The sequence below is a fragment of the Cibotium barometz genome, chromosome 29 (genome assembly GCF_041138505.1).
Source record: "Cibotium barometz isolate CiBa-2024 chromosome 29, ASM4113850v1, whole genome shotgun sequence".
Taxonomy (NCBI): Eukaryota; Viridiplantae; Streptophyta; class Polypodiopsida; order Cyatheales; family Cibotiaceae; genus Cibotium; species Cibotium barometz.
The window spans coordinates 1534922-1679100 of record NC_141074.1 but is presented as its reverse complement, the minus strand read 5'-3'; the positions used below and the strand labels follow the sequence as shown (position 1 = coordinate 1679100).

General features: G+C 44.6%; 1 protein-coding gene across 1 annotated transcript; it reads left to right on the top strand.

Moving 5' to 3' along the window:
* The first annotated feature begins 50393 nt into the window (after positions 1 to 50393).
* LOC147621722 (uncharacterized) lies at positions 50394 to 143173 on the top strand. Its single transcript, XM_086822758.1, has 6 exons — positions 50394 to 51162; positions 121444 to 122274; positions 132030 to 132220; positions 132328 to 132534; positions 142195 to 142249; positions 142347 to 143173. The coding sequence occupies exons 1-6, from the start codon at positions 50752 to 50754 to the stop codon at positions 142899 to 142901; spliced, it is 2250 nt and encodes a 749-aa protein (XP_086678884.1). The 5' UTR covers positions 50394 to 50751; the 3' UTR covers positions 142902 to 143173.
* The last annotated feature ends 1006 nt before the right edge of the window (positions 143174 to 144179 follow it).

The following is a 144179-nucleotide window of genomic DNA, read 5'->3' as shown; positions in this document are numbered from 1 at the left end:
AAGATTAAGATACTCATAAAGAGGCTTGAGATGTGTGCAAGTGATATGATTTCATTGCTTGAAATGGCCACCTTTTATATGAGGAGGTGCACCCTTGGGATTGTACATCAATGTGGGATAAATCCCTTTTCTCATGTGGCTTCATGAGAAATCAATGTGGGATAAATCCCTTTTCTCATTGTACATCAATGTGGGATAAATCCCTTTTCTCATGTGGCTTCATGCTAGGATTTACACTTTCTTGGCTTACTCAACTTACTCCCTATCTATTCCTTGTGCTCTTTAGCACCACATTTCTCAACACCCCCCCTTGGTGCCAAATCTTTGGACTGCTCAATGTGGTTGGATATAGGTTACAACATATTTTCCCCCCCCCTCATTTCTAACTTGGTTGGGTAACTCAAAGGCTCTTTGGCTGCTTGGTTACTCTCTAGCTCATAGGTTACTTTAGAGATGGTCAAGTTGATGGGACCTAAGGAATCAAATTTTAACCTTCAATTTGATCAATATCTGGTAATAATCCCTTAATGATAGTGGTTAAAGCTAAAAATAGTGATTAGAAGTAGCTGAGCTTAGAGGCTCAAATTGAGCATGTATAAGATATATTTGATGGGGGTTTTGGCATAGCTATATTGCCCTTAGTTGAGTGAAATTCCACAAGCCCAACAGATCCTTAAATGGAAGCTTAAATGAGTGCAAAACGATGACTTCCCATTGCAAAGTTTGGCTCAACCTCTGGTCAGTTTGGGCCCAACTTTGGGTTGTGGGTAGCTTAAGCTATGGCTAAGCTTGCCCAAAGAGGTTTTTGACTAATTTGAAGTAGACATGGATAATGGCACGATTAACCAGTCAGGATGATGCAGACACCGAATTTGCATAGCACTGGCTAAATTACGATGAATCCTCCTGGCCAAGGGTTAGCCTTTGGTTGCCAAAGATGACCACAAAATTTGAAGGCAAATTATTGGGAGAATGGGCAATGGTAAGCTAATCAATTTGTGACCACAAGGAGAAGAAGAAGATAAGGTGGGATTAGGTCCACTAATGATGTAATTATTGAAAGATAAGGCTAAAGAAATGCTAATGAGAAGATCAAGAAGAGAGGGAAGGCTCTGATACCATGTTGAAAGTCATGGATATCGTGCATGTGGAAGGTGGTTAGTGCTAATCCTACACTAGTCTAATGTGATTAGGGTAAATTAATCCAAGGTAGGTGTAATCTATTGGTGGTGAATTAATCCAAGATGGATGTAATCTAAGTCTACTCATAATGATGAGTATGTGCAATAGACTCAAGCACAATTAGGTTACAAGATTAAGACTTTTACTCATAAAGAGGCTTGAGATGTGTGCAAGTGATATGATTTCATTGCTTGAAATGGCCCCCTTTTATATGAGGAGGTACACCCTTGGGCTTGTACATCAATGTGGGTTTAATCCGCTTTCTCATGTGGCTTCATACTAGGCTTTGCACTTTCTTGGCTTACTCAACTCACTCCCTATCTCTTCATTGTGCTCTTTAGCACCACATTTCTCAACACTCTACACATGGTAACATATGTACATGGATGTAGGCACACATATCCCCCCACCTTAAAACCAACCCCCCTCTCTCTGAAAAACACATAGGCTCACTTTTGTGCCATATGGCAATGTAATCTCATTTGTGCCATGTGGTAACATAGGCTCACATGTGTCACATATCACAATAAGCTCATTTGTGCCATATGGCAACATAAGCTCATGTGTGCCATGTGGCAATGTAGGCTCACATGTGTCATGTGTCACAAAAAACAAAACTTGGGAAAAACGATTATCGGCTCGTGTGTGCTACATGGAAACGTAGGCCTATGTGTGCCACGTGTAACCAAAAAAAATATTGAAAAAAAACATCTTGGCTCATGTGTGCCACATGTACCATCATGTGGCAACATAGACTCACGTCTTCAATGTATCATAAAAACAAATAATCTTGTGTGCCACATGTCACAAAAAAACTTAGCTCGTGTGTGCCACATGGCGATGTAGGTCCAGATGGTAATGTAAGCTCACATGTACCATCATGTGGCAACATAGACTCACGTCTTCAATGTATCATAAAAACAAATAATCTTGTGTGCCACGTATCACAAAAAAACTTGGCTCGTGTGTGCCACATGGCGATGTAGGTCCACATGTGGCATGTGTTAAAAAATAATAAAAAAGCTAATTTTTTAATTAGTTATTTAAAAAAGAGGAGGACAAAAGAATGAGAGAGAGAAAGAGAAAAGAAGACAAGAAGGGAAAAAGAGTGAGAGAAAGTGAAAGAGAGAGAGAGAGAGAGAGAGAGAGAGAGAGAGAGAGAGAGAGAGAGAGAGAGAGAGAGAGAGAGAAGAAGAAGAAGAAGGGAAGAAGGGAAAAAGAGTGAGAGAAAGTGAAAGAGAGAGAGAGAGAGAGAGAGAGAGAGAGAGAGAGAGAAGAAGAAGAAGAAGAAGAAGAAGAAGAAGAAGAAGAAGAGAAAGAGAAAGAGAGAAAAAGAAAGGAAGATAATTAGCAAGTAAGAGAGAGAGATAGAGAGAGAGAAAAGAAGAAGCGAGTAAGAGATAGAGAAAGAGAAATGAAGAGAAGCAACGAGTAAGAGAGAGAAAGAGGAAGAGAGAGAGAGAGAGAGGGTGCGAGAATGCTTATGCAAACCTCCCCCAAGAAGAGAACCGTGAAGAGAATCTAAATAGCCGGGGAGAAGAGTCGGCAATGTAATCGAGGCCAATAAAAGCCCAAGGCTCAACATGGCTCCATCTCTCCCTCAAAGGCACAAAACATGCTCATAATCATGCTAATCAAACGAACTAGAGATGCCCAGGTCCCTACAAATCATTATTAAGCATCCAGGTGTGTTTTTGGATGGAGGAACCATGGTGGGCGCAAGCCTTGCCCATGGTACATAGTACAACCCATTGCTTGGACCTTCCTTAAATTAGCAGGAATCTTTTGTGGCCTCTTTAGTCCCACCAACCATTAATCCACATTGCATCTATCCCATGAGCCATAGAGGCCACACCTAACTTCTTTGTAACTATGGGGGGGTAAAGCCAATATACATCAACAATCTAACTCGGGTGTGGGGGGGGTCACTATGTATAAACTCTATATATCACGTGCGTTCAAGGCCTATCTGTCAAACCCCGTATCTATGAATTTCTCATGAATAAATCACACCCTTTTTCTATTCAGCATGTGAGTACCCCCTTTAAAGGGTACCCTTATGTATGTAAAAAATGTGCAAAAAAGGGATTTAAAAAACCCGTTCTGTTGAACCCACGTGCTACGCTTACATATTTTTTAGTGATCCCCCCGAGCAATCTAATGATCTTAACTCCCCAAGTAAAGGGATATGAAAGAAAGCATCAAATAGAGTCCAAGAAAGCAATTGAGTTGGAAAAATCTTAAAGTTGGAGGAGCACACTCATAGGGACACAATCTCCACCCATTTTCCATGCACGTCACGTGCATATTTCATCATTGTAGTGGGTGTACCACATTTTGTTTTCAAATCTTGCATCTCTCACATCACACACAAACACATACACTTGCAACTAACCTCGTCTCAATGAAACCTTTCGAGGTACATATCTAAATGGGGGACCATGGTAGCGCAAGCTTGGCCCATGGTGTAACCATCACCAAGAGAATCCCTAATCATGCAAACCTCTAATGAGCTTCAATGCATGGAACCTATACCTTGGACTCAATTCAACACCAATAAAACCTCTCTATGGTTGATGTATTTGCCACAAAGAAGCCCAATCTCTAGGCATCACACTATGAGCTCGTGGTATTATATCATGTCATGCCAAGAACATATAGACCACCATCTACCCATGCAAATTCTCCATGGTTATCTTGGTGCTCATTTCGCCAATCAAGGTACAAAATTTCGCCAATCATTTCACCAATCAAGGTACATACCACTTCTACTAACTACCTAATTTTTAAGGGCCCCATCCATTTCCATAACATAGGGAGGCCTCACATGAAGAATTCTACATTGCCTATACCTTTTATGCCCCACCAGGGATACCCAAAGCTTCTCATTAATATGCCATACATTTGGATGTGGACCGATCTCAAACCATATCACTTAACCTTGCATGCTAACTTCATAGAATATCTAGGACCATCCACACCTTTATACCTTAGCAACAACTTCACCCACTGACTTGGGTGACACGAGGATGTAATCAACATTAGGAATGGAGCTATGCCCATAGGTTAATATGGTTTCACCTACCCAATGTAAGGCACTTTATCATCTTACCTGCTTGAATAACATACACTTTTCTTTTGTAAGACTTCATTATTAGAACATATTACCTTGTGCTTAATGTCAAATCTTAGGGGGTTCACTATATGTAAAATCTCTATATCACATGCGTTTAAGGCCTAATTAAAAAACCCCTTATCTGTAAATTTTTCATGAATAAAATACACCCTTTTTCTATTCAATCTATAAATACCCTCTTTAACTGGTATCCTTCTGTATGTAAAATATGTCTAAAAAGGGATTTAAAAAACCGTTTCTATTTATGAGTAACCCCCCCCCCCCCCCGCCCCGGTGTCAAATAGAGAAAGTTTGACTTTGTGTGTATACTTGCTTAAGAGTAGTAATAGAGGTCGTATCATTTTTTAGTTTGGTTGGAGCCTAGTGTGAAAACTAGTCACTGTACAAGTCATTTTTGACTATAAGTAATACACAATCATTCTCTTGCAATAGAATACTTGTGAGATCTTTTGTACTTTATTATTGTTTTCTTGTATACTATTAGATTCATGCATGCTAGATGGATGCATATATACTACTGGATTCATGTATGCTAGATGGATGCTTACTTGAAAATTTTGCTTCTAGCTTTCCCTCTTTCATTAGCTTCCTCTTTTCCTTGCCTTTTGTGAGAGAGAACCATTGCAAAGGACCTTCTCTATTTACCCGCATCTAGGCAAAGAGCTCCCTTCACCCCATCGAACCTCATGTGCAAAAACCTCCTTAAAATATAATATCTACATGGCTTTGACATTTGACGACTCCCTATATCCTTTAGCATACTATGTCATATCCTTATATCCTTTGACGACTCCCTATATCCTTTACCGTGCTATGTCATATCATTAGCCATTTTCATTTTAAGAAATGAATAATACATGCTCAAGTTCCTTTGTCACATTTCACTCACATTAGAATTCATATTTTTGCTTGAAATTTTTTCAAAAGAAAATTCTAAAATTGATTTTTGCTTGGCATATTTGGCACCAAATACTATGGACAAACTTGGACTTAAAATTGTAGGAGATTGTGAAACATTTTTTATTTTCAAACCTCTTTAAGAAGAATTGTCCATAAATACAAGAACATCATCCATGGAGAATCAAGGGGGAAAATACTTAATGCTTTTCTAAGTGCACAAGAAACAATAAGAAAAAAGATGAACTATTTGTATTTATCCATGTGAATGCATGTGTGCACATGTTTCTAGTATACAATATAGGACACATCAATTTAAGGACAAAAAGTAGGGGTGTGAGGGCTCCAAGAGGGATGGATTGATAGGTCTTCTCTTAAAACACTTTGGAGACATGGAAAAGAAAACATCTGTTAAAAGTGTATGTCAACATTAAACTATACCATATAACATATGAGAACTATATAAGATGAGCAAACCCAAATTGTAAAAATATAATTTTCTATCATTATGAGTTGGTAATGCAAGTGGTTGAACATGTCCTCGACAAAAATCATCAAATCTATAGGGATTTTAAACAAAAAAGTATTAAAAGTCCAAAATAGATTTGAAACCATTTTTTATTTACTCGAGATTTTCTTTTAAAGTGAACTATAAGGGGGTGTCATCATGGAAAAAGTTTTGAGTCTATAATCTTCTTGTCTAAAAAGGTTTCTATGGTATATTTTCAAGAAAGATTGATCTCGATATTATGATTACATGCTTCTTTTTTCTTACTTATATTTATGGACACTAGCACCATTATCACAACTTTGAACAAAAAATAATGCATTCCATTATAAAATTAGGGGAACCACATGTTATTAGAATTTTTACACATGAGAAATCAATTAACAATGTGTATGTGTACTTGTATTTTACCTTCATGTTCGATGTACATAAATTTTGCACATGAGGAATTGATTAACAATGTATCTATGTACTTGTTTTTTACCTTCATGTTTGTTGTACATAATTATGACGCACATTTTCTTTATGGAGACAAGTTTTAGGTTTACAAAGCGAATCCTTTCATTATTTTATTATTTTTAATGTGCAAGGAACTTTATCTCAATTTCCCACATTTAAGATAAAACATGTTTAGTCAAGGAACTTTATCTCAATTTCCCACATTTAAGATAAAACATGTTTAGTCAAGGAACTTTATCTCAATTGCTCACATTCACGATTACATGACTTGATTAAAACGTGCTTAGATGTAATAAATTTAGCATACTCAAAAAAACAAAAAAATCGAATGCTTTTACCCATGCAAAAACATTTGCTTTGTGTACACATAACTAGCATGCATGATGTGTGTCTTCCTAGTATTAGAAACTACTCTTAAACATTTTAATTGAATTGTTTTTAATGCATGGTTCATAACCTCCTTTATATCTATAATCAATGTTGCATTCTAGTCAAGATTTTGTAACATGTAAGCTCTCCATATTTTATAAAACACAACATGCTAGTTAGTTTCAATATTTGTAATCAAAACTTTTACTATAAAACATGTGTTAAAAGTAATTAAATCTTATACTATAAAAGATATGAGTTAAAATTAAATTCAAATTTTTAATATGCAAATAGAATGCATGGCTAACACTTCCTTGATTATTGATTGGTATGTGTTATGCCATGTGGCATGCACTATGCATGCCTTCCTATTTTAATTGAATTGTTTTGAATGCATGGTAAGAACCTCCTTGATATCTATATTCAAAGTGGATTTTTAGTCAAGATTTTCTAACATGTAAGCTTTCCATATTTTGCACTACAAAACATGCCATGGTTTCATATTTTTCATTACAAAAAAATGTTGGTTAGTTTCTCTCTCTCTCTCTCTCTCTCTCTCTCTCTCTCTCTCTCTCTCTCTCTCTCTCTCTCTCTCTCTCTCTCTCTCTCTCTCTCTCTTGCCTCCTAAATGCTTTTCTAGTCAAGATTTTCTAACATGTAAGCTCTCCATATTTTACATTACTAAACATGTTGGTTACTCTCTCTCTCTCTCTCTCTCTCTCTCTCTCTCTCTCTCTCTCTCTCTCTCTCTCTCTCTCTCTCTCTCCTTGAATGAAGTAGAAATGTAGCACATCTCAAGGCTAAGCACCTTTTCTAGTCTCCAAAATTCCTTTAGTACTATAAGAGTAAGATTGAGTGATGTCACCTAAAAATGACATCTTCTCCCTTTCTTCTAGTACAAGATTTTTGAGAGTCCTTTTTTTCCATTTCTTTGATCATTTTAGAGATAATAATTTTTTAATATGTTTTGTGCCATGTAGGTATGGCCTTATCACATGGCATAGTGGGCTTGCAGCATGGAGTAAGGACAAGTATTTTAAACAGTTTGAAGAGTAAGGACAAGTATTTTAAACAGTTTGAAGAGTAAGGACAAGTATTTTAAACAGTTTGAAGAGTAAGGATAAGTATTCTAAATAATTTGAAGAGTATTACACCATGTGAAATTGTGAGGCTTGTCGCACATTATGTGGCATGGTGGTTCTACCATGTGACATTATGTAAGTACATCTAAATTGGTGTCAAGAATAAGTTAGCTAAAATACAATTTGAAGTGTAAGGATAATTATTTTAAATAATTTGAAGAGCATTACACCATGCACAATGGTGAGGCTTGTCTTGCATTATGTGGCATGGTGGTTTTACTGTGGCCCTATCTAAATACATCTAAATTGGTGTCAAGAATAAGATAGCTAAAATACATGTGAATGAAGTTTGTGTCATGTGCATTATATGGCATGGTGGTTTTACCATGTGACAATGTGTAAGTACATCTAAATTTGTGTCAAGGATAAATTAGCTAAAATACATGTGAGTTAAATTTGTTGACCATTGTTGATTTGAACTAGATGTTATCTTCACTTTAGGGTCATGGTACCTGAATTTTAATTTGTTATAAGGGCATTCATATGTTTTCCTAGGCTTCTTCATCAAAGTACACCTATACATTCTTGAATTCAATAACTTAGCACTAACTTGAGCTCATTTCAATACTATCATGGGCTCATTTTAGTAGTAACATGAGATCATCTTAGTATTAACATGATCTCATCTCATTTTAATATTAACAATGAGCTCATTTTTATTTTTTGTAAGCCCATTTTGTAGATGAGTCAAAATTAACACTAATCAAGGTTAGATCCCTAATTAACCATGTAAAACTCTTGCTTTCATTTCAATTTTGAAAGATGTTGGATAGGTAATGGATGCACTCAAGGCTACACAATCATGACAAGAGATGGATGTGTGGAGAAGTAAGTAGGTGAAAGTGGAGCACTTGGACACAAAACAATTATCTTACCAAATGTACAACTTGCAATATTCAAGAATGATATTTTTACAAGAGGATAATAAAATAAAATATTTTAAGGAATCAAAGGTTAAGGTTGAAGGGAATATTTTTAGAAATCTAATGGAATCTATGAGAATCTCCAAGAAGTGTAAATTGATCCTCACAATACCCCCTTTTATGTTGCACTAAACCAAAAATTACAAAGAAATAGCATACACCATTGTCAATAAATATCCAAAGCTAATATAACCAAATCCTAATTTACAACCATGTAATGATAAAATCCTAATTTACAACCATGTAATGATAATATCATTTTAGATACTCCATTGAGGCTCTATTCAATTGTCCAATAAGAAACTTTTGACAATTTTGCAAGTTAAAATTTTGCACAACCTCATGTGCTATGGGGTTGGGAGAAATATCTGCAACTTGATCACCCTAAACCCTAGCCACCAAGAGTGTAGGAATTGGTTTGGTTTCATGGGTTGATGCTTGCTTGAGTGAAATCTTTAGAGGGAATCCTAGAAGGCCCATGAGGATACGGAATTGGGTTAGTTAACCAACCTTTGATGATTGGGCTATATTGTCCTTCAGTTGCCAAAATATCCCAAGGAACCCATCTTCGAGTGGTAACGATACTCTTTGTGAAGACATTTTGAGGTTTTTGGTGGTGCCTTGGGTGTGGTTTACTTACATGACAAGGTTAGAATCAGCGTTCTTTAATTTAGCTATAAATAGAGAATATTCTTAGGAATTTTGGCTAAGATTCCCACTCATGATACATATGGTGAAGCCTAAAAAGTGATCAACTAGAGGTCTCGCAAGATGGATGGTCACCCAAAAATATGGCTTTTCAAAGGTGCTATATATATTGTATCTATATACCTACTATATACATAGAATATGACATCAAGAGTGTTGATCTTCAAGTTAAATTTTCCTCAAAACTTTTTGTTTTGTTGCACTGTTGTTGCTATTAGGGTCTTCAACATTGATTTTCATGTTGTGCCTTGCCATTATTTTTGTTTGGCCTTAGCTAGCGTGTGTTGGTAACAAATTGATTTGTATGAGTGTCGACCATTTTGCATGCAACTTCCATGTGAATAGCATTTAGAACTCACTTGTCGTGGCCACAACTCCTATCATCATGTGCACGAACTCACTTATCATGCCACAACTCCTATCATGACTTAGTGTGAACACACTCTTTCCTAGTCAACATGGATAGACTACTCCTCTTTGCCCTACCTTTCTTTTGTAGGTTTCTTCTAACATCTTGGGACTTATAAATTCATAGTAATCAGTTTCCAGTAGTTAGCTTCCCTATAAGTTATACCTTCTCAGCTACCTCATCCCCTTGAGTAAGACAATCCCCAATAGGAGAGACCAAAAGTGTCATTGTCAAGACTCAACACTTCAATGGTTCTAGACCATTGAAGTGTTGTTGTCTAGTCACAAGACCCAACACTTTAGGTGGTTCTAGACCACCTAGCCAAGCTACTCATATGTTCCCAATACCATAAGCAGGCAAGCTATCTTTCATTGCCCAATACTATAAGTGGGCAAGGCATGCCCAACACCTATCTGCATTCACTGGGGATTGGCTATAGGTTAGTCCCAAGTGGCCAGAGAACTATCTAGAAAACTTCTAGATAGGTGCCAAGAGAGTTTACTGCTAGTTGCAGTGCATGGGAGACTTAGCTATGTGATCCTTATTGTATTAAAATGCAACACACATACACACAACAATATACACAATGCAACACAGACACACACGACATATAGAATTATATTTTGGATGTCACACATACCAGAGCTCAACACAAGAGTAGCAAGAACCCCTTTAGTAATGACACAATACATCCTCTAAAAGACTCATCTCATTACAAAGTGGTAGGTATGCCCTTCTCTCAGCATAGTACCCTTGCTTGAACTTAAAAATCCATCCCATGCCTATCCTCTTTTGTCCCTCTTTACTTATCTAGATACTACCCATTTTAAAAGGTTATTTACAATGTAAGACTATGAACTCATGATAAGTTGGTTATTTGGTGAGTCTAGGCATCCGTGTTGGTGGTGATGCATTGTGAGACTTGTTCACCTACACCACCTAGTAGGTGAACTATGAGTGAGCTTGTGTTTTGCTTCACTGGTAGTGTCTAATCTCATACAAGATTGCCATGTGTTCTAGATTTTCATGCAACAATGATTTCAGGTTGATGCAGGATTAAAATGCAAACTATGTGCTAAAAATGAACTAAATGCACACAATATACACAATGCAACACAAACACACACGACATACAAAATTATATTTTGTAGGTCACACATACAAAGCTCAACACAAGAGTAGCCATAAAAGGTGAGCTACATCGAGTATAGAGTCACATAACATAAAACACAATAGGCCAGTCTCTACTCATCCTCCTCCTCCTCCTCCTCCTCCTCCTCCTCCCTGCCTATTGCCTCTTCTTCGTCTTCTTATTATCACACAAGATTAAGGAATATTAAAACACAAATTAGATAAATTTGTAAAAGCTTATAAAACTAAAGGAATTTGAACTTTTAAAACTTGTTCAAACAAGTAACATACAATGAGCATAGCTTTATAGTTCAAAGTGACACCCTATTGTTCGCTTCATACTCAGGATGCTTCTCTTTGTTGATCAAAATTTTCTCGATATGTCATTTTGGCCTTCTTCCAATATGGATCATCAACAATTGACACATTGAACAATGGGCCACTGGGCTTCTTGAGTCTGGATCATCTTCCCACATGTTTACATTATAAAAAAGAGGCTATCATGTTTATAGAAAAATGAGGACTTAAAAAGCAAATCTCTTATGTGTATACCTTATGAGTTCATAGATATTTAGGCATGCATAGAGCTTTATGCATAAGGTCTATGCATAAGACTTATGCATAGAGCTTATGGCTTATGGCTTATGCATAGAGCTTATGACATGCATAAGGCTTATGCCTAAAGCTCTATGCGTAAGGCTCTATGCATAGGTCGTAAAATTCTATCCATAAGCCTTATACATTGAGCTTATGGCTTATGACATGCATAAGGCATATGCCTAAAGATCTATGCACATAAGCCATAAGATCTATGCATAAGCCTTATGCATAGAGCTTATAGCTTATGGCTTATGCATAGAGCTTATGACATGCATAAGGCTTATGCCCAATATACTTGTTGCCAGGAATTTATTTAAAAAAATTTAGCTTAATTTAAGTATGGGAAGGTCCATTTTCAATCCTCCCAAGTGAAAATTCTCATATTGTGTCCACTCTCCCCTTTTCAAGTCTAAAACCAATCCTAGTTAGGTTTGGAAATCTAGGCTTGGTGAACTTCAAAGCCTAGATATCATTCCATGTGTGAGGCTTGGGTAGACACAAATCTTATATATGCATGCCACTTTATGTCCACATCAGCTTCAAGAGGATCCACATGAGCAGCTTGCCTCCTCACCTTACCACCTAGTTAACTCCCTGCCTCATCATCCTAGTCATCATTACTGCCACATCTTCTTGCCACCTTTGCATGCCAGCTCAGTGACATGGCATGCCACATCATGGAATTGCCACATCAGTATAAGAAAATGCCATGTGTCATGCATGCATGTGACACGTGGCACCTCCTTCCCACCTTCCCATTTTTTTCAAAAATATATTTTTGAAAGAGTTAATTTAGTATATTTTTAGTATTTAAAAAAAAGAAATAAAATATAGAATTTTAAATAATAAAATATATATAACTTATTAATATAAAATAATTTAAAATCACTAATTTTAAAGGATTATATTTTAGAATTAGATAAATAATATTATTTTTAAAGTTCATGTTATTTAATTTAAAAAAATAAACTTTTAAATTAATATTTCTTGAAAATATTTTATATGGAGGATAAACCTTTGAATAAAATACATTATAAAAGAAAATACAGTTATATAATTATAAATTTAAAGATATATTTATATATCTAATAATGATAAATATTTAGACTTGTTAATAAATATTATTAATAATATTAATTTTTAAGTGGATAATAGTTTATCTTTATGTTTATCTAAATTATCCAATCAATCTTAGATAGGAAATCCAATGAGATTTGAGGTGCTATTTTTCCTATATAATCACACATCTCTAGTACTATCCCACACGTATCTCTTTTTTTCCTATATAATCACACATCTCTATTTTTCCTATATAATCACACATCTCTAGTACTATCCCACACGTATCTCTAGTACTATCCCATCATTGAGCCTTCATAATTTTTTCTCTTAGCTCCCTTGAGAATGGGTTCTCAAAGTCGTAGGAGTTGGAAACGTGATAGGACTAGACTTCCCCCTGTCCACCAAGTTTAAGAGAAGGAGAGGAAAAGGGTAGCTCATGAGAGAAAGAGAGAGTGGAGAGCACGTCAATGAGCAACACCTTCCGTTGGCGATGATCCAAGCCTTGCTCCTCCTCTTCCACTTCATCTCCCTCCACCCTCTTTCCCCCACTATCCCATGGTTTAGATAATCCACATGAACCCGCCCTTCCTAAGCCCCCTTCTCTTCCACAAGAATCCACCCCCCTCCTTTGGGTGCCCATAGTGTGGATAAGAAAGAACTATCAAAGTCAGGGGCGCATCGTCATGCCCATGCAATCTTCCATTCCTATTTCAAAGACCTCACGCCTTCATCCCTCATCATAGGCATGTGTGCTTGATGCTTTGATCGATCTGCCCAACATGGCCAACTACAGAGCGCTTTCTGACATTGGAGGTCGAAGAGAGAGGAGAGCTAGCATGGTGGTACTACAAAGTGTTCACCATTCCTATACAGTTAACAAGAAGAGGAACTCTATGGATGCTTTGGTTGCTCGACAAGCTATTGTGGCAGCCATAAGTAGCTCCCAAATGAAGGGTAAGGTGAATGCCACATCTCACATCCTTTCCATAGCGTTGGGGCTTTATGGGGGCGAGTAGTGGTCATGTAGCTAGGCATGATCGCCTACTAGATGAAACCACTAGAGCCTTAATAGAAAGTTTTTGGGAGGAGAATTGTCGTGCCTTGCTAGTTTTCAAGAAAACTTTGTGTAAGAGAGTGACAAGAGGAGTGTTCATTGAGCACCACTAGAGCCTTAATAGAAAGTTTTTGGGAGGAGAATTGTCGTGCCTTGCTAGTTTTCAAGAAAACTTTGTGTAAGAGAGTGACAAGAGGAGTGTTCATTGAGCACGGTGCTTGCTTTCTTGAAATGACCCAAACAGAGTTATATTCTCAGTTTGTGGCATCATATCCAAAGCTTAAAATTGGGCAAAGGTCGTTTGAGGGGTGTAAGCCTGAGTTTGTGAGGTACTTACGATGTGATTGTGTTGCTACCATGTAGAGTTTCAACTTTTTTATGATGTGTTCCATTCTCTAGTGGGCATAGAGAGTTGCCTCATAGTCCTCTCGTGATTTCAGCCCACTCTCTTTTGTGTGCACGCACGGAGGATGCCCAGTTCCATAGGATGTCTTGTGTGGAGAGAAATTGCACATCATGTGGTTCACTTGTACATCTACAGATGGTAGATCTTGATGCAAGTGACCAAGAGATAGTGCCATGGCAACGTTATGAGTATGTGACACACCAGCTCCAGAGTGGTGGGCAGTCCCCAGGAAGTTGCAGCTCATGGACAAACATGCACCATGTTGTCACTTCACAGCCACATTTAGGGAGCAAATCTACCCCTATATACGGCACAGTCATTGTGCCAACAAGTGGTAGGATCGTCAGTTCCGAGCATGCCTGGCAGAGTTTCCTATATTGCAGAGAACTACACCTTCACACCTTTTCAGGAGATACAATCTGAGTATTACTTCTCAAGCAGGTAATGGTTATATTTCATAATATTTGTTTCGTGTTTGAGCTATATTACTTATTTGATTTTTTGTGTCCTAATCGTCTCTCTTGCTTACCTCACTAAGTTACTATTATGGTCCACATTAGCTATCGACATGGCCCATGTAGATGGGATAGCGAGTACCCTCGAGGCCCATGTCATTATTCGAGAGTATCATTTCTATATCAGTGATGATCATTCACATGATGCACATTTTGTGCAACACTATTTTTGTTTCCATGACAATTTTTTATGAGATTGCGGGATCACACGTGGCCAGCGATGGGTTTGGTCAGATGGTTGTGGCGCACAATTCAAGTCGTCACATGACAATTCTATTGGCTCTACAGGTAGTACTTATGGTTCTCTTATATTCACAATTAAAGTAAATTCACTAGAAGATCTTAAAGAAAACAATAACTAAGACTTTGTTTTATGGATTTATAGGTGGCATGTGTAGTCTAGTATCCCAATGATTTGGTCATTCTTTGAGACTGGTCACGAGAAGGGAGAGCATGATGGTGCGGGCGCATGTGTGAAACGTGCCCTCTAAGGCATCATCAACTACAGGAAGGATGCTAAGTGGTTTAGAGATGCGGACCACGTGGTCGAGTGGTGCTCCCAAACATCTGTGTGGGAGTGCAGCATCATCATATCCCAAACATGATGCTTAGATTATCAGGGGAGATATTTTGGCATGTGGATGGTGGCATGATTGACCATAGAGCCTCCCATGATTGTGACACAGTACCTAGCACCTTGGGCTTACATTCCATCAGGAGTACGTGCATGGCAACCCCCACGATTTACACATGGCAGTTTGCATGCTTCTATGGAGCATGTATGGATGGCGATTGGTCACATTGTGCCTCAAGAGGATGGGCAGATGCATGGATACGAACATTCCTCTCCCCCAAGCATCCTTCACATCCAGTGTTGTTCGATGAGCACACAGGTCCTGTGTTCACGTGGCTAGCTATGATGACCTGACAGATTTGCTACAAGAGGGTGATGTATTTGCTATTATTGTCGGTGAGGGCAATAGCGAGGGAGTAGACTCCTATCTGATGAGTTACACTAGGCCAAAGTGCATCCTTGACCAGGATACAGTGGATGATCATGGGTTTTCTTTTCACACCCAGAGCATGATTGTGGCAAGTTGGTTCTACCAGCAGATTCGACTTCATCGGGGGAGTCTTGAGTTCTAGCAGTGGAAGTGGGAGTTAGAGGCATTTCAGTTCTCTCATCTAGTGATTACTACCAAACTCACTCTTAATCGAGTATAGAGCCAAAAACAGAGTTCTTGCCCTCGTTTTCGGCTTTGAGTGGATTATCGTGAGAGCATTTGAGAGCTAGAGAGGGTGCTGCTACTACTGACTAGATCTCTATCGTGATAGTGACTAAACTTAGACTAGGTGGGTTAGCTCACTTACATTATACTTAGATTTATTGGTAGTGACTAACCTCAGAATAGCTGGGGTAGCTCATTTTCATTATGCCTTGATCTTTTGAGTTAGTGGGGCTGAACCCAGAGTGGTTGGGTTAGCTCATATTCTGATGTACTTAGTTGATATTTTTATCATTATGAGTCTATAGATCAAGGCATAATGAAAATGAGCTACCCCAACTAGTCTGAGGTTAGTCATTTCCAATAAATCTAAGTACAATGTAAGTGAGCTAACCCAACTAGCCTGAGTTAAGTAACTATCAAAACAACAGCAACCCAATCAAAATCATCGTCTCTCACTGGTGGTCGACGTGCACATCGAGGATGACGTGCACATCGAGGAGGCTGTGCACATCGAGGAGGCTGTGCCGGCTACGAGGGTCGTCGAATATCTACGGGGAGGTCTGTCTCAAAGGCAAGATCATAAGCTGGTGCTGGTGTACTCGGGAGCTCGTGAGTCCCATAAGCTGCTACATCTCTCTCCCTCTCTCTACGTCATCCTCTGCAAGACGTCTCTGTCTATAAACCCAAAATCTGTAATCCACAATGGTCCATGCCTGCCACTTTGTGGCATGTAAGCCCCTCTACTATAAGGACACGCTACTCATGAGAAGCAACACTGCTGCTAGCACCATCACCTGAGGTGCACTAGGACCAGCACCACCCACATGCTCGTATACTATGATCTGGCTTTCGTGAAGGACTCGTTGTGGTATGCATCAAACTTGTGTGCACTCCACTCAATCTCTGGAGGCAGGCTCCTAATCTCTGTCATCGCGCGGCATCGAGTCCTAAGTCAAAAGCTAAGGTAAAATCAAGAGGCCTACCAGTCCTAGCATCTACTTGAGCGAAGCCTGGGTGAAGATAGTCAATGCCCAAAACTCTGTATGTCGCTAGGTCGACACGTGCTCGGCAAGAGGGACATGCCGAGAAGCATACTAGCTCCTGGGTGATGTAAGACAAATGGAAAAAATATCCACATCCCAGAGCATATCCACCAATATTGTCAATGTCCTTGAGACATAGAGCACAGAAGCAGGCATCACGGAGGAATGGTGGTACATCCTGAGAGAGAGGTCATTGAAAAACTTCGTGGATATAGAGGCAAGTAAGGCACTATCACATCTGAGGATCTACGGAACTCCTGAACATGCATCATCAACTGCTCTGCCCTATGCTATGCAGTCCACTCCATAATCATGTGCTGCTCTGTCTCAACTCTAGAACTCTCTACCTCAGTCCGAGCCTACTCAAAAAGTAAAGCATACAAATAATTTATTAGTCTCTCAGTAGGTATTACTTAAATAAATTTATAACGTTGGACCTTAATTATAACTCTTTTACGTATAAGAGAAACTTACCTGTGTGTTAAAATTATAGTACTATGATGGGCTATGGTGGATCAAATGCTAGAATCAACATCATTAACAAAGAGATTATATGATAATTAAGATGTGATTAGTGAGCAATTAATTGATAGCTTAATGTAGACATGGATAATCAAACACCAACAAATTCTCATTAGGCCAATGCCTCAATTTATAGAGTTTACATCCAAGCATCCAATCCCACTGATTTCTCCTTGATTCACTCCACCTCTTTTGCCTAATTCTCTCCACCTCTCCCAAAATATCTCCACACCTCCTAAATCTCCTCATGCTACCCTTTATTCTCTCCCAGTAGATACTTCTCACCTTTTCATAGCTTCTCTCACATTTACAGATTCTCTTTTACAGCCTCTTACTAAGGGCTTGTTCCCGCACACACCCTATTCACTTGTATATTTCAACACCTCCCCTCCTCAAGTGAATACTCCTAGCACACTTGGACCCTATACCAAGTTTCCCTCTTACTTGCGACCAGTGCCTCAACTCCCTAAATTCATAGTCCTTGACACACACTCTCTCTCTCTATGTGTCATCCACCAAGGCTACTACAAGTGCCTGTGACCTTGACTAAAGTGCTCACACATACATCTACCACATGGCCTACATCATTGGTGGCTCAGAGGTGGTTTTACTCTGTTGGGGCAGGTTACATTGGGTTGTGGGGTCTCTCTCTCTCTCTCTCTCTCTCTCTCTCTCTCTCTCTCTCTCTCTCTCTCTCTCTCTCTCTCTCTCTCTCTCTTTCTCTCTCTCTCTCTCTCTCTCTCTCAGATTTTCACATGGCTCCTCACTTCTTGGAGCTTCACATCTTCTCTTGTCTTCAGTCTTCTTATCGTGGCAACTTCTCTTCATGCGTCCATGTCTTCCTCTTCTTTCAGTCTTCTTGTCGTGGCAGCTTCTCTTCACGCGTCCATATCTTCCTTCAATGATTCCTTCAGCTCTTCTTCTCGGTGTGGATCTTCCTCTTAGAAAGAGATGTTCTTCTTCTTTCATGGTTGGGACCATGAGCTTGTCTGTCAGTTCTTACTCCATGTGAGCAACATGTTTAAATATTTTGTTGATAGTTCTTTTGGGCTTTTGATGTTTATCTTGTGTCATTATGCAATGCAAACCCAAATCTATGCAGGAGGTCTTACCTCTTGCTTTATTCTGAACAAGGGTAGTGTCTGATCCCATTTTTACAATGATGTAATCACCCATGTATGCCCAATACATAATGCATATAGCATTCATTCTTATGCACATTCCCAAATGCAACTCTGGCTATGAATAATCTTGAATTTGAGTGTGATTTGCAGGCATTAACCAAGGGGTAAATGCAAGATGATGATTACCACAAATTTATCAGCATAGTTTTACCAAAAATTACATTAAATCAAGGGTAATAAATCTGTACGGAATGGTTGGAGTATCCAACCATCTTTGAATTGCAATCTGAAGTTATAGGGATCTGTATCAGATACTAATGGTTAATTTGAACCCTCAATTGTACCAAAAAATAGTGATTAGCATTGATTAATCACTGATTAATAAATTAATCCTCTGTTTTGTGTTTAAAAAATAGAGTATGCGGGGAGCCCAAATTTGAGGTCTTAGAGTTCAAATGAGCTCAAATGCTTTCAAGGCCATCAATAGCAATTAGTCTAGTAGAGGATTAAGCCAAGAAACACAAGATTTGACCAAACATTGAATGCTTAATCTCTATTTTAGCAAAGTCACATGCAGATTTGATGAAGAGCTTGGATCTCATTGTAGACTTGATCAAATCAAATTCTGACTTCACCAGCTTGTAAAGCACCCTTGAAATCCCCTAGGGCCAAGAGGAATTAGAGCCATTGCATTTGATGAAGCAAAAATTTTAATTTCTCCTCAGAAAAATGGTACCTGCAAATTTGTAAAAATCTAGAGCTGACGTAGGCGGTTTGGCACGCTCATTTGGTTGGCTATAGCACAGGTGAGATAGCTATGCATGCCTAGAAGGGCTTGAGCTAATGTTGCTCCTGGAGGGAGATCAAGCCCCTCCACCACTGGCTAGGGGTACATTGGGCTACTTGAAAATAACTAAAAAAAGTGATTATTTCCTAATCATCTACTAATCCTAATTAGTTAGATAATGGGCTCATAAACTTGATGGATTCTAGGCTAGGCTCTGATACCATGCTAAAATTATAGCAATGTGATGAGCTATGGTGGATCAAATGCTAGAATCAATATTATTAACAAAGAGATTAGACGATAATTAAGACATGATTAGTGAGCAATTAACTGATAGCTTAATGTAAGCATGGATAATCAAACACCAGCAAATTCTCATTAGGCCAATGCCTCAATTTATAGAGTTTACATCCAAGCATCCAATCCCACTGATTTCTCCTTGATTCACTCCACCTCTTTTGCCTAATTCTCTCCACCTCTCCCAAAATATCTCCACACCTCCTAAATCTCCTCATGCTACCCTTTATTCTCTCCCAATAGATACTTCTCACCTTTTCATAGCTTCTCTCACATTTACAGATTCTCTTTTACAGCCTCTTGCTAAGGGCTTGTTCCCACACACACCCTATTCACTTGTATATTTCAGCTTCTCTCACATTTACAGATTCTCTTTTACAGCCTCTTGCTAAGGGCTTGTTCCCGCACACACCCTATTCACTTGTATATTTCAGCTTCTCTCACATTTACAGATTCTCTTTTACAGCCTCTTGCTAAGGGCTTGTTTCCGCACACACCCTATTCACTTGTATATTTCAGTTTCTCTCACATTTACAGATTCTCTTTTACAACCTCTTGCTAAGGGCTTGTTCCCGGTCACACCCTATTCACTTGTATATGTTCCCACACACCCTATTCACTTGTATATTTCAACAACCTGCCTGCTGGATGTCACTCTTACATGCCATGCCTCTGTAATAGTTGCCTCTGCCATCCATAATGTAGCTCTAAAGCAGTCAATCTCGACTCTCGCCTCTATCAACTCCTGAGTGAGTCTCTCACTGGTAGGTGTGGAACCCTACGTGACACAATCACCCATGCCGCTCATTTTAAAATTATAGAAAAGTACATATAAACATGTAAACAAATGACTACTATGAAAAAACTTAAGAAGTAATAAATGTGTAAATACCTCGATATCTGTCATCAACGGTATCGATCGTGAGAACAAGTGCACCACGTGCTGGGGATGCTCTCCGTGTGGTACTCCATACGTCGATGCCAACCTGGGTGCCAAGAGCCTCGACCATTGATAAAGGCACAAATGCAGGATCTGTATAGCAGCTACACGAAGGGCTCTGGTGGAGGCCGCCTACCTTGGTCGTCGGCCAGCACCGCCACCAAGCCGATGATGACTAGTGTAATCCACCTCCTCTCCTAAGACAAACTCCGCCTACCTTGGTCGTCGGCCAGCACCGCCACCAAGCTGATGACTAGTGTAATCCACCTCCTCTCCTAAGACAAACTCCGCATATAATTGCTTTGCAAAGTAGTATATGGAAATCTGGTAGTTGATCGGTATCCTTCCAAATGTGGCAACATATCGGCTATAGATATGTGCCGCCATACGAGGATGCGAACACCGCAAAATAGTAAGGGGCTTTCCCGTGTCCCAGGCCTCATCCCACATCTATCAAGGAAAAGATCTAAGTAGGCTCCATCCCTAATCCGACCAAGATCACAGACTTGATGATGATATGTCAGGCCATGTGACACAAGAGCAGTGTGATGTGGTGGGCTATCCACTCATCTACATAAACAATATCCTGAAGGCTATGAAGGGACAATAGCATCGCCTCCAAGTCTAACACGATATGTAATGTAGACGGTGTGTCTCTAGCAGTCCTACGGATAGCCACTAACTCTGGTCTATCTCCGATAAGGTCCACAAGAGATGAGCGGCCCTCCTTGCGTGACTCCATATTCAAACCTAAGCCTAACACAAACGGGCAGGCCAATGTGAAAGGTCTAATGCTTAGTGCTATAAGTAGCACTAATGAAGCTATAAAACAATGCTAATGAGTCCACTAATTGCTAATCCAAATCAAGAGAGAAAGGAGAGTGAAAACAATGTGTGACAACAATGAGGCAAGAAAAAAAATTTCGATTTTATAACCTCGATCAAGGTTCGGTGGGATGCATTTTAGGGTTGCAAGATGCACACTCCGGATGTACGTGCAATTTTAGGGTTAGTGAGACAAACGGCCAAGATACGCATTTGATTTTAGGGTTGGTGAGGGATTGCGGCTATAATTTGAATTAAGTACCTCATTCGAGGTACATGGATGGCTTAGATCTTGGGTCATTACCATGATCGAGGTATGTTTGATGGTCGAGATTCACTTCATACCTCAATCGAGATATATAAATGGATGGAATCGTATCTTCAAATGTGCATGAATGGAATCGCATCTTCAAATGTGCATGAATGGATGGGTTGGATTGTGTAGATGTATCTCGTTCGAGGTTTTTGAATGGCTTCGATTTCATCTTGGTATCTCGAACGAGATATGTGGATGGATGAGATTACATCTCTATACCTCAAACGAGATTTTTCGATGGTCGAGATTATATTGCCTTATCTCGTTCGAGATATGTGGACAGTGGAGATGGCATCATTAAATATGTGGACAGTGGAGATGGCATCATTAAATATGTGGAATGTACATCTAAGCGAGATGTCCAGGGGGAGCCACCGAGATGCCATCCCGCGGCTTTAGCCTAGCTTTTGAGGATAGATTTGCTGCTAGCCTACTACGAGGTTGGGATCACCTTAGGCGGGCCCTTCAGCGAGTCACTCCAAGGAGGGTCTCTGACAGCCCCTAATCTGGACCCCTCGGGAAATGGAGCCCCGTGATCCAATTACATAATGACCACATTCTAGGGGCCATGCCTCAAGTATCCTAGGGAGCATTGTGCACATGACCTGTTAGATCCCTTGGAGATTTTCTTGCATTCAAACAGCTTCCCCTAGAAGCTCGGCAGAGAGGATCTGGGCTAAAGACAGACTTAGCTTCAACATCGACTCTATTGTTCCTCTGAAATGGCTGATACCTATCCTGACCCTACCTCCCCCTGGCTAGGATTGTTTACTAGGCATGATATTCTCTTAGCGGGGCATGGATGAGAGTTCCACCTTGCTCACCTTTTTGATTGGATCCCATGGTAAATTAGAGAGATCATCGCCCCCCTTGGCTGAATTAGGTGGATGCACCTTGTAGAAAGTGAGGGTGATCGGATTTCATGCACATGAGTGGCACATTGACCCCCCTCCGACCTAGGTGGCCAAGGATAGACTTTGACGTTTATGGATCTGGAAGTGCAGGCCTCTGTAGTGGGGGACCTAGGGGAGTGGACCTAGCATGATCTTGCAGACAAGGAGGAGACTCTAGGCACCCCGTTTTTTGCATACACTGCATAGCTAGGCCACGCAGGATCTAGATGCCGAAGGTTGAGGGCACCCCCGCAGTACTAGGACACTCGTAGTCTCAGGGCCTCTCACCGAGCTTTCGCTCTGATTTTTGGAAGAGGCTCTAGGATAGTTTTCGACGTGAAAAGATCACCCTCTTTTTGTGCTTTCTACCCATCTACTAATCACTGAACTTTGGGTTCGTGCCAGAGATGGGAGATTTGTTCTAGCATTACAGCATGGCACATATGGCAAGCTCGATGCAGCGACATCATCGAAGGCACCCACACTTTGCTTGCGGAGTCCATCAAGAGCATCTGGCTCGACATTATTCATACCCTCCATGGTCAATGGGGGAAGCTCTCGTGTGGTTCTGACCGTATGTGGAAGTGTCGGGAAACCTTCTTAAAGCTCTAACGAACGAGGTCCTTTTCTCACAAATAGAGGTGGTGAGCCCACTTGGCATTACAGACCACCTATGTGGTTGTTCCCTCCCCCACCCCTTGTATGAGATAGCCTTCTCCTCATAGAGCAGCCAGCCCGAGGAAAAGTGCATCCTTCCCCCCCTCTTGTTCTTTGGTCCTCGCCCCGTACATGGAGGCAAGTTTGTATCTAGCCCTTTGAGGCCCTTCAAGGGTGTTTTTTGTTAGCTAATAGAAGAATATTGTTTTCGAAAAAAAAAACAATAATAACACCGACGATCAGCTACTCACCACCAGCACAACCTCTTACTTTAAGCACTCGAAAAGGGCAAGAAATCTGTTTTACATGTAGCTTGGTATACCTAGTTATGGGTGGGAATACCCTCTTGAATAGAGCTCAAAGTAAAGAAGGCTATGGTGGGAACACTCCCTTATGGGAAGCTTTAAAGGGCAAGAAATCTGTTTTACATGTAGCTTGGTATACCTAGTTATGGGTGGGAATACCCTCTTGAATAGAGCTCAAAGTAAAGAAGGCTATGGTGGGAACACTCCCTTATGGGAAGCTTTAAAGGAAAACAAAAAGCTTTGAAGATAAACCAAAAACCTTATCCGCTTTCTGCTATAATCGCTGACGCTCATGTCCCGCTTGGTTTTTGTTGTCGGCTATAGCCACTCTCCTCTCTTGCACTTCTCCTTTCCTGCTTTATACTATCCTTGTGCGCTACGCTTACCTTGCTCATCAACCTTCTCTCTTTCTCTTGCTACACTGTGGGCTGCAACGCACCCTCCCTCTGCTGCTTCTCTCTCCCCGATTCTATGCTTGGTGCGGCCGCGGCCTCCGTCATGTGCATCCCGCGAGCCCCTTGTTGTGGGGGGTGATGACTGGCTGCTTTATCAAGGGCATGGCCATAGGGATGGCCTCTTTATCTCTCTCTCTCTCAAGCATGTACCATGTGAAAATGTGTATGTGTTTATGTCTATGTATACATGTGTGCATGCATGTATGCATATGTCCATGTGTGTGCACATGTACTTGTGTATGTGAGTGTATGTATGTATATATATGTATGTGCTTGTGTCCGTGTAAGAGTGCATCTCTATGTGTGTGCACGTGTGTCTATGTCAGTGTTTGTGTGCATGTATCATGTGATGTGCATGTGTGTATGTGTGCATGTATCATGTGATGTACATGTGTGTTCATGCACATACATGTGTGTGCATTTATATATACATGCTTACATACCTTTAGCTACATACATACATAATATGTGTGTGTGTGTGTGTGTGTGTGTGTATTTATCTATGTATCTATATTCTCTCTCTTACACATGCACATAATATAATATTAGAAGATATGTATGTGTGTGGAGGGGGGAGTGGCCAATTTACTTTCTAATGTATTATATATATATATATATATATATATATATATATATATAAGAAACTCATGCAATGAGTAAATGACTTGATGGTGACAATTAATCGTGAACCCCAATGCATCTAGGCGTGTGGGATTTCTCCTTTTCAGAAGTTCTCTCTCTTCTTTCTCCACGTAAAGGCTAGGGTTGGCGGAGGGTTTGATGACTCTTCCAAAGGAAAATGCCCAAGGCAGGATGGGCTTCTAGTTTTCTTTTCTCTTCACCACTAGGATCTCATGGAAGGTGGCCTTCAAGAAACCGTTAATGAGATTATGATCACAAGTGCCATGCAAGAGAGGCTCTCAGAGGGTCTGATTCACTAGATTCCTAAGGAGGGTGCCAACAGATTGGAGATTTGGCAGTGGAGATCCATCACTCTCCTTGGGGCTGCCTACAAGATTCTGGCCAAGGCCATTAGTCAGAGCTTTAGCCATTCCACTACCAAATCTCCTTGATTGGAGATTTGGTAGTGGAGATCCATCACTCTCCTTGGTGCTACCTATAAGATTCTGGCCAAGGTCATCAGCCAGAGACTTCAGCCTTTCCTCCCCAATTTGATCCATGATATTTAGATAGGTTTTGTTTAAGATCGGAGCATTCTGGACACCATCTTTACTTTGTGGGCACAGCGACAACTTTGGCCAGGATGAGGCAGTAGAATCTCATCGTGCTCCTTTTGGACTTCGAGAAAGCGTATGATAGAGTTGACTAGGGCTTTCTAAAGGGCACGATGTACTGGATGGGTTGTAGGTCCGGGGTGTTTCTATTCTTTACTCGACCTCTCACAATTAGATTCTCATTCATGGAGCTCGACGTGACACATTTCCCCTTTCTCGCTCAGTCCGGAAGGCTAACCACTAGCACCCTACCTCTTTCTATTTGTCGCCAAGGCCATGAGGAGTTTTCTCTTAGCTTAGGAGACTGGGCTCCAAGGATTGTGTCTCCCCATCCGTACTCAAGAGGAGCTATAAGATTTCGAGTTTGCAGATATGACACAGCAACATAGTTATCCGAAGATGTGGGGTATCTTCATAGATTTGCAATGGTGATAGAGATCTTCTATCAAGAGCACAAATGAACTAGCACAAGTCATGTGGTTTTTCGATAGGCTCTCCACCCCCCTCGACTTGGTGACCATTGAGGCTTTCTCTATAGTGGATCTTGAGGGGCACTCCAATCCATTATCTGGGATGCCGGGTGGGCATCAATATCTCCCCAGAGTAGCAACTAGCCCCTCTTCTGAGCATTCGAAAGAAGCTTCTATACTGGAGTTCAACAAGGCATTCATTAGCCAACCAAGTGGTGGCAAACCAAGTCCTTCTTGCCACCATGTGGTATATTACTTCTTTCTAGGCCTTCTCTCATACTTGCATTGGTCAGGTACAATGATTCTCGTACTTTCATGCACATGAGTGGCACATTGACCCCCCTCCGACCTAGGTGGCCAAGGATAGACTTTGACGTTTATGGATCTGGAAGAGCAGGCCTCTGTAGTGGGGGACCTGGGGGAGTGGACCTGGGGGAGTGGACCTAGCATGATCCTGCTGGTGGCAGACAAGGAGGAGACTCTAGGCACCCCGTTTTTTGCATACACCGCCGCATAGCTAGGCCGCGCAGGATCTAGATGCCGAAGGTTGAGGGCACCCCCGCAGTACTAGGACACTCGTAGTCTCAGGGCCTCTCACCGAGCTTTCGCTCTGATTTTTGGAAGAGGCTCTAGGATAGTTTTCGACGTGAAAAGATCACCCTCTTTTTGTGCTTTCTACCCATCTACTAATCACTAGACTTTGGGTTCGTGCCAGAGATGGGAGATTTGTTCTAGCATTACAGCATGGCACATATGGCAAGCTCGATGCAGCGAAGTCATTGAAGGCACCCACACTCTGCTTGCGGTGTCCATCAGGAGCATCTGGCTCGACATTATTCATACCCTCCACGATCAATGGGGGAAGCTCTCGTGTGGTTCTGACCATATGTGGAAGCGTCGGCAAACCTTCTTAAAGCTCTGATGAACCAAGTCCTTTTCTCACAAATAGAGGTGGTGAGCCCACTTGGCATTACAGACCACCTATGTGGTTGTTCCCTCCCCCACCCCTTGTATGAGATAGCCTTCTCCTCATAGAGCAGCCAGCCCGAGGAAAAGTGCATCCTTCCCCCCTCTTGTTCTTTGGTCCTCACCCCGTACATGGAGGCAAGTTTGTATCTAGCCCTTTGAGGCCCTTCGAGGGTGTTTTTTGTTAGCTAATAGAAGAATATTGTTTTCGAAAAAAAAACAATAATAACATCGACGATAAGCTACTCACCACCAGCACAACTCTTATTTTAAGCACTCAAAAAGGGCAAGAAAACTGTTTTACATGTAGCTTGGTATACCTGGTTATGGGTGGGAATACCCTCTTGAATAGAGCTCAAAGTAAAGAAGGCTATGGTGGGAACACTCCCTTATGGGAAGCTTTAAAGGAAAACAAAAAGCTTTGAAGATAAACCAGAAACCTTATCCGCACTCTGCTGTTATCACTAACGCTCATGTCCTGCTTGGTTTTTGTTGTCGGCTACAGCCACTCTCCTCTCTTGCAATTCTCCTTTCCTGCTTTATACTATCCTTGTGCGCTACGCTTACCTTGCTCATCAACCTTCTCTCTTTCTTGCTACACTATGGGCTGCAACGCACCCTCCCTCTACTGCTTCTCTCTCCCCGATTCTATGCTTGGTGCGGCTGCGGCCTACTCTCTCCGCGCTTTGCTCTTGGTGCTACCGTGCCCTCCGTCATGTGCATCCTGCGAGCCCCTTGTGGGATGGCCTCTTTATCTCTCTCTCTCTCTCAAGCAACCTGTGACACACAAGTAAAGATGATCGAGATACACAAAAAAGAATACAGATATACAGATATACACAAGTGTATCTTACATACAGTGTCTTTTTTCTTTTATTTTGCATGCATGTGTGTGATTGTGTACACATACACACATATGTAAGATTGTGTAATGTCGACTTCATGGTGCATACTCGTGCAAGTTTATTGGTTATATGTATGTGCTAGTGTGTATATGCTATGAGTGTGTATACATAGTGTGTACGTTTGTGTTTGTGTGTATCTATGTGTGATTGTGTGCATGTACGTGTGTGTGAGCATGTGTACATCTATTTTTGTTTGTGTGTGCACGTGCAAGTGCATATATGTGCGTGAGTGTATGCATGAACCATGTGAAAATGTGTGTGTGTTTATGTCTATGTATACATGTGTGCATGCATGTATGCATATGTCCATATGTGTGCACATGTACTTATGTATGTATATATATGTATGTGCTTGTGTCTGCATCTCTATGTGTGTGCATGTGTGTCTATGTCAATGTTTGTGTGTATGTGTGCATGTATCATGTGATGTGCATGTGTGTTCATGCACATACATGTGTGTGCATTGACATACATATAGATCTATTTATATATACATGCTTACATACTTTTAGCTACATACATAATATATGTGTGTGTGTGTGTGTGTGTGTGTATGTATTTATCTATGTATCTATATTCTCTCTCTTACACATGCACATAATATAATATTAGAAGATATGTATGTGTGTGGGGGGGAGTGGCCAATTTACTTTCTAATGTATTATATATATATATATATAAGAAACTCGTGCAATGAGTAAATGACTTGATGGTGACAATTAATCGTGAACCCCAATGCATCTAGGCGTGTGGGATTTTTCCTTTTCAGAAGTTCTCTCTCTTCTTTCTCCACGTAAAGGCTAGGGTTGGCGGAGGGTTTGATGACTCTTCCAGAGGAAAATGCCCAAGGCAAGATGGGCTTCACCACTAGGATCTCATGGAAGGTGACCTTCAAGAAACCGTTAATGAGATTATGATCACAAGTGCCATGTGAGAGAGGCTCTCAGAGGGTCTGATTCACTTGATTCCTAAGGAGGGTGCCAACAGATTGGAGATTTGGCAGTGGAGATCCATCACTCTCCTTGGGGCTGCCTACAAGATTCTGGCCAAGGCCATTAGTCAGAGCTTTAGCCATTCCACTACCAAATCTCATTGATTGGAGATTTGGTAGTGGAGATCCATCACTCTCCTTGGGGCTACCTATAAGATTCTGGCCAAGGTCATCAGCAAGAAACTTCAGCCTTTCCTCTCCAATTTGATCCATGATATTTAGATAGGTTTTGTTTAAGATCAGAGCATTCTGGACACCATCTTCACTTTGTGGGCAACGATAACTTTGGCCAAGATGAGGCAGTAGAATCTCATCGTGCTCCTTTTGGACTTCGAGAAAGTATATGATAGAGTTGACTAGGGCTTTCTAAAGGGCACGATGTACTGGATGGGTTGTGGGTCCGGGGTGTTTCTATTCTTTACTCGACCTCTCACAACTAGATTCTCATTCATGGAGCTCAACGTGACACATTTCCCCTTTCTCGCTCAGTCCGAAAGGCTAACCACTAGCACCCTACCTCTTTCTATTTGTCGCCAAGGCCATGAGGAGTTTTCTCTTAGCTTAGGAGACTGGGATCCAAGGATTGTGTCTCCCCATCCGTACTCAAGAGGAGCTATAAGATTTCGAGTTTGCAAAATATGACACAGCAACATACTTATCCGAAGATGTGGGGTATCTTCATAGATTTGCAATGGTGATAGAGATCTTCTATCAAGAGCACAAATGAACTAGCACAAGTCATGTGGTTTTTCGATAGGCTCTCCACCCCCCTCGACTTGGTGACCATTGAGGCTTTCTCTATAGTGGATCTTGAGGGGCACTCCAATCCATTATCTGGGATGCCGAGTGGGCATCAATATCTCCCCAGAGTAGCAACTAGCCCCTCTTCTGAGCATTCGAAAGAAGCTTCTATACTGGAGTTCAATAAGGCATTCATTAGCCAACCAAGTGGTGGCAAACCAAGTCCTTCTTGCCACCATGTGGTACATTACTTCTTTCTAGGCCTTCTCTCGTACTTGCATTGGTCAGGTGTAACTTTTTGTGGGCCGATAGTGATGGAAGGCCTACCTGGGCCAAGGTGGTCTAGAGAGTGATCATACAATCATGTCACACACAAAGGGGGCCTAGGCATCATCAACCCCACCACTTAGAGTCCTTCCCTCCTGGGCAAGTTGATTATTAGAGGACTTCTCCTAGGCGGTGAGCCTTGGAAGGATTTCCTCTTAGCCAAGATTTTAGTCCCTACTCTGAGCCTCATCAGGGGCCCTTGGCCGCAGAGCCCCAAATGGATCTTCACGGTGATGCCAGCCCAAGGCTTTAGCCTAGCTTTTGAGGATAGATTTGCTACCAGCCTACTACGAGGTTGGAATCACCTTAGGCCGGTGCTTCAACAGTCACTCCAAGGAGGGTCAGTCTCCGATAGCCCCTAATCTAGAACTCCTTGATCTAGAGCCCCGTGATCCAATTACATAGTGGCCACATGCTAGGGGCTAGGCCTCAAGTATCCTAGAGAGTGTTGTGCACAGATCCTGCTAGATTCCCTAGAGATTTGCTTGCGATCAGACAGCTGCCCCTAGAGGCTCAGGAGAGAGGATCTGGGATAAAGACAGACTTAGCTTCAACATGGACTCTGTTATTCCTCTGAAATGGCTGATACCTATCCTAACCCTACCTCCCCCCTCGGGGTGCAGTGGCTGGGAATGTTTACTAGGCATGATATTCTCTTGGCGGTGCGCGGATGAGAGCTTCGCCTTGCTCACCTTTGCGATTGGATCCCGTGGAAAATTAGAGTGATCACTACCCCCCTTGGATGAATTTATTAGTGGATGCACCTTGTATAGGGTGAGGGTGATCGAATTTCATGCACATGAGTGCACATTGACCCCCCTCCGACCTAGGTGTCCAAGGAGAGACTCTAACGTTTATGGATATGGGAGAGAAGACCCCTCTAGTGGGACCTGGTGGAGTGGACCTGGCGTGATCCTCCACACAAGGAGGAGACTCTAGGCACCCCGTTTTCTGCATATGCCACATAGCTAGGCCGCGTAGGATCTAGGTGCTCGAGGTCGAGGGCACCCCCTGCAGTTCTAGGACACTCGTAGTCTCAGGGCCTCATAGAGCTTTCTCTCTAATTTTTGGAAGAGGATCTACGACGTTTTCAACGTCGTAGATCCTCTTTTGACGTTTTCAACGTCAAAAGAGCACCCTCTTTTTGTGGTTTCTAGCACACAAGAGTTTGGTGGTTAGCACATGAGTGGCCATTGGCACGATAGACCAGCAACTTGTCCAAAAGGTGTGTTCACCCTCAGGAGTCTTAGCGACACTTTCTATGGGATTGCCCGAAGGCTCAATAGGTTCGATAGTGATTCTCGCCACATTTTCATGATGATAGGACCTCCACCCGTACATGGGACACTATCGCTTGGGCCACTGAGGCTAAGGTTGTCATGGCTTATGAGGAGAAAGGTGGGAGGCCCTTCAGGTCTCTCACCTTCGCATTTCATCAATGCCAGTCCCAGCCCCATCTACTGATCACTGGACTTTGGGTTCGTGCCAGAGATTGGAGATTTGTTGTCGGTGCGTCTGCTGTGATTCGAACCCAGGTCCCTGCCAAGGGAGGCGAAGCTCCTATCCACTACAACGCGTGCACACTTGTGACATAAACACATGTCCATAACACCTTATGGACATATGTCTTCAAATGGGCCCGTCTCACTGGCCATTGATCGGGTGATCGAGCCCACGGGGTGCCACGTATAACACAGGCACCCCGAAATATACCTACAGCCACTGCGTTCTACTATCCTTGTGCGCTACGCTTACCTTGCTCATCAACCTCCTCTCTTTCTCTTGCTACTCTGTAGGCTGCAAAACCCGCCCTTTGCTGCTTCGATTCTATGCTTGGTGCGGCCGTGCTCTACTCTCTCCCTCTCTCGGCTTTGCTCTTTGTGCTACCGTGCCCTCCGTCACGTGTAGCTCTCCCCTGTGTGCTCTCTCGCGAGCCCCTTGTCGTGGGGGGTGATGATGACTGCCTGCTTTATCAAGGTCATGGCCATAGCGATGGTCTCTCTCTCTCTCTCTCTCTCTCTCTCTCTCTCTCTCTCTCTCTCTCTCTCTCTCTCTCTCTCTCTCTCTCTCTCTCTCTCTCTCTCTCTCAAGCAACCTGAGACACACAAGTAAAGATGATCGAGACACACAAAAAAGAATACAAATATTCTTGATTTAAAATAATTAGTATTGGACCCTACATTGGTGCAGTGACCAAGGTTCTAGAAAAGAACAAAACCGGCTCCTCTTTACAACTCTCACTCTCACACTCCTAGGCTTGCCCCCTCTATATATATTTTATATTTTATTAAAAGCTACTATTTATTCTCTATCTCTTTGTCACTTTCTCTCTCTTTTCACCCTCTGCCTCTTTATCTCTCTCTCTCTCTCTCTCCAACCCTGCCCATCTCACTGTCTCTCTTTTCACCCTCTGCCTCTTTACCTCTCTCTCTCTCTTTTCACCCTCTGCCTCTTTACCTCTCTCTCTCTCTCTCCAACCCTGCCCATCTCACTGTCTCTCAAGCGCACACACACATGCAGATGTACGCACACGCATGTATACTCTCTCTCTCTCTCTCTCTCTCTCTCTCTCTCTCTCTCTCTCTCTCTCTCTCTCTCTCTCTCTCTCTCAAGCAACCTGAGACACACAAGTAAAGATGATCGAGACACACAAAAAAGAATACAGATATTCTTGATTTAAAATAATTAGTATTGGACCCTACATTGGTGCAGTGACCAAGGTTCTAGAAAAGAACCGGCTCCTCTTTACAACTCTCACTCTCACACTCCTAGGCTTGCCCCCTCTATACATATTTTATATTTTATTAAAAGCTACTATTTATTCTCTATCTCTGTGTCACTTTCTCTCTCTTTTCACCCTCTACCTCTTTACCTCTCTCTCTCTCTCTCTCCAACCCTACCCATCTCACTGTCTCTCAAGCGCACACACACATGCATGTATACTCTCTCTCTCTCTCTCTCGCACACACACACATACATGTACACACCCGCACATGCACTAATGCAAACACACACTCTCTCCTCCCACACAAACTATCTCACATAGAAATTCTATGTCTCTTTCTGTCTCTCTTTCTCTCACTCACACACACACACACACACACACACTCCCTCTCTCTTCACACACACTCACATAGAAACTCTCTTTATATTCCTCTCTGGTTACACATGCATGCACATAATCTCTCTCTCTCTCTCTCTCTCTCTCTCTCTCTCTCTCTCTCGCATTTAAATAGATATACACATATAATTTTAATTAAATTTTAATAGTGGAATGCATGGTGAGGTGTGCTCACTCTTAAATAAATGCATCTTACATGTAATGTCTCTCTCTCTCTCTCTCTCTCTCTCTCTCTCTCTCACACACACACACACACACACACACACACACAAACACACATACACACACACACATGCACATGCACACCCTCTCTCACATACACATGCACACACACTCTCAAATGTTGAAACTCTCTGTCTCTCCTCTCTCTCTCTCTCTCACACACACACATGTACACACTTGCACATACACTAATGCAAACACATACTCTTTCCCCTCCACACACACTCACACGTAGACTCCCATGTCTCTCTCTCTCTCTCTCTCTCTCTCTCTCTCTCTCTCTCTCTCCCTCTACAATTTGCATGACATAATTATTTGCTCTATTATTTAGAAGTAGATAGTGGGCATGATATACAACCAATGCTAAGAGTTTAAAAAGGTCAACTTATAGGTGTGCGACAGTAGACTTATATATATGTAGAATATGGTAACTATTGAGGCTCTAAGTAAACCTAAGCATTTTAAAAGAGTAGAAAATTGAAATATTTTTTTGGTAGGATAATTTTAGAGGCAGACATCATGTAGCCTATGGGTATAAATTTCAACCCACATAGGCATTTGTTTTCATGAAGGAAATTCTTGTTATGCAATATGAATAAGTGTGGTGGGAAGAAATTGTAGCCTATATCATGTACATATGTGGTGGTGGCAAAAATTCATAGTACGCATATGTTGATGTTTGATCCAGATAGCCATTATCATGAATGTAGGTGATGGTATATCTAAGAGTAGTGTAGGAATGAGCTCTAGTTATAATTATTTAGAGTACATGTGAAGGATGTTGAGAGATGGTATGTTTAAGGGTAGTGTAGAATAAACTCTAGTTATAATTATTTGGAGGACATGCAAATGATGCTAAGAGATGCAATCTTCATCGAGTTGATGCAAAACATCAACTTTTGCCAATGTAGAGGTAGGTCACCAAAAAACCTCTTCCTTAAGTAGTCCTCTCACTATTTGACCAAATACAATGAGTATCAAACTCACATCTTTGTATACCAATTTGTAATACATCTTTGCTATGTGTGCTCACACTATTACCCAAAACATATGCCACCCATTTCATTTATGCATGCCTTCAACCAACTTGCATCTTTACAACAACCGGCATATGCATCACTTGAGACATTGCATAAGGTAGCCATATTATCCTTGTCATGATAAACACACATAGGCAGCTTCACTCTTCTTTGATCCACCCAAATCACTTGAGACATTGCATAAGGTAGCCATATTATCCTTGTCATGATAAACACACATAGGCAGCTTCACTCTTCTTTGATCCACCCAAATCAAAAGGAAATTTACTTCCATTCTTTACATCTTCCAATTCACTCCTCTTTTATCCACCTAGGTCAAAAGGAAATCCATTAATCCCATGTGCAAATGCGTAAACATACATATATCCATCGTGTGCATAGCATCCACCCAGATCATCTGGAAATGAATCCGAACCACCCATGCTCATAAGAAAAGTACAATTCCTCGGGGTCAAAAGGACAGGCATCATCATCATCATCGTTGGAAGCATAGGTATAATGGCCATCCAATTAATTACCATCATAGACCTCCCATGAGTCATCTAAACTTATATTTCGACCAACACCATAGATGCTCTCATAGGCATTGTAACCCATAGCATATTCCACATAAATGTCCTCACATGGATCACAATCATTTGCATCCCCACTATCATCCACAGTATCATCATATGGATATTTAACACTTTTCTTATCTTCATGACAATAATACACATTGACCTCTTGAGAGTCACCATCATATGCTTCTTTAACACTTGTCTCATCTTCATGACCATAATACACATTGACCTCTTGAGAGTCACCATCATATGGTTCTTTAACACTTGTCTCATCTTCATGACCATAATACACGTTAACCTCTTGAGAGTCACCATCATATGCTTCTTTAACACTTGTCTCATCTTCATGAACCATAATACACATTGACCTCTTGAGAGTCACCATAATACACATTGACCTCTTGAGAGTCACCATCATGAAGATTACTATAATAGTCATCCTCTTCAATAAGACAATTCTCATCAAAAGCATCACTATTCCCATTATCATTATCATCAAGAGAATTATACAATTGTTCTTCATTAACCTCATCTACACTTGCATCCCCATGGTTATCGGCTGGTTCATTTTTAGCCACCCCCATGCACATATAGACATATCTTGACGTCCTCATTGGCATCACCATATTCTCTTGAAGAATCTTCATGGAAGTAAATTTTTTCCACTTCGATCATCACTTGCATTAGCTTGAGGTATTTGGTTCAAACTCTCCATAATTTTTCCAAACATTAGCAATTTCTTTTGCTCATCTCGATGCATCTTCTCAAGCAATTGGCTCATAATCCTTTGTTGATAAAGATACATCTTCTCGATCACTTGCACAACCCCTTGAGTCTCAATGGAACCTTGTAGTATATGTGACCCTTGATGCAAGTCAACATTAGTTTGTGCAAACTCTTGAGTATCTTATCTTGCATCTTTCTTTGCTTTCTGATCACCATCCCCATGCTTAACCAATTTCTTGAAAGTGCCCTTAGTCTTTAACTTTGACACCATCATGGGAAATGACCAACTTCGAGTTAGATTTGATCCCAAACTTTGATTTTCAAGCTCTTTATCTCTATAGAGAGGTAATGATGTATAGAATCCTTGTGTATGATCACTTTGACCATGGTCAATGTATAAGTGCTCTCTGTTTTTACTTTTTCAAAAAGTTAACTTGTGAGTAATTTGCAACATTCACCAAGCAAACGGAGTCCGATTCTTGATGTCTTTAGCTTGCTAGAATGGGGAAAGAGTGTACTATCCAACTAAGATGTCGAAATGGATTCAATCCATAAACCCTGATTTTTGCAGTAACAAGGTATTCAGTAGGAAAATGGGTGTAAGCGGATAGCTCGAGTGTCCGATTGGTGAGGTTAAAAGCTTGATGGGAAGCTTAGGGTATGGGGAACATAACCCTATGCTCACTTTGCCAATATATGGTGCTATTTTGGACTGGGCTACACTTTGACCTATTTGCAATATCTTCCAGTTGGACAAGCAATTGTTATTGGAATTGAATGCTTAATAGCTTGAATTGTAGCCTTTGGTATAAGATTTCAAGCTATGTATCACCCTTCAAATCAGCCCCTTTGATTAAGGACTTAATTAGAGTTTTAGGTTGCAACCACACATCTCCTTTGGAATTTGGACCAAATCTCAAATATCCTATGTGCACAATATATCAAATTCAACCCAATGGCTACACAATGCCAACATCTTTGCATCCCAATTTGTAACCACAAAAAGGTGATAATTTTAAAAAAAACACCAAAAAAAATAAAGAGTAATACTGGGCACATACAAAAAAGCAAACTCATAGGAGCCCATCAGACGTGCTAGATACTTAATCGTCACTCTACTAGTACTCCACTAACTTCTATCTATCTTACTAACTCCCCCACCCCCTCTCATTTCCAGAGAGACAGGAGAACCAACCAAGTGTGACAACCCCTCACCAATCATGTGAGGACGTGATCGACTTCAGGAAGGGAAGTATGTTAATCACATATTGGTTAACACATTCATATGACACAACTAAGTTCGTAGACTTATGTAATGGGCACCCGTGTTATATTGTAAATCCCATCATTTGATGAGGTAAATTCCCTAAAGATGCTCCCAAGTATTGAGCTTCAAAGGACAGACAAGAGGATCTTGGTCAGTTGGCCAAACCACAGAGAAAAGCCTTGTAACTACGTTTCGTGCGCCCCGGGTCACTTACTCCCGACGAGCGGCCTAGTGGGAAAAGGCTTGGAATTATAAAACCCAGTTTCTCTTGTTTGTAACTCCTCCTCCCATTTGTGAAATAGAAGTGGAGTGTTCTCTCGATCCCTCTCTCTTGCAACTCTAATCTACCATGTGTGGTGTGCTTAAGGTTAGGTTTTGGGAGTGATCAATGATAATCACTTGTTCCCTCTTGCTTCATCTCTCTCTTTCTTGAGTGATTGGGCTAACCAACACGATCCTCTTTCGAGGAGATCCCACAAGACCTTTGGGAGAGAGCTCGCATCACCCATTGGATTAGAGCAACCACCTCGGTGTGTGACAACAAGTGCAGGAGGATGGCAATGACAAGTGGCTATGATGGAGCTCTTGAGCCATGCTTAAGCTCAGCGGATAGGCAAATTCCCATGACACATTAGGGCAAGGTTTCCTTAATAGCTCCAAGGACTAATTTTGAATATATATCAAAAGTACTCATGTTGTGAAGGGAGCTACATGTGTGAGGGGGAGATTCAACCTAATCTTGTGTTGACGATGATGTTTAATTTTTATTATTATTGCTTATGCTATGGTTTTTGTGTTTAAATTTACTCAAGGATTTTGTCTACACTTATGTTTGTTGATATGTGCATGAGTTAATTTTATCAAGTTATACAAAGATCCTTAAAAAAGTTAGCCCTTAGAGCTAAAAATATTGCCTCATACAAAATTGGATCTTTTAAAAAATAGAGTGGTCGACACGTAACATGTGCATAAAGTGTGTAAAACTACAAATAGCATTGCCCAAGTGCAAGGCAGATAAATAATATATATAAATAATGGTGCATGGACAAAAAAATAATCATGGTAGTCATGCTACCATCAAAATACCATTATACATCCAAAAAGTGTCCCACATATATAGTCGACCATCATCATAGTTCATGCATACTTGGTATCACCTATGCCTCTTTTCACCTACTCACATAAAGATAATCACATCAGTGCTGCACAAAGCTATGAATAAACCAAATTACACACCAAAATAATCCCACACATAGCCATAAATATAAATCACACACTAACAATGATTTTGGTCTAAATATATCCCTAACTGACTATGGTGTTTCACACAAAATCACTTGTAATACTTAGTTTAGTAGAGGTGATATGTAGCTATGGAAAAACCTTTCTTCAGGCATCCTCTCAAGGGTGGTTCTTGAAGGTTACACGGTACATGATGTAGACATTACCATTCGTTGTTGTTTGTGATTTTTTATGTGGTTAACTATGGCCTTAGGTTATAATTGTTAAACATCATCTACTAAGTCTAGTGGTGAGTCATCATCAATAGGATGAGTTGAGTGACGTAGATATTACCATTCCTAGTTGGGTTTTTTCATGGTCAACTATGGCCTCATGTTATAATTGTTCAACATCATCTCTACTAATCCTGGCGGGGTGAGTCATGAGTAGGATGAGGTAAGTGGTCCACTAAATGGTCTCAAAAGGTTGTTATGAAAAGAATTATGAATGTTCTAATTTGAAGGTATTTCTAATCTATAAGCCACATCATTAATTCTTTTCAAAATAAAGGAGGATTTTTTTTTTGTGGTGGCGAGCATTTGGCGTAAGATAATCTTTTTTCATTTTAGCGAGCTTTAGTAGTATGGATTTTGCTGATGTGGACTTAATGTGTCCATGTCAACATGTGACATGGCATGTGCATGCATACATACATGGCCATGCACATGTGCATATACATACATGACCATGACCATGCACATGGACATACATACATACATACATACATACATACATACATGACAATACACGTACATAGATGCCATGCACCATTACCATTCAGATAGGTGGCATCCCGTAGGCCTTGCACAGACTACTCAAGCCATTTTTATGCTACTAAAGTGTTGTTGATGCGCAAAAATGCTTGTCCTTGGTGAGAACATGTTGAGATAAGGCTTTCTATGCTCCCAATCCCAAGAAAGAGTTGCACATATTCTTTAAATGCTTACATGCTCTCAAAAGGGGATTTGTGTTTACAAGAAGGGTTTCATTTGTTCTCCACATACACAAGGTTTCTCCATGCTTGGGAGAAACTACACATGTTATTTACATGCTTGTAAGGTGGGATGGAGAAGATTACCAGAAACCAAATGCTAGTATGTGCAAAAAAACATGTCCATGATCAAAACACCCTAAATCCAAGCTTTCCTGGTTCAAAAGGGGGTTGCATATGCTATGTAAATGCCTGAATGGGGTTGCATATTATGCTACATACATGCTTTAAAAGGGTATCAAAAGGGTATCAAAATGGGGTTGCATATTATGCTACATACATGCTTTAAAAGGGTATCAAAAGGGTATCAAAATGGGGTTGCATATTATGCTACATACATGCTTTAAAAGGGTATCAAAGGTGTCAATAACATGATCATCCCTTATACTTGAGAAGGCTTACATGTGCTATCCACATGCTCTACAGGCTTGAAGACGATTAGATACTGCCCTAGTCTTGGATTTATGAACGATGAACTACTGTGTAATGAAAGTTGCGGGCTTGAAGATGATCAGATATTGCCCTAGTCTCAACCATAAACGATGCCAACTAGGGATTGGTGGATGATAATTTGATGACTCCACTAGCACATTATGAAAAATTGAAGTTTTTGGGTTTCGAGGGGGAGTATGGTTAAAAGGCTAAAACTTAAAGGAATTAATAGGAAGGCACCAAGTGTGGAGCATGTAGCTTAATTTAACTCAACACACAAAATCTTACCAGGTCTAGACATAGTAAGGTTGACAGATTGAGAGCTCTGTCTTAACTCTAGGTTTGGTGTATGGCCATTCTTAGTTGATGGAGTGATTTGTTTGGTTAATTCCATTAACGAGAATAAGACCTCAGCTTGCTAACTAGTTACAGAAAGGATCCTCTTTGTGGACTATCTATGCCATTGAAGTTTAAGGCAATAATAGGTCTATGATGTCGTTAGATGTTCTCAGCTACACATGTGCTACACTAATTAATTCAACTAGTTTACCACCTAGGCTCGATAGGCTTGGATAATCTTTTGAAATTGGGATAGATCATTATAATTATTGATCTTCAACGAGGAAGTCCTAGTAAGCGATCGTGCCATGGCCATCTAAAATGCATCTACAGCACCATGTGGTGGTGGTGAGGCATAGAAAGGGTGGTCTGCTCCTCCACCTTACCCAAGGGGATCGACATTTATGGCCCATGTTGGCCTGATGGTGCATGCAACATCAAATCGAGCTCATGAGGGGCAGCCTGGTGGTCGGCCATGGGTTCCCCTTGATTTAAAAAAGTCTACGGTGTTGAGATATCGAGCTCATCTAGTGAGGCAGTGGACACTGATGACCCGCCTATGGGGGATAGGCCCCACACTTACACCACTGGCATGGTTGGTGAGATCATGGGTGATATGCGGCTAGTGGGATGACAGGTTGTGTGACAGTGGGATGACAGGTTGGCATAGTTATAGCACCAGCTCATTTAGTTGGGTTCACACTATAGAGAATCCTAGTATGTATTTGGTTGAGTACCTTTTCATATCATGTGTACTCTTATCTTTGTATATGGTGTGTTGAGTGTTGTGTAAAGAAGAAGAAGATTTTCAGCCTCTCACCTTGTGTGTTCTCTTTTAGGGTTTTGTGAGTGTGTGTGTGCTTGCAAGAGCTCAAGCTCTCTTCTCCCCTGCATCTTTTCATGGTATCAGATCCTGGTTCATGCTAAGGGCTGAGCTGCAAGCAAGAGAAGCACAGGAAGCGATTCGAGGGTAAGAGCATCATCTACTCTTCCCTATTTGTGTTGGCGAGTTTACACCCTTGTCAGGAGCTCTACGGGAGGCACCGGCAAACAATCTCTGATTGAAGAGCTTTCTTCGCGAGAGTAAAGCTATAGGGCAACTATACCGTTCTATTGGACAATATTTTCCAGGCCGAAAACGCATTTTGGGCACGTTAGGACCTCCGTTTTTTAGAAAGCATGCGATTTCGAGCATTGTAGTGGGGGTGTCATCAATTCTCTGCAGAACTCTAGTCCATGAATTTTGTTCAAAAAATCAAGTCAAAAAATTTATTTTTTGAGATCCGTAAGATGAGTAAATGCTTTGGACTCATTGCTGTTAGTCTTCATTGGTAATGAATGTGCATTGAAAACTTGAAAGGTTTTTGGCATGAAAAAATAGTTTTTCGTGATTGTGACTATCTCCTTCACGCGGCGAGAATTTCTTGAGAAAATCACATTAAAAAACTTTCCATTTTTTGATGGTGTTAAGGTGACTACATGTTTTGGATTGCTTGTTAGACTTCATTTGGTAATGATTTTCACACCACTTATGCCTTGGCCTCCACACTTGACCATGTCCATGGCCACCTTGTTGGCCTATTAGCCTTCTTATTTTAACCAATATGTATATGTCCTAATTATATAACCAAGTATTTGAACCCGCTTTATTACATTTTTTAAGGTTTATAAGGTGACTATATGTTTTGGACTGATTATTAGACTTCACTACTTGAAAGTTGTCTATAGCAGTGTAAAAAACCAAAGTTTTTCACAACCTCGACTATCTCCTAGATATTCACCTGTGAATTTCTTGAGAAAATCACTTCGAAGAAAATTTCATTTTTTGAGGTTGGTAAGGTGACCATATGTTTTGGACAAACTCTAAGACTTCATTAGTAATGAATTTGCACTCAAAACTTAAAACTTTTACGTGAAAAACCTCAATTTTTCACAACCATGACTATCTCCTAGATATTCACGCGTGAATATCTAGGAGAGTATCTCCTAGACTATCTCTAAGAGTTCATTGGTAATGAATTTGCACTCAAAACTTTAAAATATTTTGGCATGAAAAACCTCAATTTTTCATGACCTAGATATTCACACGTGACTATCTCCTAGGTATTCATGACTATCTCCTAGGTATTCATGCGTGAATTTCTTGATAAAATCAGGTCAAAGAAAATTTTATTTGAGGTTGATAAGGTGACTATATGTTTTGGACTCACTATTAGACTTTATTTGCACTCAAAATTATTATTTTTTTGTGTGAAAAACTAGAGTTCTCATTTTGGATCTACTTCACATTCTCATTGCTTAGGCATGATCACTTGTGCATCATCTAATATATGGTGAATGGCCATGATCGTCATTATCTCCAAGGTAAGCACAAAGTGTATATCTTGAGGAAAAAACCTCAAAAGAATTTAGTTTTCGAGGTTACTTCCATCACACTATCTCCTTACTTCCATCACACTATCTCCTAGATATTCATCCATGAATTTTGTTCCAAAAATTACATTTAAAAAATTTAATTTTTGAGATCTGTAAGATGAGTACATGATTTGGACTCACTGTTAGACTTCATTGTCAATGAATGTGCACTGAAAACTTGCAAGGTTTTTGGCATGAAAAACCAATTTTTCATGATCATGACTATCTTCTTCACACGAGAATTTATTGAGAAAATCACGTCAAAAAATCCAGTTTTTGATGTTGTTAAGATGACTACATGTTTTGGATTGCTTGTTAAACTTCATTGGTAATGATTTTCACACTCGCGTATGCCTTTGCCTCCACACTTGACCATGTCCATGGCCACCTTGTTAGCCTATTAGCCTTCTTATTTTAACCAATATGTATATGGCCTAATTATATGACAAAGTATTTGAAGCCACTTTATTACATTTTTAAGGTTAATAAAGTGACTAAATGTTTTGGGCTAACTGCTAGACTTCACTACTTGAAAGTTGTTTGGCATGAAAAACCAATTTTTAACAACCTTGACTATCTCTTAGATATTCATGCGTGAATTTCTTGAGAAAATCACGTCAAAGAAAATTTCATTTTTTGAGGTTGGTAAGGTCACCATATGTTTTTGACAAACTCTAAGACTTCATTGGTAATAAATTTGCACTCAAAACTTAAATAATTTGTGTGAAAAACCTCAGTTTTTCACGACCATGACCATCTCCTAGGACTATCTTTAAGACTTCATTGGTAATGAATTTGCACTCAAAACTTAAAAAGTTTTTGGCATGAAAAACCTCAATATTTCATAGCCATGACCATCTCTTAGATATTCACGCATGACTATCTCCTAGATATTCATGCATGAATTTCTTGATTAAATCATGTTGAAGGAAGTTTTTATTTTTGAGCTTGATAAGGTGACTATATGTTGTGGACTAGACTCTATTTGCACTAAAAAATATAATTTCTTTGCGTGAAAAACTAGAGTTCTTGTTCTGGATCTACTTCAAATTCTCATTGCTTAGGGATGATCATTTGTGCATCATCTAATATATGGGGAATCACCACCATGATCGTTGTGATTATCTCCAAGATATTCTCAAGTGTATATCTTGAGGGAAAAAAGCCTCAAAAACAAGTTCAATTTTCAAGGTTACTAAGGCGACTACATGTTTTGGACTCATTATTAGACTTTATTAGTAATGAATTTACACTTAAAACTTGAAAACTTTTGAGCATGAAAATCCATAGTTTTTCACCGCCGTCACACTATCTCCTAGATATTCATCCATGCATTTTGTTTTAAAAATCACATCGAAAGGAATTCATTTTTTGAGATCGATAAGATGAGTACATGCTTTGGACTCACTATTAGACTTCATTGGTAATGAATGTGCAATGAAAACTTGAAAGGTTTTTTGTGTGAAAAACCAGTTTTTCATGATAATGACTATCTCCTTCATGCGATAATTTCTTGAGAAAATCACATCAAAAAACAAAATCCATTTTTTGATATTGTTAAGGTGACTACATGTTTTGGATTGCTTGTTAGACTTCATTGGTAATGATTTTACACTAAAAAACGAATTGGCATGAAAAACTAGAGTTTTTCATAGCCATGACTATTTCTGCCTGATTTTTCGTCGAGAGAAAATCACATCGAAAAACTTTAATTTTTGAGGTTGGTAAGGTGATTACATGTTTTGGACTCTCTTAGACTTCTTTGGTAATAATGAATGTACACCCCAAGCTCAAAAATCTTTTTGGCTTGAAAAACTAGAGTTTTTCACGATCATGATTATCTCATAGATATTCATGCGTTAATTACTTGAGAAAAAATCATTTTTCGAGCTTGGTAAGGTGACCACATGTTTTGGACTCACTATAAGACTTCATTTGGTTAATGAATTTTCACTCAGAAAAAGTTTTGGCATGAAAAATGAGAGTTTTTTCCGGCCATGACTATCTCCTAAATACTAACACATGAATTTCTTGAGAAAATCATGTCGTAAAAAATCTCATTTTGATGAAATGATAAAGATGGACTATTAAAGCCCTCTAGAAGTGATTTTGAACCCAAAAATTTTGGTGTAAAAAATGAGAGTCTTTCACGACCATGACTATCTCCTACATAATCACGTGCGAACTCTTGAGAAAATCACGTGGAAGAAAAATTCTTTTTTTAAAGGTTGGTAAGGCGAATACATGTTTTGGACTCACTAATAGACTTCATTCGTAATAAAATTGTAATCAAAGTTTGAAACTTTTTTAGCATGAAAAACTATACTTTTTCACAATTGTGATTATCTCCTGGATATTCATGTGTGAATTTCTTGAGAAAATCACTTCACAAAAATCATTTTTTTGGGGTTGGTAAGGTGAAAATATCACTATGTTAGACTTCATTAGTGATGAATTTGTGCTTAAAACTTGGAAAAAAAAATTGGAAAAAAACTCCTAGGTATTCATGCATGAAATTCTTAAGAAAATCGTGTCAAAGAAATTTTATTTTTTTAGGGTGGTAAAATCTTCGAGATATTCATGCGTGAATTTCTTAATAAAATCATATCGAAGAAATTTTAATTTTTGAGGTTGGTAAGGTGAGTACATGTTTTAGGCTACCTATTAGACTTCACTAGCAATGAATTTGCACTTAAAACTTTTTGGCATGCAAAATCAAAGTTTTTCACAGTCGTTGACTTTCTCCTCGATAGTCACACATGAATTTCTTCAGAAAACCATGTTTTAGATTGACACTTAGACTTCATTGGTAATGAATTTACACTCAAAACTTGAAAATCTTTTTGGTGTGAAAAACCAGAGTTTTTCACAATCGTGAATATCTCCTAGATATTCATACTTTAATTGCTTAAGAAAATTTCATTTTTCGAGCTTGGTAAGGTGACCACATGTTTGGGACTCACTATAAGACTTCATTGTTGATGAATTTGCACTCAAAACTTGGAAAGTTTTTGGCATGAAAAACCAAAGTTTTTCATGGCCATAACTTTCTCCTAAATATTAACATGTGAATTTCTTGAGAAAATCACGTTTAAAAATTTTTCCGATTTGATTAAATGATAAATATAGACTATTAGATCCCTCTAGAAGTGATTATGAACCCAAAAAGTTTGGTGTAAAAAATCAAGTTTTTCACAATCGTGACTATCTCCTAGATAATCATGGGAGAAGTTTTTGTTTTAAAGGTTGGTAAGGTGACCATGTTTTGGACTCATTATTTGACTTGATTGGTAATAAATTTGTACTCAAAGCTTGAAACTTTTTTGGCATGAAAAACTAGAGTTTTTCACAGTCGTCTCCTAGATACACACATTATTTTCTCAAGAAATTCATGCGTATTGACTGTTAGACTTCATTGGTGATGAATTTGCACTTAAAACTTGAAAACTTTTTTGCATGAAAAACCAGAGTTTATTACGGCCATTGACAATCTCCTAGATATTCACGCATAAATTTCTTCAAAAAAATATATAAAAGAAATTTTCATTGTTTGAGGTTGGTAAGGGGACTATATGTTTCAGACTCATTATTAGATGTCATTGGAAATGAATTTGCATCACGTAAAAAAAAAAAAGAATCGCTTTTGAGATGGATAAGGTGACTGCATGTTTTAGACTACTTATTAGACTTCATTGGGAATGAATTTACACTCAAAAGTTTTTTGGTGTGGAAAACCAAAGTAAGTTTTTCTTCAAGATAGTCACGTGTGAATTTCTTAAGAAAATCACATCAAAGGTGACTACATGTTTTGGACTCACTGTTAGACTTTATTGGTAATGGATTTGCACTTAAAGCTTGAAAAGTTTTTGGCATGAAAAACTATCTTCACGGTCATGAGACTATCTCCTAGATATCTACGCGTGAATTTCTTGAGAAAATCACATCATTTTTTTGGAGGTTGATAAGGTGATTAACTGATAAACATTAAGTATTAAAGTCCTCTTTGTACCCAATACCTAATACTAGTTGGAAAAACATAGTAGAAACAAAAATGGCTTAAAAAGTTTATTTTTAGTGGTTACTGAAAAAACCGTTCAAGTGGAGTTTTTTGTCCATAAATTTGTTAGTAAATTTTTTAAGCATAACATAGAGCATACAAAAAATACTTCTAAACATATGGAATCCATCCATATAGTTATGATGTCCATTGAGTAAAAGCTGTCAACTATTTTAACCCCTTAGAGTGGGAGGCTGTGCAGTAAATTTAAGCCACTTTTGTGGCTATTTGGTAATATCTTGTTTTAAAATGTGGGAGGCTTCATGCAAGATGACTATCCAAAGTTTTCTTATTACTTATTGATTTTAGATTGATTGATTTCACAAGTTTCTCACATCACATGTGAAAGTTATATCTAAAATAAACAAGTTTTGTTGAATCCTGTTTTAGCCACTTTAGTGGCTCAAGCCACTTTTATGGCTCAATTACAAGACTATTGTTATACCCAAAAAATTTGGGGTGAAAAACCATAGTTTTTCATGGCTATAATATACTTTTCACGTCTATAACTATCTCCTAAATATTCATGTGTTAATTTCTTGAGAAAATCACGTCCAAAAAATTTGAGTTTGGTAAGGTGACTACATGTTTTGGACTCATTCTTAGACTTCATTGTTGGTAATGAATTTGCACTCAACACTTGAAATTTTTTTGCATGAAAAATTCCGTCACTATCTCTTAGATAATCACGCATGAATTTCTTGAGAAAATCACTTCAAAAAATCATATTTTGGGGTTGAGAAGGTGAATAAATGATAAAGATGGACTGTTAAAGTCCTTTAGAAGTGAATTGAACCCAAAATTTAAAAACATTTTGGCATGAAAAACTAGAGATTCTCATGATCATGACTATCTCATAGATATTCACGTGTGAATTTTTTTGAGAAAACTCACATCAAAACATTTTATTTTTTAAGATTTGTAAGGTGACTACATGTGTTAGATTATTTGTTAGACTTTATTGGTAATGAATTTGCTACAAGAAAGAGATCTAGTGAGCACTATGAGCAGGTTGTATCTAGGAGCCTCTAAGAACACATGTACATTAATGGATTATTAGTTGGTGGGCTGGGGGCTTAGCTTGTTGGCTGGGTAGACTACTGTGGAACTTATGTTCTACCCAATTTGTAAAGTTTTTTGTCTATGAGAAACACATCTTTCTTAAGGAACAATGGGTAGACTCTTGAACTTATGTTCTGCCCAATTTGGATTTTTTTTTTTTTTGTCTATACATCTTTCTTAAGGAACAATGCGTGTTTCGATGAAAAAAGCTGCATGTTTCATTAGAATTATGCTGCATAATTTGATAGGTAAATACATATTTCTTGACATACAGCAACATGCATGTTTTGACACATAATCCGAGAGTTAAAGCGCATGTGTATTGACAACACAACACGTAATTAATTTGAGTGTGGGATGTAGTGTTAACAATGGATATTCTGAGGTGCGATGATGTCCGCGCATTTCGACAACACGTAGTTCGATCTTCAGTGACTTCGTGAGAAATGCATGTTTTGTGGGAAAGAATCACTCATAATTTTTGGAAGAAAGACGCATCTTTTTTTAAAAAAAAACTCTTTTTTGTGTTTCATGGAAAGAATCCCACGTGATTCGATCCGGACACACACATTTTTTGGGCGCACGTAATTTGGTGAGCACATTTCCTACCAGTTTTGTGGCTTTTTAATATTTATATTTCTTCTAGTTTTTTGTTTTTTTGGGAAAATTTAGGTAATTTTTCAAAAGATAGAAATGTTTTGAATGACACATGTTACACCAACCGCACAGAAAGCTTCATGATGTAAATGATTATGACTTGTGTGATCACTATTTTATGGAGCTTATGTATGCCAGTAGTATATACATATACATATCTAGGATGTTACCTTTAGGAGTAGCTTTAGTAGCTTTGGGGCCCTCTAACATTTCACACGCGCGACATGAGGCTTTGTATATAAGTCATTTTTAGTAATGAGAAAGGACATAATCCCATTATCACAATTGAGTCTCAATTCTCTTGAGCTCTTAGTAGCTTGCATGCTTGCTTGTCAAACCGAATCACGCCAATTTCTTCATTGAAACACGTGTTTCAATGAGGAAACCTAATCACATGGGTTTCCTCATCGAAATACACATTGGTCAACTCAATAATCAAGCCTAATTCCTCCAAGAAACACGACCCCATTTCAGGAGCAATGCTAACCAACTACAATGACATGTCAAGTCAGCAGAACTCATCTAAACTCAGCAGAGTACTCCATAAAACACTTTCATAAGTGGTACATGCTCCTTACCTCTATACTTTGTAGATGATGCTTGAATAGGCACTGCCTAGTTTCCACTAATCACACTACCTAGTTTCCAATATGGTTGGCTTTACAAACATCCACCACTAAGGCACTTCCTAGTTTTTCCACTAACGACACTACCTAGTTTCTAATATCGGTGGATTTACAAATATCCACCACTAAGGCACTGCCTAGTGTATGTAGCACCTTTCTGGGAAACTAGATCTATCACATTGGGGTTGGTAGCATGTGGAGGGGCCCTAGGTCATGATATTCTCTTGCATGATTCGTAGAGCAAACCATTAGTCCCATGCGTGATCATTCAGAGTTGGAGCCCCAATGGTAATAGGCACACTTTAGACATGTCATGATGTTCCCTCACATGATTCGTACCAAACCATCGGTCCCACATGTGATCATTCAGGCAGAGTTGCAATCCCAATGGTGGTAGACGCACTTAGACAATCACCTACCTCCACCACATCATCAGCATGATGAGACCCACAGAGCCACCCGAGGCTTGGGGTCCTCACGACAACTTGCACTTGTTGAGGGTGACACTGGAGCATGGTATGGTCAAGTTTCCACCTGGTTCTTAGGACATAGACTTCAGATGGACCACCTCCCACCTCTTCAATACAACTTGGACTCCCCTTTTCTCCCACTGTCCCATGAGGACGTTAACCGGACTATTCACTTTAACCTCCTTAGCCTCCACACACACATCACATGGATTGCACCTTTGAAGCTCCACATACACATCACATGTATTGCATCTTCGGAGCTCCCATCGAAGATGCACTTCTACAGGGATCATTTCCTTAGGCTCACAAAGGATGGAGTCATCCAACAACCATGCTACCACATGTCACATGCCATGTGAATCGTGATTGGCTGGCTAGCTACTACGAGTATCCTCCCACTGCCTATGGGTGGAGACAAGGCACGGAAGGAAAGATGGAGAGCTCATACGTAGACCTTGAGAGGAGAGGATGTGTAGATAATGCCACCTAGGGTCGAGACACAAGAGCACTATACTTGTCACTACCCGAGATTTGTGAGGTACCAATGTCCCTTCCATGAGGGTTTTGGCCCATTATCCAAGATCATGTACTTCCCAGACCAGTGCTAGCTAGGACTCTTCCTACTAGGGCTTCGTAGTAGACACATAGAAATACACTCCTAATGGCCACAACCACCACCACCACCCCTCCTTCCTCGCTAGCCGACCAAATCACCAATTTCTTCGGAGCCTAGGGAGAGAATATCCGCACAGTGGACCCCATGGGTGGTCCACCACAAGATACCTCAGCTTTGCTCCACCCCCAAGGAGTCACTTTTCGTAATGAGCTTGTGTGCTTCAACGTACTCGGCATCCCAAACCCACAGGACACCAACCACGATCCTCCCATTAGCTCTAGATCCAGGACATGCTCTATTGCCATCACACCACCTTCCCATGTACTATAATAGAAGGGAACCTCTCGGCCATACTCAATAACCTCGTGCTTGATAGAGGTGTACCCTCTATTGGAGGATGATGTGCCCCACATGCTTCATATTCTCATGTACTCCATGATGATAGTCTCTTGTCCTAGTGCTTATACCCCATGTACTTCCCTATGATGATCATTGTATCAGTCTCTACTTGTAGAGAGCTATGCTATTTGTACTTGTTTTGTTTTTCTTTTCCATGATAAGACGTACCATGGATAGCATTGTATCACTTTGGTCTCATAGACCCATTGGGCCTTTAGGAGACATTTAATATAACTCTCTCTCTCTCTCTCTCTCTCTCTCTCTCGTGTGCGTGCACGTGTGCTCTCTCAATCAAATGAACAATGATTCTCTCTTGCTCTCTCGTGAATTTCAAATGTTTTTTCTTTTCCATAAGATTTTTGTTAAAATATTTATGGTCTCATTTCTTTCTTCAATGCAATATATGCTAAAAAATGTTTATGGTCTCATTTCTTTCTTTAATGCAATATATATATATAAATGATGCTAGAATTGGTACTGGAATTCTATGTGGGAATGCAATATATATTTGGGAGATCTAAATTAATAGAGCCATTAGGTGAGAATTGTTTCTTGGGAGAGCTCAGAGATCCCACTCCACAGACGCCCAAAAATAGGGAATGACGCTGACTCCCGAGTGCTCCTAGGTTTGGTCATTTCCAAGATTTGGGCGGGACAGCTGCAAGACAAAAAAAAGAAAGAAAGAAAGGACGCAAGGAAGCATAGCGTGTGCGCTTCTTCTTCTTCAGACGTCGTCTTCTTGTTCAAATTCGCACACAACTGCAACACAATTAACTTGGCCACTGCTTCTTGGGTCTTGTCCGATTTCCTGACAACTTGCGCAGCTTTGGATAAAGGAGCAATTGGGCGCTCAAATCCTTAAACTGGGTTCTTTGCTAGGTCAAAAAAATCAAATACCCACCTTCATATTCATCTTGCATTTGCTGTTCCTAACTTGTTCCATGGACGTTGAGCAGCAGCCAGTTACCCATGATTTCCCACCTGCTTTGCCACCCACATATTTCACCTCAGACAACTTTGATGCAGCCCGTCCGCCTTTCAAACGAGCCAGGTGGGTGGCGCCTCTTCCATACCCTCAGAATTCAAACCTGTTTCCCGCCCTTTCTGCCTCAACAGAACCATCCAAAGCGTCCCTTGTGCCTCAGCCTCACACCACCACATCCAGCAGCTTGGATACTTTGCAGGAAAGAAAAAAAGCAGATTCTGATGGGCTCAGCCTAGCCGAAGCTCTTGCTGAACTGGAAAGAGTGCGCCTGAAGAATGCGGATTTGCTGCAGACCATATCCTCTCTCGAGGCTCGCCTTGCAAAGAGAGAGAGAGATGGTACTGAAGGGGGGGATCGAAGGGCAGGGGTATGTGTACATGCGTTCTTTTTCCAGCGACTCAGTTTGCTCCTTTTTTGAAATTTTCACATGGGAAAATGCCTGAGCCTTGAACTTGCTGGTACTAAGGTGCACTCGTCTTTGTGAAAGAGCGTCGGAAGGTAGAAATCCTTCTCTCTCTGGAATTTACTCACACCGCTCACCATAGCGATAAGTGTACCACAGTTATGTTAAAATTCTAAATGATTTAGCACCCATGTGTTGGGTGTCGTAGTCTAAGTCGCAATGAACCTTAGTGGATGGTGTAGACATGAAGCCTAAGGTTAGTGGCAATTACTCTTAGGGAATGTAGCTAGGGTAGATCGAGGTCACTACATTATCGCTAAGATCATTTGAGAGCTCTAGGTGAGCCTTTATACACATGCAATCTCTTGTTTATCCTTGGAGTCCTCCCATGGCTCTCAAAGCTTGATTGTGGTTTTCATTGCAAATTTATTTGAGTATGAGTGAGTTAAGTTCTTCTCTTAGTGGTAATAGATTAGTGCTAATCTCAATGAATTTGTTCATTTCAAGTGTTAGTTGTAGGTTCATTGAGAGTGGGAGTCTTGAGGGGGTTGTTTGCATGGGTTGTGTGATCTTGAGCCTTCTTCTTGGTGAGGGTTCTGTGTGTGAGTTCTTAGCCTCTTCATATGCCCTTCCTTGTTAGCGCAAACAAGAGAGAGAAATATGTTCTTCTTTGTGAGGTTTTTGTGTGTGTAAGTTCTTATTCTCTTCACGTTCCTTCCTTGTTAGTGGAAACAAGAGAAATATTCTCTGTGTGAGGTATTTTGTGTGTGTGTGTGTGTGTGTGTGTGTGTGTGTGTGTGTGTGTTGAAGTTCGTAGTCTCTTCATCTTCCCTTCCTTGTTAGTGCAAACAAGAGAGAAATATTTGTGAGGTAGTGTGTGTGTGTGTGTGAGAGAGAGAGAGAGAGAGAGAGAAAGAAAGAAAGAGAGAGAGAAAGAAAGACTTTATTAACGTCTTCCAAAAGACCGAACTCGGCCTATGAGACAAATCGGTGTACCTGTATGGGGTATCCTCTGTCATCCCAACAAAATGAAAAAGTACTGAACTAAAAAAGCTGAATCTGGGTGTGCAATAAGTACAATGAGTGGGGGAGGGGATGGAGCTTTTCTACTAGGAGAATGCAAAGCTATATGCATTGAGTATACAATCATGATATGCAACCTAGCTAGCTCCATCCTGTACCATACTGGGGGTATAAAATGGTATACATTAATGAAGGGGGTGTCCACAGCTCCTTGAAGAACATGCCTGGGTCTGCTTTGAAGCAAGCCAGTCGCTCCGCACCCTCTCTGTGAAACTGAGCTCTGATCTTTGTTATCTCTCTTTGGTATAGGCGTGGTGTCCGAAAGCCAGGTGTCCTCTGTCTCCTGCGGGCTCTGAGTGTCTTTGCTCTCTGGAGAGTAATTCCCTGCCGTATAGGGGCTGGGAGTGTGATGGATCTTTGAAAAAATGTAGTAATCTGTGTCTGTCGTCCCCCCTCTGGAGCTGTCTGAGCCTGTAATGATGTCTCTCTGTGACGCTATATGTCTAGAATGAATCTCCCCAGTATGCGTTGGTCTGCTACCTCAAAGATCTGGCGTACAGAATGTGGCTCTCTAAATAAAATGGGATATCTCTCTCTGATGGCTGTATATGCTCTGCATCTGCATACATAATGCTCCTCACTCTCCACCTCCTCTCTGCACAATCTGCATACCCTCTCCTCTCGGGGGATCCGTGCTGCTCTGCCAGTCTCGATCTCCAATCGATGTGATGAAACTCTAAGCTAACCAATAGCCACTCGGGAGCCGTGTCATAATATGTACTGACGTACCTGCTAAATCAACTCCATCTCCGCCTCCCCGTGTAATGAAGTCAGCCACCTCATCAATGTATAACCCAAATAGTGTGGGGAAAAGTGGGCATCCTTGCTTCACACCAATGGTGCTAGCAATAGTCTCGGACATACCTCCTGGACATCTGACTTGCCCAAAAACCTGCTCATATAATGCATAGATGCCCCATGTCATATCTGCTGGTATGCCAAGAGATTGCAGGCGTTGAAAGAGCCTCTCTCGTGGTATTGTGTCAAATGCCTTGCGGAATCCACAAAGTAGCAATAGAGCTTTCTCTTCTTCACTCTGGCCTGATCAATCATACATCTCAAAGTGACTACATGGTCAGTGGTAGAGAAAGCTCTCTTGAAGCCTGCCTGTCCTGATGAGCGTAAACCTGCTCGCTCAGCGTATAAGCTAAGCTCTTCCTCCAACACTGCACCATAGAGTTTGGCCAACACGTGGCCAACCATGCTCGGATCGAGCATATCCCCTGTTTTGTGAATCGGCACAATGGTGTGCATCGTCCACTCCACAGGCAAACCCTCTGCTAGTGCCCTGTTAAACAGGTGTGCAAGAAAAGGAGCCAAAGAATCTACTGCATATATGAGATGCTCACCTTGCAGGCCCATATGGTCGGCGGCCCGTCCATGCTGTAGGTGGCAGATAGCTTCCTTTACCATCCAGTGGGTAAAGAAGCTAGCTGTGGTAAGTCGAGGCTCCTGTGGCTGAGGTATAGGTGGCTGCTGTGGGGCGTGGTATAGGCCCTCTGCATATGTGTGCCATGTCTGTGGGTCTGCAATAGGTGTCAGTGTCCGGGGCTCTTTGAAGTGCCGCCATGAGATAGGGCTATCTCTACTCATGCAAAAATGAAAGATCTCTAGCTCCTGTATATCTGCGAAGGCCCACCTTTTGCGGCGAGTAAGTCTCCTCATCTCTCTCCTCGACTCCTGCTGCTCTGTGATGGCTCCCAAGGCTCTCTGTATGCGGAGCCGTGAGTATAGGGCTCTGCACTCGTCATCATACCATATGTTCTGGGGCATAGTCTTAGATCTCGCAGGCTCTCCTGAGTGGACACGATGTGGGAAGCTCTATAATGCAGCCGTGTGTAGGAGTGATGCCAGCTGGGCTTTAATGGTATCCATAGGTGCTAGGGGATCCATGAGTAGGAGCCCATCCTCTACTCTGCTAGTGTATATGTCTGCCATGTCATGTGTGAAGTAGATGGTAGTGTGTGGCGTCGGTATGTGGGGGGCTGGTGATACTGGTGATCCGGCTAGTGAAAATGCCAAGTATGTATGATCTGTCCCAATAGGACGAGGTGGAATGGAGAATGAGGTGACAAGCTGTGATGCCTCCAAAGACCCCATAATGTAGTCTACCACCGTGCCTCCGGTCCGTGTATGACCCCCATGTGGGAAGCATGTCAGCCCTCCTGATCCCGGCCACTGTAGCATCCCATTATAAATAACGAGACGATGCCTGGCTCCCAACTCTAGTAAGTGGTCCCCATAATGTCCTCTGTCTAGTCCAGTGTCCTCTGATGCCCGACTAGCCCCTATCTCCTCTGGATCCACAGGGTGGAGGATCTCCATGTCATCATAGTCATACACCTCACATTGTCTGCTATGTGTGTGGGCATTGAAGTTGCCCGTAAGAAATACTTTCCCTAGTGTAGTGAAACGAGACCCAAGCAGGGGTCACCCCTTCCTGGACTCACTTCTCCAGTTAGCACTTTATTATACACTCTTAAAAGACAATAGCACAAGACAAAATAGCAAAAAGTAATTAACAACTCTGAGCATAGATAGATGACACCACACTGAGGCCGGAACGGCCGGCCCCCCCCCAAGGAAATGATATTATTACTTGGGAGAATTTGTTACAAGTACACGGGCCCAAGGCCAGATTTCCAATAAGCAATGCACAATGAAAACAAAGTATCAAACCCAAACATGTTTGTTGATGCCGAGTCTGCAGTCACCAAGGGCTGCCCCGTCCATAGCACCTTCCAGAGTCACACTTCGCGTGCAATCCACCTGTCCCTGGCACTACGGATCACGCCGTGCCAGTCCTAGCGATGGGGCACCCTCACGGAGTTGACTCGGTGAATGGAAGAGGAGTCCAGACATAGGAGAGCAGGAGAATTCCTCATTCTTCGCGATGAAAATCTTCTGGAGCCACCGTACAGCCAGTAGGAAGAGTGAAACAACCTGGGCCACTTGTAGGAAATGTGTATGTCCTAAATCCACGCGGATAACCCCACTGGTTTGACCTGCTATACCTGCTGTACCTGCTGCTGTACCTGCTGTACCTGCTGTACGACCAGAATCAGCAAATAATGAAGGTATTGTACCTGCTGTACCTGCTGTACGACCAGAATCAGCAATTAATGAAGGTACTGTACCTGCTGTACCTGCTGGTGTACCTGCTGTACGACTAGAATCAGCAATTAATGAAGGTACTGTACCTGCTGTACCTGCTGTACCTGCTGGTGTACCTGCTGTACCTGCTGTACGACCAGAATCAGCAATTAATGAAGGTACTGTACCTGCAGTACTTGCTGTACCTGCTGGTGTACCTGCTGTACCTGCTGTACGACCAGTTTCATGAGAATAATGAGTGCTCCAGCCTGTTTTCTCTAAATCCCAGCCAACAATTGTGTTTTCTTCCTCCAAAATGCAAGGGAGAGGGCTGGAAGTGAGGCGCCTTCCTCCCATGCAAAAGATTGGGTGTGGTAGGTGGGGTAGGTGGCCAACCCCCACCCCACATGCTATAAAAGGGTGCCCAGGCCAAAAGAGGGTGCCCACACTTATAAAGTGTCCACCTACTTTTAATGAAGTATGAAACCTGTAAGTTATAAGGCTTATAACTTAAAGCTCTTATTTAAATAAGGATTTCCCACCTGTTCACACGCCACAAAACCTGTCAGAAGACAAGGCATTCCACGGCTCACGGGAGGGCGTCCCCGACCCCTGAGCTAGACACACATGTCAGGCATGCAAACAAAACCAGTTCACGCGAAAACATTTCAAAGGCAGGCAAACATGAGTGCACAATGCAACATTGTTAAAGGATAATCTCCGTTCATGTACTTGCACAATACTTGACATTTCCGGGCACAAACAGGCCCACCGGAAAGTCAATTCCAGGTACACACACAGTGTACAATCCACCCGTCCCTGGCACTACGAATCACGCCGTGCCAGTCCTAGCGGTGGTAATCCAGAAACATACACCGTGTGCAATCCACCCGTCCCTGGCACTACGAATCACGCCGTGCCAGTCCTAGCGATGGAGCACCACTACGGAGTATGCTCATCCAGAGCCCAAAGCTCACAGTGACTCTGGAAGGTGCTATGGACGGGGCAGCCCTTGGTGACTGCAGACTCGGCATCAACAAACATGTTTGGGTTTGATACTTTGTTTTCATTGTGCATTGCTTATTGGAAATCTGGCCTTGGGCCCGTGTACTTGTAACAAATTCTCCCAAGTAATAATATCATTTCCTTGGGGGGGGGCCGGCCGTTCCGGCCTCAGTGTGGTGTCATCTATCTATGCTCAGAGTTGTTAATTACTTTTTGCTATTTTGTCTTGTGCTATTGTCTTTTAAGAGTGTATAATAAAGTGCTAACTGGAGAAGTGAGTCCAGGAAGGGGTGACCCCTGCTTGGGTCTCGTTTCAGTGGTATCAGGGCTGAAACGAGACCCAAGCAGGGGTCACCCCTTCGTGGACTCACTTCTCCAGTTAGCACTTTATTATACACTCTTAAAAGACAATAGCACAAGACAAAATAGCAAAAAGTAATTAACAACTCTGAGCATAGATAGATGACACCACACTGAGGCCGGAACGGCCGGCCCCCCCAAGGAAATGATATTATTACTTGGGAGAATTTGTTACAAGTACACGGGCCCAAGGCCAGATTTCCAATAAGCAATGCACAATGAAAACAAAGTATCAAACCCAAACATGTTTGTTGATGCCGAGTCTGCAGTCACCAAGGGCTGCCCCGTCCATAGCACCTTCCAGAGTCACACTTCGCGTGCAATCCACCCGTCCCTGGCACTACGGATCACGCCGTGCCAGTCCTAGCGATGGGGCACCCTCACGGAGTTGACTCGGTGAATGGAAGAGGAGTCCAGACATAGGAGAGCAGGAGAATTCCTCATTCTTCGCGATGAAAATCTTCTGGAGCCACCGTACAGCCAGTAGGAAGAGTGAAACAACCTGGGCCACTTGTAGGAAATGCGTATGTCCTAAATCCACGCGGATAACCCCACTGGTTTGACCTGCTATACCTGCTGTACCTGCTGTACGACCAGAATCAGCAAATAATGAAGGTATTGTACCTGCTGTACCTGCTGTACCTGCTGGTGTACCTGCTGTACGACCAGAATCAGCAATTAATGAAGGTACTGTACCTGCTGTACCTGCTGGTGTACCTGCTGGTGTACCTGCTGTACGACCAGAATCAGCAATTAATGAAGGTACTGTACCTGCTGTACCTGCTGGTGTACCTGCTGCACCTGCTGCACGACCAGAATCAGCAATTAATGAAGGTACTGTACCTGCAGTACTTGCTGTACCTGCTGTACCTGCTGTACGACCAGTTTCATGAGAATAATGAGTGCTCCAGCCTGTTTTCTCTAAATCCCAGCCAACAATTGTGTTTTCTTCCTCCAAAATGCAAGGGAGAGGGCTGGAAGTGAGGCGCCTTCCTCCCATGCAAAAGATTGGGTGTGGTAGGTGGGGTAGGTGGCCAACCCCCACCCCACATGCTATAAAAGGGTGCCTAGGCCAAAAGAGGGTGCCCACACTTATAAAGTGTCCACCTACTTTTAATGAAGTATGAAACCTGTAAGTTATAAGGCTTATAACTTAAAGCTCTTATTTAAATAAGGATTTCCCACCTGTTCACACGCCACAAAACCTGTCAGAAGACAAGGCATTCCACGGCTCACGGGAGGGCGTCCCCGACCCCTGAGCTAGACACACATGTCAGGCATGCAAACAAAACCAGTTCACGCGAAAACATTTCAAAGGCAGGCAAACATGAGTGCACAATGCAACATTGTTAAAGGATAATCTCCGTTCATGTACTTGCACAATACTTGACATTTCCGGGCACAAACAGGCCCACCGGAAAGTCAATTCCAGGTACACACACAGTGTACAATCCACCCGTCCCTGGCACTACGAATCACGCCGTGCCAGTCCTAGCGGTGGTAATCCAGAAACATACACCGTGTGCAATCCACCCGTCCCTGGCACTATGAATCACGCCGTGCCAGTCCTAGCGATGGAGCACCACTACGGAGTATGCTCATCCAGAGCCCAAAGCTCACACAAGAAGATAAGAGGACCATTAGATAGCTCAATGGTGACAGTAGAATAATGCATAATCTCCTCTGACAGACAAGTGTATGGCGAGGCTCCTGTCTCCTCCTCCTGTGGCATGTCCTCTGTAATGACATAGGAGGATCCTGATGGAGGAAAGTAACATAGGGCTATGTATATAACCCTGTCCTGTGAGAGCTGTAAGCTGATCCACATGTATCTGGCCTCTGGATCCTGTGCTACCACTCTCAGTCTCCCCTGTAGCTCCGTCTGAATAGAACTGCTACTCCCCTCGACTCTCTCGAGGTACCCTGGCGTGTGGTCCTCCTGTATGCTGACTCCCACTGGAATCCCTCTACTCAAGGTAGCCCTATCTCTGGGCTCTGATGTGTCTCTGTTAGAAGTATGATGTCTCTCCCCACCATAACATGCTCCAGTTGTCCAGGCTGCACCCATAGTGAACCATTACAGTTCCATACTGCCATGTGTATCTCTGTCAGTGGCCTGGTCTGTGTCCCATAGGCCCCAAACCGCTAATCCATGGGCCGGCCATCAATGATGACCGGACCATCTCGGTAGAAGGCCTTCTTGTCTTCTCTCCTCGCGTGTAAGACTCGTGGCATGCAAGCTCTCCTATGCTCAAGCTGCATCCTCGTGAGATCATCATCTAAGAAAATAGGAGCTCCCTCTAAACCTCGTAGTATGACCCTCTTCCTCATGAAGGTGACCCTCTCCGTCTCTCCTGCAAACTGTAGGATGAGGGCTCGCTTGCGTGTTGAGTCTTTCCCGGCTCTCCATGCTTTGGTGAAGGGGAGAGGGTCCTCTTCCCTGTAGCCGAGCTTCATGCATAGAAGCTGTCCATCTTTCTTGGGAGTGGAGTCGGGTGTCTCGGCTATACCTGTGACTCGAATGTTGAGGCGGCGGGCATGCCTCATCTCCTCCTCCTCAATGGTGGTGTGAATGATTTGATGTTCTTCCCTTTGAGTCTCCTCCCTCACTTCTTTGCGGATGTTCTTCTTCACCACGTCAACCCATCCTGACTGCTTGGCTTCGAGTTTTCCCTCCATGTCCTTTGTGATCTCCTTGGAGATCTCTTCTTTGATGGCCGTGAGAGTGTTCTCATTGATCTCCCCTTCTTCCTTCTCGGTGTTCTTTACGGCTACCAGTTCCTCTTTCAATGCACTCACCTCCTCCTTGAGTGCCGTGTCTCTTGTTCAAGGTCCGTGACCCGTGCTTCGAGGGCCATGATGTGCCAGTGTAGTTTGTTCTCCACCTCATTGAGGTTGGAATCGGATGTCTTCTTGTTCTCCTTGATTAATGCCTTCATTGCCATCTCGAGGGCCTCGAGTTTCTCTTGGAGACTCGGGGCCATTCCTCCAGATTTATGAACTCATGGAAGGGTTGTAACCCTGGTGAGTGACTCTGGACTCATGGAAGGGTGGTTACCCTGGTGAGTACTTTTTGGTCCTGTGTGGGCGGCGCCTGTGAACGGGCTAGTTGGACTTACAAGATGTAAGTTGGGAGATTTCATCCACTATGTTTGTGCACCGGCATATGTATGTGAGTTGCACATGCATAGATGACTTGTTTTTGATGCCTGGACATTGCTTGGTATTTTACCTGTGAATGCCCATGGGCACCGGGGAGTCGGGACGCCTGGACAACCCGTGGATACACATGTGCACACCTATTTGGGACTCATATGGTTTCCTTATGTGTTTTGCAGGTGGTAGGTGTGCACACTTAACCCGATTTATTCATTATTTCATGTTACTAAGGTTTATTGGGTGCAGGGTTCACATTCACTTAAAGTGTGGGCGGACACACTTATAATTTTATAAGTGAGTTCACATCAGGCTGGACTATTTTTAATGAACCAAGGCCAATTATGAGAGATGGGCACCCGAGCACTCCCAAATAGCTCCACGAGTTGCTATTCTGGGTGTGGGAGGGCCAAAGTGGGCAAGCCCTGACTTGGAGAGCACACATCTGAAAAACGTGGACTGTTAGGAGCTGTTGGGACAAGAAAAACAGCAAGTTTACTCGGTTTGCATGAGCTACAGGTGGAGTACATGCCAAGAGCAAGAGTCCACGTGGGAAGAGACCCAGGCATGAGTCTCCTAAGCCTAGACATGAGGCTGGAGACAGGTCTCGTTCTAAAAAGAAAAGCTGAGAGTTCAAGTCAGGAGACAAAGATGTGAAGTTTGAGAACTTCTATGGCAAGATGGATACTACGAAGGCGCTTGCTTTTGTGAGACAGTTTGAAATTGCTTTTTGCAATGAAGATTTCTCTGAGAAGTCTAAACTCAGGCATGTGGGTATGCATCTCAAAGAGACAGCTAGTGATTGGTGGATGGCCAAACTTTTGGATGCAAGTGCTGCCCGCACATGGAATGACTTTAAAATTCAGTTTTATGCTCAATTCTTGCCTCCAAACACCCAAAGAGTGGGATTGGTTGAAGCAGGATGAAGGAGAGACAGTGTAGACATATATAGCTAAGTACTGGAAGGTACTGCTGAAAGTTACTCCCTTTATGACTCTTTCTAATGGGGAGAAGAAACGGAAGTTTTAATCAAGTTTGCACCCCATCATTCAAGAGAGCTTACAGACGTACCCAAATCAGGCTCTTCAGCAATTGATATACTCGGCACTCATAGCTGAAAATTTGCATATGAAGTGGGTTAAAAACAAGTCGAATTCAGATTCATTTTAAGGGCAAGAGACGGGCTGGTTATGACTAGAAAAAGGGTGGACAGCCCTATAAACGTGAGCAGAAAGATGCCTCAGATACAAAGGGAAACTCGTCTAAGAAGCCGGGGGGTAAACACAATGATTTTGGGCTGTCAAAACAGCAGAGGCTTGATTATGTACGTGATGGGAAATGTTTTGGTTGTGGTAGTAAGGATCACATATTTACCAAATGCCCGTAGAATCCCAAGAATGCAGAAAAGCCTCGTGTGAATGTTGTGCCCGATGTGCAGGGAAACACGGGGCAACCCCCAGATCATAGAACAATATGTAAAGCATGGGGACAGTTGAGGGATCAGCCCACACTCTTTTTGTTTGATGATGCTGTAATATGCGGAAGCTTCGGAGAAGGATCGGTACTTCAAAACTCAGAAATCAGCACTCTTTTCGCGACGGAAATTAACGCACAAACTAAAAGGAGATGTGCAGAAAATAGAGAGAGAAGGGGAAGATGGAGAGGACACAGTATTGGGTCCCAATTACCCTCTGTAGGGCCCCCACCACGGATGGTGTATTTGCTTTATTAGAATGATGTAAATCTGAAAACAAATATAGAAAACTTGACCTTTTCTTGGCTGGAAAATCCTGCCCTTGACCTTCAGAAGTCCACCCCTTTGCTTGGCAATCTCCTTGGCTTGCTGGCCCTTGATTGGCTTGAGCACTTGGTGAAAACTGAGATGAATGATGGGATTATGGCCTCCACTATTTATGCTCCTCCTGAGGAGCAGTCGGCCAGCTGAAAAAACAAGCTATGTCCCACGACTGGTGAAATTCAGCAATAAATACTGAATTAAATCCCAAAAAATACCACCTTTTTTCCCTAACAGGCTGAAAGTGATGCGCTTGCTTCTGATTGGCTGGACACCACTTTTGTCCACAATCCCAAGGCTGGGCAGCCTGTATGGGCTGCCCCATACATGCCCTACAGCCATATAAAGGCTGTAACCTCTTGGAGATTGCCTTATCTGTGCCCTAGGGCTGTCCTACAGCCCCTCCATGGCTGGTGGGTTCAGCCTGGGCCTTCTTGGCCCTCATGGGGGTGGTTCTACACCATTCCCATGCCCACACTCAGATCCGGAGTAGTCCTATGTGGGCTGGCCCCTTGTCCTAAACATAATCTACTCAGTGATCTGGCATCTGGTACCATACCAGATACACAGAACCACTGACATCATTCTAGAGGGAGACTCACAGCGCGGACTGGCACTGTTTCATGTGCAGGACAGTGCACACCTGACCTTGGACTCATGTGCAGGACAATGCACACCTAACCTCGGACGAATGAGATGGATCCCTGGCTGACTCGTCCCGGACTGGGCTCACATGGGACCAGTTCACCATCCCAGGTCCTGCACCTTCTATACAGAAATGTCTACGTGGCATCCAAGTGCGGGATGCACGTGACATCCCTTCTGCTTAACTTGACGGAAGCTGCATAGCCTCCAAATAATCCGTCAATAATGCCGGATAGTCTTCGAAAAATTCTTTGTCGAGCCATACCGCTTCATGAGTTCCTCGGTCCTGAAACTTCGTGAGGAATTGTCGTAGTCTTCGGCCTGAGCCATGCTTGAAACGGTGCAGAAGGATCTGTTCTGGAACCATTACTTCTGCTTCATCAACAATGTCTGGTTCCGCTTCGTCTTTGACCTCTGAAGGGGGTGGACCTGCATATGGCTTTAACCAACTGACATGAAATACATCGTGCATAGTCCAACTCGGAGGTAGCTTTAACTGCATAGACACGTCATTAATCTTTTTTCGGATGGGAAATGGTCCGAAGCTCCTGAAAGACAACTTTGGGCATCGCTTGCCCACCTGCTTCAATCTTTGCTTCATAATCCGAAGATACACCCAATCCCCTTCCGAAAACTTCATGTCCCTTCGGTCTTTATTGGCCTGTCGAGTGTAGGCCTCTTGCGCTTTAGCCAATCTGTCTTTAACGGACTCTAGGATCTCCTGGTAAGACTCCGTCACTCTGTTCGCCTCCGGTACTGAAGACGAAGTCCTGGTTAACAACGACTGGAAAGGCCTTTCAAACGCTGCCTCATATGGAGTCCTACCAATAGCTGAAGAAAAAGAGTCATTCAAAACAGCTTGAACTAAAGGCAAAAACGATTCCCACTTACCTTGCTGATCGTGGACATAACACTTCAGCACATCAAAGGCCAACTGGTTGTATATCTCTGTCTGGCCATCTGTCTGTGGGTGGAATGCACTGGAAAAATTCAACTTAGTACCAAAATTATCAAACAATGCCCTCCAAAAATGACTGGTAAACTTGGCATCTCGGTCTGACACTATGGTTCTAGGCATCCCGCCAATCGGGTACCAATGCCGAACGAATAGCTGGGCAACATCCTCGGCGGTCACATTGGCCCTGCAAGGAATAAGCATAACAAATTTGCTGAACCTATCAACAATAGTTAAACACTGCGTATTACGCTTACTCGGACTGGGAGGCAGATTTGTGACAAAGTCCATCGAAATGTCCTGGAAAGGACCCTCAGGAATTGGCAAAGGCTGTAACAACCCTATCTTCTTTCCACGAGGAGCTTTCACCTTTTGACAAATGTCACAGCGTTGTACATATGTAAACACATCACGCCTCATCTTTGGCCAATAGTATTGCCGTTCTAATTTCTCCAGAGTCGAATTCATGTCCCTATGACCACCTGTAATGGCGTCATGGGCATCATGGAGAAGAGCTGCCCGGAATGATTTCATGACACATAGTCGGCCTTTGTAGAAAAGCCAACCATCGCGTATCAGAAAATGGCATGGTCCTGTGGCATCCAATGCTTGTTCCCACTGAGTACCGAATTCCTCGGAATCCGCGTACGTGTGCTTCATGTCTTCGAGTCTTGTACCAACAAGGTCAAGTCCAGTGTCTGAATCGTAGATACTTGTCCCTTCCTGCTCAAAGCATCGGCCACTGGATTGGCCTTTCCTGGAAGGTACTCAATCATACCACCGAACTGCTGGAATATCTGACTCCAGCGGTGTTGTCGATCACTCCATTGTGCACTTGGCGTCGTCTGAATCCAGCGCAATGCCTGATGGTCAGTGCGAACCTCGAAGTCACGGCCATATAGGAAATGTTTCCAATGTTTCAAGGCCTGTATAACTGCTAGGAGTTCACGATGATAGACTGAGTAGTTCTTTTCGGCGGGCAGTAACTTACGAGACATGTAAGCTATTGGATGACCATTCTGTTGCAATACACCTCCAATTGCGATGTTACTCGCATCGGTGATCACTTGAAATGGTTCGTCCCACGAGGCAAGGGCTAAACAAGGCGCTTCTGACAAAGCCACCTTGAGGTTCTGGAATGTCTCCAACGCTCGTGGAGTCATTCGAATCTTTTGCCTTCTTGTTTTCACTCCCTTTAGCAGATCGGTGAGGTCTGTCGAGAGATCAGAAAACTTGGCAATGTGGGTGGAATATGCCTGGCATATACCCACAAATGATCTAATGTCATAAGCGGTCTGAGGTACTTCCCAGTTAACAATCTCGGCCACTTTAGCCGGATCAAGTCGAATGCCTTCGGCACTAATTATATATCCCAAGTAATGTACCTGGAACAGATAAAATTTCGACTTCTTTTCATTGACATAGAGCTCGTTGCTTTCCAGCAACTTAAGGACTTTCTCCACATCAATGTCATGCTGCTCAACTGTAGCTGAAAATATGAGTATGTCGTCTAGAAATATGAACACACACTCTCCAATCAACTCCCGGAAAATACGCATCATCATGCGGTTAAATGTAGCTGGGGCGTTCGTTAAACCAAATGGCATGACCACAAATTCATAGTGGGCCCGTTCTGTACGGAAGGCTGTTTTGGGGATGTCCCCCTCTACAATCCGTACCTGGTGGTACCCACTCTTTAAATCCAATTTAGAGAACACCTTAGCTCCATTCAGCCTCTCGAGAATATAGTCAATTCGAGGCATCGGGAATCTGCTCTTGATAGTCAGCTTGTTGAGTGCACGATAATCGACACACAACCGAGAAGACCCATCTTTCTTCTTGACAAACAAGATCGATGCTGCAAATGGCGACACGTTGGGACGGATGAAGCCAGCTTGCAACAATTCTTGGAGTTGGCGGTCCAACTCCGATTCCATTGCTTTAGAAAGGCGATACGGAAACTTGCTCGGGGGTTCCGAGCCTGGGAGGAGGTCAATCTTGTGATCCTCCGGTCTGGACGGGGGAAGCTGGGGAGGGAGACTGTCCCGAAGAAAAATCTTCTGGAACTTTTCATGGAGAACCGAGTACTTCTCGGAAGCACTGGCCACCGTCTGGGCTGTCTGGATGTAAATCATCGCACGCTGTGCGCCTTTCCTGACTGCTTGCTTAGCCTGCAAGTGGCTTATGAGTGGAAAGTTTGGAATACCTGGCTCACACTTAATGGTCACCGGGGTGTTTGACACATTCCGATCGATTTGGAACGTGTGCTTGTCCCACTTGACATCAGGAAGAAATTTGTGAAACCACTGGATACCCAAAATTATGTCTGCTCCTACAAGAGGGGCAACCATAAAGTCTCGCACAAACTCTATGCCCTGAATCACTAACTTAGCACCTAGAGCTTCATACTTGACGCTCGTTGTCATACCTGTGCTAAAACCCTCAACCTGTTTGTCCACCGGAGTCAGCTCGAAACCGGCTTGTTCCGTGACCACATCCTCCGTGCTGCCGGTGTCAAACAAGACAACGACTCTCTGGCCACCTATGTAGCCAAAGGACTTGAGCAATTCGTTGCGCTCATACTCCTGGTCATGGGCGCCCTTCTGCTTATCTTCGAGCTCTCGGCTAATAATTGCTCCAATTGAAGCACCGGGGGTTGAAGAACTAGGGGTAGCCGCTGGGGTTTGTGTGGGAGCTGTGCTCACCACGGAAGCTGTGGAGGCGGCGGCGGCCTTTGGAGGCTTCTTCGGACAATCCCGAGAAGTATGTCCTTTTGTGTGACAAAAGAAACATCTACCCTCCTCCTTGTACTGAGAAAGCTCCTCAGCACTCAACTTGCCACCTGTCTTGCCTGCCTCCGCTTTCTGGTCTGGAGTAAGCTTAGACGCATTGTTCGAGTTCTTGGAGCCAGAGGCTCCCGGGCTCTGTCCTAGGGAAGACCCCGTCTGGTTCAGGCTTTTGCCCCCCGAGGTGTTAGCCTTGGGAGAAGCCGGCTGGGAAGTCTTGGGCTTGCCACCATTGTGTTTCATTTCTGCACTCTGTGCAAGCGAGAGTGCGTCCTCAAAGGTGGCTGGCCTAAACATACGCACCTCCCATTGGATTTGTGTGTCCAGGCCATACAAAAACTGCCCTTTCTTGTCCGAATCAGATAAGCCTAATTGCAGACACAAGGTCGAAATTTTATTGGCAAACTGAAGGACTGGTTGCGCGTTCTGACGCGCTCCCCTGAACTCGTCTTCGAGTCGCTCAAGGTAGTGGGGCGGTAGAAACCGCTGCTTAAGGTCGCGGACGAACTCGTCCCACACATAAGCTGCCATACCTGCTCTGGTGTGGGCATGAGCCCACTGAGTCCACCAAGGAATGGCCTCACCTGCCAAGTACCAACTAGCTAAGATCACTTTGTCAGTATCGGTTTTTCTAACTGCGGCAAAGTAAGCTTCAAATTGATGTAACCATGAATAAAGAGTTGTAGGATCGAGTTTACCATTATACTTACTGAAATTCATTTTCTCGGGAAAATGATTCGAGGGCGCCGCCGGTGTCAATCTGGCGTCCAAAGCTCTGAGGTAACGCTCGTGTTCCACGCCTCGCATGGCGTCGTCTTCTCGTTGTCGAATCTCCAATGCACGCATCTGCATCTCAAGCAAGGAGCTTGGCTGCGGCTATGACCCAACGAGAGGGTCCCTGTGACGAGGATCTGGTATCTGGGATACGGAAGGAGGGGGAGGAGGAGATGGAAAATGCGACGCTGGGGAGCGAGAACGCTCCTCCAGAGCCAAGATCCGCGCCTTCTACTCATCCAACTTGGCTGTCTGGTCTGCGATTGCTCGCATCATCTGCTGGAACATGTCTGTGACACTCAAGCCGGGTGCCCTAGCTGGGCTACCTGGTGCACTCTGGTCCCATGGTTCTGGTTCTCTCTCATCGCCAAAGCTCGCCATAGCGGGAAAATGCAATTCCTTTCCGGAACGCAATCTGACCATCCACTATCTGTGTGGGAGACTTCCGGAGGCTTCCGGAGGCTAAAAACCAACCGTCCTTCGAGGGACAGGAGTCACTCCGAAAGGGGTAGTCCACCGGTGTCTAAAAACCAACCACACGAGCGAAAAAATTTTCTGGTTTTCTTTGCTGAATCTTTGTCCTTGAAGTAGGCTCTGATACCACTGTAATATGCGGAAGCTTCGGAGAAGGATCGGTACTTCAAAACTCAGAAATCAGCACTCTTTTCGCGACGGAAATTAATGCACAAACTGAAAGGAGATGTGCAGAAAATAGAGAGAGAAGGGGAAGATGGAGAGGACACAGTATTGGGTCCCAATTACCCTCTGTAGGGCCCCCACCACGGATGGTGTATTTGCTTTATTAGAATGATGTAAATCTGAAAACAAATACAGAAAACTTGACCTTTTCTTGGCTGGAAAATCCTGCCCTTGACCTTCAGAAGTCCACCCCTTTGCTTGGCAATCTCCTTGGCTTGATTGGCCCTTGATTGGCTTGAGCACTTGGTGAAAACTGAGATGAATGATGGGATTATGGCCTCCACTATTTATACTCCTCCTGAGGAGCAGTCGGCCAGCTGAAAAAACAAGCTATGTCCCACGACTGGTGAAATTAAGCAATAAATCCTGAATTAAATCCCAAAAAATACTACCTTTTCTTCCTAACAGGCTGAAAGTGATGCGCCTGCTTCTGATTGGCTGGACACCACTTTTGTCCACAATCCCAAGGCTGGGCAGCCTGTATGGGCTGCCCCATACATGCCCTACAGCCATATAAAGGCTGTAACCTCTTGGAGATTGCCTTCTCTGTGCCCTAGGGCTGTCCTACAGCCCCTCCATGGCTGGTGGGTTCAGCCTGGGCCTTCTTGGCCCTCATGGGGGTGGTTCTACACCATTCCCATGCCCACACTCAGATCCGGAGTAGTCCTATGGGCTGGCCCCTTGTCCTAAACATAATCTACTCAGTGATTTGGCATCCAGTACCATACCAGATACACAGAACCACTGACATCATTCTAGAGGGAGACTCACAGCGCGGACTGGCACTGTTTCATGTGCAGGACAGTGCACACCTGACCTTCCTGACCTTGGACTCATGTGCAGGACAATGCACACCTAACCTCGGACGACTGAGATGGATCCCTGGCTGACTCGTCCCGGACTGGGCTCACATGGGACCAGTTCACCATCCCAGGTCCTGCACCTTCTGTACAGAAATGTCTACGTGGCATCCAAGTGCGGGATGCACGTGACAGATGCATCCACAGATAATTTCGTTTCGGAACAAATGGCTGTTGCCATAGGCTTGGATGTATCAGATTTTGAGACTCAAATGAATGTAGATGCCGCTTTTGAGGGTAAAGGAGTTGATGTAACACCGATCATTGGCAAACTCCGAATTCATATACAGGGGTATCTTGATCATGAGAGTTTCTTAGTTGCTCCTCTCACAGGATGTGATGTTTTGTTAGGGATGCCTTGGCATGCTCGTATGGAGCCCAAGAAGGACTATAAGTCCAAGAAAATCAGCTTTGTTCACAGAGGTAGAGAGCTTGTTATAGAAGTTGGTACTCCAGGTAGTACCATACCTATTGTAAGTCATGTTAAGGTTTCCAAAATAATGAAGAAGTCATCTTGTTCTTACTTGGTTTTTGTACGAGAACAATCTGAACATGAGAATGTAAATGTAGATCATCTAACCCGAGAGTGCATAGACTTTTTGCGTGGTTATGGTGATTGTTTTAGGGATGCATTTATAGGAGAGTTGCCACCTGAGCATCCTGAAGATCATCGTATTGATGTGATACTTGGGAGTACGCCCCCGAATAGACCTCCTTACAAGGTGAGTGCAAGTCAACAAGAAGAGATTATGGCGCAGGTTAATGACTTGCTTGAGAAAGGGTTGATACGCCCTAGTTTATCTCCTTATTGCTCACCTGTGTTGCTGGTGCAAAAGAAAGACGGGACGTATAGGATGTGTGTGGATTATCGTGCCCTTAACAAGGTGACGATAAAGAATAGGTTTCCGATACCATGTATCGATGATATTTTGGATAGGTTGGAGGGTGCAGCATGTTTTAGCCGCATCGATCTTAAGAGTGGATATCATCAGATACGGGTGGCCCCTTAGGATATTCACAAAATTGCTTTTCGTACGTAGTTTGGGCTTTATGACTTCTTGGTGGTCCCGTTTGGACTTACCAATGCTCCTGCCACCTTTAATCGTATGGTGGATCGTATCTTCAGAGCACACAGAAAGTTCACTGGTACTTTCTTTGATGACATCATTATGTTCTCTAAAGATGAAGAGCAGCATAAGGAGCATTTGGCCATAGTGTTTGAAGAGCTTCGTCGCCATAAGCTCTACATTAATGGCAAGAAGAGTGAATTTTTCTTGGTTGAAATTCACTACCTTGGTCATATTGTATCCAAGGATGGAGTACGTATGGATCCCGCCAAGTTGCAGGCTATAAAAGGCTAGAATTGAAGAATGTACATGAGATCAGGAGCTTTCTAGGATTATGCTCATATTATCGCCGGTTTATTAAGCTCTTCGCCGAGATCGCTTCGCCTTTGCATGATTTAACAAAGAAGAAAGGTACTTTTCACTGGGGTGACAAGCAAAGGAATGCCTTTCTTAAGTTAATCATGACTGGACCGGTGCTGATCATTCCAGATTTGCATAAACCTTTCTCGGTGGAATGTGATGCATGTGGGAGTTGTATTGGTGCAATGTTGAACTAGGAAGGCCATGTAGTGGCATACGAGAGCCGTCGGTTGCAGCATGCCGAACTCCACTTGCAGGTTTACGAGAAAGAGTTATTGGCAGTGATTCATGCTCTCACGATGTGGAAGCATTATCTTTTGGGAGCTGAATTTACTGTTAGGACTGATCATCAGAGTCTACGGTATTTTCTTACACAGACTAAGCTATCTGAGAAACATATGAGATGGGCAAACTTCCTATCTATGTTTCATTTTCAGATTTTACATACTCCTGGTAAGAAGAATGTCCGATGTACTATCCCGAAGGCCTCAAGTAAGTGCTATTACAGTAGCCTATCATCAGGACTTATCAGATATGCGAAATTCTTATCATACAGATGATGATTTTCAGCATATATGGGCTGGTTTTCAGCAGGGTATAACAGCCCCGAATTACTCCGTACGTGATGGGTATTTGATATTTCATAATCGCTTATGTGTACATAAGGATTTGACACAGAAAGTGATGGATGAATGCGATGCACCGCCTTAGCAGGGCATAGAGGAATCCTTGCCACTACACAAGCTTTGGAGAGAGACTTTTTCTGGCCAGGAATGCGTAAAGACATAGATGACTATATGCGCCAATGCATGGTTTGCCAGAAAGTTAAGTTTGACAGGCATAAGACTCCGGGGTTGCTTCAACCGTTGCCGATTCCGAATCAGCCTTGGGAGAGTATTGACATGGATTTTTATCACAGGTCTTCCTAAGACGCAGCAACGGAATGATGCCATCTGGACTATTGTGGATAGGTTCAGTAAGCAGGCACATTTTATTCCGGTACGGAAGACCATAAAGCCAGAGCACATGGCAAAGATATTTATGGCACAGGTTTCAAGCATCATGGTATGCCAAAAATGTCACGTGCATCTCGCACTTGGATGCCACGTAGACATTTCTGTACAGAAGTTGCAGGACTTGGGATGGTAAACATCTTAGTGTGGGCATGGGAATGGTGTGGAACCACCCCCATGAGGGCCAGGAAGGCCCAGACAAAAAACCAGCCATGAAGGGGCTGTAGGGCAGTCCTAGGGCAAGCAAAAGGCAGATTCCAAGAGTTTACAGCCTTTGCATGGCTGTAGGGCAGGTATGGGGCAGCCCATACACAGCCCTCTGGAAGCAGGCGCATCATGCCCAGCCTTTTAGGAAAAAAACGCAGCATTTAATGTGAATATTTTCAGCATTTTATGTTGAATTTCCAGTCGTGGGAGCATTTATTGCTGGCCGACTGCTCATGATTGGGTAGTATAAAAGGAGATGCCCACAATCCCATTCATTTATCTCATTCTCCACCAAGAGCTCAAGCATAAGAGGCTAGACAAAGAGGGTGCTAAGCAAAGGGGTGAAGGATTCAGGTCAAGGGCAGGGTATTCCCAGCCAAGAAAAGGTCCAAGATTGCTGTATTTTCTTTCAGATTTCTCATCATTCTAATAAAGCAAATACACCATCCATGGTGGGGGCCCTACAGAGGGTAATTGGGACCCAATACTGTGTCCTCTCCACCTCTCCCTCTCTCTCTCTCTCTCTTTTCTGCACTTCTCCTTTCAGTGCCAATTATGAGAGATGGGCACCCGGGCACTCCCAAATAGCTCCACGAGTTGCTATTCTGGGTGTGGGAGGGCCAAATTGGGCAAGCCCTGACTTGTAGAGCATTCATCTGAAAAACGTGGGCTGTTAGGAGCTGTTGGGACAGGAAAAACAGCAAGTTTACTCAGTTTGCATGAGCTACAGGTGGAGTACATCCCAAGAGCAAGAGTCCCAGGGTTGGCTGGTTGCTATTTCTCTCTCTTTCTTTCTCTACAGGGCTGGCCGACTGCATCTACAGGGCTGCAGGCTGTTAGATTTGTTTCCAGAAGCTGGCGCATGGCTGTTGGGACTGTTTTTGTGCTACTCTGTTGAGAATAGGGCTTGGACGGAGTGAACAGAGGCTCAACAGGAGCTGGCCGACTGTTGTAATTAAGGGCCATTATTGGCTGTTTTTACAGGTTTGTAGGAGGTTTCTCGCGATGAAACTTGAGCAAACATGTCCCTAGACAAGTATCAAGCTTGGGGATGTGATCTGGTGAAACCTGTGGGTGGCCAGTGAGCCAAAACCATGGCTGGTTACTGTTTTGCAGGTTTGGGACAGCACTTTGTTAGAGGGTTGGTGACCGCTCTATCAAAGTATAGGAGTGGTTGGTGATCACTCTACCCTGGTTGGTGATCGAGGGTGTTTCTACAGGAGCGGTTAGTGATCGCTCAACCTTGGTTGGTCACCGAGGGTGTTGCAACAGGAGTGGTTGGTGACCAAGGAGTTGCAGGTAATGTGTTTACCTATGTTTTCATAGTTGGATAAATCTGGTGTCGGCTGGATGAGTGTGTACTCTCTGGGCACCCGCATCTTGTACATATAAATACTTCTGTTGGTAATAAAGATACCTCGGGGGGGGGGGGGGGGGGGGGGGGGGGGGGTGAGGCTGGCCCAACTTCAGCCCCTAGTGCTGTGTCATGTGCAAGTTGGTTTATGTTTGTAGGATGTATATGCTCATGTAATGTTTCACAATGATGGTAATCATGTATATGCCAGGAATGGTTGATGTATGTATGCTGTTTTGGTAATGAATTGGTTCCGTATACACATGCCCGTTTGTAACAGGCGGGGTGGGTCCTGGTGTGCTGTCTTGGCTCGTAGGAGAGCCTCTCGATGGCGTCTGAGCTCCAATAAGAAAATCCCCAAACACCTCTGATCTTCAAACTCCATCACATGTCGTAATGGTCCAAAACCCTCTCGGAAGAGAGACCAGTATCTCCCTCGTATCTCATAGTACACTGTACATCGGCATATGTAGTGCTCCTTTGACTCCTCTTCGTGGTGACATAGCTGACAAATGCGGTCTTCTGGCTTCATCCCCTCGTATCTTATAGTCTCTACCCTCAGCTGATGTGATGAAGTGTGGATCTGTGCAATGGCACTGCGAATGCCATGTGAGAGATGGGTGTCCATGTATGTAGACCCTGTCACAAAGCCATCTGGGGAGAGATGTAGAAAATGGTCCCGATAGTGGGCCATCTTCGTGCCTAGTGGTAGGGGGGGTTGGATCATGTCCTTTTTGCATCTAGCCTCATGATGTCCATCGTGATCACCCTATTCTGCTCAGAGCGACTAAGGTCCAAGAAGGGGCAGTCCAGGCTGTAATCAAATGGATCATGTCCTTTTTGCATCTACCCTCATGATGTCCATCGTGATCACCCTATTCTGCTCAGAGCGACTAAGGTCCAAGAAGGGGCAGTCCAGGCTGTAATCAAGTGGAGGGATTGCATCAATCGTCATGCCATGTAATCTTAGCCAGGTACACATCTGGGCATACCAACATCGTGTATCGCCGTCTGCTGCTAACTGCCTGGAAAAGATAAGTGCTAGGTGTGGGTATCTTTGTATGGGGAGCTCCCATATCCGTGTAGGTGTGACCAATGTATCAAACAACCAGAGTTTGGTGCGTGGCTCCTGAAACTAAATGTAGGCACATTGTCTCTCTAGTGCCCCTAGGGCTGCATATCCACGTGCCAATCTAGGCTCTGCTGCCTGCCTCATAGAGAACTGTGGTCCGCTGAATGTGACTCCTAGGTACACATATGATCTGGTGTACTCCACTGATTCACCTCTAAAAGTGAATTGATGGTCGGATCTAGTCACCCAGGCCTGTGCGGTATTGAAGACCATAATCTTAGTCTTCCCAAGGTTCACTGTGAGGTCCCTATTTGCACAAAACGACTGCAAAGCATCCAAATGCTGTTGCAGACCCTCAGGGGAGTTTGCAATAAGTACAATGTCAACGGCATATAGCAGTATGGGTATCCAAACCCTTGCCAGATTGTCCCCCTTCCCCCCCATCCTGTCAAGGTAGTCGGATATCTCATCAATGTAAAGTCCAAAAAGGGTCGGTGACAGTGGGCATCCTTGCTTCACCCCAATGGTGCTAGTCACTGTATCCGACATGCCTCTGAGAGTCCATACTCTGCCTATCACCGCCTCATATAATGCATAAATGCCCCACTGCATCTCCTCGCGGGAACACCAATGTCATGCAATCTCCTCATGAGTCTGGCACGTGGCACCGTGTCAAAGGCTTTGCGGAAGTCCACAAAGTAGCAATATATCCTCTTTCCCCATACTCGTCTCTTCTCAATGAGAGCTCTGAGGGTAAATATGTGATCCAAAGTCGTGAAACCTTGTCTGAAACCTGCCTGCCCAGGTGCTCTGAGTCCATGTGTCACACACACACACTCAGAAAGGAATGTATAGAGAAGAGAAACGAAAGGAAGAAGAAGACGGGAAATGCTGCAGATCATCGGGGTCGCAGGACAGAGGGGGGAACTGAAAGTCCGGGCATGGTGAAGGTCCCCTCTTTGTATTGTTTTTGCATTAGCCTCATGCGCATTGCAACAACTACGCACAGCAGGTCGCACATCTAACGGCGGACAAATTGCAGCTCGACAGGTCGTAGGTCGCAAGTCATAGGCGTGCAGGTCACACAGGTGCACACAGGTGCATAGGCGAAGGTCACACAGGTAGCAGCTCGCAGAGGCACACACAGGCGAAGGTCGCATAGGCGCACAGGCGAAGGTCGCACAGGTAGCAGCTCACACTCTTTTCCCTCTCTCTCCCCGCCTCTGTAGGTGTCTCTCCCTCTCTGATCCCCTCCCTCTCAAGAGACCCTCTCTATGTCTACGCAGCTTCAACAAGTATAATCCGAGGCATCTCTGATCCTGGTATCTCATGACTCTAGAAAGTGGTCCGAAACCCTCTTTGAACAGGCAGTGAAAACCGCCTCGTATCTCATAATATACTGGACAGTGACATATGTAATGTAACTCTGTCTTTGGCTCCATCTGGCACAGCTGAGAAATCTTGGCCTCAGCTTGAATTTGCCAGTCTCAATCTCTAGCTGGTGTGAGGATTTGCGCATCTGACCAATAGCACACGATACCCCATGAGAAAGATGAGTATCCATGTAGCTGGGTCTAATCACAAACCCAACCTCCGTGAGCTGGAGAAGATGATCTCTATAGAAAGCCATCTTCTTACCAATCTCGTGTGTCGGCTGTATCCATGTCCTCCTAGTGTCCAGCTGAGTCAAGTCATGCCTGATAAGTCCGGTAATCTCTGCCTGAGAGAGAGAGAGAGAGAGAGAGAGAGAGAGAGAGAGAGAGAGATGGCGAACGAAAGTCTTTAGGGTTTCGTCTACAGTAGAGCTGCTGTTTTAGGGTTTTGAATAGAGTTTTGCTGCTGTTTTAGGGTTTCGAACAGATTTGGGCTGCTGTTTTAGGGTTTCCTGTACATGTTTTAGGGTTTCGTCTTCAGTAGAGCTGCTGTTTTAGGGTTTCAAACAGAGATTTGCTGCTGTTTTAGGGTTTTGAACAGATTTGGGCTGTTGTTTTAGGGTTTCCTCTTCGAAATCTGCTGTTTTAGGGTTTTGAACGTACATTTTGCTGCTGTTTTACAGTTTACAGCAGTCGTTTTGGGGTTTCCTTTTGCCGTTATAGGGTTTTCAGGCTCTGCTCTTAGGGTTTCCAGGGTTTGCAGCTACTGATTTAGGGTTTGCAGGTGCTGAATTAGGGTTTGCAGGTGCTGAATTAGGGTTTTCAGGTGCTGAATTAGGGTTTGAGAGACGGGTTTTCTTTGCTTTCGTACATGGATTTGGATGACCCGGCTGCTGCTGTTGGTGGCATGGCTTCCAATAGCCTTAACATGGATCTTATTGAGGAGATGATCGAGAAGGATGTGGGTTATGCTTCAGATGCCTCGGAGCAACAAAAGCGTCAAAGGCTTGATGTTGATGCAAGCTACACCCCGGTGAATGTTGGAGAGAATGCAGAGGAAAGTTCTCAGGTACCTTCTCCGGAGTTTGCACGTTTGCTGCAGATCACTGGTGAGCTTCTGCCAGAATATGTGAAGGCAAATAGCGTGCAAATGGCTGCAGTAGATAATGGTGGTGTGGCTGATGTATGCATGGAGACTCCTTTGTTGCTACAACAGCTAGCAGATTTTCATGATCGTGCTGCTATCTTCTTCTTTACTGGGTGTATTCCGTTGTTGCCTCGTCTTAGAGCATGGTTGGGCCGCTTGGTGTCGCCTGAGGCACTTGAGGAGATTTATGATGGTCCGAGAGGCTTTTATGAAATACTTTTTCGCACTTCGGAAGCCCGTAGGGTAGTCCTGGAGCAGGTGCCACTCTTTTTGGATGGGCAGTTGGTTCATGTGGTTCCGTGGAAGCCTATGGTAGAGTACCAAGATATGTTGCGCCAGGCTTGCCCAGTTTGGGTTGAAGGAAACAATTCCCACCAATGTTTTGGCGTGTTTTACCAGGTCTCATGCGAGGTATCGGTGATGTCTTGGTGGTGCCTCGAATGACATCTAGAAACCGAAATCGTCTATGCATGTTGTGCTATACTGGGAGACCTAGGCCGACACATTTGCGTGTCAATATGGCTGGGCTGCAACCTTTAATGTATGAATTGAGGTGCGATACATTTGCTGGCCACTGTTTCATGTGGTGAGATGGACCACTTTGTCTCCGAATGTCCTAATAAAGAACAAGTTGTTGCTACCAAGGATATCGTTGATGGGCAGTTGCCCGTGGAAGATGAGCATGATGCTCCTTTACATGATGCCCAGCACATGGATGTACATGTGGATGTTCAGAATGAGGTTGAGCAGCCATGGGTGGAAGTACGTGGTAAAAAGACAACGATTTGTTGCCCCGTGGGGGGATTTCTCAGATGCTGTTTGGTGGGGGCCTTTGCGTACTCATCAGGGGCCCTCACATACATATGCTCGTCGCCCTTTGGGTTCAGGTGCCCAGCCAACAGACCAGGATTGAGAGGCCGGGAGGCCAACTTTCTCAGGGTACAGGGGCTCTTGGGGTGGATAGAGTAGAACGCTATCCTATTAGAAGTCGCCTAACAAAAGAAGCACAACAACAATTGCCTCTTGTGTTTGGTTCGAAGGGTGAGGTCATCTCGCCATGGGATGGTCATTACCCTTCGGCACGTGCTCGGGAACTCCAAGGGAAGTCTGAAATCACAAATACCATGTCTAAAAATGCAATGCTTCAAAAGGTTCGTGATTTGGCAGATTGTCCTGGGCCTAGTACACGGCCTTGTTGATTTCTTTTCTGGGAAGGCTTATGAAAATTGTACAATGGATTGTAAAGGGTATTTCTTCGTGCCAAAAGGAGAGAGAAAGAAAGAAAGAAAGAAAGATATATTAACGTCTACGAGAGGCCAAAGTCGGCCTATGAGACAGAAAATAATACAACTGTGTTCTTCCGGTCATCGGAAGAAAAGAAAAAGTGTGCATGTGTATGGATACAACTGTGAATCATCATGGATCGGTGGAGCCCATATACAACAATATAAGGGGGGGTGGGGATGTGGATGGAGTGCTAAGGCAAGATGCATCTCTATATGCTGAAGGGGTAGTACAAGCATGCTATGCAGATCTATGTCTAACTCCATCCAGTGCCATAAGAGGGATATAAGATATCATACATCGCCGATGCTGAGGCTGTGAATGGCGTGAACATGTACCCTGAGTCTGAATGAAAGCGAGCTACCCTCTCCTGTGTCTCCATCTGGTGTCTCATTCGGATAGCTGCTATCTCTCGGTGACGGAGTCAGGGTGCTCTATGTCCAGTCTGTCTAGGTCTCCTCTTGGCTCTCAATTCCTCTGCTCTCTGTGCGGTCACCCCACGTGGTACATCAACTGGCACTGGCATAGCTCTCTGGACGAAATCTGTGAGCTGGGACTGTCTCCCACCCCTAGTGGGAGCAGGTGTCTGGAGGAGCCTCTCTCGAGAACTATGAAGCTCTATTAGTAGTCTGCCAAGCTGTCGCTGGTCCGAGGCCTCCATCAACAACTGATGTAGTGAAGAGTGCTCCTCAAACAATCTTGCATATCTATCTCTGATCCCCTAGTGGGCTCTACATCTACATACAAAGTGATCTACGAGACCAAAGTTACAACCATGTGACATCTGATACACTGTCTGGAAAAGAAAAGAAAGAACTGAAGGTAAGTATCTAGCCCTACAATACATCAGTAGTAGGGAGCATCCGGAAGCAGCAACTAGGGAGAGTGGGGAGCTAATGCTACTAGTCAAAATGGGGTACATGAGTACTTGGATACATGAATACATGAATATGGGGGAGTACAAAAGTGACAATGAGTACAACAGTATATGGTTGGAGTCGTAATCATCCTAGGAGCTCTAGCATGGGTCTTTGCCGGATGGCCTTGATATCTGCCATAGTGAGATGCTTGGTCGGACGAGCCTGATGCCTCGCAATGATCCTCTGAATCCTGCGGTGTAGGCACCGTCTCTGATGTGAGATCTGCGAACCCTCGGGTGTCTGGATCTGCCCAACTGGATAGCTCTCTCCAACTAGAGTCCCACGGGGTGCCCACTGCTAGGTTGTCGGCTGTGTGTCCTCCCGGGTAGTCCCTCTAAAGAAGTCAGTAATCTGTCTCTGTGTGGACTCCCTGCCAGTCAGGCGTCTGCTCCTGATAATGGACTCTCTGAGCCTGCGGATCTCCAGGAGATAAAAACCCAAGCATCGCTGATCACAATAGTCCATGACTCTAGCAAGTGGTCCAAATCCCTCTTTGAAAAGGCAATGGTAGCGCCCTCGAATGTCATAATATGTTGTGCAACGACAGATGTAGTGCTCCTCCGTCTCTGGCTCTATCCAACAAATCTGACAAATCCTGTCCCTTGGAGGTATGCCTCTAAATCTGCCATATAGCATAGCCGATGTGACCAGCGTGTCAAAAAGCCATAGTTTAGTGCGTGGCTCCAAGAGAGAGAGAGAGAGAGAGAGAGAGAGAGAGAGAGAGAGAGAGAGAGAGAGAGAGAGAGAGAGAGAGAGAGAGAGAGAGAGAGAGAGAGAGAGAGAGAGAGAGAACTATATTAACGTCCTTTAGAGGCCACATCTGACCTATAGGACTAATGAGATACATCCATGTGATTACATTCCACTTCGGGGGCAACAAAATGAAAATAGAGATAAAACTAAAAATAGTTCAAATTCCCTACATGACCGTAGGAGAATCCTAGATAACATGAAGGATTTCTCTAGCAGCTACTCTTCATTACTACCATGTTTGGTTGTCCTGAAATCTGCAATAACAGAGAGAGAGAGAGAGAGAGAGAGAGAGAGAGAGAGAGAGAGAGAGAGAGAGAGAGAGAGAGAGAGAGAGAGAGAGAGAGAGAAATGAAATGAAATGAAATGTTATATTAACGTCTTCAAAAGGCCATAATGACCTATGAGACCAAAAGTTACATCATGGTGGATCTGATACAATGTCTGGATAAAAAAACCCAGAAAATGAAAAATAAAGATGATACTACTGGCACCTAGAAAATGAAACTGGAACTGGAAGGTACACTATGGAGGTACCTCCATCTCATAATATGTGCCGCATCGGACACTGGCGGATCTCCTCAATATCCTCTGTGGTCAGCACCCTGACTGGGTGTCCCGCATGCCTCGCAAGAATAATCCGAATCTGCCGCTGCAACCTCCGTCTATGCTGGGATGCCCTCCTCCGTAGTCGTGGGCGTCTGGACCACCCAAGCTCAATCGCACGATCAATCAGTGTACCCCTGGTGTGGGCGGTATCCATGTCCTGCTGCTGCTGTGGTCCATCTGGTGCAGTGATGGCTGGACTAAAGAAGTCTGTAATGTGCCTCTGAGTCTGGCTCTCTGTGTGCCTAAGCAGGCTGTCTCTATGTCTCCGCAGCTCAAGCAAGAACAATCCCAAACACCTCTGGTCCTGGTACCCCATGACTCTGGAAAGTGGTCCAAAACCCTCTCTGAATAAACAGTGGAAACGACCACGTATCTCATAGTATGCAGTACAATGGCATATATACTGCAGCTCTGTCTCTGGCTCCCCATGGCATACTCGGCATATCCTGGCCTCAGCTAGTATACCTCTATATCGGCCAATCTCAATCTCAAGCTGGTGTGAGGATGTGCGAATCTGACCAATAGCACATCGTACTGCATGAGACAAGTGTACATCCATGTAACTGGGTCTGATCACAAAACCATCTGCTGTGAGCTGAAGAAAATGCTCTCTGTAGAAAGCCATCTTCGTGCCCAGCTCCTCAGTCGACTGTATCCATGTCCTCCTAATGTCCAGCTGAACTAAATCCTGACGGATGAGTCTGGTAATCTCTGTCCGTGTAAGAGTGAGAGAGGGTGCCTCTAGAGAATACTGGAAGGGAGGCAATCTGTCCATGCTAAAACCATGTGCCTGGAACCAAGATGTCATCTGTCCATACCAACAAGCCGTGTCTCCCTGTAAAGCTAACTGTCGGGAGGACTCCAGGGCGAGGTGTGCATATCTGTCTCGGGGGAGATCCCACAAGCCATGTATGTAGGAGACTGATCTCGTAAGAGCCTCAATCACCAGAGGGGGAGCCGCCAGCTCTGCTCGAATAATCTCATGAGGTACCACGGCCTTGGCTCTAATAAGCCTAGCAATCATAGATACTAAAGGCCTCTCCATACCTCTCCACCCGCCTGCGCTGTGATGGCCCACTGAAGGTCCCCATATCTGCACTCCATAAAGCATAGCTGATGTCACTAGAGTGTCAAAAAGCCAGAGTTTCGTTCGAGGTTCCTGAAACTGAACCTGCGAACACATCCTCTCCAAACCACCCAGGGCTGCATGTGCTCTAGTCAATCTAGTCTCTGCTGCTCTCCTCATCGAAAACACTGGCCCACTGAATACTACCCCAAGATATGTATATGCATCTGTATACTCCACAATCTCCTGCCCATATGTAAATGTGGAAGCTGATCGCCTAACCCACTGTGGCGTGGTGTTAAACACCATAACCTTGGTTTTGCCAAGGTTGACAGACAATCCACTATCATGTGCAAACTCATGTAAAGCATCCAGATGACGCTGCATACCCTCAGGGGAGTCAGAGATCAACACAATATCATCAGCATATAACAATAGTGGGATCCATGTACCTGCTAGCTGGGCTCCTCTGTCCCCCAATCTCTCAATGTAGTCAGAAGCCTCATCCACATACATACCAAACAGTGAAGGAGATAACGGGCAACCTTGCTTCACTCCTATAGTGGAGTGAACCAAAGTAGAGACCCCCTCTGGGGTGCGTACCTGTCCTGCAACTGATCTGTATAAAGCCATAATTCCCCATATGAGCTCTGTGGGTACCCCCATCTCCTGTAATCGCCTCATCAATCTGGCTCTGGGCACTGTATCAAATGCTTTGCGGAAGTCCACAAAGCTACAATAAATCCGTCGCCCATGCGACCTGCCCTCCTCAATAATGGCCCGCAAAGTCAAGATGTGGTCAAGAGTAGAGAAACCTCTCCTGAACCCTGCCTGTCCCTCTGCTCGAATGCCAACTCTCTCTGCCCATCTACTCAACTGCTGCTCAAGAATGGATGCATACAATCGTGCTAGTGTGTGACCAATCATAATAGTGCGATAATTCCCTGGCTGCATAGGGTCCCCTGACTTGAAGATAGGCACGATGGTGGACCTACTCCAAGTCTCGGGTAAGCCTTCGCACATAGCACGATTGAACATCACTGCTAGAAGCTCTGCCAGCATGTCTCTCGCATGAATAAAGTGCTCAGCGAGACCAATCCATCGTGATCATATGCTCTCCCAGTCTTCATCCTATCAATGGCCTTCCTTACCATCTCTGCGGTAAAGAAAGTACATGTCTGTGGGCATGGTGCTGGCGGGTCAGGAAAAGGTGTCTGTCCAGGAACTGTATATAGAGATGCTGCATAACTACCCCAGACCTCTGTAGAAGTGATGGCCAAAGCAGGGGAGGACTCATGAAACAGACGCCAAGCCTCCCTCGAGTCCTGGCTCAAGAACAGCTGGTATAATTCTTGCTCTAGCTGAGCAAGGCCGGCCCGCTTCTTCCTTCGCACAAGACGTCGGAAGGCAATACGTGACTGTCGGTGAGTAGTGACTCCCAAAGCAACCTCCCGCTGCAGTCGGGCTCTGGTCTCTCTGCACTCCTCATCATACCAGCTGTTCTGGGGCATACATCTAGAACGCTGTCTCTGTCCAGGCTGAGTATGTGGATATGCCTCTCTCGCTGCATCATGTAAAGTCTCTGTCAGTATATGGGTCAACTCCTCCAAAGGTCTCCCTGGCTCCTCTGTGTACAGACGTCTATAAATCCCATCTGTGTAGACAGCATCAGTCTCTGAGGTAAAAGTATATCGAGTGTGATCTGCCCCTCGTGTCCTCTGAGCTGTGGTAAAGTGAAAAGAGATAGTCAATGTCAACAATGCATGATCCACTACTACCCCAATGGGCCGAGATCCAACTGTGAAGTCCTCAATGCATGAAACAAAGCTGGGCATAGCCATAACATAATCCACTGTGCTAGCACCATGTCTATGTGGAAAGCAAGTAAATCCAGCTGCTGACGGAAACCTCTGCAAGCCATTAAGTATGGCCAACCCATGTGCAGTCCCCATATCTACCAAATATCTCCCATACTCTGTGCACTCCACATCCTGTGAGCGTCTGTCTAATCCCATATCCAGAGTGTCCAGCTCTCTCAGCATCTCCTCCGAGGTATCATAAAAGGCTGTCTGGCGGTTGCCCGTCCGGGCATTAAAGTCCCCTAACAGGATGATGTCTCCATCCCTAGAGAACTCCCATATGTCATCATCTAGCACAGAGAAAGGAGACTGCCCTCTAGGTGCTGCATATGTCGATGTACTAGGAGCAAAATAGCATATGGCAATATACAGGAATCTGCCTGTGTCGGCCCTCAGTCTCACCCACATATATCTAGCCTGATCATCTCTCCGAACTATGTGTAGAAGCGGTTGCAGCTTCTCCCTGAAAAGAACTGCCACCCCTCCTGATCCTCTACTACTGTGTACCGATCTCGTCCCTACTCTGCAAGCTGTCTCCCATCTGTATCCTGTCACCTGTGGCATCATCTGACCAGGAGCCTGGTGAGTCTCCGAGTAGAAGACTATATCTCTATCTCTAAAGCTGTCCTCAAAGGCACCTACATCAAGTCTGAGGGATCCATTGCAGTTCCAGGCTGCCAGCTTTAATTTGGTCCCATAGGTCTCGCACCGTCATGTAGAGCGTCGCTCCACGATGACCACCCTCCCTTCTCTATAAAATGCTATCTTTCCCTTTTCTCTTGCCGCTCTAATCTCTGGCATAACTTCCTTCATATGTGCAAGCTGTGAAAGAGTAAGATCATCACCAAGAAAAATGCCTGTATTCTTTAAAGTGGGTCGTCTCTTCAAGAACTCCTTCTTCGCCTCAATAGAGGGGAAGCGAAGTATGAGAGCTCTTTCCTTTGATGTTTCCCCGTTGCCTCCGCTTTTTTTGCCCACTCTCCAAGCTTTTGCGTGTGCCGGACTATCAATCCCCATCAACACCATAAGCTCTTTCACCTCCTCTTCAACTTTATCCTTGTCTTTAAGGCCGGTAATCCTCACATGCAAAGCACGTGTACGTCTTCGTTGTTCCTCTTCCAAAGTCATGTTAATGATTGTAGGTGTAGGGGTTGTTATCTCCTTACCTTTACCCTTCTTGGCGACCTCTATCCACTTCTCCGCTTCATCCATCTTCTTTTGCGTCTTGGTGATGACTTCCACCCATGAGGAAGTCTTTGCTTCATGCTGCTTCTCTTCTTCCTTAATTGCCCGTACTTGTTCTTTGATAACCTTGAGCTCTTCTATCATAGATGGCTGAATTTCACCGTCTTCAAGTCCACCATTTGCCTTGGCCTCTGCAAGCTCCCTCTGAAGAGCTGAAATTACGCCTTTGAGCGTGTTGACTTCCCCGTGAAGGTCTTTGACTTCCGCTAAGAGGTCCTCCTTCTCCTCTTTCCACCGCTTACCCTCATTGAATACCATTTGGAGAAAGTTGGCTTTCTCCTTCCACCATCCCTCCATCTCTGCCTTCCATTCCTTCATTTCCTTTTCCACATTTGTTATCCTCTTGTTTGTGACCATAAAGGTCGCCTTCATCGGGTTGCGCAAGGGGAAGCCATGGAAGAAGCGAGAGAGAGAGAGAGTTATGCTGCTGCCTTGGGGGCCTGAGCAAGGGTGGGTGGGGAAAGGTCAGGGGGGCAGAGCATAGATGGAGCGACCAGCCTAACGCATAGATAGACTGGCCATTGCCAGCAGAACTGTGCGGCAAGGCGAACTGGCGAACTGGCGAGCAGAGCAGAGGCGAAATGAGAGAGGCGGGCAGACAGGCGAAATGGGAAAAGGGGGGGGCACACAGGCGAAATGGCGAGCAGAGCAGAGGCGAAATGAGAGAGGCGGGCAGACAGGCGAAATGGAAAAGGGCGGGGCACACAGGCGAAATGGCGGAGCAAAGCAGAGGACACAGGCGAAATGGAAAAGGGCGGGCAGACAGGCGAGAGAGAGAGAGAGAGAGAGAGATGGCGGGAGGGGGCTACGAGGAGAGAGAGAGAGAGAGAGTACTCAAGAGGAAGAGAGAGAGAGAGAGTACTCACGAGGAGAGAGAGAGAGAGAGAGATTTTATTAACGTCTTCCAAAAGACCGAACTCGGCCTTCAGTGTACTTGTGTGGGGTATCCTCTGCCATCCCAACAAAATGAAAAAGTACTGAACTAAAAGGCTGAATCTGGGTGTGCAATAAGTACAATGAGTGGGGGAGGGGATGGAGCTCTACTACTAGGAGAATGCAAAGCTATATGCATGGAGTATACAATCATGATATGCAACCTAGCTAGCTCCATCTTGTACCATATTGGGTATAAAATGGTATACATCAATGAAGGGGGTGTCCACAGCTCCCTGAAGAACATGCTTGGGTCTGCTCTAAAGCGAGCCAGCTGCTCCGCACCCTCTCTGTGAAACTGAGCTCTGATCTCTGTCATCTCTCTCTGGTAGAGGTGTGGTGTCGGAAAGCCAGGTGTCCTCTGTCTCCTGCGGGCGCTAACTGTCTCTGCTCTCTGGAGAGTAATTCCCTGCTGTGTGAGGGCTGAGAGTGGGGTGGATCTTTGAAAAAATGTAGTAATGTGTCTGTCCTCCCCCCTCTGGATCTGTCGTCCCCCCTCTGGATCTGTCTGAGCCTGTAATGATGTCTCTCTATGACGCTGTATGTCTAGAATGAATCTCCCTAGTATGCGCTGGTTTGCTCTCCTCAAAGAGCTGGCGTAGGGAATGTGGCTCTCTGAATAAAATGGGATCTCTCTCTCTCATGGCTGTATATGCTCTACATCTGCATACATAATGCTCCTCACTCTCCACCTCCTCTCTGCACAATCTGCATACCCTCTCCTCTCGGGGGATCTGTGTTGCTCTGCCATTCTTAATCTCCAATCGATGTGATGAGACTCTAAGCTCACCAATAGCTACTTGGGAGCCGTGTGGTAAAAAGCCCTCCATGTATCTAGGCCTCTCTATAAATCCATCATCAGTGATACTCATGAAGTGATCTCTGTAGTATAGCATCTTCAGTGGAAGAGGCTGTGTAGGCGATATCCATGTCTCTTGTGTATAGAGCTGTCATAGGTCTTGTCTCAATACTGTGTTCCTCTCACTATGAGAGACGGATATGTGGTGCATCCCTTTCATCTAGAATGGTGGTAGATGATCCATGTCTAGGTCATGCTGTGAGAACCAATGTGTGACCTGAGAGAGAGAGAGAGAGAGAGAGAGAGAGAGAGAGAGAGAGAGAGAAATTAAATGATATATTAATGTCTTCAGAAGGCCAAAATGACCTATGAGACCAAAAAGGTTACAACAATTGGTGGATTTGATACAATGTCTGTGTAAGAAAAGCTAAAAACAACTAAAGAACTAACTGAAACTGAAACAACTGAGGAAAAGTACAGTACTAGGAGCTCCTAATGGATAACATCTGGGAGTAAAACTCGAGCAACAACAAAGGTAAGCATCATACACATCACTATCCAAAGATGTCTCTCATCGGTCGATGGCGGATATCCTCAATGTCCTCCATGGTGAGTACTTTGACTGGATGTCTCCCATGCCGTGCTAATATGGTCCTGATCCTTTGTTGTAGTCTCCGCCGGTGTCGAGATGGGTCTCTCATCTTGGGGCGCCTGGACCGCCCGAGCTCTATAGCCCGATCAATCAGTGTACCTCTGGTGGGGCTATACTCTCGGGCTAGCTGCAATGCTTGCTGGCCTGACTGCTCAATCTCTGGTCGAAAGAAGTCTCTAATCTGCCTCTGTAGGTGTCTCTCCCTCTTTGATCCCCTCCCTCTCAAGAGACCCTCTCTATGTCTACGCAGCTCCAGCAAGTATAATCCGAGGCATCTCTGATCCTGGTATCGCATGACTCTAGAAAGTGGTCCGAAACCCTCTTTGAACAGGCAGTGAAACGGCCTCGTATCTCATAATATATTGGACAGTGACATGTAATGTAATTCTGTCTCTGGCTCCATCTGGCACAGCTGACAAATCCTAGCCTCAGCCGGTACTCCTTTGAATCTGCCAATCTCAATCTCTAGCTGGTGTGAGGATGTGCGCATCTGACCAATAGCACACCGTACCCCATGAGAAAGATGAGTATCCATGTAGCTGGGTCTAATCACAAACTTTTTTTTTGGTAATATCCAGTGCAGTATATTTATATGCTCATAAATTTACATGATGGGAGGTCTCCGAAATGGAGAGTATCCCAAAGATCAGAAACATAAAAAGAAAAGCTCTATGCAAGAAGCATCCATATCACCCTCATGGCAGGCATCATATAAGGATTGCCGCAATGAAGCTCGGAAAGATTCATATGACTTGTGAATCTGCCGACCCAAGTATGCCAAATTATGCTCACTCCAGATTGTCCAAAGAGCCCAATATCTCACCCAAGAGAGAAATAGTGAGTATTGAGACAAAGACCTCATAAATCTGCCAAAGAGCCAGAAATGTTTCCCAAATCTGTGACTCAGGAAAAGGAGCCGAAGATAATCTGAAATTCTCCTGAGGAGGATCCTAGAACACGGGCAGTGCCAAAGCAAATGAAGAACAGTCTCTGAAGGAGCCTGACATCTTAAACATGTGGATGGTGCAATGCGACGTTTAGCAAGTGTTACCCCTGCCTCTCATACATCTCCAAAGAAAAAGTCTTTGTTTCAATGGCATTTTACACTTGCATAACATCCTGAGATTCTTCCGCCACCATGAGAGGGGCTTCCTTATCTGCCCCCACAGAGAATTAGCATGTTGCTGAATCCATGGAGCAGGCTGAAGAAGCCTGTAAGCTTTGATGGAGGTTAAGGCGGGAAGAGGAACAGGATGAGTGCATGTAGCAGAGGGTTGCAATTGCCAATCCGTAAGCCTGTCTGTGTCAGCCACCCACAGGAGGAACAGGTAGAAAAGGATGTAATAAATCAGCAATTTTCTTCCATATAGACCTATGATGCATTCCCAATGCATAGGAAGCAGTGGCCTGAGAAAAAGATAAGACATAGCCCTGATCATCTACCACATCATGTATGTATCTAATTCCCAATTTCATGAGATTGTATGCCCGAACAAGTTCCTGTAAAGCGAGTGGAATGTCAAAGATGGCACTCCAATGAATACTTTCTTTCCTCATTGAGTTTGGCCCCGAGCAATTATCAGGAGCCCATTTGACCTTAGAAAGTACTTGTTTCCAGTCAAGTATCAGAGCAGTAGAGAAAGGACAGCCAGGTATCTTCCCTACAAATCTCCCAATGACAACCTCCCAATGATCAGTAATCCAATGACCATAAGCACAAGTCCTCATGTTGACACACATAGATGCTAGCATACAAGTCCATGGCTGTTGTTGGCGGAAAAAAGTATGCAGCATAGTCGCCTTCCTTGCAAGTACATGATATCTTATATTGAGGACATTAAGTCCACCATGCATCCTAGGAGAGCACACCATTTCCATCTTCATCAGTCTCAATGCTTTCACAGTAGTTTTTGTCATCCATAACATCTCCATAGCTTGAGACATAAAGACTGAAATATCCCTGGAGGACCAATGCAGCAAAGGCAAATAGAACTGGACATAGGACATTACAATGGACTGTACTATTCTGAGCTTGACATGAAGAGGCCAAGTAGAAATCTTCTAGTATTCCAGTTTATGTTGAAGTCTTTGGAAGATCCATTTTAGCTGCTGCTTCCTGGTGATATACCATCCTATGGGATATCCCAAATGTCTGACTACATCTTTGGAATGCACCACCTGACCCGGCCAAAGAATAGAATGCCAGTCACATTGTTTCAGGGGAAGTAATTTAGATTTGTCAAAATTGACATACAATCCCGCTGCCAAGCCATACAATGAAAGAGTGGTCATAAGCATTTGAACTTCCCGGGAAGAATTTTGTGGCATAAAGAAGGAATCATCAGCATATGCTTGTGCCAGAAAAGATGCAGCCCCAGGGATTTTAAGACCAATCATCTGTCCTGTGTTTGTAAGATGATCAAGATACATTAAAAGGGGATGGGTCGCAATGGCATAGAAGAGAGCACTAAGAGGACAGCCCTGTCTAACTGATCGACCCAATGTCCATGACTGAGACAGATGACCCCCAAGAATGCACTGAGAAGTAGAGCCAGAATAAAGCCAGTAAACTGCATTTGCCATCTTGGGACCAAAGCCCAACTTGGTCATGATTTGAGAGATAAAATCCCATTGAACTGTGTCAAATGCCTTAGCAATATCCACCTGCAATATAAGCACATCTTGATGCGAATACTTAGCATATTCAATTGCAGTCAAGGCATTGGATATATTGTCATGGATTTGTCTTCGCGGCACAAACCCATACTGATGAGGATGAAGTCCCGCATCCAGTATCCTGTGAAGCCTATGCACAATCATTTTGGTAATGAGTTTGTAAACTACAGGCATCAAAGTAATAGGCCTCCAATCTGACATATGGTCACATAGATGTTTTTTGGGCACAAGTTTGACTATGCCATGCTTCCAAGAGTGCGGCAACTGATTTTCTTGCCAGGCAACATTGATCATTTGCAAGAGGACTTCTTTCAAATCATCCCAAAAAGAAATATAAAATTCCACCGTAAGGCCATCCCAGCCAGGGGACTTATGTTTGCTGAGGTGGAACAATGCATTATCAAGTTCTGTGTTAGTAAAAGGTCTCTCCAAGGTAAGAGCATTATCCATTTTCACTATTTCAGAAACATATTGGAGAAATTCAATCCTAGCCTCAGTCATTTGATTTGATGGGGAACTAGGAGCAGAGAATAATTTCTGGAAATAATTCTGGCATTCATCTTGGAGATTAGAGAAAGAGTGCGTCCAAGAGCCATCTAGCTTCCTTACCCTTAGGCATGAGTTTTTCTTTCGAGTAGCATGCAAGCCTTGAAAAAAGGCTTTTGATGAGCAACCCTTATCCATGAGGGGCTTCATTCTTGCCCTAATCTGCCATTTGTGCAATTTCCTCTGATCATTAACAGTCAATTTAAACTGAGCAAGTGAAAGGGAATCCTTTTTTGAATCAGAGAGAGGCCTTAACTGAGAAAATTCAGTCAATTGTTCTGCTGTCCTTTTTGCCCATTTAACCTCACTCCATTCAGTCATATGCCAGTTGCCATACTCCCTAATGACATTCTGCATACGAGAGACAAAGCTGTCCCAAGCATAATTCATGTCCTCCTGGGCATGCAAAGGCAAGGGATGAATTGCAAGTCTGATCGTTTGCTGGAAATAGTGATGTCGGAAATAAGCCTGATTAACATGCAATAATCTACTGGAGAGGGGTGGCAAATCATCCAGAGGCATGCCAAGCTGCAAATTCATCCACAATGGGGCATGATGTGACAAGCCCAATGAGAAATCTATAAGGAGATGAGGGCTAAAATCTGCAAATTATTGAGGGTAAAACAAATACCATCTGTCAAGCCTTGCCTAGTATGTGGTAAGTGCATTATGATGAAAAGTATATCCAGGCACTGACCCTTGGAGAAGCACCCATAAATCTTCAGCCTGCACAGAAAGAAGCATGCTGTCCCATTTCTGCCTTTCCAATGATAGCATATGAGATCTTGAAGTGGTGTTATCTCTTGGCAGAGGGGAATTATTAAAATCTACACAGATGAATGCATTGGATCTCCATGGATATCTGCATAAAGAATCCCATAATGAAGCCCTCATGGCAGAGGTCTGGGAAGCATAGACTGATGCAAACTCAAGAATATCACCATTGACATTACATTGTATGACCATCCATCTGCCACTGCTGTCATTGAAGGCTAACTGAGGCTCCAGCTCATGTCTAATCAGTATGCATACACCTGAGTAGGTAGTGGTACCAGCATAATATATATCATAACCGCCAAAATAAACATGATGACCAACCATGGAGTGTTGATTATGCTCTTGCAAACAAACAATATCTGGCTGCATTTTATGTGCATAATTCCATAAAAGCCTCCACTTTGAGACATTGCAGAGGCTCTGTACATTGTAGGTAAAGCACTTAAGTGTTTGAGGCATGAAAGAGGTATATACAGCAAAGTATCAGATATAAAAACAAGACATCAGAGAGGCAAAGCCTCTGTCTGCATGGGCTGCATTCCTTCATGACCCATGAAAGACATAGCATTCTCCCCTTCTTTTGAATCACATATGGGGATGCCCTTCTTCAAAACGCCCACCCAATTTTGAAGGACAGGAGCTGAAGTAGAAGCCTGTCCTGGTGAGGGAGAAGAAGCATCCCATTGACGAGATTGAAGGGGGCGTTGCTTCAATACAACCACCTTCTTAGGTTGTTGAAAACCATCCTGATCAATCCCTGCAGAGGGGGCGTTGCTTCAATACAACCACCTTCTTAGGTTGTTGAAAACCATCCTGATCAATCCCTGCAGATTCATTCATCTTCTCTTTTCCTTTATCTTTTCCTTTTCCAGCAAGTGACTGCACCTGATTGATTGGTTTGGCATTCTTTTCTCCATTTCTATTTGCTGTCTTAGCTTGCAAATTCTCATTCTTTTCCCGTGTCTGGGGCGGCAAGGCATTGGGAGGGGGCTGATGCAGAACCATTGGGCATTCAGAGGCTAGATGCCCAAACTTGTGGCAGGCAAAACAAACTCCTGCAAACACACCCCACTTCAATTCAAAATACTTTTTTCCCAATTGCACTCCCTCAACTTCCATTGCTATAGGAGGGGGGGTAGGTGTATCAGTGTCCCAGAGAATGCAGAACCTGTGACGGTTTCCCATGGGGCGTGGAGGACAAATGACCTGTCCCAAAGAAGCAGCCAGGCCAGGCAACTCTTCACGCATATAGTCCGGGAAGTTAACAACCTCAACCCATACAGGACAATGATGTCGTATAAGACTTTGATAATCCTTGTTTGGGGACCAGGGCATAGCATGTACCATTTGCTTCCCATAAAACAGGGGAGAGAACTCAAGAAGCCTTTGCTTGCACGAAGCATCTGATAAATTCACCTCATAAAAGCCTCTGGAAGCAAAATACACTCCCTCTACAAAGCATCCTCCAAGGATGGACTTAATCCACTGCGCGACATCACTGGCCGCTGGGATTCTTCCTGGAAAGAAAATTATAACTGTAGTTTGAGACAACTTCCTGAGAGGATTCACGAGGGACGGCAATTTCAATTTGTACGTGACCTCTGGAACCGGTTTGCCCCATTCCTGTCGTGACTGCTGAAAGTCATCCTTAAGGGTGTCAAAGACGTACTGAGCTTCCATAGTAAGTTCATCATCTTGTGATGTAGGCTCTGATAGGCGGCACTTAGCATCTGCAGGCCTTTCTTTTCGAGTATATGTACAAACATCCAAACCTGAAGCCATGATTGAAATACGACAAGACAAGAAGGAAAAAAAGAGCAGCAGTACCAGAGTGTAGAAGTTCACCCACACACACACACACCTACACACGCACACACATACACAGATGCATCCACATAGGACCGCACACTGCGCCTTCACAGAAAAAACCTTACTGTGAACACAGCTACGAGGAGAAACAATAAGCGAAAAAAGAGAAGATGATAAGGCGAGCAGAACGAGGGAGGCAGTCAACAGGGTGGAGCACGTTACGCGAGCAGTGTCCACACAGGCAGCCACAACGCAAATAGAAGAGAGGGGGGAGTAGCCTTCACCGCGCAGCACGAAAACTCTGCGTTGGGCAAAGGGCCTGGTCCGACAGCGGAGATTGACGGGGCAGCTCTGGCGAGAACGACAGCAGCAGGCGACTCCTCTCTGCGCGTACACACACACACACGAACATACACACACACTGGGTCTAATCACAAACCCATCCTGTGTGAGCTGGAGAGATCATCTTCTCCAGCTCACGCAGGATGGGTCTAATCACAAAACCATCCTGCGTGAGCTGGAGAAGATGATCTCTATAGAAAGCCATCTTCGTACCAAGCTCGTGTGTCGACTGTATCCATGTCCTCCTAGTGTCCAGTTGGGTGGTCAAGTCTTGCTTGATAAGTTTGGTAATCTCTGCCCGTGTGAGAGAGAGGGAGGGTGCATCCAGGGAGTACTGAAATGGAGGTAGCCTGTCCATACTAAAGCCATGTAGCTGGAACCAAGATGTCATCTGTGCATACCAACATGATCCGTCTCCCTGTGATGCCAATTGTCGTGAAGACTCCAGGGCTAAGCGAGCATATCTGTCTCTAGGGAGAGCTCAAGTGCTATGTATAAAGGAGACTGATCGAGTGAGTGCCTCTACTACCAATGGGGGGGCAGCCATCTCTGCACGGATAATATCACGTGGTACGGAGGCCTTGGCCCTAATCATCCGGGAAATCATAGAAACCAAGGGCCTCTCCATACGTCTCCATCCATCAGTGCTACCAGCTCGGTTGTGGTGATCCACTGAGGCTCCCCATATCTCCACTCCATACAGCATGGCTGAAGTGACCAAAGTGTCAAAGAGCCAGAGCTTTGTTCGAGGTTCCTGAAACTGAACCTGCGAACACATCCTCTCTAGTCTCCCCAATGCTGCATAAGCTCTGGTCAATCTGGTCTCCGCTGCTCTCCTCAAGGAAAATAGTGGGCCACTAAAAACCACACCAAGGTAAGCATATGCATCTGTATACTCCACTGTCTCCTGGCCGTATGTTAAGGTGGGTACTGACCTCCTAACCCACTGTGCTGTGGTGTTAAACACCATCACCTTGGTTTTACCAAGGTTAACAGACAATCCACTGTCCTGTGCAAACGTGTGCAATGCGTCCAAATGACGCTGCATCCCCTCTGGAGAATCTGAGATCAGCACAATATCATCAGCATACAATAACAACGGAATCCATGTGCCTGCTAGCCGTGCTCCTCTGTCACCCTCCCGCTCTACATAGTCTGAAACCTCATCCACATACATCCCAAATAAGGTGGGAGAAAGGGGGCACCCCTATTTCACCCCAATAGTGGAGTGAACCATCTCAGGTATACCTTGAGTAGTACGTACCTGCCCCACAACTGTCCTGTATAAAGCCATGATTCCCCAAATCAGCTCTGTGGGCACTCCCATCTCCTGTAGTCTGCGCATCAGTCTGGCTCTCGGTACTGTGTCAAAAGCTTTGCGGAAATCCACAAAGCAACAATAAATCCTCCTGCCATATAATCTACCCTCCTCAATAATAGCTCTCAGTGTCAAGATATGGTCAAGAGTGGAGAAACCTCTCCTAAACCCTGCCTGCCCTGATGCACGTATGCCCTCTTTCTCTGCCCATCTACTCAACTCTTGCTCAAGAATAGATGCATATAATCTAGCCAATGTGTGACCAATCATGATGGTGCGATAATTCCCAGGAAGCATGGGATCCCCTGACTTGAAGATAGGCACAATCGTGGACATATTCCAAGTCTCAGGAAAACCCTCACACATGGCTCGGTTAAACATCATAGCAATAAGCTCTGCAAGCATATCTCTGGCATGAATAAAGTGTTCTGCTACCAAACCATCATGATCATATGCTCTCCCAGTCCTCATCTTGTCAATAGCTTTCCTTACCATCTCAGCAGTAAAGAAAGCACATGTCCATGGCTCCGATGGGTCTGGCAGGGGCGGCTGTCCTGGTGCTGTGTACAGGGATGCTGCATACTCACCCCAAATCTCTGTGGAGGTAATGGTTGGTGATGGTGAATGCTCATGGAATAGTCTCCATGCCTTGCTTGAGTCCTGACTCATAAATAACTGATACAAATCCCTCTCTAACTAAGCAAGATAAGCCCTCTTCTTCCGTCGCACTAGGTGCCGGAAGGTAATCCGTGACTGTCTGTGAGTGGTAACACCCATCAGCACCTCTCTCTGTAATCTGATCCTCATCTCTCTGCACTCCTCATCATACCAACTGTTCTGGGGCATGTTCCCAGATCGTCTCTGTGTAGGCTGACTATGGGGATATGCCTCTGATGCGGCAGCATGAAGCGTCTCTATCAATATCTGAGTGAGCTCATCTAATGGCCGTCCCGGCTCCTCGGCACATAAGCGTCTGTATATCTCATCCGTGTACACGGTGTCAGTCTCCCTCGTAAAGGTATAACGAGTGTGTGTGGAGACCTGTCCCAATGGAGCGGTGCTGAACTGAAATGTAAGAGTGAAGGACAAGATAGCATGATCCACTGCTATTCCAACCGGCCTAGTGCCTACCATAAAATCCTGAAAAGAGGGAATGAGATTGGGCTGAGCCATAACATAGTCCACTGTACTAGCACCATGCCGATGTGGAAAGCTAGTGAAACCGCCCAATGTCGGGAATCTTTGTAGGCCATTCAGGATGGCCAATCCATGTGCAGTCCCCATGTCTATCAAATACTGCCCATACACTGTATGTTCCTCATCCTGTGAGAGTCTAGATAGGCCCATATCCCTAACATCAAGCTCCCTCAACATCTCCTCTGAGGTATCATAAAATACTGTCTGGTTATGGGCGGTCCTGGCATTGAAGTCCCCCAGGAGAATGATGTCACCATCCCTGGAGAACTCCCAAATGTCATCATCCAAAATAGAAAAGGGAGACTGCCTGCTAAGTGATGCATACACTGATGTACTAGGAGCAAAATAGCATATAGCAATGTAGAGATATCTGCCCGTCTCTGCCCTCAGTCTAACCCACATGTACCTAGCCTGCTCATCTCTGCGGACCATATGTATCAGTGCCTATAGCTCCTCTCTAAACAATACTGCCACTCCTCCTGAGCCCCGTCCTCTATGCTCTGAACGAGTCTCCTGTCTACAAGCTGTCTCCCATCGGTATCCACTAACATGTGGCATGGACTGTCCAGGAGCCTAATGCGTCTCACAGTAGAAGATGATGTCCCTCCCAGTGAAACTATCCTCAAAAGCCCCTACATCAAGGCGTAGAGATCCATTACAATTCCAAGTAGCAACTTTGAGTGTAGTCCCATAGGTCTCGCGCCGTCATGAAGAGTGCCTCTCCATAATCACCACTCTACCATCTCTATAGAAGGCCACTTTCCCTTCCTCTCGGGCTGCCCTTATCTCGGGCATAACTTCTTTCATGTGGGCAAGTTGCGAGAGTGTGAGGTCATCTCCAAGAAATATTCCGTAGGATGTCTCTTCAAGAAGTCCTTCTTCGCTTCCATGGAGGGGAAATGAATGATAAGTGCTCTCTCATTAGAAGATTCGCTACTACCTTCTCTCTTCTTTCCCACTCTCCATGCCTTTGTGTGCGTGGCTTCAATGCCCATCATAGAGAAGAGCTCCTTGGTTTCCCCTTCCGCATCATCACGGTCACCGGACACTCGTACATGTAAGGCCGGGGTCTTCCTCCTTTGCTCCTCTTCAAGGGTCGTGTTGATGATGGTGGGAGTGGGGATGGGTGGCGATTCTTTACCTTTCCCTTTCTTGGCGACCTCGATCCATTTCTCCGCCTCGTCCATCTTCTTTTGTGTCTTTGTGATCACCTCCACCCATGAAGATGTCCTCTCTTTATGTTGCTCCTCCTCCTCTCGAATGATCCTCATTTGTTCCTTGATGGTATTCAGCTCTTCAATTAAGGAGGGCTGAAATTTTCCATCCTCAAGCTTGCTTTTTGAAGTGGCTTCCAACTCCTTTTTGAGGGCTGAGATTTCAGCCGCTTGACTTTTAGCATGCAATTTGGCCTCCACTAGTTCCTCCTTTAAGGCTGAAATCTCAGCCTCTTGCTTGGATGTTCTCTCTTCGAGCTCTTGGATTTTGTCAAATCCCTTCTCGAGTTTGGAGAGGCGGTTTATGATTGCGGTAACGGAAGAGTCGACCATCTTCTTGTTTCCTTTGATAATTGTGCCGAGCTTGTCCTCCACCTTCGTGAGCTCCTCTTTAAACCCGGTGTTGGCCATGACTTTTTGCAGAACTTCCCACAGCCAATGGAACTTCCCACAGCCAATGGACTGGAAATTAATCCATGACACCAGCGCGAAACAGCAGCAGCAGCAGGGAGGGGGGGGTTCAAGCCATGTAGGGAAAAGAGAAAGAGAGAAGAAAAGAAGAGATTCAGGAGAGAGAGAGAGTTATGTTGCTGCCTTGGGGGCCTGAGGAAGGGTGGGTGGCTGGGAATAGGTAGGCAGAGGGACGGGCCAGCCCAGGCGGGAAGAGAGGCGGGCGAACAGCGAAGAGGGAGAGGGGAGAGAGAGAGAGAGAGAGAGAGAGCAGGGCAGGGCAGGCGGGCCAGCGAAGGGGGGCAGGGCGGCGCATAAGCGAAGGGGGGGCAAGGCGCTCAAGCGAGAGAGGGAGGCGGAGGGACGGGCCAGCCCAGGCGGGAAGAGAGGCGGGCGAATAGCGAAGAGGGAGAGGGGGAGAGAGAGAGAGAACAGGCCAGGGCAGGCGGGCCAGCGAAGGGGGGCAGGGCGGCGCAAAAGCAAAGGGGGGGCAAGGCGCAGAAGAGAGAGAGAGAGAGAGAGAGAGAGAGAGAGAGAGAGAGATTAATGTTTTCAAAAGACCCGAAGGGTAACGAGGTGAGAAAGGTGTTACAGTATTTCCATGGAATGACTGAGTCATGGAAAAAAGGACAAAAATGAATAGTGAACATACTAGCTACCTATACAATGGTAATCATGTGACAAGAGAGAGACATCGTCATCATCAATCCAAAATAGGTGAATCTATGACCTCATATGAAATCTCTGTATCCATTGCCTGAGGAGGGGCATTCCTCTGTCTCTGCAGATTCTCTCAGGTAAGGAGCTTGTACATGAAGGGTCATCTTGGGCCAGAAGGCCATGGGCGTCTAGTGCACTGCAATTGATGTGCACTATCCAGGGTGACAATGGGACACATAGTATATCAGGAGCAGGGGGCGACACCGCATAAACGGGAGGGCAGAGGTGGGAGCAGTGGGGCAATGCCAGAGGCGAAAACGAGAGAGAAGCGGGCCTTGGAGTTGTGACGGGAGTTGTGGTGGTGCTAGTGTTGGCTGTATATGCTGTCTGGTCCTCCTCCTCGGGATTTATGAGACAAAATGAGTATTTATGTTCCACGAACTTGATGTCAGAAAAATGAGAAAGAAACATTTACCAAAGAAAAGTGGTCCACTCACTACGTGGATATAGCAAAGACATTCAAAGTACATTAGGTCTCATCCTCCTCTTGAAGGACTATCTGGTTGATCCAAGCAAAGATACCCAAGATCCCGAACACTGCGAGACCACTCTTCGTCCTGTTCAAAGGCTCACATTTCACCCGTGCCTTGCCGCGTCAGCACAAAGATCTGTAAAGAAATCAGATGCTGACCAACTCTTGCTTGATCCAACACTTTTCGTTTGTCCAACTGTCCATGAAGAAACACTAGAGAGGCTTCTGAGTATCCTTGGATAACTCACGGAAAGAACCCTTCAGAGAAAGGCTTGGCAAAACTCCACCATCCACACTCGAGGCACTAATGCATTGGCTGAGATGGATTACAATACCTACTTGCACCAACTCTAATGCACCCTAAAGGAAGAAAGTAGAACCAAGAGCAAGACGCTTTAGAAGACCTGCACCAAATCTGTATCCATAAGTACTGCCCGACACGTGTATGTCTAGATCACCATGTTGTGGAACATACTCCACTGACACACTGAAGCAAAGAGTTTGGTTGTTTTTAGTATAGTCTTCAAAAAATCTGTACACTGTGAAGACACACCCAGTTGTATATCCTCCCAAAGTGAAGACAAATTTGGTGACACATACTCCTTTGGTGTCTCCATGACATCAGACCCTAAAGATACTCCACCCAATGCAAACGGCAGGTGAGAATAGCTCTCATGTACAAGCCTCAAAAATGCAGCAACCGAACAACAACTGTGAAGACTCTCCCTAAGAGATCTTGCTCCAATTTTTGAGCTAGAATGGCAAGAAAAAGCTATAATGACAAGTGGAGAGTTGAGGTGACAAGTGTGAGGCCACTTGTCTCACTTTGAGATGGTTTCCCCCCATAAACTTTATCTCAAAATATCTTAACTCGTAGATCTTTTGTCAAAGGTGCTTCGGCAAGTCCCTCCATTTGCTTAACTTACGTACGTAATGATGCGAACGGAATTTCCGTTGGGGGTTGTCCAAAAATAGTAACCCTCTTAGATTTTAGTAGTCTGTTCGTTTGTATTCCATCTTATTAGAAATGTACTTGAGCAACCCCCCCTTGGTCTAAAAAACCTCAAAACTGAGAAAATCGTGTCCTTGTGTAACTCCCCTTGGCTACATACATATCCTAAATTGATGATTCTCTTGTCCCATTCAAAAAAGGCTTAGAGAACTACCTTCTAATGACCCACAACTTGCCCTTTGTTGCACCGGATTCGTCCATTCGAAACCTTCGAAACATATGTATATGTATGTATATATACGTATGTAATATATACATACATACATACATACATATATACATATATAAATACGTATATACATATATACATATATAAATATGTATATACATATATAGATATATAAATATGTATATTTAAACGATCTTTCGTAGCAGTGGATTTGTCCATTTGAAACCTTTGAAACGTATGTATATGTATGTATGTATATATACAAATGTATATGTGTGTATGTATGTATATATATATATATATGTGTGTGTGTGTGTGTAATTTTTTGAAACCTGCGGTTTTTTTAGCAATGGACACAACCTTTCGAAAAAAAACCTTCGAAACCTCATAATGTTTCTTGTGACTATAATTGTAAGGCTATTACATTGAGCCCTCCACAAAAGAGTTACGTGGTAGCCAACTAAAAAAAAAAAACAGCAAGTCAGCTATGTTGCAACTTGCAACCTGCGACTCGTACACAAAAGGCAAAACAATCAGCCCTTCACGTATGCGAAAACGCCCAGCCCAAAGAGAAAGAAGAAACAGAAAGAAAGAAAAAAAAACGTTTTTGCTCATGTAACACAAACAGACAAGCCCACACCATTTGTTAAACACAAAAAAAAAAGAGCTTTGAGAAAAAATATTCCTCCTTGGTGGCTCATGACCTGCAAATCAACAACAATTCAGTCCGTGCTCTCTTGATTTGCAGCACACGTGCTTGGCCCATAGGTGCAGAACTCTTCTGTAATGGGTTTGCACAAGCACCAATGTCATTCATGGCTCACCAGGTGTGCTCTTTCCATTAACATTTGGTGGGTAAAATTTAAATCATTAAAGAAAACAACACAAAATACAGTACAAACAATAGACAAAACAATGTGGCACTTTGATGTTCAAGAAAGCCACAATTCATTATCGTACGGGTAGAACTGACGGGTGAGCTTGCGCTGCTGATTTTCCTGCCCCCGCCTGCCCCTCTGCTGCCCCCGCCTGCCCTCTGCAGCCCCCTGCCTGCCCTTCTCCTGCCCCCGCCTGCCCTCCCCTCCCCGCCTGCTGCTCCCGCCAGCCTTTCTGCAGCCCCCTGCCTGCCCTTTGCTGTCTTCGCCTGCCTTTCTTCAGCCCCCGCCAGCCCTTCTGCTGCCCCCGCCTCCCCCTCTGCAGCCCCCGCCTGCCCCTCTGCTGCCCCCACCTGCCCCACTGCCTTTGCTACCCCAGCTGCTCCTGCCCTTCTGCTCCTGTCTTTGCCCCCCTCTTCTGCACCCGCCTCTATATCAGTAGCAATTTTACCTGGATTCAAGTCGGCCGCCCATTTTTTTTGATTGGCTTTATGGCTTCTTCTGCCACAACCAATCTTTCGTCACCCCCATTGGCCGGGAGAATCATCAATTTTTCACAAGTCGAGCTCACCTCTCTTTAGCACGACATTGACCTTGAGGTCCAGACTACCCTTGTTGCGAGAGTTTATGGTTCCCACCCTTCTCGTTCACAGGCCCGTGAATGGCTTCTAGCAGCTCTCCCTTCGGAGCTAATTGTGCACTTTCAGGATACTCGTTTACTTGGTCGAGGCTTCTTCCAGGTGGACTTTCATTCTTCAGAAGCTACTTCTCAAGCTTTGGCTAGCAGCCCCTTTCCTCTTGGTCCTAGGAAGATTTTCTTCTTTCAGTACCAGGTGGGTTTTGATCCAGTGGTGGAGGATCAACGCCTTACCCCGGTCTCATTACAGTTCCCTGCTCTTCCTCGGTCCTATTGGAAGCTTTTAGCTTCCATAGGGGCATCCTTTGGCCAAGTTCTAGAGGTACCAATCCTCCCGAGCTCTCCCGCCTCAGCTTCCGCGGCCGTTACCGCCACTCTTGATGGTGTACCCCGGGTCCTTGTGCTTGTTCTTGATCCATCGATTACTGATGATCATGTTATGCTTCGGAGACCTGACGGATCTCATTTCCGCCAGAGGATGGAGATTGCAGGCAGACCCGACCAGTGTCGGATTTGTCGTTGACAGGGTCACATTGCTAGAGATTGTCCCAGATCGAGGGGCCATGCTAGGAGGCGGCGTGGTCCTGCCCATCAGAGGCCTTCTGCATATGCCAAGACTCCAGCTGCTCCTTTGCCACAGCAGACCACACAGCGTTGGGTTGTGGTTAGGGATGGGAGGCACCCTCGGACCCCCATACCTGCCCCTTCACCCACACTCCCTGTGGAGCACCCTAACCCCTATGCAGCTCTTGCCTCACAGGATGTTGATCCTTTTTTGGAGGATGAGGCCTTGCAGGCACATGATCTGGATCCCTCACAGGAGGATGCTGCATTACAGTTACAGGATGATTGCACCCTTGAGGATGATGTGGCACATTCGCATTGTCATGGTAGCTCTCCAGTTCTGATGAAGACTAGTCCTGGCTTTTCTCCGGAGTGTGAAATGAAATGAAATGATATATTAACGTCTTCAAAAGGCCAAAATGACCTATGAGACCAAAAAGGTTACAACAATTGGTGGATCTGATACAATGTCTGTGTAAGAAAAACTAAAAACAACTAACTGAAATTGAAATAACTATGAGGAAAAGTACGGTACTAGGAGCTCCTAATGGATAACATCTGTAAGGTTTACATCGTCAGATTTTCCCTCCCTTACCTATGCGAGACGTACTTCCGCGTCTAAAGGGGGTCCTTCGTCGACCACGAGATCTGGTCATTCCTACGCTGAGTCTTTATGAGGATTGTCTCTTGGAACATTCAGGGTCTTGGGGGTTTTTTTCTGCGTCAACGGAAACAAATTGTAAAAACCCAGCTTCATTGTGCAGTCATAGGTGGACCTATGGATATATTGCTCTTGCAAGAGCATAAACTGGATGCTAGTCAGTGTGGGAGATCAGGCAAGCTTCTCTCACGACACACCTTTTGGTCACCGGCTGTTGGTACCAAGGGTGGTGTTTGTATCTCTGTTTCAGCTTTGATCTTGCCTTGCATCATTGGACATGGTGTCATTTTGCCTGCGAGAGCGCAATGGATCCTTCTTATGCAGGGTACTACACGCATTGGTATTCTCAACCTCTATGCTCCTAACCATAGAGGTGAGAGGATTGCCTTTTGGAAATCTCTCACTACATTGATGCCTCTTGCTGACCATTGGATTATTGGTGGGGATTTTAACATGGTTGAGATGCCAACGGATAAAAGAGGTCGACATGAGGGCTTGGTGCATCCTCTTGAAAGAGTGTCTTGGGAGAGGTTTATACTCTCCATTCATGGTAGAGATTGTTGGCATGAGGATGACATTTTGAGGAGTCCATCCACTCTTCTTTATTCATGGTCTAACAGGAGAAGAGATGTAGTATGTATCTATGCACGGTTAGACAGATTTTATGTGGATGATTGGGTGCTTGACAGAGGTGGACATACTTTGATTGCTACAGGCACCTCCAAATCGGATCATTGCCCAGTGGTTTTATGTATTAGAGATCCGAATTGCCATGGATCAGCACCCCATGTACGCATCCCTGATCATTTGTTTTTAGATGCAGAACTATCGCATCGTATGCTTGATATTTGGAGATCTCATGACTTCTTACAGGCCTCTCAAAGCCTGGCCTCTCAAAGCCTGGCCTCTACTCTCTGTGATATTAGTGACTTTTATCATACATGTGCCCTGTCTAAGAGGCAAGAGGCCTTGGACTTAGAAAGGGCTATTAGACGTAGATTGGCTGCCTTGCAGAAAGAGCATGAGAAACATCCTCATGCTCAATGGGTTGCAGATTCTTTGTGTACTATTAGAGCAGAACTTCATCACTCTCTTGAGCAGCGCGCGGAGTATCGTTTCCATGCCCAGGAATCCTTTTGGACACAGATGGGTGGCAGATGTAACAAACATTTCTTTGCTTCTCACGGCCCATCTCATGCCAGAGATAGTGTTAGACAGTTGCAGGATTCACACGGCACTCTTCACTCAGATCCTCTCATGGTTAGACAGATTGCCAGCGATTTCTACTGCCAGCTTCTTAGTGCTTAGCCGTATTCTGATCTGAGACACAGGGCACAGAGGAAGGTTTGGAATGCATTGCCACATTTGATCACCGAGGAGATGTGTGCCGCTCTGGATGCCCCTTTTTCTATGTAGGAGTTCAGTCATGCTCTTCATGCCTTACCTCATGGTAAGTGTCCAGGGGAGGATGGCCTCTCCCCTGTTTTTTTCACTACTTTTTGGGATGAGATTGGGGCTGAGATAACATCGGCTATGCAGGAGATGTGGGACACAGGTTCTATGCCTTCTTCTCTCACTGAGAGGCTTATTTATCTTATTCCTAAGAGCGGGGATAAGACATTGATTGGCCAGTGGAGACCTATCACCTTACTTGGGACTGCCTATAAGATTCTTGCTAAGGCAGTGAGCATCAGATTGCAGTCAATTTTGCAGGATGTTATTCATAATACCTAGAATGGATTCTTACACGGCAAGAGCATCTTTGATAGCATTTTCTCGTTTTGGGAGGCCGTCGAATGGGCTAAAGCGAGCAATCAGCCCTTAGCTATTCTGCTCTTGGATTTTGAGAAGGCCTATGATAGAGCGGATTGGGACTTTCTTGAGGGTACTCTTAGTCATATGGGCTTCTCTCAGAGAAGGATCAAGGGAGTTTCATGCATGTATCGTGATGCCCACAGTAGAGTTCTTGCTTGCGGTGATAGAAGAGAGCGGTTTCAGATTTCTCGCTCGGTACGACAGGGCTACCCATTAGCCCCTTTATTATATATCATAGTTGCAGAGGCCATGAGCATCTTTCTCCGCTCCACTGCTGGTATTTCAGGATTGAGGTTGCCTCTTCGTAGTCATGAGGAGTTGGTTGACTCTGAGTTAGCTGATGACACAGCCCTGTTTTTGGAGGCTTCACATATATGCTTATGTTCCTTCCGGGTAGCACTAGAGGAGTTCTGTTTGGTAGCAGGGGCACTCATTAATTGGCACAAATCTATTAGTTTTTGGATTAGTGATTCACCGAGAGATGATTGGGGTGCAGAGCTTGGTTTTACTTGGATCAACAGAGGATGTAGATATTTGGGATGCCAAGTTGGGATTGATATTTCTCTTGCACAGCAGTTTGCTGCGGTACTTATGAGTATCCGGAAGAAGTTGCTCCATTGGAGCTCCAGGAGATTAGATTTAGCCTCCAGAGCTTCGGTGGCTAATCAGGTTTTGCTTGCCTCAGCTTGGTTTATTGCCTCTTGTTGGTGCTTCTCTCGTGCGTGCATTGGCCAATTGCGGAGATTGATCCACAATTTTCTCTGGTCGGGCTTGGATAGCACCTCAGACACTCGTGCTAGGGTTGCTTGGCTCACAGTTATTCAGCCCAAAAGAGAGGGGGGCTTGAATATTATCGATCCGGATGTTCAATGCAGGGCGTCGCTTTGCAAACTTGTGGTCAGAGGTTTCCCACCAGGCACTGAGCCTTGGAAGGATTTTTTCTTGTCTCAGATTTCCAGATGTACACCTAGGGTCGGGAGAGACTGGATGCCCAACACACGTTTTTTGTTCACAGAGGTTGATATTAGGGCACCATCTTCCCCTCTTATTGCAGCCATTGTCAGAGCATGGAGAAGCATGAGATATTTTTTGTGACAAAGGCTTCCTAGGTCTTTGGACGAGGCTGACCGACAACCTATTATGTGGAACGAGTTCATTAGGGATGAGGCTGGTCGGCCACTTGGTGCATCTCGTTATATGCAATGGTCAGGATGGGAGGGATGCGCATACACAGCTCTTGCTTGGAGGACCTTTAAGAGTCTTCCGGAGGATCGGAGAGTTGCATCCACTAAGCATCTTAGGGGCTCTTGCATTCGTATTGATCAGATTGATGGAGCTATTCCGCATGAGTGGCTTTCTGGGACCTTTCACGGAGACTATCATCCGAGTTGGCTAGGAGTTTTTTCAAGGATAGGCATACCTCTGCAGGTCATTGCTCTGCCAGGCCAGGAGGATACAAATTTCCTCATGTATTCTATCATGCCTGGTGGGAGATTGAGGAGATGTAGTATGGAGGAGATCATACCAAACACTAGGCTTAGTCCAGTGAGGATTGTTGGTCGCTCGGGGAAGCACTGGTTCATTGACCCTGCTCCTCAGATAGTGACTCATGGCTCTTGGTGTTTGTGGCTATATGGTGGCAGTCCTATCAGATATCTTCAGCGGGATCCAGGAGAGTGGGAGTGGATTGATGCCTTCGATCCTTTGAAAAGCCTTCCTTTTTTCAGTTTCATTGTTCAAAATGCCAGGCTTCTCCTCACTCGACAGATGCATAGGATCCCTACTCTCAGGCCTCATTGGGAGAGCTATGATATTTCTCTAGTGATACAGCGCAGATATTGGCATAGACTTTGGCACTCATACAGAAGGAGCCAGATCTCTCATTTCTTTTGGTTATTCTTACATGGTGGTCTCTCCACCAATCAGTGGAGATCAGTTTTCGGTGTAGCACCTTCCTGTCTTAGATGTGCGGCAGATTCTGAGTCCGTACAACATTGTCTATGGGGGTGCAGCATTGCACAGCAGATTTGGGGTCCTGTAGCCCAACTTATGGGCAAATTGAGTGGCCGAGCCATGCATGTGACTTGGGGGGCAGTTGCTTGGCTCTCCCAGTCCGGTCCGCAATTTTTTTATGAGGGCAGTGGTACAGATTCTATTTTTGAGGTATTGCCCAGCATGGTTTATTGCAGGATGTTCCTCACTTTGATTATACACCCCCTAGACAGAGGATTGACACCAGTTGGGAGATTATTGCCAGTATTATAGCATGGCAGATGTGGAGAGCTAGATGCACGAAGGCTATTGAGGGTGTCCAGATTTTTGGGCCTCAGTGCATTAGTACTATATGGGGTGATATCATCCACTCTTATGGCTACTTGGGCTCGCATTCAGGGGCCCTCTCGTTCTGCGCAGGCGAAGCGTGTGATATTTATGCGGGAATGGGACCATGGCATCTTCTTTTCCTCTAGTACCATAGGTCTTACATGGCATCATGATGCTCCTTAGTGGTTGAAATCACCTTACATATTGGGGTGATTCTATTCTCTTCCGGCTTATAGTTGTGATTGTTGTATGTTTTTCTCATACTTAATAGAAGTCTCTTTTTGAAAACAATAAATAAATTATCGTACGGGTATCACAAACTTCAGGTGCGTTGTCCACATGCACCCATGCACGGTGATACACGGTGACAAACTGGCTCATCAACAGTGCAAGGATCATGTACAGAAGTAGTACCTTTTAGGATATTTTGTCGTATGTCATGACCCCTTTGTGAGCCCCAATCCAAGACATGTCAAGCACGAGCTACGTAGGTCAGTCTCCCAGCCGTAGAGGCCAGTGTCAGGTCAGTCCTCTTAACCCACTGTGGAGAATTCAGCAAGTGTTCATCATACAGGTGCATGTAGATGTCAGCCATAGCAGTAGTATGCATCATAGAAGCATTAGTTGCATTTATGTAGTTGGGGCCAGCCCTAAGCCCCCCAACCCCAAGGCAGGCCAAAGAATGGGCAAGCCTTGCAAGGGGCACTCAACACCCCTAGCCTCCATATGAGACCTGTCGGCAGCCCTTGTAGGCTTGGGCAGCAGTTGGCTAAGCCAGACATGCAGTCGGCTAGGCCAGATTGTGGTCGGCCAGGTTTTGCAGTTAGTCGGCCAGCAACCCGACCAGCCCATTCAGCCCGACCAACATTAAATGCTACATTAGCTCCAGTCGTGGGCTTTGACAACAAGCCGACAACATACAGGCAGTCGACCAGCACCTTGGGATCATATAAAAAGGCAAGCCATGTTCAGTCCCAAAAGTCACCAGATAAAATCAGAGATTATCAAGCAAAGTCAGTCAAGCATGTGTGCATAGGCTCCAGCCTTTGCATACCTACAGCCACTCTTGTGCTTTCAGCCCCAAGGCAAAGAAGCTCAATCTCTTCAAGAGTATTCAGCACACCAACCCTCAGTCTCGGGCTGGTGTATTCTCTTCGAAGATAGCTTCACAATTGCCTACAGCTTATGCACAGTTCTGCCCAACGTTTGGTCGCTTTGTCCTTGCTTCTCACCCACCCTCCCTTCACAAGACCTTGTGAACCCTTGAGATGGCAGATTTTCTTGAGATGGCTAAGAAGCACGTGAAGATCCCCACTCTCCCCACATTCCCGGTCGATTGACAGTTGGACGGGACCAACTATGGCATCTGGAAGGTAATGATGGAGTCTGTCTTGGAGTCTTATGACTTGACTGATTTCATTGTGGTTGGTGTTCCACGGCCAGAGTTGGAGGACGGGGAGCTTTTACCCTCTACTTGGAAAGAACGGGAGGCTCTGACACAGTTATGGGATCATGTCAATGCCCGAGTGAGTTCTGTCATCTTCCTTAATTGCATACCCTAGGTGATTAATCATATCAAACACATGACGCTGACCAAATGGATTTGGCAGCACTTGGCTTCTCTGTATAACAGTGTATCATCTATGAAGCGGATTTCCTTGGAAGTGCAGATGCGAGTGATGGATCTTGCAAAGTCTTCGACGATGCAGGAGCACACCAACAAACTCTAGGCTCTTCAACAAGATGTTCTTCAGGTTGGGAAGGAGATATCTTCAGAGGACATGGGCATCACTTTGTTGTCACATCTGACCCCTCAGTACTCAGCTTTCTATTCCTCTTTGATCACCAGTGGGAGGCTCGGCACTATCACATGGGAGGAGCTTGCGCTATCGTTTTGGACCAGGAAGAACGGTTTATGAATCCTCCACAGGGTGGAGGTTCTGAGGCCTTCGCTGGCCAAGGGTCGAAAAGCCGCAACAAGGGCAAAAGGAAAGTCTTCACAGGAGAAGTCTTTTGAGCAGGAGTTCGAGTCGGATTGTGATGCCTTGAAGGCAGAGCGGACTTGTAACCATTGTGGCGAGAAAGGCCACTATTGGAGGAAATGTCCTCAGCGAAGCACCAAGAAAGGTGTAGATTCCTCAGCAGTAATCGTGAAGACTCCAGCTTTTGTGCACTTAGAGATTATGGACAGTGGAGTTTCATCTTCTTTGAGTAGGGAGGCGGTTGAACTTACCGCTAGGGATACTCAGGACCGGATTCTAGACAGTGGTGCTTCCAGGCACATGACTTCTTCCCGAGAGTTATTACAGGATCTTCGAAGGCACGCAGGTCACATCCTTATTGGTGACAAGTCCACTATCCCTATTCACAGTGAGGACAGGTTAGAGATCGTTCCCGATGGCAGAGGGGGGAAACATACCTCCCAGGTTCTTTATGTCCCATCCCTTGGTTTTCATCTGTTGTTAGTGCATGAGGTTTGCAAGACTCGCGTATGGGTGGAGTTTGATGAGCATTTTGTTGCTCTCTGGGACAAAGGAACAGGCCAGGTTGTATGGGAAGGCAGAGTGGAGAACGGGATCTACAAACTCTCAGCACTCTCTTTTACATGTTCTCAGTTAGGTGATTTGTGGCGATTTCGTCATGATACACTACGGCAAGCTTTCCGGGACTAGATGGTGGATGGCTTGCTAGATGTTGGCAGCAGGCAGGGACATTCCATTTCTTGCGTTCGTCAGTCAAAGGAGTCTTTACAGGTGAACTATGCTTTGATGTCTCGTATCATTCGGGACAAAGAGCCTACTACAGTTGAGGAAGCTCTTTCCTAGGGGACTTGTAGCCATGCAAGTGGTAGATGGTGACTTGCAAGAGGAGGTGTATGATGAGCAGCCTCCAGGCTTTGAGGTTCCGGGATCAAAGGGGGTGGTTTACAAGTTACGGAAGGTCTTGTATGGTCTTTAACAGGATCCTAGGACTTGGCATTACCAAAGTTATAGTTACTGATCCTTGTGAGCAGGTTGATGCCTCCTTGTATCAAAAGCTTGTTGGTTCATTGATTTGGTTGCTGCACACCAGATTGGACTTGAGCCTTCCAGTGGGGTTGTTGAGCTCATTCATGGAGATGCCTTTGAAGACTCATTGGGATGCAGGATTGCGGATCTTGTGGTATCTGTAGGGAACAAAGGATCTTGGACTCTTCTATGACACTAGAGGGGAAACAACAGACTTCAAGGTTGGAGTGACTCAGATTGGGGAGGAGATCCAAACACGAGGAGATTTACATCAGGCTATGGATTTACCCTTGGCTTAGGAGCTACTTCATGGAGTAGTAAGAGGCAGCCAACTTTTTCCTTGTCGTCTACAGAGGCAGAGTACCGGGTTGCTTGTGGTGCTGCTTGTGAGGTGGTGAGGTTGCAGAGGTTACTTGGCAAGATTGGGTTTCCATTGGCGGAACCCACGGTCATCCAGAGTCACTTTGTTCGTGAGAAGTTTTTTGCTGATGACATCTTGCTAGAGTTTTGTTTGACGGAGGACAATGCGGCAGACCTCTTCACGAAGTCTCTACCTCAGGTGGTGCTCCGGCAGCACTCCAGCTCATTGGGGTTGGTTCCACATCCAGGAGCTGAGAGGGGGTGTTAGCAGTCATCTCCTATCTGTACATATTGCTCAGTGAGGGCTTTTGTTGTGGATGTGCTCGCCCAGAGCTTCTCTTTTTTTCCCCATTTTTTTCTAGTTTTTTCTTATTTTTTTCTGGTCGTGGGACAATTGTGTGCTGGCCAACTCCTACTGTACTGGCCGATTAGTGATCTTCAGTTGGCCGACTGGTGATGTCTTGGCCGATTGGTTTTTGCTGGCCGACTGGCTTTTGTTTTTTGGTCATGGACATTCAATCTGTTTTATCGGCTGCTTTTAAGCTGGCCGACCAGCACTAGAGTACCACCCTTGGTCCCCCGCTCCATGTTGTATTGGTTTCATGTGTATATAGAAGAGTTTATACAGCTTCTCTCTCTACACTTCTACGTTTTGTTCTCCACAGCATTCGTCTTATTTTTCTGCTGTGCATTCCGATAGGATGTGCCTCTTCATTCGTACCTATTTAGGCCCTATTTAACAAGGCCTTGTGTCTCAATGCAACAACACAACGTTTCGCTCTTTGCCTCATGTTTACTCAAGTATTTAAGCATTAAGATATTTTAATCATGTCTAATTAAGCTAAAAGCTTAACAATCATGGCAACTCAACTTCTTGGAGATATCCAATGAGCTTCTTCACAATGGAAAAGGGGCCAAAGCTTTAGGAAAAGAGCTTGGGACAAAGCTTCCCTACTTGCTTTAACCATTGCTTCATGATGTGGCGAAACATCCGATCCCCCTCTTTGTAGTTGATAATCCCCAAGGTGGAGGTCCTGGAGTGGAAACTGGTCCCATGTGAGCCTAGTCCGGGATAAGTTAGCCAGGGTTCCACTCTCTGTGTCCGAGGTCAGGTGTGCATTGACCTGCATAGATTTTTAAAATAAACCTTGTCATATAGTTTTTCTTTTCTCACACCACACTAAATTTGAGTGCGTCCGTCGTCTTTGTTCACAGACTCCTCACTCCTCTCCAACCGTTTGAACATCTCGATGAGCAGCACATGGATATTGCTATCCCAACATAAGCTTTTTTCGAGTCTTGTCTCGCTTACTACTTCTGCTTCCTAGTGGTGTGATATTTTCTTACTGTTGCTCACAGACAATTCCTCGTGAGGAGTGCACACTAGGGGTCGATGCCACCTCTCCTCCTTGTAAAAGAAGGGCTGGACATTTCCTTTTGATGGTGCCCATAGTATTAAATTGAATCTAAGGTTTTATAACCTTCGATAAGGCTTTTGCATGGAACATTTATTGAAAATTCCCCACGTGGTGGGTTGGTGGTTTCTTTCTCTCCATCGCCTGCAGCCTACTCCCCATCGGCTGTATACACCAATACCTGCTGTCCATGCCTGTACCTGCTGTGGTATACCTGCTGTCCACGCCTGTACCAGCTCTGGTATACCTGCTGTCCACGGCTGTACCAGCCCTTGTGTACTTGCTGTGCACGCCTGTTGGCTGCTGAACCTGCAGTACCTGTTGTACCTGCCTGTACCAGCCCCTGGTGTGAAGACTGCACAGGGTTAGGGTTAGGGTTTACAGAAAGAAAACAGACATGAAAACAAGCAGGGAGTGAACACGACTGCTGTAGATTTCTCAATGAATGAAAAATATGAAGTACAAGCCACATGATAGTGACCCCTAAAGGATAAGTGTTCACATGACCGGCCATAAATGTGCCGGGTGGACCAAAACACTTATAAACTGCATATAAGTGAAAATGAACTAAACTGGGGGAAAAAACCTCCACTAACTGAAGTAAAAAGTGCCCCAGTAACCTACTGATGATCACTAGCACTCCTCTGGGTGCATACACAGCATAAAACCCAACAAACCCCCCTGGAGTGATATGTGATCACTGTACATCATCCACCAAAAGGAAACAAATTCAAAGCATTGCGGAATGCTTCAAATTTCGGACGTGGTAATGCCTTGGTGAAGATGTCTGCCACATTCTGATCTGAAGGACAGTAGATCAGACTGATATCTCCTGCCTGGAGTCTCTCCCGAACAAAATGATAGTGAATCTCAATGTGTTTCGTGCGAGCATGAAACACAGGATTCCTGGCCACAGCAATGGCACTCTGACTATCAGTATAGATAGGTGTAGGCTCCTCCACTGAAATATCCATATCAGTCATAAGACGACGCAGCCAAACACACTCAACAGTAGTAGTGTAGGCTGCTCTGTACTCTGCCTCACAAGATGAAGTGGCCACCGTGGTCTGTTTCTTGCTTAGCCAATAAATGCATGAAGCGCCAAGGAAGAAACAATTCCCACTAGTGGAATGTCTGGTATCAAAATCACCAGCCCAATGTGAATCACTGTAAGCATGTAACTGCATGTCACCCCCCTCAGGATAAAGTAACCCAAGAGACAAGGTACCCTGCAAATAACGGAATACACGCTTCACAGCTTGCCAATGTGACAACCGTGGGCTGTGCATGAATCTGCTCAACTGAGAGACTGCATACTGAATATCTGGCCTTGTATTACACAAGTATATGAGGCACCCAACAGCCTGAGCATATGTAGTGGCATCAAAGGAAACACTGTCATCTTGTAGTGACAGTTTCATCCCAGGCTCCATAGGAGTACTAATAGGCTTGCAATCCTGAAATTTAAACTTCTCCAGAAGTTTAGCAACATAACGTGATTGCAACAACCCAATGCCTCTGTTATCCTGCACAAACTGTATGCCCAAATAGTAATGTACAAGGCCCAAGTCAGACATGTCAAATGTCTGTTGCAGTATCTCTTTAAATGCTGCAATTTTGTCATCATTTGATCCCATGAGCAAGAGATCATCCACATAAAGACTGATGACCAGCAGATCTGTCTCTTCTTTCTTCACATATAAAGTGGTCTCTGATGGACTGTTCACAAATCCCTGAGTGAGTAGAAAAGGTGAACAACCCAACCACGATGTGCAGCCAATGCAATGACACACCTAAGTGTCGACATACGGGATGTAGGAGCAAATGTCTCCTCATAATCAATGCCCTTCTTCTGTGCATAGCCCTTTGCAACTAGACGGGCTTTGTACCTGTCAATGGATCCATCTGCATGTCTTTTCAACTTGTAGACCCATTTAGTACCAATGGCTTGCACCCCCTTGAGGAGGAGTCTCTGGAGCCAATGGACCTGGACGTGGTTCATCACCACTAACAAAATCCCAAAGACCTTTTGCCACAAGCACATTTTTCAGCATAAAACTCCACAAGAAGTAGTTCGTGCCATCCAATTTGTCTTCCTTAGACAAATATGTGAATACATCACTTTGCTGTTGATTTGCCATTATGCTTTACGCACAATGTTGTACCTGTTTACCAAAAAACCCAATAGCAAAAACCCTGATAACAACTGTACTCCATTGAATACAGTTCACCCAAATCTGCCTGCACTCTCAATCCTCTGAATGTGCAGCTTAATGCACCAATGACTGAGTAGAGCAGCAAATGGCGTACACAATGTCAAAATGCCCCAAAAATGCCCAAATTTGCTGCACCCAAATTGTGCAAAAAACTGTATATTTTCTTGCTAGAAAATCTGCCTGTTGTGCCTGTATATTTTTCACAGAGAAAAATAAGAATGCCCAAAACTCAAAACCTGTAATGCTTACCAGCTTAGATATGAGTTGATTGTTGTACTCATGCAGGTACAGTCCACCAAAGAGCAGGTACTGTTGACTGGTACAGAACAAATACGGAACACCAGATGCTGCTGGTCGCTTGTACTGACAGTTGTACGGCTGTCTGCGTAGGTGTGTACAGAAGACTGTACGGAGCAGCAGGTACACGTCAGCTGCAGTCGAGCTGTATGCAGGTACAAGCGTACGTAGCAGGTACAACAGCGCTGATGACAGGGATGCGCTCGACTGGCTGCAGGTGTCGACTTGTAGTATTGTTAGCGCTGAAGGCGTAGGCGTACGGTGGCTAGTACACGTGCGCTGTACACGTGCGCATAAGTTATAGGTGGCGTAGGCTATAACTGACGGCGCAGTACCCGACTGAAGGCGACCAGGTACGGTCAGCAGGCGCAGAGTAGATCTGACGGCGCACTATGGGTGTACGGGCAGCAGGCGCACGTGTGACTGAAGGCGGCGCTGATGTACGGATGCTGTACGTTTGATGTACGGGTAGTGCTGAGCGCAGGCAGTGTACAGCAATGGGCAAGGGCCAAACTTCAATGGCTCTGATACCAATTGAAGACTGCACAGGGTTAGGGTTAGGGTTTACAGAAAGAAAACAGACATGAAAACAAGCAGGGAGTGAACACGACTGCTGTAGATTTCTCAATGAATGAAAAATATGAAGTACAAGCCACATGATAGTGACCCCTAAAGGATAAGTGTTCACATGACCGGCCATAAATGTGCCGGGTGGACCAAAACACTTATAAACTGCATATAAGTGAAAATGAACTAAATTGGGGGAAAAAACCTCCACTAACTGAAGTAAAAAGTGCCCCAGTAACCTACTGATGATCACTAGCACTCCTCTGGGTGCATACACAGCATAAAAACCAACATGGTGTACCTACTGTACCTGCTAGCTGCCCCTGGAGTACCTACTGTACCTGCTGGCTGTCCTTGTGTACTTGCTGCACCTGCTGCAAGTACAGGTACCTGCATAGTACCTGGCTGGTTGTACTTGCACACTTCTGAAGTACCTAAAGTGCTTGATTGTACCTGCTACAAATAGTACCGGTTGTATCTGGATTGTACTCACTGTACCTGGTGCTCTCATATTCTTTTTCTCATTTGAATAAATCTGAAATTTGCTAATTTAAATTCAAAAAATGCTTTAAGTTGTGTAGTGCAGGAGCATGGCATGTATATGCTGATCATGTTTAGGAAATTCTTCCTAGTGTGGTTATTATATTTCCCTGTGTGGTGTTGTTAACCGTGCTCTCAGAGCTTCTGAGAGCTAGTGAAGGTTAGACTCACCAGGGAATTTGGGAGCAAAGCTCATTGGGGAGAACCAGGCCACGTTCCCTCCGCGGTGTACTCCTTGGCTTGCGTCGGTACGGGCGTGCTTGTTGGTGCACGGTCCCGGAAGACCAGTGAAAGGCAAGTGTCCACCCAGTGAAGGTGGGAATGACCTTGTGATTTGGGGCTACTCCGCCCAACACCTCTTCATCGACTTGAACCAGTTCTTTTTGGTTGTTTTCACTCCCTTGTGGAGAAATTTGGCCTGTCAGGCGCGTGATACTTGTACAAATATAAATACTCCAAGAAATACAAAAAGTATTGAGGGGGGGGGGGGGGGGGGGGGCTGGGCCTTTCTGGCCCCAGTGCTGGTGTCATTTGTATTTCCAGTATTTCCAGTATTTGTGTTGCTGATGTTGTCTCCATTGTTTAATAACAGTTAAATTAAGTGTTCTAAATATGTGTATATTGTTTTCCGATCTGTAGGCTTCCTATAGGGAGCAGTCGCATTGGTATTAGAGCCCGGTCGTCTCTCTTTCTCAAGAGGAGACATGGAGTTTGAGATCGGAAGCAAGCACGAATACTTAATTCAATGGACAGCTAGGGTAACCCATTGGAAGTGCCGAATTCGAGGGGCCAATCAAGTGCTTCACGGGATTCCGATGCATTGCATGGAAGGCATAAGCCTCTTGAGAGAGTCTATGACAATGCATACATGGGACAACCATCACGTGGTAAAGAACCCATGCACGAGGAAGAGCCCAATGCATTGAGGGCTGAGTTGGAGCACACGAAGAGGCTCTTGCAGGCAAAAGAGCAAGAGCTGAAATTCTTGCATGAGGACCCCCATGTACAAAGTGTCATAGAAGCCAAGAAAGCTGATGCTATGGTGGATATGACTTTTGAGTCTATGGCTCGAGAAGTGGGTAAGAAGCCAAGAGAGCTGGCACTCTCTTATCTTATCCGCAAGGGTGACCTTAAAGAGGGAGAGGATGGACAGCTTATGTTCAAGAATCCACCCCGTTTGCGGCATGGAGACCCAGGCTCTCAAGGGTTGAGATCATATTTGCATAAAGAAGAAGTATCGGTCACCTCTCGCCATGCATCCACTCCTCATGGCACAGGAGGAAACAGGTTTATCATGCTCAAGGCCATTTGGATTCTAGGTATGTACATCATGGGGACAGTGGTCGGCATGCAAGCCAAAAGACCTTGCCTATTGAGTTGTCTCGCGGCGAGACAAGGCATCTTTCAGCGAGGTCACATGCAGTGGGGCCACTAGAATCAAAGACCCATGTCACTTTGGCTAGTGGAACACCTATCATTGTCCATGAAGCTCATGCAGAGAGAGCTGCCCTGGTGGATAAGGGGAAGAGAAAAAGAGAAGAACATGTACCACATCCCAAGAAGCTCAAGGAGTTCAATGCAGGGGACAAGTCTGTGAAATTTTATGCCTTTCATGGAGAGTATGATGCCTCTAAAGTGCTAGCATTTGTGACACAGTTTGATATTGCTTTTAGTGATGAGGACTTCACTGAGAAGTCCAAAATTCGTCATGCAAGCATGTTCTTGAAGTGGACAGCTGCCCATTGGTGGATCACTGAAAAGACCACCAAAGACCCCATTTGCACTTGGAAAGAGTTTAAGGACAGATTTTATGCCCAATTCTTGCCTCCTAATGCGGAGCAAACTCTCACCCAAAAGTGGGATAGACTTGAGCAAAAAGATAATGAAAGTGTGCTGCAGTATGTCAATAAGTTTTGGAAAGTGTTGCTTGAGGTAACTCCCTTTATGCAAATCTCCGAGGATGAAAGAAAGAGGAAGTTTTGCTCCGGATTGCAACCAGCTTATCGTTCGGGCATTGAATTGCACCCGAAACACACTCTGCAACAGCTTATAGTCTCTACTCTTGCTATGGAGCAATTGGTGCTCAAAATTAAGCAAGATCAAGGGGGTTCTAAGGGCAAAGATAAGGCTGTCTCAAGCCTGCAAAAAGGTGGACAGCCACACCAATGGTGCGAGCAATAGTCTCGGACATACCTTGTGGGCATCTGACTCGCCCAAAAACCTGCTTATATAATGCATAGATGCCCCATGTCATATCTGCTGGTATGCCAAGAGAATGTAGGCACTGAAAGAGCCTCTCTCGTGGTACTGTGTCAAATGCTTTGCAGAAATCCACAAAGTCGCAATAGAGCTTTCTCTTCCTCACTATCATACATCTCAAAGTGAATACATGGTCTGTGGTAGAGAAAGCTCTCCTGAAGCCTGTCTGCCCTGATGAGCGTAAACCTGCTCGCTCAGCATATAAGCTAAGCTCTTGCTCCAACACTGCACCATAGAGTTTGGCCAACACGTGGCCAACCATAACCGTCCTGTAGTTGCTCGGATCGAGAGAGAGAAATGAAATGAAATGATATATTAATGTCCTCAAAAGGCCAAAATGACCTATGAGACCAAAAAGGTTACAACAATTGGTGGATCTGATACAATGTCTGTGTAAGAAAAGCTAAAACAACTAAACAAATAACTGAAACTGAAACAACAACTATAAGGAAAAGTAAGGTACTAGGAGCTGCTAATGGATAACATCTGGGAAGGAAAACTCCAGCAACAAAGGTAAGCATCATATACATCACTATCCAAAGATGTCTCTCATCGGTTGATGGCAGATATCCTCAATGTCCTCCATGGTGAGTACTCTGACTGGACGTCTCCCATGCCGTGCTAGTATGGTCTTGATCCTCTGTTGGTTTTACGAAGGAGTGAAAGCCTCTTTCTCTCTCTTCTCGATTGAAGTTCTGAATCTTTCCTTCCTTTATCTATCCAATTTGTTCGAGTAAATATTGGCGGCGGGTGGGAGAGAGACTTTGGCCCATAATACACCCAGCCAAAGAAAGCTGTCTTTGGATTTTGGGTTCCAAGTAACGCTACGGGCGCTCTGTCCCGATGAGCCTCATAATGGGATAGCCGATCCCATTCCTCCCAATTCCCATCAGTTTGTGCTGGTGTATAGTAACGTGGATTGGGCAACCTTTGGCCCTCAACGGCCGGCCCGGCCCACGTAGCGACCGCCCCTAACAGTAATGGCGCGAATATCCCTGAGTGCCATGTCTATCACATCTAGCACCATCCACATAGTAAAAAAGGTGTTGCTAGCCAGTCTAGCTCCCAGTGGAGGGGGGGTGGGGGTTGTCCTGGTGCATCATATAGCTCTCTAGCATAAGTATGCCATGCCTCAAGCGCAGTAATCGGAGTACCAGGTTGTCTCTCTAAATCATACCTTCCCCAAGAAGAGTTGGTAGATCTCCTCCTCTAGCTTAGCCAAATAGGCTCGTTTCTTACCAGGATGTCTCTCCTGAAACATCTTCCATGTTCTCTTGCTGTCCTTCCCCACGAAGAGTTGGTAGATCTCCTTCTCTAGCTTAGCCAGATAGGCTCGTTTCTTCCTCCGCACAAGGCGCCGAAAGATCATCCTGGCCTGTCTATACGTGTGAGACCCAATGGCAATCTCACGCTGTAGCTATGCTCGTGTCTCACGACACTCATCATCATACCAACTGTTCTGTGGGGCAGTGCTACGGGGGTGGGTGGAAGGGATCATAGTGCAGGGGAACACATATGAGGCGGATGCATGTAGTACACCTGCCAATCCTCTCGTGATCTCGTCTAGAGGGCTATGCGGGTCTAAAGCAAACAAGCCATCAGATACTGCATCTCGATAAACCCCAACTGTCTCACATGTAAACTGATATCTTGGGTACCTAGGTAGATGAGTAGCTAGCCCATCTCTCGAGGAGAGAGAGAGAGAGAGAGAGCTATGATTCACTTCGCTTAACAGAGACAAGATGATCATCATCATTGTCACCATCGTCATCACCATCGTCATTATCATCATTGTCAAATCCTCACGGATCTCCTCGTAGAGCGCTTACGAAACAAGACTCGAAACCTGCAAAACAAAGCCAAACAACGTGAAGGGGTGCAGGCCTGACTCACCACCCAACCATGCCAGCCGTGAGCAAAACCCACAAGTCTTGGCTGTCCTCATCGAGCCACGAGTTGAACTAACTAGCAAGATGCACCAACCAATCTCTACCCCGTGACGTCCCATACCGCCATGGAGCTACCCTCGCGGGTCTCGAGACTGTTGCCGGCCTCAGTTGCATGTAGTAGGTGCACGTCTGCACTAGATCCAGGCTCCTAACCATAGAGCTCTCGCAAAGACTCGCGAGACTCTATGAACAACTGACTAACCTTGGCCACCCTTTTATAGGCTCTTGGCTAGTCATCGGGCGTCCACACTTGGGCGCTTGCCCGTCCATACTTGGGTGCCCACCTGTCAGTCTATCCCTAGTCCAGCTTGCCAATCAGCCTGCGTAGCTCCAAGCTTCCCCAAGCCTAGAAGCTAGTCTTGTGTGCGTGTTGCACACGGTATATACACTCTATGCACATGACATACTCCACTTCCTCTAAGAGCTCACTCCTAAGCTCAATAAAAACCCAAGGTAGTCCCTCTGAAGGGTAGTCAATGTCTCCCATGTAGCGTCCTCCTCAACACCATCCTTCCACTTGATCTTGTATTTCGTAATCGTCTTTCACGAAATTCAAGAATCTTTTCCGGTTCGTGTGGGACAAATGTCATATCCTCGACATCTATGATTTCTTGAGGAGTAACTAACTGGTTTGTTCCACCCAGTACTTCCTTAAGTCTACTGACATGAAATATGGGATGAACTTTCACATGAGAAGGTCCGATTCACGGAGTGAAAGCCTAAGTTTCACGCGAATTTTTTTTTTAAAAAAAAAATTAATATTTCGTGGAGCCCGGTTCACGGCGTGAAAAGGGGTCGGTCAGCCAAAAAAAAAAGACTCTGGAAACCACCCCTGTTTGGAGGCCTGTATCTCCTAAACCGTATATCCGATGAAGACGCTTTATGGCTCATCAGAAAGCTGACATCAAGCTCTTCGACTTTGGTACCTAGCTTATGAAGCTGAATGGAATGTCTAAGCCCTATGCAAGTCTATTTATACTAAATAGAGGCTCGTCAAGTTGGTTTGTCATTTATTTAATAAACTTTATGTTTATAAATGACATTAAATGCTAAATAAATACCATAAAATATTGGGAAAATACTAGATAAATCATAGTAAATTTCCTAAGGCTTCTGAGATGTTCTAAATGATGCACATTATGCAAAATTCAAAGTGCTTTCTGATGCAAACCCTAAGGCTTCTACTGACTCTACATGTATGAATGATTCTCTCTAAGTGGGTTAAGGGACTTGACTGACTGATTGACCCGCTAAGGCGGAGGAATGACCTACGTAGCTCGTGCCTGACTTATCCTGGATTGAGGATGTACAATGGGGTCACGGCGTACGACAAATATCATCCTGCTGGGTTCTAATAATGTACAAATGTTTCACTGCTGATGTGATGAGCGAGTTTGTCACCATGACAAATATCATCCTACTGGGTTCTAATAATGTACAAATGTTTCACTGTTGATGATGAGCTAGTTTGTCACCATGCACTGAGCATGTGACACCACCCGTCAGTTTATCCTTGGCCAAGCTCACCAATCAGCCTGCCTAGCTCCAAGCTTTCCCAAGCCTCGAAGCTAGTCTTGTGTGCGTGTGGCACACGGTAGATACACTGTGTTCAGATGACAATCATCAACGTCCAGTTGTTGTCGGCGGCTACAAGAAGACAAAATTGCAGAAGAAGGCATTCGATTCTGCGTTGCCACGTTGTTGTGGTGTGGTGCTCACACTTTGGCAGCTGTTGGCTCTTGTTGGTGTGGCTTGGTTGGTTGGCCATAATTGTGTTCGACGGTTTTCGTGGTCATTTCCGGCAGCTGTTTGGCGGCAGTTCTTGTGCAGTGAACTGCATGGTTACTCTTGGGCTTGGCCGGGCCCCTAGTGGACATTTGCGTGGCCATTTTTTTTTTCTAAAATTCATTGAAAAGCATTATTTTTTCAAAAAAGCAACAAAAAAAAACCCGAAAGGCTTGTCCATACTTCAGAAATCCAGAATTCCTCCCATGAGGGGATTGGTTTTTTCGAGGAGTTCAATTCCGCAAGACGACGACTTCTCTTTGAAGTGTGTTCATGCACGCTTTTATATTCTTGCATATGGGCTTCTTGACATTGCTTCCAGGGACTATTGAAGGACGGAACACTATTACCAGTGGTGTGCATGTAGACTAGTCGGGGCAATACCTTCTTGATGCTTCCACGAACACACATTGACGCATTCACATAGATCTATGCCAAGGGTCATGTGGACTGGCACCTCATGCATGCATGGAAGCCTTCATGGCTTTAATTGCAGCCCTAAACACCCTGTAGGAACCTTAATGCAAAACACATGAGAGTGTTGACATGAGTGGGCATGTCACAGCACATAGTCCTTACTGTACAACATCATGGTTTTGATGGTTTGAAGCTTGTGAGTAGACTATCTTGGATTTGAGACCACACTTTGTTTTTCGCTATGTTTGGGAAATAATGTTAAGTTTCCATTGCTATATTTACACCCCAGCTATTGTGCTTGTGCTCGTCGCGCTGATGGCTGGTGGTCTCGGGGATGTGTTACAGGTAGAGTGGTTGTCTATGCCGCTGCTGACATAATGTATGCTGTATAGAGTCTGCATGCTTGTACAGCTTCATTGCAAGTGCGAACTGCTTCTTGCTGCTGTTAAATAGACAGGCTCAATTTAAAGCTGATTAGCCTTGACAATCTAAAGACCTCCATAAAGTAGAAACCACTCATAGTTGAAATTCATGAGCTGTCTACATTTTTCATTCAGGTGCTTCTAGAGCCTGAGATTCTTCTTGGCAGTTGTGCTAGGTCACTAGGCTGTTCGTTTTTAAACATGCTGTGTACTTAGTCTCCTCTTCTTAAGCATACTCAGCCTTTAACGTGCTATGTCTGAAGTACTTTCTCCTAATCATAATAAATTCCCCTACAATGAGGCTTTTATCACGCCAGTTTGTATTTCATTTAATATCAAGTTCTGTAGAGTCTAAATGGTTATCGATAATGAATAGTTTGGTAATTTATGAACAAAATGCAATGGCCAACATTTTCCAATCGAGCGTTCTGTCTTAAAGAAATGTTCTATCGCTGGTTCTGCCTCTCGTCTTGCATGTTATTTGTTTTATTAACATGTACTGTTTATGTGCAGGCAGCTTTCGTGGGTTCACTCTTGGATGGACACAGCAAGCGGCACAATGAGAGGGATCTATGCATCGAGAGTGCAGAACAAGAATTGGCAAAAAATGAGCAGATGAATTTTGGAGTTAAGCATGGTGAAGGTTTACTTAATCTAGTTCCTCAAGTGAAAGATGGTTACAATGGGCAAGGTAGTGCAGTGACATGGATGAGTCGGGAGGAACTGCACCTTCGAGATTTGGAGAGGCCTGCAAGGAGAGATGCTGAATCTGAAAGGGACGACTCAATGGAGAGTGATTTCACCAACAAAGATTATTCTTGCAGTGAAGAGGAAGAAGGTAATAATGAAAGGGTAATGCAAATGGAAGATATGGACTGCAATATTACTGTGACAGATGATCAAGGAGTTGCCAGCACAAGGGCAACTCGTAATGCAAACAAAAAAATCGGTGGTGGACAAACTTTGAATGAAGGAGACCTTGGAAAGAGAACAAAAAGAAGGAAGAAAAAGAGGAAAGTTCGAAAGAAGATAGATGCATTGGACATGAATGCTCTAGGTGAAGGGGGTGGTTTTAGTTCAGAAATGATTCCTTACAGAGCCCGTGGCAACATGTGCTCGCTCAAAAAAGCTCCCAAAGCAGCCTTTTGCCCAAAGGAAGTAAAGAGAATTATGGAGTCGGGGGTTCTTGCATTGAAAAACGCACAATCTCACACCATGAGGAAGATTATTGTTTTTGCCTCCCTTGCCATACGCCATGGATGTGAAGATTTATATGAGTTAGATTTCAATCACTTCTCTATAGTGAAGCGGGGAGAACCCTTTGTGTCTCCGAAGGATCCTGGGGTGCGGTTTTTATTAAGACCTTTTTTTTCAAAGTTCTTGCAGACATGTTTTCTTGTCTAAAAAGTATCCAGAGTTGACCTGTCTTGGTTCGTATGACATTTGGTGTTTTCATTTCAGGTTACTATAAATACACTTGTTTTGCTATATATAAAGGCTCGAGTTTGTCTGCCCTGCCTGTCCTGCCTCCTGTGTGCCCCTGCCTTCAGCCTTCCTGCCTGCCCCCGTTTTCTGCCCATCTGCATCCCCTCTGCCACCTGTGCACCCTCGCCTCCTCCTTCGCTTACCCCTTGCTGCCCTCCATCTCGCCCCACCTCCTCCTCTCTGCCCTCTCCCATCTCTTCATCGCCGCCTCCTCTCTTCCTGTAAGCACCCCCTCGCTTCCTTTCTCCTCGTGCCCCCGCATCGTTGCCTCCCCTTTTGTGTTTCTTCTCAGTAGGTTCTTGCGCTCGGGCTGTTTTCTTTCGGCCGGTGTTGGTTTCCTTTAGTCTTCACCTTGACTCCACGGCATCAACCCTGACCAAGGCCACCGCCCCTTCCTTTTTCCCAAAGCGGACATCTCCTAGCTTCAATAGTAGTTAAAACTACACTGACTAGGTGTGAACGTCCTTGAGCACCGGCTCATGAACCAACACTTAAATGAACTAACCACAATACACATAGTCACTGAAAGATACATCAATGCTCAAGACAATCTGCAAAAAAAAAAGAAAAGAAGCACTGCACAGTACATCACCATTGGGGCTGCGAACGGCAATGCATTATATGAAGACATATTACCCAAACAAGTATTTGCCGGTGAAGAATTGACTCGTAGAATGAGTCAATTCGACCAGCCCGGACTCCTCATACACCTAGAGTTGTGTGAACATGAAACACTCTTTTTGAGACCACTCACGAACAGGCGCTCTCGTACTAGAGCATGCCTCGCACAACTTGCAGAGGAATGGGCTTGGTCCTCCCAAGAGTAGGCACACAGACAGGTGCAGTAGATCTGGTACACAAGCTGGTACTACTAGAAGTTTAGCAAGTACAACCTTGAGTACAGTTTTGATATTCAGCAAGTACAGGTGGTATAGTTAGGTTTTCAGGAGGTACAGTAGGGACTACAGTTCTGATTTTCAGCAAGTACAGCTGGTACAGTTAGGGTTTCAGTAGGTACGATGGTCGGTACACGTAGTACAGCAGGTACAAAAGGTGCTGTAGGTACAGAAGGTACACTAACAGCTGCAGGTACAATTAGGTGCCCACGGCAAGTATATAGTAGGTACTGTTAGGGTTTAAGCCAGGTAAAGCAAGTGCCCACAGCAGGTACATGTTAGGGTTTGAGCAGGTACACAACAGAAAAAGGGAAGTGAGCTAGGGAGAGTTCAGAGTCAGCTTCTAGGAGAAGGGAAAGTGCAAAAAGGTTGAGAAGAATGGGGGAGAGGAGGTGGAGGGGTCCAAATCCCTTGTGCCATGTGACACAACCCACCATAATTAATGGTGGGCACCTCCTTAAAGTGTCCACACACTTATGAGACCCTGTGTGGGTGCCAGCGTTTGGGCTGGCCACACTTTTAACCTTGGGTCCCGGGCACTGAGTCGGTGGCCGGTGCCTAGCTTTAATAAAAGGGTTAAATGAATACCAACCACCTGATCACATGGCACAAACCATGTCAGAATAGAGGGCATTCACATGGCTCACGGGTGGGCGTCCCTTGCATGTGAACTGGACACGTCATAACATGCATTCCCACGAAAAGAAGTCACGTGAAAATAGTTTCAAATAAGCAGAGATGCATACATATGCATTATGCAATGGAAATCTCCCGTTCTTGGAACTTGTAATAGCAGGTCTTCCCGAGCATGGAATTGGCTCAATGGGAAGCCTAAACTGGGCAATGGGATCCTTGACAGTGGGTTAAAAGTGAATTGCTAAGGTTATTAAACCTTTGCAATAATAAACAAGGGTTAAATGAATACTTATGACCTGATCACGTGGCACAAACCATGTCAGAATATAGGGCATTCACACAGCTCATGGGTGGGCATCCCTTGCACGTGAACTGGACACATCATAACAGGCATTCACACGAAAACAAGTCCCGTGAAAATAGTTTCATTCACATCATAACAGGCATTCACGTGAACTGGACACATCATAACAGGCATTCACACGAACTGGACACATCATAACAGGCATTCACACGAAAACAAGTCACGTGAAAATAGTTTCAAATAAGCAAAGATGCATGCATATGCATTATGCAATGGAAATCTCCCGTTCTTGAAACTTGTAAATAGTAGGTCTTTTCGAGCATGGAACTGGCTCAATGGGAAGCCTAAACTGGGATCCTTGACAGTGGGTTCCACGTCTTGGCCACACTACGGGTGACACGAGGCTTGGCCTCCCGTGCGTGATGCGAGTCCTGGCCTCAGTACGGGTGACACGAAGCTCCCTGGTCTCCCGTACTTTGGCACGAAACTAGAGGAAGACCACTTGGGCGGCCAAATGGTGACATCTCCCCCGACGTCTAAATAGTTGACCTCAACTGAAAAGCCTCCAAATATGCCTGAAGAAGTTGTGGGTAATCTTTGAAGTAGTCTTCATCAATCCATTTTACGTTGATAGACAAATAGTTCTTGAACTTCACAAGGTATCTCTTGGAAAACTTACCGGCAGGTAGCTCTCTCTCCTTGTGAAACACAATTTGTTCAGGTTGAAGAACTTCCTCTAGCTCATCAACCTCTAGCGGCTCTTCTGTGAGACAGGCTCTTTTGGCTCTGGCCCCACATACTTGCGCAATAGACTCACATGAAAGGCATTGTGAATCTTCCAATGATCAGGCAAGGCAAGCTGGACAACAACCTCATTGATTTGCTTGATCACCTTAAAAGGTTTGTAATACCTCATAGAGAGCTTAGGGCATGCTCCCTCCTTTCCTGGCCTCTTACGGAGTCTTGCTTTCTCAAATTTCAGCAATACCCAATCATTTTCTTTGATGTCTACCTCTCTTCTATGCTTGTAGGCAGCCTTCTTATGCTTATCTTGTGAATGAGCAATGGCTGTCCACACTTGTGTAAAGGCAACATCAAGATCTCTGACATACTCATCAGCTGCAAAGATCTCATCCTTACTACGCAGGATGGACGGCAATATCACTTTGCCATAAACAATTTCCTTCCAGATGCATCACACTCCACACACAAAGGTTTCTGCAAGTCTGGAATGAGTAAGACAGGCCCACTCACTTCTTCTTAGTGAGCTCATGCAATGGCGAATCAATCCATGTAAAGTGTCCGATAAAACGCCTGTAATATGAGCATAAACCCAAAAAGCTTCGTACTTCATGTATAGAAGATAGCTAAGGCCAATTCCGAATGGCTTCAATCTTTGCAGGATCCATCCTGACACCATTCTTTGATACAATATGCCCCAAATAGTGAATCTCGGAAAGAAAAAATTCACTCTTTTTCGCATTAATGAAAAGCTTGTGGTTACGAAGCTCTTCAAAAACAATGGCCAAATGTTGGCGGTGCTCTTGCTTATTCTTGGAAAATACCAAGAACTCATATAGTCCAAGTGACGTTCTGAATGCCGTTTTGTGTATATCCTCTGATGCCACACGCACCTGGTGATACCCACTCTTAAGATCAATGCGATTGTGTAACATGTGGAAGCTCTGGGAGTCTTCTTTCAGCCCTAAACACCACTTAGAACATGCTGATGCAAAAACGCAGATAGAAGGGAGAGTAGAGAGAGAGAGATAGCTGTCATATGGTACAAAAAGGTACCCTACATCTACAGCCATGGGCTGCCTTCCTGAAAAGGTGTAAACACCCAAAATCATCCTAATGCTGGACCCAGTGAATGAATACAACAATGAGCAAACATGTGTATTTATAGGCTGGAAAATCACTGATGGACTGGCTGGCTGCTGGTCGGCCAGGTTCAAGTCCAATAAATCATGTGATATGCAGCCGACAAGTTCATTAGTCTATTCTTATGTTGGTCGACAACAACACCACCTCTTCCATCAGATATCCTCATGCCAAGACAACATAACATGCTCCTAAATTTTGATTGAGTTCTGATCTTCTCTTCTTTATCTTGTTGCCTCCTTAGGGTTAGCCTCTGTGAGAAGCATGTACATGTGTGTGCACATGACATCCCCACTGCTAAACTTGATGACCCGATTCCAATCTACTTCTTGGATGACTGTCATCATCCCATTCTCTTCTCGGAGTCCCTATGTCATCCTTCCTACTCTGGCAACCTTTTCCCTAAATGCCCGGCCCGGTCCCAACTCCACTCTGACTCTGAATAAGATCTATGCATCTGTTCCATCCAGTCCCCAATCCGTTCTTGCCCTGACTCTGAACACCGTCTTGGTCCTCATTCCTGAGAAATGAGTCTTGCACTCTCACTCCACCCCTTGGAGGATAATCCTCCCTTGGGACCGTTGCCCGAGAACTTATCTGGCTCACATGACTGCCATCCCCTCTGGCTTTGTGGAACACCACCAAAAAACCTCCTGGGAGCTCTTCCCGATCTTGTGTTCCTTGCCTTGGGCTTCGTATCCGTGCACTTTCCTATACCTTGGACCTGTACACCATCATATGGGACTGAATCAATGTTTAGCTTTGCTGAGCCTGATGCTCTGATACCAATGTAACACGCGGAAGCTCTGGGAGTCTTCTTTCAGCCCTAAACACCACTTAGAACATGCTGATGCAAAAACGCAGACAGAAGGGTGAGGAGAGAGAAAGAGAGAGCTAGAAATTTAGTATATTCATATATGGTACAAAAAGGTACCCTACATCTACAGCCATGGGCTGCCTTCCTGTCACCAGAAAAGGTGTAAACACCCAAAATCATCCTAATGTTGGACCCACTCCCTAGTGGAGTGAATGAATACAACAATGAGCAAACATGCCTATTTATAGGCTGGAAATTCACTGATGGACTGGCCGACTGCTGGTCGGCTGGGTTCAAGTCCAATAAATCATGTGATATGCAGCCGACAGGTTCATTAGTCTATTCTTATGTTGGCCAATAGCAACACCACCTCTTCCATAAGATATCCTCCTGCCAAGACAGCATAACATGCTCCTAAATTCTGATTCAGTTTTGATCTTCTCTTCTTTATCTTGTTGCCTCCTTAGGGTTAGCCTCTGTGAGAAGCATGTACATGTGTGTGCACATGACAGATTGAAACATGCAGACCCATCAAGTTTATCGAGGATGTCATCTATGCGCGGGATTGGAAACCGTTTCTTGATAGTAAGCTTATTTAAAGCCTTGTAATCCACACATACGGAAGGAACCATCCTTCTTCTGCACTAGCAAGACCGGTGAGCAATACGACGAAAAGCTTGGCTGAACCAAACCTTGGTCCAGAAGCTCCGTCACCTGTTTCATAATCTCCTCTTGCTGTGCTCCGCTTACCCTATATGCAGGTCTATTTGATGGGGAGCTACCCGGCACCAAATCAATGCGATGATCCTCGGATTTCTCAAGAGGTAGCTCTCCTAGTAATGCATCTGCAAAGCAATCCTTGTAGCCTTTCACTTGTGAGAGTATCTACACATACATCATTACATTCAACCTTATCACGAACAAAAACTAAGTACGTGGAAACACTCTTTCTCATTGCTTTATTAATCTGAACATGAGATACAACTGGGATGGACTCTCCTTGCTGTGGGCACCTGCTGAAACCCTAACAGTACCTGCTGTGGGCACCTGCTGAAACCCTAATTTTACCTGCTGTTGTGACTTTACCCTTAGTACCTTTTATACCTGCAGCACCTTTTGCACCTGTTGTACCGCGTGTACCAACAATTGTACCTGCTGAAACCCTAACTGTACCAGCTGTACTTGCTGAAAATCAAAATTGTACTCCTTGTTGTACCTGCTGAAAGCCTAACTGTACCACCTGTACTTGCTGAAAATCAGAACTGTACTCGGGGTTGTACTTGCTGAAACCCTAGTAGTACCAGCTTGTGTACCGGATCTACTACAAGTAGTTGTTCGTGTACTTGTAGAGTGTGAGCACCTGTCTACGTGCTTACACTTGGGAGGACCAAGCCCGTTCCTCTGCGAGTTGTGCGGGCGTGGTCTTAGAACGTTAGTTTCATTACTCGTATTCACACAACTCCAAGTGGAGGGCTGGTCGTATTGACTCATTCGACAAGTCCAGCTTCGACATTCTTCACCGCCGACAAATTCTTGTTTGGGTAATATGTCTTCATATTATGCATTGCATGGATTATCTGGCTAGCAAGCCCTTGGAACTTTGTACACAAATAAAATACTCCAATAATATACTTCAATATTGAGGGGAGGGGTCGGCCCGTTCGTAGCCCCAATGGTTGTGTATTGTGCAGTGTTTTTTTTTTTTTGGGTAGATTGTCTTGAGCATTGATGTATCTTTTAGTGATTGTGTGTATTGTGGCTAGTTCATTTTAGTGTTGACGAGCGTATTGTTCAGAGACGGTGCTCAAGGACGTTCACACGTAGTCGGTTTAGTTTCAGTGGTATTAGAGGAGAAAAAGGGAAGTGAGCCAGGGAGAGTTGGACTTGGGTGCCAGCTTCTAGGAGAAGGGAAAGTGCAAAAAAGTGGAGAAGAATGGAGGAGAGGAGGTGGAGGGGTCCAAATCCCTTGTGCCATGTGGCACAGCTCACCATAATTAATGGTGGGCACCTCCTTTAAGTGTCTACACACTTATGAGGCCTTGTGTGGGTGCCTAACGTTTGGGCTGGCCACACTTTTGACCTTGGGCCTTGGGCACTGAGCCAGTGGCCGGTGCCCAACTTTGCTAAGGTTATTAAACCTTTGCAATAATAAACAAGGGTTAAATGAATACTTACCACCTGTTCACATGCCACAAACATGTCAGAATATAGGACATTCACACGGCTCACAGGTGGGCGTCTCGTGCCCGTGAACTGGACACGTCATAACATGCATTCACACGAAAACAAGTCATGCGAAAACAATTTCAAACAGAGAGAGATGTATGCATATGCATTATGCAATGGAAATCTCTTGTTCATGGAACCTGTAAATAGCAAGTCTTCCCGAGCACGGAACTAGCTCAATGGGAAGCCTAAACTCGGATCCTTGACAGTGGGTTCCATGTCTTGGCCACACTACGGGTGACACGAGGCTTGGCCTCCGGTAGGTGACCCGAGTCCTGGTCTCAGTATGGGCGACACGAAGCTCCCTGGCCTCCCGTACCCTGACACCAAAATAGAAGAAGACCACTTGGGCGGCCAAATGTTGTCAATAGCCTCCCTCAAAGCCTCAACATTAGTTTGCAAGATTGATGTTGGCAACCTGAATGCAGCCAGCTTCGTGACTTGCTCTAGGCCAACCTCCTTGGTGAGATGGGCAAAGACCATTGATATCCACACCCTTGGGCTTGGTTACTGCTAGGTGGAGTTCGACATTGCAGTAGCTTCGGACTGCGTGCTTTAGTCCAGCCCTATTGCGTTGCGTTGCATTTTTCACACGTTGGCAGCACTATTTTGATGTTGCCTCCGACCCTCTTGTTTGGATTATCCGGATTCTTGGTCACAGTCTGTTCTGGTAGCTAGTCTTCTAGAAATTGGAGACCAAGTTGAGTTTGAGTTCCTCTTATCATCCTTAGTCCGATGGGCATACAGAGAGGGTGAATTAGGTTTTGGAGGATATGCTTCGTTCATATGTCTCCAAGAGACCATCATACTGGGAGAGACACATCTTGATGGTTGAGTTTGCCCATAATAGTGTTAAGCATGTAGCGAGTGGTTACAACTTGTTTAGGCTCATGTATGGATACCAACCTAGATCTCTAGTAGCTATGGGACTTCATGGTATTCAGAATGATCCGGCTAGGGATTTCTTGACAAATATGCAGGAGATGCTAGCCAGAGCTTGGGATTCTATCATGAGTGCCCAAGATAGAGCATGGTTTTATGCTGATAGACATCATTCGCTGAGGGAGTTATCCGAGGAAATGCTGGTGTATCTGCGAATACCCAAGAGTTTAGAGCCATTACAAGCGGGGAAGTTTGGGATGTTATCGCCTAGGTACTGTGGTTCTTTCCGGATCCTTACAAAGATTAGAGAGGTAGCCTATAAGCTAGAACTGCCTCAGGATGTGGAAATTCATCTAGTCTTTCATGTCAACAGACTGAAAGAGATGTTGGGAGCTGAGGATAGCATTGTGACTCCTCAGGAGCTTGTTGAGATTGAGGACTTCTCCTATGTTCCACATGAACTAGAAACATTGATTGATTTCAGGGGAAGGCAACTTAGAAATAAGTTGTGATCCCTGAGTATAAAATTAAGTGGAAAGATAGGGCAGAGGAGGACTCGACTTGGGAGAAAGTTGCTAGTTTACGACATAGGTTTCTTGGTTTTCTTGCTTAGATAGATTATGTTTCTAAGAATGGAAACATCTGAGGAGGGGAAGTATGTGATTACTTGGAGCTAATCCTTGGATTAGCAAGCCTAATCTAGCACAGTTAGGGGATCTTGGGATTAGGAGATAGTAGGCAAATACAGAGTGCTAAGGTTCAGAATTAATAAAACTAGGCTACTGGCTATCTATAGTAGGTTAGCTGTTTATATAGCGGCAATCACTATATAAGTTTATTATTGTGTGGCGGTGCACTTTTGATGGGTTTGTGGTTGGACCAGAGTTCCTACTCCTGCCGTGGACATGGCATATCAAATAGATAGTCTTGCTGAGGGCCCCTGTGGGCAAGCATGGGTGGTATGGGACACCAATGTTGACTGTCATGTATCTGTGGAGTGGAATCTTAGCCCCTGTCTCGGGGGTGTCTTGGGGGTGGATCGAATTATTGATCCTATGGTTGGGTGGTGAGCTTGCTTGCACCCCTTTTATTTGGTTTCTCTAATCTTGTGTTGGATTGTGTTTAGGAGATCTTGGTTAGACAGGACTGGGAGGCCTCTTACAATGTTGTTGCCGTTGTGGTTGCCCTGAGGAGAGCTAGAGACATTGCCTGTGGGGCTGCCCCCAAACACAACAGGTATGGAAACACATCCTCTGCCTTATTCATGTCTGTCCAGATTGTCACATGGGGGTTGTAGCTTGGATTGGCGGAGAGGCCTTACTTTACGAGGATGATGGATGAGGCCTCGCATTGAGACTCACCGACATGCGCATCTTTGTGACAATTGCAGCGGCAGTTCCGTTTGTGGCCCTGGACTCTAGAGTTATACCCTAGCTCGTGAGTGATGATGGGAGATGGCGAGCCCGATGCAGTGAGGCCATTGACAGCCTGATTACCCGTCATCCATTCCATTTGGGTGGATCTCATACACACCCTTTGGGACTTTTGAGCGCTTGACCGGTGATTCGCAATGCATGCAACAGTGCCGTGAGGCTTTCTTCTGTGCTTGGACCCTCGGACCCTTCCTATCCAGGGAGAACGGTGGAGTTTCTTGGCACTACCTGCCCCCAGTGTGGCCTTTTCCTCCGCCTCCACCAGTTGTAGCCTCTCTCTGATAGAGCGGCCAGCCAAGGAGGGAGGCCCCCCTTCCTTATCCCTTATGTATATTTGGACTGCTTTTTAGCAGTGTTGTATTGAGCCGTACGGCTAGTTTTTCTTTTATAACTAATAGAAGGATCTTTCTTTGGAAAAAAAAGTCCTTTTGCTGATACAAATGCTTAGCATAAGAGCTCATTTTTTTCTCTGCTACTAGAAATTTTTTAACGGGATTCCATGATGGGCGCTTAGTTTGTGCTGCTTGGATGGACAGGAGCATGTCTTGTATGATCATCCAGGGATCAGGAAAAGGATATTCTACCCTAACAAGCAAAACCCAGTTTTGTGTCCTGTTTGCATCCTGGATGAGGAAAGGTCAATGCGTCCACTTGGTCCAAGCTGCCCTTCATGTCTGTTTCTCTGCATCAAATATGGGGGCAAGACCAGAAATCTTCCTCAAAATGAGTAAGTAAAAACATTTTTCAAAGCATCAATATCATCATCATATAGAGATATCCATCTTCTTTACAAGAAAAATGAATGCTTTTTTAGCTTTTATTTTCTGCTATCAGGTATGTAAGGCAACGCATGGGAAGGAATAAGCTCAAATCATTTGGTCCTTTGATGTGCCAAATGGCCTTGCTGGTACACATTCGTACTGGCAGTTTTTTTTTCAAGGCTTTGGGCATTACACTGCTTTTTATGGCGGGGTTTCCAGGTGACCTAGTGCGCAAAGAGACAAAGTATCGTAATCTGGACTTGCTGCAAAAATATTACAGGTAATTTCTGTTGGCATTTGATTTTTTCTCTAAAGTGAAGGCAGTAACTTATCATTTTCTTAGCATGGAATTCGTGCAATGCTATGAGTGTCTAAAACAATTTATAACCTCATTAAAATTAAGGGTGGCTTCATAACGATAGGGTTTGTCTGGCGGGCCATTGGGTGGTCTCCAAAGCCTGCCCTACCCTTAGGTGCGTTAGCTATTGGATGTGGCAGCTATTTTGCGGTCAGGAGGCTGTTTCTCGAAGCCACTCTAAGAAAACATAAAGACCACTAGAGATTTTTATCTTCAAGACAGAAAGTTGTTCTTTTCTTACAATGAATGTGTGTCAAACAAAAATTTCCTCCACATATTAGCACAAGATTGCTTCTTTTACTCATCCTCTGTTTCCAAGGAGCTTACAATGTGCTTGAGCTGGACCTTCCCCCCTCCACGAGCCTGTTGCCCCCATACCCCCCCTCCCCATCCTCTTGCTGTGCCATCTTCGCCCTTGTCGCCCCCCCTTTTCTGCACGAGCAGGGTTGGTTGCCCGGCACACTAACGTGGCGGTTCTTCCCTGGACAGTATATGTCCGGGAGTCCTTGACACTCACGATACAATGTAACACTTAGAATAGACTTGAATGTAAGCAGAACAATGCACAAGAATACTGTAAACATCACTTGTATTACTTCCAATGAGCTGTTACATGCCCCTCACAGGGGGAAGTAGTGATGCAATGACAAGTGAATGCCAAAGGGCGAGGGATGTTATAGGAGGTGCATAGGGGGAGAAAGGTGTGGCGGCCAAGTGAATAGGGCAGCTATGTGTGTTAGGGGAGGCGAGAGGCGATGATGTGAAAGGAGGTGTGGCATGACAGGGTAAGTAGGGAAGGAAGAGGGGTAGCTGAGGAGGAGGAGGGAAGGGAGGCAAGTAGGAGGATGGAAGGGAGGCGAGTAGTCAAAGAGTGCACAGAGCGGAAGCAAATAAGCACTAGAGTGTGCTGAGTAGAGAGTGCAAGAGAGAGATATGGAGCAACTATGCTGAATATATTGAAGTAATACAGTCCCAAGCAAGAGACAGAAGTAGTCTCATAAGTGAGGGAGCAAAAGATAGACTAGGCAAGATGAAAAAGTGAGAGGCCAGCCCACCTATTTATAGGTGGGGAGAGCTAGCCGACTGGAACTGCAGAAGCTGGCCGACTGGGAAAAAGGCATCTAGGTTGGGAAAAATCCCAGAAAAATATATAAAATAAGGGTGGCCAGCCCACAATCAAGGGCCATGCAAAAGGGACCAAAAGGACACCAGACATGGGTAGATACTGGGGATGAATGTGCTAACACCTCCTCTCAGCACCGGATGCTGAACAAACTCCGAGAAGCCGAAGATGAGGAGCCAAGGAAGCCTGAGAAACCGGCTTGGTGAACAAATCTGCAGCATTCTCCGCTGAAGGACAATACTCCAAACACAAATCTCCAGCAAGAACTTGTTCACGAACATAGTGATACTGTATCTCAATGTGTTTCGTACAAGCATGAAACACAGGGTTCTTGGCGATGGCGATGCAACTCTGATTGTCACACCAAAGAAGAGTAGATCCGGTAGGAGGACAGCCAAGCTCCTCCAATAATCTCCGCAATCAAATCGCCTCACATGCAGCATAACAAACCGCACGATACTCTGCCTGTGTAGAGGAAAGCGCCACAGTAGGCTGCTTTTTACTGCTCCATGAAATGGCTCCAGACCGGAGTGAAAAAACACAACCAGTGGTCGAACGCCGAGTATCTGGATCTCTAGCCCAATCTGGATCAGACCATCTAACAAGAGTGCATCCTTGGCCATAGAAGATGCCAAAGTCGAGAGTGCCACGCAAGTACCGAAGAACTCTAAGAGCACACCGCCAGAGATGCCCACAACCTGAGGGCGTTGCCGGAGGAACAAGGATGGACTAGAGATGGCGGTGATGAAAGGAAAGAAAGGGGCGGAGGGCACAGAAACACAAAGAAGAAGGGGCAAAAAAGAGAGAGAAAAAAAGAAAGAAGAAGAAAAAGAAAAAAGAAAAAGAAAAAAATAAAAAAGAAAAAAAGAGAAAAGAAGAAAAACGAAACAAAAAGAAAAAAGAAGAGAGAAGAAAAAAAAGGGGGGGAGTCGCCGGTGGCGAAGGGCGGGGGGGCGTAGAAAGAAGGCGAAGGGAGGGGGGGCGGTGCAGAAAGAAGGCGAAGGGAGGGGGTCACGGGGGGTGCAGTTGGGCAGGGCATGCGGATAAGAAGAAAAGGGGGGGACGAAGGCGGGCAAGGGCTGTAGTCGGGCAGGGTAGAGGGGGGCTAAGAAGGCGAAGGGCTAGCGAGGAGGGGGGGGGTGTGTGTGCAGGTGGTGGAGCTAAGCAAGGGGGGCGCAGGCAGCGACGTGGAACAGGAGGGGGGGGGTGGGGGGGTGCAGCTCAGTCCTAGACCGCATGTTATTTTTTCTTCCACTTCTACCCTAGGTTCAAGCCATAGCCATTGGTTTTTTTCATTCCCTACCCACCATAGAGCCTCACTTCTTTTCCAAGGAGATTGCAAGAGGCATTGTAGGAGCTTCCTAGGGGCAAGTGCCCAGGTGAGGATGGGCTTCGGTTCCCCTCTTTCTTCGTTTCACTGGGAGCTCATGGAGGGCAGCTTCTGAGCAGCCTTCCATGAGATCATGATTTTTGGATCTATGCCAGAGAGATTGGCGGCAGAAGCCTTGATTCACTTGATCCCCAAGGAGGGAGGCAACATGATGGAGATTCGCCCATGGAGACCTATCATCCTCTTGGGGACAACCTACAAAATCCCAGCCAAAACCATCAGCTGTGTCGATTGCAGCCTTACCTCCAAGATCTGATTCATGGTACACAGGCACGTTTTATCCACGATAGGAGCATCTTGGAGAACATCGTCACCTTCTGGGAGGCAATTGCCACTGTCCATTCATGTCAGTAGGCTCCTCAATTTTGAGAAAGCCTACAACATGGTGGATTGGGGTTTTCTCAAGGGACTACGTGCAGGATGAGCTTCCCGGCCACTTGGGTCCGAGGTATCTCCGCCCTCTACTTGGCATCTCATAGTTATCCAAGGCGCTTGGGGTAAACTGGTTTCCGCTTTCTCGTTCAGTACGCTAGGGATGCCCCCTAGCGCCCTTCCTGTTCCTCTTTGTGGTGGAGGCGATGAATAGTTTTTTTAGCTGCCCAGGACACTGGACTACAGGGTCTCAAGCTTGCTGTTAGATCTCAAGAGGAGCTCCTCTCGATTCAGAGTGCGTACCTGATACAACGGACTACCTCTCGCGAGATGTGGAGAATCTCCAGAGGTTTGCGGATACAATTGAGATCTTTTGCGGGGCCTTAGGAGCACAAATTTGGCACAAGTCATGTGGATTCTGGGTTGGCTCATCCCCTTCCCCGGCTTGGTGACCAATTGAGTCCTTCTAGTGGATTCAGAGGGGTACTCCAGCACGTTATCTTGGCTGCCAGGTTGGGATTGACCTCACCTCAGAGAAGCTGCCTGCCCTCTTCCTTCTTAGCATTTGGAAGAAGCTTCTTTACTGGAGCACGATCAAGCTCTCACTCGCTCGTGGAGTACAAGTGGTGACAAACCATGTCCTCGCCACCATGTGGGACATCACCTCTTGATGGGCCTTCTCCAAGGTGTGTATTAGTTGGGTACAACGGTTGATCCACAACTTCCTTTGGGTTGGCAGTGATAGTAGGCTGGCACGGGCCAAGGTGGTCTGGAGAGTCATCATTCAGCTTCGCCACAGAGGCAGCCTGGGCATTATAGATCCTTCTATGTAGTGGTGAGTCTCGTAAGGACTTTCTCATGGTCCGCATCTCTGCCCACACTCCAGTTCTTGGTGGTCCCCTTGGTCCCCTAGCTCGAGATGGAACTTCACAGAGATGAAGACCTATAGCCTTAGCCCTCTCAGATGAAGACCTATAGCCTTAGCCTTAGCCTTCCTATTGGCATATATGCTATGAGCTATGCCACATATGCTATGAGTAGTGCCACATGTGAAAATGGGCTAACCAAGGGCACTTTTCTCCCTTTGGGTTTTCCCCCTTGGATATTAGGTGTGAAAGGACACCACATATTTTGTATTTTGATATTGTGGAGTCAACTTACTCACTGCACACATTTGTATCCATCTTTCTTTGAGCATCAATCACCATCTCTCTCTCTTGAGAGAGCTTGCTGCTGTGTACTTCTCTGTGTGTCTGTTTTTGTGAAATCCTAACCCAACAGTGGTATCAGAGCTGGGCTGCCCCCCCTTCTTCACGCGGAGTTCTGTCCGCCGGAGATTTCCGTGAGCTGTCACGCAGTTCCGTCACTGCTTGCGTTCCGTCCGGCGCCTGCCTTTCCGTCCACTGTGGCCTCCGCCACTCACCTCAGCCGCTTCTCGCTTGTTTGCACCACCAACTCAGGCGGCACTAGCAGCTGGGAGGGCTCCACCACTGCCTTGCCCATGGGCAACACTCACACCAGAGGAGGCGGCCACAAGCAAAGCTCAGCCCCACTCTGGGCTTACGTGGCAGAGGGCAATTTCCCACAAGATTTGGGGCTTCATCCGGCCGGCACCTTCACCGTCCGACTCCGATGCCGTCCCAGATCCGTTCCACAAGCTCTTCTCGCCGTCGCCGTCTTTGCACACTTCGATGCTTGCGCCTTTCCCGTCGACGCTGTGCTCGCCTGTGCTTGTCCCGTTGCTGTCGCGGCCTTTTGTACTCTTGCCATCAGAGCCCCGCTCTCGCCGTCTGCTGCAGCTGCAGTCCCACGGCTGCAGCTCCCGTTGCCTATAGCTACCGAGTCCTGCACAGTCAATGTTGCCGGCTCCAAGGTGTAGTCGCCCTACCCGTCTGCACGCTACCGGCTCTCCCACGCCGCCTGTTCCTCATCAGGTCCCGCGTGCGCAGCTCAAGATTCGCTCACTGTTGCCCGTGCATCTCCTCGGAGGTTCCGTCTCAAAGGACACCAACACTTGCAAAATCAGGGTTCTATCTAATCAGGTAATTGTTTTTATTTTTGGGGTTCCCTTCAAGGGGCTTTTGTGCATAGCTTGCTTTATTGCAAACATAAGGTGCAGGCAACAGTGCAGGGCAACATTAAGTTGCAGGACATAGAGAAAATTCGGGGATTTTTCAAAATTTGTGCTTAATTGCACAATTGCAGTTGTAGGACACATAATTTTAGGGCTTTTTAAAAATCAGTGCTTAATTGCACAATTAAAGCTCATTAGTACACAGATTTTTGGGGCTTTTGTAAATTATGTGCAATTGACACATAAATCAGCCCATTGGTGCTCAAAAATTTGGGGATTTTCAGCATTGTTTATTTGCAGCCTTGTGTTTGGGGCGATACAGTGGTTGCCTGGCATTGCACTCTGGTGCGTTTGGGATTTTGCATGCAGGTGCTTTTTACAGCATATTTGGTTGCACATGTTTGCATCTCTCTTGCAAGAGATTTCAGCACATGGCTGGAAATATGACCGATATATTCGGGGTTTTGTTCCAAGAGGACAAATTGGATGGTAGTAATTACTCCCTAAGGAGTTTCATGGTCTGAAATCTACTTGTGGCCAAAGGATTATGGGGTTATCTGTCAAGTCTTCGAAGATGTACGCCCTATTGACATAGCACCTAACACGCCTGGCCGTGGTGCTCAACAAGCAGCAGTACCCACTCCTCCCTCATAGGAGCAGAAGAGATGGGATACTCGAGATGCCCAAGCAATGGCTTTGATTGCTTTGTCAATAAAGCAATCAATCATACTGCATATTTGGTCTTGGAGGACCTTATGGCGAGCTTGGGATGTACTTGAAACCATGTATCAGGCAAAGAATGAGGCCAAGGTTGCATTTCTCAAGAAAGAGCTTGAGAACTTGGACATGAATGAAGGTGATAGTATGGCTGATCATCTTACGAAGATCCAAGATCTTTGGGAGTAGCTGCTCAATATTGATGAGGTCATTTCCAAAAAGGAGTTGGTTTCCAGGACACTATCATCTTTGCTAGAAACCTACTTGAACTTCCACACATCGCTCACTCTATCTATGTGGGGAAACCTGAACCAATCTTGTTTGAAGAGTTGGTTGGTCTGTTATTACAGGAGGAGTAGAATCGGAAGAATAAATCTTCCAGCATGCGTGGTAGTGATGGGGCTTTTGCTGCCTAAGACAAAGGCAAGGGAAAAGCCAAACACAGTTTTCAGCCAAAGGTTGATTCGGGATAGCCTTCACAAAAGGCTAAAAATGATGCAAGCCCAAGAAAAAGGACAAATCTCACTACTGCAAGAAGCCAGGTCATTACTTGAATGAGTGCAGGAAAAGGCTTGCAAAGGAGAAGAAAAAAGAAAGCGGCATGGCTGTAGATTCTTCTTTATCACCTGCAGGGAAAGATGATGCATCAGTAAATCTCGTGCAAGATGAGTGGACTTTCATAACTGCAAGGATGAGTGGACTTTCATTACTTGCAGTTATGATGCATCATTAGAGCATGTATCTCAGTGTCAATGAAAGACACGACACATGGCACTTTAACAGTGGTGCTTCTAAACACATTACCTCACAGAGTGATTTATTTAAGAAGCTTATGGCTGCCCTGAAGGCAACCGGGTAACATGTGCAAACAATTCTTCTTATCTAGTTCAGGGTGTTGGTGAGGTGATCCTCACAACAGCAGATGGTGCAGACTTATGTCTTCGAGATGTATTGTATATGCTAGGGATTAAGAACAACTTGTTGTCCGTCTCCTCTTTTGCTAAAAGAGGATATGCAATCAACTTTGAGGACGACAGATGCACAATGAAAGACCGTGAAGGTGCCTATGCATTGGTCACTTCTGGCACATTGTACCATGGGTTATATCAGCTTGACAGGTTTGACAGGAGAGAGCATGATGCTCATGTGGTTACCTCTCTTACACCTACCATGCATGAGGCAGAATTGTGACATGCCAGGTTTGGGCATGTGAATTATGGTGTATATTGGACATCTGCAGATGTAGTGCTCCTCTGTCTCTACCTCCCTAGCAGTGGTACACATTTGACAGATCCTATGCTCCTCCTGTATGCCCTTGTATCTCCCTGTCTCTATCCTCAGCGAGTGATGAGACTCGGATCTGGCCAAACTCATCCTCATGGCATGTGACATGTGTCTTTGCAGGTAGTGTGGCCGCTGTATGAATCCATTTGGTGTGAGCTTGAGAAAATGCTCACTGTAGAACCGAGATTTGCTCCCGAGGGTCTAGCCATATAATACGGATGTCTAATTGAGTGAGGTCTATGCAGATGAGACGGTTGATCTCCTGGTGCGTGAGGGGCAAGCAGGGGGGCGTCGAGGCTATACTGGAAAGGTGGTAGACCATTAATGCTTAGGGAGTGTGAGGCGAACCATCACCTGGCACGAGCATGCCATGAACAAACTGCTCCCTATGTCTCTAGTCTCATTGAGGACTCTATGGCTAATCTGGGGAGGTGGTCTCTCTACCAAGTGCGTATACCTGGTGTAAGTATATCACTGTCTGGAAAAGGGCATCCACTACCAAAGGGGCAGCTCCAAACTCTGCTCTGAGGATCTCATGTGGTACCGATGCTTTGCTCCGGATCATCCTGGACGACATCAAGATCTGTATCCTCTCTAAATTTTGCCAGTCTTCTTGCCGTAAATCTGGTCGCCAAAAAGCTATCCCCAAGATACTGCGGGAGTGACCAAGGTATCAACGAGCCACATCTTTGTGCTTGGTTCCTGGAAGTGGGCCTGGAAACATTGCCTCTCGAGCCTAGCCAAAGCTGCATGCCCTCGGGCCATCCATGTCTGTGCTGCTGGCCTCATTGTGAAGATCGGTCCTGAGAAAGTAATGCCCAGATATAGGTGTGATCAGAGTATCTCCACCATATGTAAACCGATTTCTCTTTGCTGCTGCCCTAGATGTGTTGAAAATTATAACTTTGGTTTTTCCCAGGTTGACGTTGAGGTCATACTCCTCACAAAAAGCCCCCAAAGCATCCAAATGTCTTTGCGGCCCTCCTTTGAATCTGAAATTAGGACAATGTCATCCGCATAGAGGACTAGTGTATCAGACAGTGTAAATCCAGCCCCTCCCAATTTGTCAATGAAGTTTTCAATCTCATCAACATAGAGTCCAAAGAGAGTGGGTGATAATGGGCATCCTTGTTTCACCCCAATAGTACTCCTGATCTCCTCTGACATACCTCCAGGTGCCTGTACTCTCCTTGCCACCGATTCATGTAGTGCTATACTCCCCATATTACATCCGCTGGGATCTCAAGCTCCTGGAGTCTCCTGAAAAGACGAGCCCTTGGGATACTATCAAAAGCTTTGCGGAAAACCTGTCTTCCCTTATGCTTGGCTTCCTCAATAGTGGCTCTCAGTGAAGATGTGATTTAAGGTGGAGGACCTCCTGAACTCCGCCTGTTCCTTGGCTCGTTGGGCATGTCTCTCTACATGATTGCTGATTTCTGCTTCTAGGACTGAACCAAAAAGCTTGGCTAGGATGTGCCCTATCATGTTAGTACGGTAGTTGTTTGTTTTGAGGGTATCCCCGGCTTTGTGGATGGGAAAAGATTGTGTTGGTAGCCCAAGAAGGGGGTAGGCCTTCACATATGGCAGTGTTGAAAAGCTCAGCGAAGAAGGGTGCAAGGGTATCACATGCATGTATGATGTGTTCAGCTTGGAGACCCTCATGGTCCCTGGCCTTCCCACTCTTAAGCTTATGCATGGCCCTTGTGACATCGGCCACTGTGAAGAGCGAAGATCTGGCTGGCTGGGGGATCTGTGACGTGTCAAAGGTGGGCTGATCTGGGGCATCATAGAGCCCTTGGGCATACCTGTGCCATGTGACTGAGTCGGTGATGGGGGTAGGGGGCCTCCTTTCCTCTAGCATCCGCCATGCCTCAGAGCTGTCTGCACTCAAAAAACACCTGTAGAACTCCTCCCTCTCGGCCAAGAATTCCCGCTTCTTTCGCGTGGTAAATCACCGTGTGCTTGTTGTGCTGTGAGGATGCCCCTTGCTTGGTCTTGGCGAAGCTGCACACGGTAGGCTTTGCACTCCTGATCATACCAGCTGTTTTGGGGTATGGATCCAATAGAGGCTTGGTTTTGCTGACGGGTGGTGCACAGGTAGGTGGCTTGAGCTCACAGGTGATGGATCAACTTTTGAAGGCTTTTGGGAGAACCAATAACCTTGTGAGGGTGAGTTTTTCACCTCCAGTGGTGGGTGGGTATGTGATTGTGTGATCATTTGTGGCAAATGATCCAGTACACTGAAATTCTACACTTTGAATGTTTTCATCTCTCCGTTGTAATTGCATAGTGCAAAGGAGGTAGCTCTTTGTCATTCCAAGCTCGACCCATCTTTGATCCCTAGTGCAGTGTTTATGGTATTGTGATTATGGTTTTTGATATTTCATGCTTAAGTGTGATTGACTAACTGAATGGTTAATCGTCCCAAGATACATGCTCCTCGTTATAGGCTCTCCACTAAATTCAAACTCTAGCTGTGTCCTTGGTGTGACACGTGCACTCAAAAGTAGGAGCTGATGCATGTGACAGTATATTGCTGACAATGTTTTGATAAGGAAGGCGCCTTCTCTCTTGTATGATGTTCTATGTGAAAAAACTTACGTTCCTTTTCCATGTTGATAGGTCAGATGAGGAGGCGGAAGGGGATCTGTTATTTCATGCGTCCTTTTATCCACAGGTAAGAGCATATGATATACTCAACCGCAAAGCCTGAATGTGACTTTTTTTCTACAGATTTTGGGTGTGTGCATGATACCCTTTCTGTTTTTGTTCAGGCTCTCATGGCATCACCAGCGTTGCCAGGCAAATTGACAACAGGAGGGGGCAAAGCCAGTGGGAAGAAGCAACCACCTCCACTTAGAAGCAAGCCTGACGGCTCTCAGAATGTGGCACATTTTGGCGTACCTCCAAGTACCCTCTTTCCAAGCCCTGCCTTTCCTCCTCTTGCAGGTTTTGGGCCTTGTCCTCAGCCACCAGCTGGGGCTGCTTCTGGTGCAGCTTTGATTAGTGTGGCTACCTCGGGGCTGCCACCACCTTATGGCTTTCTACCTGCGTACCATGTTCAGTGTCCTGCTGCGGGAGGGTTTTCTCCAATGCTTCTGTGGCCGCCACTGAGTTCGTTTCCCCCTGGCCCTTTTTCTTCACCCTCTTATCAAGAAGCATTCTTCCATGCCAGTCAGTATGGCTCAGCTACGTATTACGACGCTCCATTGCAATTACCATCATCAGCTCCTCCCAGCATGAATGAACATTCTGAAAAGAAAGGGGATGACTTAGAAGAAGACGATAGCCACTCTGGGAGTAGTTCCAGTGAAGCTAGCCGCCAATAGAATTCGAAAACTATTGTACACGTACAACCAAGGATTGTGCTGGGCTTTAGATGCCCGCATGAAGAATTATTGGAAGCCTCCTTATATAACAGACTTTTGAATGACACACACAGGGTGAGGGTCATCACCCCCCCATACATGGCATATGATAGAAAATCAGTGTTCACAACCTCAACCAAATTTTGTTCGCACCCCATTTTTGAACAAGACCCTTGGTTAATATTGGAATGGTAGAAAATATGCACTTTCAAAAGAGTAGTTTACTTTGGCATATCATCTCCTATGGTTGGTTTTTTTCCTCTTCTTTCCGGACTACATTCCAAAGAGTGGTTTACTTTAGCATCATCTACTATGGTTGGTTGTTTTTTTCTTTTTGGACTGCAATAATTATTTTTATACTATATTAGTATCGGGCTCTAACCCAAGACCTATACATCCACAAGCTGCCTGAGGATGTTACCACTCGGGCTAGAGCCCACTTACTACTACGGTTCCTTAGTATTATGTTATTTGTACATTGTGACATTGCTCCTGTTTCTTTATAATAGCATTCTCTTCTGTCAAAGATGGAGAGTCAAAGAGAAATCTTCCATTATTACTCCACTAATAATTATCAAAGATTGAAGGAGGAAGACTCCCAAAACCTATGGTGAATGGCACACTCAAAGATATTACAAAATGATAAATTTTTATATGCTTGTGCTGATAGAGCTCAGATAAGTAGAAAGGGATTGTATGTTATTTATTCCATTATAAGAGATGCCTTACATTCTAAATATCTACAGATTAATTTATTTGGTGAGCATTTCGTGATGAGCTTTGGTTCCATGGGTTTTGCTTACGTGGACTACTCTGATGGTGACAGTTTGGCATGTGCATGTTAACATGTGATGCGTATGTGTGACATGGCATGGACATACATGCATCATGGACACACATGCTATTATGGACATACATGCTATCATGAGCAACATAGTATCGTCCATGGTTGAGTTCATATGGTGTTTATGGTTCATATAGCACATACACTTCATTTGGATGGCCTCTAAATGAAAATTATGTACTTAGTATAGTCCATGGTTGGATCCACATTGTCTTTATGTTTCATATAGGGTGGCAATAGGTTGCATGTGATCTTTATGTGGTTAGCTTTGTCCTCGTGTGGTCTATATATTGTCAATACACCACGCATATAGTCCGGTTATATGTGATCTTGATATGATTGGTCCCCCTTGAGATATGCTCTTTTCAGTCCATGTGATGTGTGTCGGGCGGAAT

Coding starts and splice junctions, on each gene's coding strand:
- LOC147621722 (XM_086822758.1), top strand. CDS start 50,752: ATGGACGTTGAGCAGCAGCCAGTTACCCATGATTTCCCACCTGCTTTG. Junction 51,163..121,443: donor GGGGGGATCGAAGGGCAGGG/GTATGTGTACAT, acceptor GTTTATGTGCAG/GCAGCTTTCGTGGGTTCACT. Junction 132,535..142,194: donor TTGCTGCAAAAATATTACAG/GTAATTTCTGTT, acceptor CCATGTTGATAG/GTCAGATGAGGAGGCGGAAG.